General features: G+C 36.4%; 2 protein-coding genes and 1 long non-coding RNA gene across 8 annotated transcripts; all 3 read left to right on the forward strand.

The window, feature by feature from the left end:
- The first annotated feature begins 2,450 nt into the window (after positions 1–2,450).
- MAGOHB (mago homolog B, exon junction complex subunit) lies at positions 2,451–10,046 on the forward strand. Of its 2 annotated transcripts, none has more exons than XM_058558773.1 (5): positions 2,451–2,585; positions 4,847–4,905; positions 5,598–5,708; positions 7,655–7,737; positions 9,680–10,046. In XM_058558773.1, exons 1-5 carry the CDS (start codon positions 2,492–2,494, stop codon positions 9,777–9,779), a joined length of 447 nt encoding a protein of 148 aa, XP_058414756.1. In that variant the 5' UTR covers positions 2,451–2,491; the 3' UTR covers positions 9,780–10,046. The 2 variants fall into 2 exon arrangements, with proteins under 2 accessions (XP_058414756.1, XP_058414757.1); XM_058558774.1 differs by having other exon boundaries at positions 2,499–2,585; positions 4,803–4,905.
- Positions 10,047–11,194: 1,148 nt separating this feature from the next.
- On the forward strand, positions 11,195–33,417 carry LOC131416323 (T-cell surface glycoprotein YE1/48-like). 2 transcript variants are annotated; one of them, XM_058558771.1, is made up of 9 exons: positions 11,195–11,366; positions 18,179–18,281; positions 19,693–19,809; positions 21,114–21,203; positions 22,145–22,387; positions 24,111–24,253; positions 26,056–26,162; positions 32,244–32,405; positions 32,490–33,417. In XM_058558771.1, exons 1-8 carry the CDS (start codon positions 11,310–11,312, stop codon positions 32,389–32,391), a joined length of 1,008 nt encoding a protein of 335 aa, XP_058414754.1. In that variant the 5' UTR covers positions 11,195–11,309; the 3' UTR covers positions 32,392–32,405; positions 32,490–33,417. The 2 variants fall into 2 exon arrangements, with proteins under 2 accessions (XP_058414754.1, XP_058414755.1); XM_058558772.1 differs by lacking the exon at positions 32,490–33,417 and adding an exon at positions 30,376–30,526 and having other exon boundaries at positions 32,244–32,304.
- Positions 33,418–49,787: 16,370 nt separating this feature from the next.
- On the forward strand, positions 49,788–114,048 carry LOC131416330 (uncharacterized). 4 transcript variants are annotated; one of them, XR_009222580.1, is made up of 8 exons: positions 49,788–49,992; positions 81,253–81,344; positions 85,473–85,567; positions 108,322–108,435; positions 110,274–110,443; positions 110,969–111,075; positions 112,504–112,694; positions 113,484–114,048. It is a non-coding gene; the product is annotated as an uncharacterized LOC131416330 (long non-coding RNA). The 4 variants fall into 4 exon arrangements; XR_009222582.1 differs by lacking the exons at positions 49,788–49,992; positions 81,253–81,344 and adding exons at positions 84,254–84,920; positions 85,094–85,310 and having other exon boundaries at positions 85,396–85,567; positions 110,953–111,075; XR_009222579.1 differs by lacking the exons at positions 49,788–49,992; positions 81,253–81,344 and adding exons at positions 84,255–84,920; positions 85,094–85,310 and having other exon boundaries at positions 85,396–85,567.
- Positions 114,049–143,057: the final 29,009 nt, after the last annotated feature.

A 143,057-nucleotide genomic window follows, 5' to 3' on the forward strand; every position in this document is an offset into this window, starting at 1 on the left:
CAGCAGGGTCGCCCATGCTGGACAGGTTTCAGCAGAGCTTCCAGACTAAGACAGACTAGGAAGAAGGACCCGGCCACCCACTTCCAGAAAAACTGGCGGTGAAAACTCTATGACTAGCAGTGAAGCACTCTCTGATACAGCACTGGAAGGTGAGAGGTTGGCACAAAAAGACGGGGCAGGGTTCTGTTCTGCTTTACACGGGGTCCCCAGGAGGTGACTAGACAGCACTAACATAGTGATACTAGAGATATACATTTTGACGTTTTTTAGGGGGCTAAATATATGACGGATTAAGTACACATATTTTCACATTTCATCTTAAAAACAGGGTTAGAAAGGATTAGTCTTGAGCTCAGGAGTCTTTTTAGGGGATAAAGACAACAATTGGCCCACAGATAAAGTTCTTAACACTGTATATTCCTTAAGTTCCGTAGTCACAGTTCTGGTAGCTGTAGCTCTATTCCAGTAGGCATGAGGATGAACACTGGCACATGTGCCAAAAATCTGAATAAATGCATTAGGGAATCGAAAGATACTGAATGAGGCTCCCTACAAAAAAACTCCCACAAAACAAATGGATTATGCCTATATTTTCAGAGATACTATGCAACAGTGTGGTCCAATTTCTGTGCGGTATTCTTGTAGTAAGTACAGTGACCAATTCATTTTAGTTTGCCTGGGACTTTCCAGGTTTTAAAACTGAAAGTCCCTCATCTGAGGAAACTCCTCAGTCCTGGGCAAAGTGAAATGGTTAATTTTCACCCCAGTGTTAAGGGATGGTTCTTTATGTTTCTTGTGTATTTTCCATAATGGCAGCCTATAGTACGAACTGAATAATTTTTCTATATTAACACTTATACAATGGTTAATATGGATTTCTATATTGACAGTTATACAATTAATATAGACTCAACATAACCTGGCCCAGTCTGCCTTTCTAGTTTTTCCACTTACATGAACCTTATGTTCTAGCTATACTAAATTTTTTGGCTTTCCCACATCACGCATTTTCATACAACTGTGTCTTTGCTCAGGCTGTTTTCTTCCTGAAATGCTTTCCCATCCCTCTGAACATATACTGAACTTATCCAACAAGGTCCTATTCAAATAGCACATTTTGTCACAAGCCTTCCCTGATACTTCCCTTTCTTCAACTTCCTCTATTCTCCAATAAAGTGACTTGCTTCCTCTGTGTACTACCAGCACTTAAAAAAATTCTTTCTTATACCAATTGCTACCTTGTGCAATTATTGGTCTACATGTTTGCTTTCTTTTACAGACTACAAGTGCAAAGGGCTCTATCTTTTTATTACTAGTGTCCAACCCTTTCTGGCACATAGGAAATGCTTGTCAATGAGTTTTGACAAACTCATTATATAATGTTTTATAAATTTTAAAGTTTATTTTACATGCAGTACCTCATTTGATCCTCTCAACAATTCTGTGAGCTTGGAAAAATTGACTGTAGAATATTCACTTGGTTGATGAACAAACAGGCTCAGAGATAGTGACGTGACCAAGGTTAGGTAGAGGTACGTGTTGGGAATGAATCCCAGGTCTTCTGACAGCCACTCTTTCTACTAAATCCCACTGGAGGTTAAAGGTCACCCAACAGGCAGGATTAGTTTGTGTGTTGATAAAAGGAGGGTGGTCATTAATATTTGAAGAATAGACTGTGTAAAAGCTCACCCTGTGTTTCCTCATTATTCAAGCTCCATCCCACACTAGAGCATTCGTTCACTTCTCCAATTTAGTTTTATTTGGTAGGAAACGTGGGCTAAAACATTTGATTTTAAGTCATATTGCCAACACTCCACAGGCCACTGAAGATTAACCTTTACTGAATGAAAGAAGTTTTGCTATTAAAAGGAACTCTTTTATACCATGACTGTAAGGAATTTTCAGTGTCAATGTGCCTTTCAAAATTTCACACCTTTTGTCTGATGGATTCTTTCTACTTTGTCTCTATTATTACAGGTTTCTAGCTGCCGGATAACTAGCAATCCTTGTCCAAAGGGGAAAGCCCCGTGTTAGAAACCTACCAGGAGAAAGCGTTGTATCCAAGTCTGCCACCTATTCTGGGCTTTATCTTTACTCATCCCACCATTTAAAGGGGAATGATGCCACAGCAAGCTCAAAAAATCCCGCGAGAATTAGAGACTCGGAAAAAGCGATTTGCATACCTTCTTCCTAAGCCCATAAAAAAGGCTATCGTATTTTCACACTTCTCTGCTTTGCTAATATAATTGGATCTATTTAATTTGGAAAGTAATGTGCTTCCAATCCTAGTAAAGCTACATACACGTCGCTACTACCCTCCATCCCGTACCTCCGGGTCTCTCCGAGACGCCACCTTCCCCCTTTCCCCTGGGGACCCGGGAGGCGGAAAGGGCGCGCCCGTGGTGACGATTTTATCCTGGGCGACTGACGTCACTGCCAGGCGCCCGGCGGCACGGTGGCCAGGCCTTCGGCGGGCTTTCCGGGAACGAAAATGGCTATGGCCAGCGATTTTTACCTGCGCTACTACGTAGGGCACAAGGGAAAATTTGGACACGAGTTTCTGGAGTTTGAGTTTCGGCCCGACGGTGAGCAGAGGAGTGGCCGCCGGGGCCGCACCCAGCGCGGCGCTGAGCTCGGGGAAGCTCGGGGCTGGCCGCGGAGGAGGCGGGGTGGGGTGTGCGAGCCTCCGCGGGTTTGCAAGCGCTGCTTGAGACGAAGTAAAGAGGAGCTAAGGAATATAAGAGGTTAAATTGGTTTTGTGAATAAAAGATAATTAAAGGGTGGAAATTAATTCAGAAAAGCCACTCATGCCAGATACTGAAAAGCTGAACCCACGTTAATCAGAATCCTAGAATCAGCACACCGGAAGAGACTTTCAATGCCATCTGGTTTATCGACCTAATACGTGCTTGAACATTTTTAAGAACACCCCACCACGCGGTGGTCCGATGGATACTTACAATCTTCCCGGACCAGTAACTTTCCGACTACCCATTCATCCATTTTATTCATTCAGGCGCTGTATGTAAGGCAACATGTCGAAAAACGAAGGAGACCTGCTCCGAAGGGGGGCGCTCGACGTGTAGAAAAATGAGTGTTTTGCGTACTTAAATACAGTTATTCTTCATTGGATGTATTAAGAATATAAAAAAAGGCGAGCGGTTAGTTCTACATGAAGGAATCGGGGAAAACTTTCTAGAGAAGGTGACAGTTGAGATGAGTCTTGAAATGAGAGTAGGTATTTTCTTGGCCTCTGAGAAAAAAAGTCAGACTGCTGAGAGCTGCCTGAGCCTAGGGCGAGGTGGAACTGCCTGCTGCCCATGTAGTGTGAAGCAGAGTCTATCTTTTCACAGCTCTGATTCTCTTTAGAGAGTGTTGTTGTATACTGAACTCTTCTGGAAACAAGGACGGTCCAACTGCGTAGACGTTTCTTTTTTGAAAGCATATTATTTGCTGGGCTACGTGTAAATACGAAAATTGAATTTACAACGAGTAAGACTTTAATTATCCTCAAGGAGTTAAATGTTTTGATGAGGGACACAGACATGAAACTAACCATAAAGCAGTATGGATATTAAGTGTTAGGTGCTATGTTCATGCTTTGGACAAAGTTCTGTGAAAGCATGAAAGAAAAATTAGGAGAGGATCACATATTACAAAAGGGGAAGAGTATCAGACGTTTCAGGCAGAACGTAAGGAACTAGAACCCTGCAATTATTTAGAAACTTTCATCACCTTATTCTCAGATCTCTTCCAAATGTAGCTAAAGAGCCAATTTACCTGAATTCTCTATCTGTTCTTTCCTTTTGTGATATTGTTTTCAGTGCGTTTGTCTGTGAACATCATTTAGCTTGTTCATGTTACTTTTATCCAGTGACATAAATTGTCTATTATTATCAGGGAAATTTCATGCCTGAACAGTGGTTCTCATCCATTTGTCTGCCACCACACCATCCACGTACTTTGATCAGTAATAGTGACTCACAAAGACAGTGATTCCTAAGGGATTCACCTCATTAGGGTAACCTATCATTTTAGAGGATCAGGACCACATTACATTTTACCTGGACAACTGACTAGGCGTGAGGAGAAGCATGTATCAGGGAGTACAAAAGTCATGATGGATTAAAATTAAACATAGATCAGCTAACAAACTGGCCAGCCTTTATCCAGAAGCAGCACATAGTTTGTATGCTTCCTAGTCACGATTCTAAACTATTAGCATTGCCATATTATATACATACATTAATTTGAAAGAAAATAATTAAAAGAACATTTTGGAGTAGCGAGGAAAGCGTGAGTATTGGAGGAAGGTAGATCTAGATCTGCATCTTGTGTGACCTTGGGCAAGTTACTTAACTGTTTTCTCACCTATGAATAGGTGAGAGAATAAAACCTACATTTTAGGGTTGTTTTACAGATTAGATTAAATGCTCTGGGTAAATCACTTAGCACAAATACAGACATATAAAATAAACTTTAAAAGAAACGTTTCTTCCTTTTTCAGCTTCCCTGTCTAGTTCATGACATAGCTTAAGAAAATGGCCCTTCCATTATATTTAATTACATTGAAGGCGTGGAATACTTAAAAATTATATTGAATATTTAAAAATTATATCAAAGGCATAGAATATTTAAAAATTTGAGTAGCTTCAACTGCAGCCAATTTACCAGTAAATTTTTGAGTATTTATATGTCTAGCATTGATCTTATGCTAGGAGGGAGGAAATATTAATAAAACTAGTAGTATAAAATAGTCTTTATGTTCAAAATTGCTTACGATGTCATTTATCTTTTTTTAGCAGTTTTTGCTGTTATAGATTGAATTGTTTTCCACTCCCCACAGGAAAGCTTAGATATGCCAACAACAGCAATTACAAAAATGATGTCATGATCAGAAAAGAGGTAAGGTTTTTTTGAATGTATAACTTTTTACATTTAGCTCATTTTCTTCTTGTCTGTGTTGAATTTACTAAAGTATATCTAAGCTGTACTGTAAAAAAGAAGCCAATTTATAGATTGAAAAGGGATTCTACTTAAATCAGGTATAATTGTAGCATCTGTAACAACGAAAGAAGCAATCTGAATATATTAATTTGTAGTCCCACATTTGAACATATCATTTAATTCATTTTATAATTTGTCATTTTACTCTATTCACTGTTAATTGATAATCATGATTTAAACACAGTATGAACTTTAAATGAAAGGCCTAAAAGTTGGAGATAAGAAAAAGTTCAGAGCACTATGATGTGCACTTGCGTTTGTCTCTGTTCACCTCATAGGTTTTGCATTGTCACCATTAACCGCTTGGAGATGTTTGAATCCCATGTTACAAAGGCAGAATACAGAGTTTTAAAAGGGAGTTAGTGATGTGAAGAGGGAAAAATATATATTAAAGGAAAGGGCAAGGGAGTGAAGAAAAAACGTAGGATGAATGATTCTCTCCCATCTTGTACTTTTGGAATTATAATTAAATTTTTCTGTGATATTCTGTTTGAATATTCAGGGTTTGTAATTACGTTTTGTCATTTCCTTCTGAGTTGTGGGAAACAATAGAGAAGCATTATGAAATTTTTATTATGACTTATTTTCAGGCTTATGTACACAAGAGTGTAATGGAAGAACTGAAGAGAATTATTGATGACAGTGAAATTACAAAAGAAGACGATGCTTTGTGGCCTCCCCCTGACAGGGTTGGCCGACAGGTTTGTATTTAGTGATTCTTTAAATGCATAAATATTAGAAATTGATAATATAATTGTTGTGTTTCTCTTTATTTATTTAAAATAGATCCTTATTGATTCTTTGGTTTTCTGTTTAGTAGGCACCTGGGAAATACTCTTTAATTTTCTTTTACTTAGCCTCATTTTCTCTGCTACTTCCCAGTAGTAAAGGAGGCAATGCATAGCTGTAAATTTAGACATCTTTCTGAACAGTCTCCTCTGTAGTCACCACAAAGTTAGCATGTTTTCACATTGTTATGAATAATATGTATTATATGTTAATCACTTTTATTAGGAATAAGAACAGGTGTTTGTTAAATTCGAGATTTAGGATCTCATTGACTATGAAAATTTATTGTCTCCAAATTTATAACTTTGAAAACTCTTATTTGCATCTTTATGCCCCAGAGAAGGATTTGGTTTATTCAAACTGACCTTTGCCTCTCATATTCCCTTCAGAGTAATTGATGTGTCTCAGAGGGCTTCTGAAGAGCTCTGAAGGCCTCATTTCACTCTGTGGAAAGGCAGTTTGATTTCTGAATTGGGTCCTTTCAACTCTTGGAGAAATGAGATACGACCCCTGGAGGAAGAAGCATTTAATTTCACTTTTTTATATTCCCAAGGATTATACATTATAACACCTTCTTTGACTAGAAGAAAATGTGGAGAAATCTAATATGCTGATGCTCTGTAGCAGCAACTTAACTCTTCTATTTAAAGAAACATTATTTAGGAAAGCAAAGGTAATAGTTAACAGTATTTATTTTATGCATTGTAAACACTTTTAAAAAGTAAGTTTAGATCTCAGTTTATTTTATGTATATACACATGTATACTAAAAAATAAACAGCGACAGTAAACTGTGTATCTCTTTTAGACTCGGAGAGCCCAATGTTTTCATCTACCCACTTAGTGATGTGTTCATGTGTTTTGGTTGGTGGGGGAGGATTAGGCATGCTCCAGAAGTTGTCCATTGGATCTTTAAGTCGAAGATGCTATGTTTGTTTGAGTCTTACTTAATTTTCCATTTTGTGTGTGGCATAAACTGTACATACTTAGGTCTTTTGATCAACTGTGTAGCTAAGAATATCTTTAATGGCGTCTGTTATTTAACCTGAAAAATCACAGACGTAGCCTCTTAATTATTGGTTTTGGATTTGCAGATAAAATATAGAGAAAAATTTATACAGTAATTATGGCCCACTGGGAACATCTACATTACGTTGTATTTGTTTTACTAGTTCTTAATTTTAATGTTTTGTGAAGTCGAAAGAGTATGAGCCTTTCAGTCTTGCAGTCCTGGATTCAAATATCAGTACCATCACTTATTAGTGGTTGAAATATCAACAAGTTTTTTCCTTTGCCTTACGAGTCTTGGATTTCACATTTGTAAAATGAGCCTAATAAAGCCTACCTGATAAGGGTATTTTAGGGATTACAGATAATGTTTATAAAGTCCCTAGCAGCAGGGCCTGACACATAGTAGGTGCTAAAGAGGTACTATTTTTAATATTATGCATTTTATTTTTAGAGCCTGGTAGAAAGGGTAAATGTGTTTGTATTTATTATATTAAAAATAGGCTTACCCATATTATTTTTACATTATGCTTCAAAGTGATGCCTTTAGTTTTTACTGACATAAGTAACATTTCTCTGTCACTCTTAAGTGACATTTTATAGTATCTTCTTTATGAGATCTCTGGAAAGCAGTTTTGGTTGGTCCTAACATTGGGGACTATTGAACAGTTGATGAGGTTATTATTTTATAGATGCGGTTTCTGTTTAACAAATCGTTTCTTTTTTTTTCCCCTCCTCTATGACTACCAGAAACCTTGCAGCTAAAATTGGGACATTTTGGTAGCACGAATACAGATATCTCTGGGGTGGACTTTTATATTAACTTCATTTCTCTATTTTATTTTTTTCAGGAACTTGAAATTGTAATTGGAGATGAACATATTTCTTTTACCACATCAAAAATAGGTTCTCTTATTGATGTAAATCAGTCAAAGTAAGTATGTTAAAGCATTTTGACTAAATTGATAAAATTTATTATCTCTAATAGAGATGCAACTATAGCTAGGTTGCTAAGATTTCAGTGGCACCCTATCAGTTTATTAGGCAGCTGTAATTCTGATTTTTGTCATTAAAGACTTATCAAAGAAGTTAGCAGTGTATTTTATTGATTGCCAAAAAAATCTTAATCTAACAGCTATATAAAATGCCCAAGTTTTATTAGCTACTTTTGTGTAAAAATCTGCACATAGTGTCACAAAATTTAAGAGAAATCCTTATTGGATTATATCAGCCTCATTAGCCCTATATCATGTCCTTCTCTTCCTTGGGTTTAATAATTCGAATAAATGGAAAAAATCTAGTAGAGCTTAAGTATGGCTTTAGCTGTCTATGTCTTCCCAAGTTCTGTGTCCCTATAGCACATACCATTGTCTTTGTGTGAAAAATCTCTCTGCCTCCTGTTATTTTTTCCCACTCTTTTCCCCTTAAAATGTCCTCAGAGTGTTTTTTCCTATCACTTTAAATTATAACAACTTATTTATTTGCTTTACTGATTTGAATGTTAGCTCCCTGAGAACCTTGCTATATCTCCAAAGTTAGCCCAGTGCCTGGCACATAAATAGGTGCTTTATAAATATTTATTAGAGGAAAGGAGAAAGGAATGAATGCCTAATAACTCTTGGCTACAAAATGCTATGTTCATAAACCAATCGGACCCTTTTATTTTTTTGTGAGGAGATCAGCCCTGTGCTAACATCTGCCAATCTTCTTTTTTTTTGCTGAGGAAGACTGGCCCTGGGCTAACATCCATGCCCATCTTCCTCTACTTTATATGGGACACCGCCACACCATGGCTTGCCACGTAGTGCGTCAGTGTGCGCCCGGGATCTGAACCGGCGAACCCCGGGCTGCCTCAGCACAGCGCGCCCACTTAACCGCTTGCGCCACCGGGCCAGCCCCAATGATTGGACCCTTTTAAACTATCAAATTTATTTTCCCACAGTTGGTGAGGATGTCTCATTCATACCCTTTTGGGATTGTAAATTGGTACAGTGTTTTTTGGAAAGTGATTTGATAATATGCTTTAAAAGTCATGGATATTTTACTCATCTTTGTCCTAGTAATTTCATTTCTGAGCATCTATTCTGGGGAAATATTCTCAAATAATGAAAAAGCTATTATTTGTAAAGATGGTCATTGAAGCCTTAAATTGGAAAAAAATCCAAATGTCTAACAAGGAGAGAATTGTTAAATTAACTAAAAACTATTTGTGAGTTTTTTTTAAAGTAATGGTAAAAGCTATGTTAAAAAGGGCCCAGGGGGCCGGCGCCGTGGCTTAGCGGTTGGGTGCACTCGCTCTGTTGCTGGCGGCCCGGGTTTGGATCCCGGGTGCGCACCGACGCACCACTTCTCTGGCCATGCTGAGACCGCGTCCCACATACAGCAACTAGAAGGATGTGCAGCTATGACATACAACTATCTACTGGGGCTTTGGGGGAAAATAAATAAATAAAAATTATTAAAAAAAAAGAAGGGCCCAGGGAATGATTTTAGTATTAAAAAAATAAACACCAAAATATTTATAGTTACTCCATGAGGTGTAACATATAGTATTATAAGTATCATTTTTTCTACCTTTATAATTTCATTTGCTTTATACATTTTTGTGATGCCTAGCTATTACTTTTATAAGAAAGTATACACTTCAAATATGAAATGAATACTGGTGAAGAAAATTTGTATTTTTTTTCTTACAGAAAAGATAGAGATGGCAATTTTCAGTATGTTCATTTTAGTTACCAGCAAATCCTTCCTTTCTCTTGAATTCCTTCAACTTAATTTTTTAGGTTTTTGTTTTGTTTTAGGAATTAACTTATAAAGTTATGTTGTTTCATTATAGGAACAAAAAAAGTAACTTTTACCTTTTTAAATTTTAGGGATCCTGAAGGCCTTCGAGTATTTTACTATTTGGTACAGGACCTGAAATGTTTAGTTTTTAGTCTTATTGGATTACATTTCAAGATTAAACCAATCTAAATTGTCTGTTTTTTGAAGTTGTTTTTATATTTAATTAAGAGATGGGTAAGGGAGGGCTTATTTGTCATTGGATTGGGATTTTTATGCATGTGAAGCAAACAAATTTTTTTTTGTATGCAAACTGAAAATAAGAAAATACATAAACAGCCTTAATGATTATCCTCACCTGGGTCCAAGTGGGTTGGACAGTCCCCCCACACATTAAGTTCTGTAAATAAAAGCCACCTTTCATTGAAATTGTGCTCCAATAAAACATATCAAAGCCTGGATGGAGAGTGCTTTTTTTTTTTCAGGAGGTTATGTCTCTGATTCACTTTAAAGAAAATAAAAAATTGTTGTAGTAGCTACATCTTACAGCAGAAGTTCTTTCAGGTAGAAATATATAGCCAGATTCCCATCCATTAAAGGCAATTGTAGATCTTCCCTTATTTCTTCCATACCTGACGGGATTTAGTTTTTGGGTCTTATAGAAGTTGTTTACATAAAGTTCTGGATTTTTTACATTTATCACAAACCCCTCAGAGATTATTCACATTTAAATATTTTAGTATAAGCAGAGATTGCCTAAAGGGTTACAACAGTAAAGTCAGTACCCCAAGTTAGGCACATCTTTTATTATGCCCTCATTCCTTATTTCACAGTCTATACATTTTGTGTATCTGTGGGAACTAAATGAGTTCTCAGCTTAACAAGTTTTTTAAAATTTAGACTTAAACACACATATATGTGTATGTGTGTGTTTGTTTATTTGTTTATTTATTTATATTTTGACTCCTAATGAGCACAGTTCCCACTCATGTTTCCCAGTTCCCTTCAACCTTTTTTTGATAGACTTGATCTTTCATTACTTCTCTTAGTAATGATGTCTCTGGTATACTGTTACTCCTCCATCTGAACCCCTACTCTTTAAAAGTGTGCAGTCCTGGTAGTCATAGTCCACTCACCTCAGGGACCAGTCAAGACTGACCTTAGGGTGGAAGAATTAGTCTCTGAAGGCTTGCCAGGACTCCTGAGCAGTTGGACTCGAGAGCTACTTTGTCCAGTAAACTCCTTTGAGATAATAGAAATGTTCTCTATTTGCATTCTAATAGGGTAGCCACTAGCTGTTACATGTGGCTACTGAGTACTTGAGATGTGGCTACTATAACTGAATTTATAGTCCTATTTAGTTTTTAAAAATTATTTTCCAACATTTTATTATGAAAAATTTCAAACAGAAAACTGTTGAAAGAATTGTAAAATGAATACCCATATGCCAATCTGGATTCTATAAGATTTTATTTTACTGTAATAAGTCAATTATAATAAATCATGTCCTGTTGATTTTTCACTTAAAGGTGGAATAACTGGTGTAATTGGTGCCAATAGACTACTCTTTTTTAAAGTGCTGTTTAATTTTGATTAAATTTAGATAGCCACATGTGGCTTGTGGCTACCCTTTGGACAGAGAAGCTCTGGAGCCTGGCTTGGTGGCCTGTTTGCCATGGAGTGCTATCTGGTTCTTGACACTGCATCCTCTTCAGGGTTGCCATGGAAAGTCACCTGATGTCCACTTCATTGTGCAAGACTACATTGTCATCACTTCAGGTCTCTTATGAAAATAAATATTTCTGTTCAAGTTGTAGACCTTGATGGATGTACAGTATAAAATCATATAATTCTCTTATACTTAGATGTCAACCTCAAGGACAAGGGGAGAAACAATTGCTCTTTGAACCTCCAATGGGCTCAACTTTTGGTTGCTCCTCAAAATAATCTTCATTCTGTGGCTCCTGTTGAATAAGATGATCCACTCAAGATTGAGCAAGGCTGGGGGGAAATAGTCCTTGGATTAAAAACTCTTTAACATATTAACTCTTTGTCCCTATTCTCTAACTTCCTTCTAGCTCTGATTTACTTGTTATACTCTTTCCCCGTTATCTACTAAGTTTGTCGTATTCAAAGCAAGATTGGAGAATAGGTCATTAGGGTTAATATTTTATATTATCTCTGATTTTCTCATACCTTGTTTGTACTGGCCCTTGATTGTAAGCTGCTGGTGGACAATGATCATTAAAAATTAAATTTTGTACAGCACTAGTTTTATGTGAAACTAGATTTTTATAGCATTCACGTCAGGATCCAGCATTCATGGATACATGTCCCCACCTCTACTCCCCCTATGATAAAGAGACCTCTTACAGTAATCGGACTTATTTCCGAGTGCTGGTTCTGCGCCTTATCCCTCCTTTTTCCCTTCATGGGATGGAGCGTCACTACACCAGCACCTAGCACAGTCTTTTCCATATAGTAGGTGCTTCGTAAAAGTTTATCGGACTGGTTGTCTTTTGTACTTACTGCCTTCAGATTATTTGTTTTTGTAACTTAGTCTAAGGTAGAAGAGATTCATTTCTGTCGCTATGGAACCCTTTCAATTACCATGAATTTTGCATATGCGCATACTCATACTGCAGAGTTATATATTTGAACACATTGGATAAGGATGTGTCTTTTGGATGTGGCTCACCTGTGATCCTAATTTCTCATGTATAGACTGAGTAGAGCACTTTTAACTTACTCAACCAAAGCAACAAATACAGCGCAGCATAGAGGAGTAATGAGAATTGGGATGATCTGCCAGGCTCTACTATTCTATTTTATTTATATATTTTCCTTTGAGTTTCCAGATTTTCTGCCTCTACTTCTTATAATTAAGAGTGCAGGCAGATATTTCATCGATATCAGGCTGAGTCTATTCACATGGACATTTTTATGAATATAAATGATGGCTGAGAGTATTTATTTTATATATCCTATTGTTAGACTACTTTGTTTTGATTTGAAATGTGTGAGACCTGTGAACATGGGTTGTGCTGTAAGTTCAACCACTGACCCATATGATTATTTTTAAAGACTATTTTTTTAGAAAAATTTTAGGTTTACAAAAAATTAAGACAAAGGTACAGAGATTTCCCATACATCCCCACCCCCACCCATATGTAGCCTCCCCCGTTATCAACATCTCCCACCAGAGTGGTACATTTGTTACAATTGATGCACCAACATTGACACATAATAATCACTCAACGTCCATAGTTTATATTACAGTTCACTCTTAGTGTACATTCTATGCGTTCGAACAAATGTGTAATGACATGTATCCGTCAGTATAGTATCATACAGAGTATTTTCTCTACCCTAAAAGTCCTCTGTGCTCTGCCTATTCCTTTTTCGCTGCTCCCATCCTCTGGCAACCACTGATCCTTTTATTGTCTCCATAGTTTTATCTTTTCTATGCTGTCATATAGTTGGAATCACATAGTATGTAGCCTTTTAGATGGACTTCTTTCACTTAATAATACACGTTTAAGTTTCTCCATGTTTTTTCACGTCTCTTGATAGCACATTTCTTTTTAGTGCTGGATAATATTCCATTGTCTGGATGTACCACAGTTTATTCATTCACCTGCTACAGGACATCTTGGTTGTTTCCAAATTTTGGCAATTCTGAGTAAAGCTACTATAAACATCCATGTACAGGTTTTTGTGTGAACATTAAGTTTATTGATTATTTTCATAATTGGTTTCCTAGCATTTAGTAATGAGCTAGAATAGAAAATCCAAAAAATTTAATGAAAATAAACAACAATGGTAAATGAATGATTTGAGGGTAAGCTTGAAGTCTGAACTGTGTGATATAGTGGAGAGAACACTGACTGAAGAATCAAAATTCTTAATTATGGCACTACTTCACAGAGCTGTTTTCCCTTTCAACCTGTGAGTAGACTTTATCCCTTGGTGGTGCAGATCCCAAATAGCCATCTGAAATACTTTTTTTGCCATTATTTTTTCATGCTGTCTTATTTCCTGAGATGGCCCGCACTTTTAGTTACCTAGAAATTGGAGAAAGAATGGTTATAGTTTGATTGACTGCTGGAGGCCAGTTGAGACAATATAGAGGATTTTAAGTCTAGAGCATTAGAATGGCTTTATTTTTTTTTTTTTAATGTATGTATATATTTTTTGCAGGGGAAGATTCGCCCTAAGCTAACATCTGTTGCCAATCTTCCTCCTTTTTTTTCTTTCCCCTCCCAAAGCTCCAGTACATATTTGTGTATAGTTGTAAGTTCTTCTATGTGAGCCACCGCCACAGCATGGCTACTGACAGACAAGTGGTGTGGTTCCGCACCCGGGAACCGAACCCAGGCCACTGAAGCAGAGCCCACGGAACTTTAACTGCTAGGCCATCAGGGCTGACTCAGAATAGCTTTTATTGTAAAGATGAGAAGGACAAATGAGGTGGCTAATTAGGGGAACAGGAAACCTCAAACAAGAGGTCTTTTGAGTTTTAATGTAAGACCCAGGAAATTTAATATCACTCAATGATGTAAAGGTTAGGCATTAGGACAAATTACCATGGAGGTAGGAACCTGGCCAGGTGAGGTTACTCCTCACAATAGAGTCATACAGACCATCTTTCCCTGGGAGCTGGTGGTTATTCCAGACATCCTTTACTTCAGTTTAGGACAGGAAGAACTGCGTGCTGCTGTGAAATGATAAGCCACTGAGGTTTGAAGGTGTGACCAGAAAGCTTGCAGGTGTGACTAGAAGCTGTGTGCTAAGCTTCTAGCTGACAAAGTTAATGTTGTCAGGAAGGGATGGGTAAAATGTGTGGTTTCCCAAGTGAAAAAAGGCTTTGCAGCAAAGCAGCCAAGAAATAAATACATGAATGCTTTATTTAGTCATTTTGTGTATGTGGATGTGTGTTTTGCAAAAAAGTGAATTCGGAAGACAAAGTTCAAGAGCATTAAAAACATTCTTCAAATTTCTCATCTTTCTATTTTATTAACTGTGGTTGGGACTAGATGAAGTTTGGTGCTTCCCATTTTGTGCTTCTTTGATCAAAGGGCCATGCTAGGAGTTTCAGTTAGTCTCATCTGAAGTTACTACTGTTACCTTCTGATGCTGGTTGTCTTCTCATTTAAGAAGAAATTTGCCTTATCTAGAAATTCAGAGCTTAGTAATAAAAAGGAACTAGAGCTTAGAGGAAACAGCTACACAATTTGGCTTTTCAATCATTAATTTCATTCTGCCTCTTTCTAAAACTGAAAAATCTAGATTTTGTAGTCAATTTCTCTTAACTTGCACATGTTCATCGAGTACACATGTAGGCTTCGTATCTCTTCTATGTGCTGCAGGTATAATAATGAACAAGACAGATGCACTCACCCTATAGAGTTTATATAGAGGAGACAGACAACTATGTAAGTATAAAAAAGTATTCTTTACCTGTCTAGCTTGCATCATGAGAACTGTCTACCCTCCACCAGCTGGAAGGGTGTAAATCAAAACAGAAAAAAAGCTCAAAGTTACTAACGTCTCCACGGGCAGTAAGATGTAAATAACCAGATCTGAGGTTACAGAATGGTTTTTCTAAAGAGGTAGCAGTGTGCTGCCACATGTTTCCCAGCTCCTAAATTATGCTAATGTGCGTCTCCTCTCCCGTACACACACAAACTTTCCTCCAAGCATCTGCACTCCAAACCTGACATGCTAGGATAGACAACCTAGCTCAGTGTGACAGGATTTCTGGATTTCAGTCTTGGCTCTTCCACTATTTATAGAATCTTGGGAGAGAAAGAAAAAATGAACATTTACCTATTTTGAAGTCTAAGAAATCCTATCTGTAGTGATAATCTCATTGAATTCTTCCAAGTCTAGAAAGTGAGTGATATTCTTATTACCAGGTGAGGAAAATGAGGCTAAAGATTTGGAGTGACTTGTTCAAATGGTTACAGCTAGGGATAATTTGAATCTTAGACCTCAAATAATAATGTTTAGCATTTAATGAGTGTCTCCTATATATTTGCCAGGTCTGATTAGGCACTTTATATACCCTATCTCATTTAATCCTCACAGCAACCTTGGAAGGCAAATATTATCCCTATTTTATTGTGGTGAATCCGAGGTTTAGAGAAGTGAAGTAACTTGCCTCAAATCACACATAGAAGCTAGGGCTGGTGTTTCAAGCCAGATCTGCCTGGTTCCAGAATTCATGATTCGTGGCAGAGGTTTGTTGAAAATCAAGGCCCTTTAGAATCCGTAGTCCATTTTACTCTATGTATTCAGTCATGCCTGATTTTAAACATGGGTCAAGCATTAGCAATAATGTGTCCTTTGGCAAGTCAACTAACCTCTTAACATTGATTTCAACATTTGTAAATTGGGGACGATAATAAATAGCTGTCAGCGTTGAGAGGTTTCAGTACAGTTATACACACAGGTTTCAATATGGTTATACACACAGTAGGTCCTCCAATAAATGATAGTATCTCTGCCACCTTTTCAACAACCATTACTCTTTCTCCCAGCCCTACACCCTATGTTCTCTCAACAGAGCTTCTTTTATTTCTTTATTTTTGGCATTGGGATAAAGGGCTGAGGATCTCTCTCTGTTTTGAGATTGACAAAGCCAACCCAGGATTAGGGTAAAGGGAAGAAAATGCCCAGCAGCAAGTATTCCTGAAGTGTCCAGACTCCACCCATGAAGCTTTGCTTATGTTATTAAATTAAATTAGTCTCTGGGAGGTATTTCAGTGGACTGCCTGCACATGGTGACAAGTGGCAGACCTCAGTGGTGATTCAGAGATTAAAGACTGCGTTGAGGGACAGAAGTAGGCTACTTGAGGGCAAACAACAGGCAGACAGCTAGACTGGGTCCTAGTGGTGAGATCACTCAGTAGACTGTGTCTGTAAAGTAGTTGGGAGGAGATGTGGGGCATGAGCAAACTGAGGAATGGGCAAGCTTTCTAAAGTGTGATGGTTTAGTTGTGGCTAGAGGTGAGTAAGAGAAGAAAAGAATAAGCAAGGAATTTAGTCAGAGCCTGGTGAAGTAGGTGTGGGTTTGCCTCTGCATAATCAATTTCCCCTTGTGTCCCACACCTCACTCCTCTTCCTCCACACTCCATATTAACCACTGCCACTTGATTTGAAGAGCAATGTAAATGGGCCTCATAGAGCTGTACGTCAGAAGATCGACAAGGCCTGTGTCAAATGAAAGCGAACTTTAATGAGAGATTTGGATATACTCTGGCAGGGTCTGGCTCACAGAAACAGAGTTCTAGAAATGAATTTCTTTTAGCTGGAAGGATGTAGATCTTCATGAAATAAGATTCATACACAAAACTCAAGTAGAGGAATAATTCACCAGTATCTCTTAGAAATCAATAGTGAACGTTTTCATACACAACTAGTGGTGTATAAATGGGAACAACTTTTCTGGAGGGCATTTGGTAATAAGTGTCAAAGTTCTTTATTGTATATATCCTTGGACCACGTAGTTTCATGTTTAAAAAATTTTCTTAGGAAAATAGTCAAAAGTACAGGCCAAATTTTTTGTTTGTTTGTTTGGTGAGGAGGATTAGCCCTGAGCTAACATCCGACGCCAATCCTCCCCTTTTTTCTTGAGGAAGATTGGCCCTGGGCTAACATCTGTGCCCATCTTCCTCTACTTTATATGGGACGCCACCACAGCATGGCTTAACAAGCAGTGGGTCCGTGCATACCCGGGATGCGAACCTGCAAACCCCCGGCCACCACAGCTGAGCGCGTGCACTTAACCACTGCACCACCGGGCCGGCCCCCAAGTATTTTTTATAGTAGCAAAAATTGAGAACAATGTAAATGTCCAACAGTAGGAGATTACCTTAATAAATTATGGTATAATCTCTATGGGTAATAACTGTATATGGTTTTAAAATCACATTTTAGATAAATATTTTTTTAAAAGAAGAAACATTTATTGGAAAATAGTAGATCAAAAACGTTGTGTATAGAATGACATCAACTTTGACAGTAAACTTAATGTACGGATAAAAAACTAGAAGAATATACATCAAAGTTTTTATAGTGGAGTTATGGATTTTTTAAAATAGTTTCTAAAATACATTTATCTGCAATAAACATAAATGGAAAAAAGAAATAATCTTTTTTTCAAATAGCAACATGTAAAAGAAATTTTATAACAGGTTATTTATGAGTTAAAGAATCTAGTAATAATAATTCTTCTGTATATGTATATATATATTTATATATATATACATTTTTATCATTTGTTTTTACTAGCAGTTTCTAAGTGTGCTAGTTTTTGTTAAAGATACTAGTTTTTGTTTTCTACAAAGCTGTGTTCCTTTATCTTTTCAGTCCTCAAACAGAGATTTTGATTGTTATTTTGCGAAGAGTACTAAGTGGTTGTTTAGTTGAAATGGAGGAAGATATTGCTCATGACCATTTTTCCCTTCCCGTCAACCTCAGCTTTTATCATACAATTTCCTTTTACCACTTTGGTCAAGAGGAGGGGCAGAAAATTTTGAGTTGTAGTACCACTCAGAGACAATTCATTTCTGCCTTCCGTCTTGCAGCCTCTCACGCATCCAACGGATCCAGGATTGGAAAGGCCAACTTCTCCCACCTCGTTTTTGGGTCAGCTTCCTCCACCTGCATCACTGCATGGCACAGACACAGGTAACATCTGCTTTCATTCCTCCAGATCTTTGTACCTGATTATACTACTAGTCCTACTTATAAAGGAAAGATTCTAGGAATATGGCATTTTATTACAGATGACTTGGCATGAACATGGAATTGATGGGAAAGCATTCTCTATTGATTGCTTTAGGGCTGCATTAACTTGGAAGGATGTGAAAACTAGTTCAGCATTCATGGAGAGTTATTTTCCTTTTTTCAACGTGCTTTGTGTTATCTAAGTGAAGAGGGATTTGGGGGCTTAATTACTTTTTATTTGAGTCTAATGATTTGTATATTATCTTATCAATATTAAAGGAGTCTGTGATAGAAAAAACTCCTTTTCCTTAGGAAATTAGAGAAAATGTGCATAATTAAGATTAGAAAATTTTATAAATTAAAAAACTTTTAAAAGAATTTAGTTACATGTGCAATTTGTTTTCCATATTTCTTGTTTTCTGGATATCATCTTTTCACACTCATTAATATAAGCAACAAGGTAAATTTTAAGTATTTACTGTTTACAATTTTTTTATCTTAATATCATTAATAGATTGAATCCTTTATAGATATTACCTAATGACTGCCCACTGGCAAATTTATTTTCACATAGGCTTTTCTGGCAACATCATTCACTAGAAGACTATTTCTAAAATTTTAATATGCATGGAATCATTTGGGATTAAAAATACAAGTGTCTAGGCTCCAACCTAAGAGATTTTTATTCAGCATATCTTGCATGGGTCACTGGAATCTGGAATGTTAACCAGTCTGCAGTGTTAACCCTCAATAATTCTTTTGCAGATGGTGTGTGGGATACACTTCGGGAAACACTCTGGTAGAGTCATGTTGTAATTTAAAAGAGTGCAAGAACCTTTTAATATTTATATCCAGATCTGGACGTGTATATTAAGTTTTTTTAAAGCCAACATATTTATATTTTTTCAGAATTTCAAAAACATAGAATTTTTGCTTTTAAATTGATAGTTTTAAAATGTCTCAGTAATTTGGGATGGTACCAATTATGCCTAACAATTGTATATGTTTTTTGAACATTTTGAGCTAAATTGGCTGGGTGAATAGGACCCAGGCTATTCAATCTATTGGTAGATTTAAAAAAAATTCTTTCTGTATTTTCTAATAATTATGAGTGTAATCACTAGGAGAATAAATGACTTTATCAGAGATATGAAAGGTTTTCCATTTCTAAAATAAATCAAGCTCAGTCTACAAGCCATAGGCACTGAAAGGAGTTAATAAACACACAGCCCAGCCACATACACGTACACATATACACACATACCTTTTAATCCTGGTATGTTCCTATAGACTGACATTTTAATTTCTCTTTAGACAGAAATCATCCTGTTGCAAAGTTTTAATGCAAAATATATTTCTCTTCTTACTCTAGACATGAGCAATCAGGAAGTGATTTATTCCTCCTTGAGAGTTCTTCAGTCTCCTTCAGAGTCACAAAGTAGATTAAAGCCTTGTGGTACTAAAAGGCCTGGGAAAACAGATGACAAAGGTATCTGTTTTAAGCATCTAGATTCACCTGTCTCTTATGGATTCTCAAACTTTAGACTTTTGAAAAAAGTGTTCCTATCTGTGCTTCAGGTTCTCAGAGGGTAATATGAAATCATAATTGTGTAGACTAGTAGGACAAGCCTTTTTTTTTTTTAAAGTTTGTGAGAATGGAGAAATTAATGAATTCTTTTAAATTTGAGAAGCTAATGGAATGTTTTCATTCTAATTTGTTTAAGAGGAATTCATGAGGCCTTTAAAAGTAAAGGATAGGGGCCAGCCCCGTGGCTTGGTGGTTGGGTGCACGCACTCAGCTGCTGGCGGCCCAGGTTCGGATCCCGGGCGCACACCGGCACGCTGCTTGTCGGGCCGTGCTGGTATGGCGTACCACGTGCAGCGGCTGGCAGGATGTGCAACTATGACATACAACTATCTGCTGGGGCTTTGGGGAGAAAAAGGGAAAAAAAATAAATAAATAAAAGTAAAGGGCAGACTAGAGTCTCAAGAAAAGATTACATTTTCTAGAGAAATAAAAGTCTTACAGAATGAGAAATGAAAAATATGCATTACAAACAATATTTTTATTCAGACAAAAGATATTTTAGATGTCTTAAATATTTACCAAACATTAATGGCAATGAAGAAGCAAAAATGTTCAAATTAAAAGGAACATTCTAATTTTTCTATTCTCTCTCTCTCCCCTCAAATATTGTCACAAATCTAAATTAAGAATAACTTTTACTTGTTTAATTTAGTGACAGAGATACAATTTTTAGATTGTAAGGACCTGAAAAGTAGGAGGATAAACGTAGTATTGACTACAAACAAATAGAACTGATGAAAAAAAAGGAAGTTGATTTTTGGAAACTCCTTTAAGGATGAACCCCAATCACATTTGCAGCTTCAGAATATCCACTACTGGCCACCAATTTCTCAAGAATATTGACTGCTTTGTCCTTCATCTTCATGGTTAATCGTGATCATAGGAAGGAGTATACATGTCAGTGTGGATTCTCATAAATGTGTATTGTGTCTATTGCCATCTGTGCTTTTGTCAGGGATATACTTTTAAAATCCTGTAGGACTGTTCCTGTGTGTAGGATTTCTACAATGGGTGTATGTCAGTCAGAAATCTGAAACTTTAAAACTGTAATGACTAGACCACAAATTTAAATCAATTTGTATGATATAGTTTTGTAAAATTTTTGGAGAAGATTGTCTTTTTGTTCCAAATGGTGTCCTAGGTTAAGGTTAGTAGCGGGTGAGGCTCTATTCCTAATGATTATTTTCTTCCTTCTTTGTTTAAAGAGTTTTCAGTGACCTGGCATCTCATTGTAGTGACTCTTGGGATCCTCTGCTTAATTCTATTGGTGACAGTCACAGTGTTGGGGACAAAGAGTGAGTAATTGGAATATATCCTTCAAGTCTGAGTAACAGCAGTAAGCACTAACTGTGCAGATATTAACCAGGATCCAATAACTGTTCCTTGGCTGTAATTGGGGAGTGTTCCAGGTGGCTCTTTTTTGGTGATTTTTCCTCAGACACATCACAGTGTCATTTTCATTTTACTTACCTATCCCACTGACTATGTCAGTAATGAACTTTTTTATTCTGTATAATACATGGTAACATTCCTTCTGGTGCAGGACAGTAATATTCTGCCTTCCGAGTTTAGATCATTGTGAATTTTAGATAGACATTCTTTGCGAAACAACTGTTCAAAAGAAATTATGACTTTCTCTTGACTTTTTCTAAGTATACAATGAAGAAATGGTTTAGTAAAAAGAGTGATCCTATGTGTGGATGTTAGATGATCTTGAATTCAACATTTATCTTTTATTTGAATTCCGTGACGTCTTTAGAGAAAATCATTAATATGTTACACTCAGATAAAATTACATATTTGAATCTTCCTCTCGTTTCTCCTATGGATATTCCATCTACTCCAATAATAATGGTGCTATCTCTTCAGGTTTGTTAATGCAGATTTTCATTTCATTTCAGTGTTGCTAAATGTTGATTGATTTTCACTTTGGTGCCTATTTGTAAACGATGTGCTAACTGTTAAAAAGAAACTAAACTGAATAGTAAGGTGTTGCCATTATAAGTTTATGCAGATAGCTTATTTTATTTATTTTACACTTAAGTTGCTAATAGTGAGAAATTTGATGTTTCTATTTCTGTGGTCAGTTTATTGAGGTGTTACTTTCTAAATGTCAGATTACTAATTAAAGTAATGAAATGGGTTGTTTGTCAAAGTGAGACTTTTTCTCCATTAAATTTCAACATTTAAGCATTATGAGTACTTTTTTGTGTTGTATCTATGTTATTAATTTTAGTTTTTCAGTATATTCAAGAAAAACATCAACAGGAGGAAATTCTACGAAATCTCAGTCAAAAGTACCACAATATAAAAAATGATAGCTACTTAAAGGAGCAACTTCTGACAAAGAAGACTTTAGAATATGACATTCTCAAAAATGAAACTCTTCAGCAGAAAAAGGAACTGGACTCACTCTTTATAGGAAAGAAGAGATGTCGTAGAAAACAGGAGAGCTTTTCAAAGTCTTTGCAAAATACAGGTATTTTGGATACAGGAGGAAATCTTGAATGAAAGATTGCATGTTTTTTCGTTATTTTTTCCCCTCCAGAGGCTTTGAGGCCTAACAAACAGGCGTACGGTATATGCTAGAGATCTGTGTCTGCTGGACAACTTTACACTGTGCCTGTTGGATGTAGTGGGTATTTGGGTTTATGTGTTTCAAACATGGGATTAAGACCCCAGAAGCCATGTTTGGATTAGTGGAGCCCTATGTTTCCAAAATTCAATGGCGGTTCTTGCATTCCTACTTCTCCTAGAAGGTGAAATAATATGTCAGCTCCCCTGAAAATTTGGGTCATTTTGGAACTGTGGGCAAATTAGACACTCCTATTTTTTGCTGACATGAAATATGGAGGCTATCAGTAAAAACATACTTAGGCACTAGTGGGCACAAGGCCTTTTATTTGGATGCTGTTGTAAAGATAATTGTGTGTGTGTGTGTGTGTGTGTGTGTGTGTGTGTATGTATCCATTCTGCCCTGACTTCAGATATATGGTCTATTTGTGATCAATACATATTCCCCAGTACATCTGTAAGATTCGCCATAGTGTTGATGCTTGTGCGACTCTGTGTGATGATACCATTAAAAACATCCAAGAGATAAGAATATTAAATCTCATACAGTAAACTCTGTTATCATGCATGACAATGAAATGAATTGACCTGGTTAATCAACAACTACTAAATATTTGTTTAGGATTTAGAGTTTACAAAGAGATTTTGCATATTTAGTATCATTTAGTTATGGTAGTTAATAGAAATTCACTGTCTTTATTACTAGAGGATCAATAATATTTTTAAAATTTGGTATATTGTAAAATACATGAGGAGGAAAAAATCCAAAGAATAATGTTTATTTTATTTAGAAGGCATTCCAGAATCTTCTTTTGAATTTTATTTTATTATTTTTAAAACACCTTCATTGAGGTATTATTATTATACAAAGAACTGCACATATTCAATGTATGCAATTTGAGGCACTTGGGCCTGTGCATATATCTGTGCAACCATTCACAATGTGAGCAATAGACATATCCGTCATCTCCAAATTTTCCTCCTGTTCCTTTTTTTGTGTATGGCAAGAACACTTAACATGAGATCTACCCTTTTAACAAGTTTTTAAGTGCACAATTCAGTATTGTTAACTGTAGGCACTATGTTGTACAACAGATCTCTAGAACTTATCTTGTATAATTGAAACTATATACCCATTGAACAACAACTCCTCATTCCCCGACCCCCACCCCACCCCAGTCCTGGCAACCGCCATTCTACTTGCTGTTTCTCTGAGTTTGACTATTTTTTATGTCTCATGCAAGTGGAATCATGCAGTATTTGTCCTCCTGTGATTGGCTTATTTCACTTAGCACAATATTCTCAAGCTTTATCTACGCTGTCGCATATGCCAGAATTTCCTTGTCTTTAAGGCTGAATAATATTCTGTTGTATGTATGTACCGCATTTTCTTTATCCATTCATCCATCGGTGGACTTTGGGTTGTTTCCATATCTTGGGTATTGTGAATAACGCTGCAATGAATATGAGAGTGCAGATATCTCTTGGCCTTCTAGAATATGGATGAACCTCATATTATCATTCTTGATAGCTATTAAGAGTATTTATAGAGGGCTGATAAATATATTACTCTGCTTAACAGAATACCAGACGACAAGAAGTTTAATGTTTCACCTTATATGTTGTAGGCAAACTCTGTGAAGACCACGGGTCCTGTTGTGGAGGAAAGTGTTATTATTTTACCACTGAAAAAAAAGACTGGAAGGGATGTAAACAGACTTGCCAAAGTTGCAGTTTATCTCTTTTGAAGATAGATGATGAAGATGAACTGGTATCATGGATTGTTATGTTCACTTTTATTCTCTTGCACTCTGTGTGCCATTCTTGGACCCAAGATATTGAGGACAGGAGGGAGTCCAGAAAGAGGGACCTGTAGTTATTCTTTGTGTTGTGTCTCTTGAGTGAGCAAAAATTGTTAAGATAGTTAAGAGTCAACCAGGAGACCCCTGCCTGCTAATAGGCATATGATCTTGTTACTAAACATTCAATACACATTATCTATCCTGACAACCTTTATTATTTCTAAAATAGAAACCCCCTTGAAGGTGCAGTTTGGGTCTTTGCAATCACCTCCCTCTCTAAGGAGTCTGCAGGGGAACTTGCTCATGGAGAAGTATGCTTTTCCTTCGATGAAGTACTTAAGCCTTTGGTGAATCGCAGCCTGGACCCAGCGGTTCTTTCTCCACATAAAGTGGCAGTTAAGAGCCCTGAGGCAGTGTAGTCTGGTAGTTACTATTAGGAATACAGGGGCCTGGGGTAAAATCCAGCTCTGCCACTTACTGGCTGGGTGACCTTGCGTAAAGTACTTAACCTCTCTGGGCCCCAGTTTTCCTATTTACAAAATGGAGATAATAATGAGGAACATACAAGTGATAACAATTTTACAAATTAGCCTTATGGTGGTTTTCATTGCATCTTTAGGTAACATTTACTTGATCACTATTCTTATATATTACATCAAGATGTATAGCTTTCAAAAAGAATTATAAAAAGAGAAAATGCAGTGACAACAATATCAAAATTATCTTTTTAATTTATTACTAATAAAAACTATCTACAAACATAAAATGTGTTTTTATAGAGAGATGTTTGTAAAGATCAGACTGAAACCTCTATTTATCTTTTAGGAAAACAACACAAAATTTATATGCAAATCTAATAGATGTTTTAAATCACAACATAAAAGAATTTATGAGATCAAGTCATAAAATAAGTTTTTATGTTTGTTGCAGTAAAACAAGGTTAAATTTAAACCTATATTTTAAAATACATTGTCATTTAATCAGACATTATGTGATATGTCACTTTGATATATTACATTATAGGACAGTAAATATTTCCAAATACTTCCCTTTTTCCCCTCACCTCTTCCAACTATTGAACTACTGCCAGTCTTTCAGTTTTGAAGCTGAATGCTGAAGGCTCCCAGGCACATCTCCCCAGATATACCTGTTGTTTTAATAAATTTATTTTAAAGATTCCTTTTTTCACTTAAGAATATGTAATATCATTTTTCTCCATGCTTAAGTATTTTTCTGGAACATGATTTTTGAATGGTTTCATAAAGTTCATAAATTATTCAACAAGTCTCCTATTGTTAGATATTTAGATTTTAAAATTTTCCATTTTTTAAATAATCTATGAGACTGGCAACCATTTTTAACATAAATAACCCCGGGGGCCAGCCTGGTGGCATAGTGGTTAAGTTCGTGTGCTTCACTTCGGTGGCCCAGCATTTGCAGGTTCGGACCCCGGGCCCAGACGTACACGCTGCTCATCAAGCCATGCTGTGGCAGCATCCCACATACGAAATAGAGGAAGATTGGCACAGATGTTAGTTCAAGGCCAATGTTCCTCACCAAAAATAAATAAATAAATAAAATAATCTTGTAGAAAATTACTTTGAAAAATGAAAATACAGGAATTGTGGGGAGAGAAGGTTTTCTAGAAGGAGGGATGAAGGATGATGTAGCAGAGTAGTGGCCTTAGAAACAATTGGGCCCTTTACCTGTCCTTTTCATTCATCTGACAGGTGGGAATTTAGTCACATGATATATTTTGTTTCCTTTATAGGCCTTCCTTCAACCCCAGACTTATGGAAACTACTACTGGATTGGATTATCATATAATGCAGAGGAAAGGAAGTGGAAATGGATTGACAATGGCACATTTTCTGGAACGTAAGTCTCTAGAATGGATTCAAACTCTAATATTGGTGTTGGGGTTGGAAGGATTGTATCTAAAAGGAATCTTCTCGTATTTTGCACAGCTTAAATCATTTTCAAGTAGACATCATTGGTCAGAATAAGTAGAATGATTAGGAAAGTGTTTTAGGAAGTATAGTTAAAAAGGAAGAGATGTGTCACACAGAGTTATTAATAACAATAAAATTATGATGCTAAACACATGCTCAGAAGTATGTGTTATGAGGTACACAAAATAAAACAAAATCATAAAGTGAAGTGATATGGAGAGATTGAACCATCCTGACTCAGTCAAAGTGATCCCTCCCACAACATTAAATGAATATTTTAAGTATCCCAAGAATTCCTTTGAAACTCCTTTACTTTATTAGTTTATATTATTTATAAACATAAATGTATGTGAGTATATACACACACACGCACACACCCCTGCACTATGGTTCTTCAATTTTGAAGTGCAGAATTTTGTAGACTCTTATGTTTAAATTTAGTTATAATCTGCTGTTAAACTGTTCCATGATTTTTCAAAAATCTGAACTGTTACGTTATTTATTTCTAGAAATTGTTTCATGTTTCCAAATCTTTCTAGTTACTCATATTTTCAAGCCGTCTTTTATTTCTTGAAAGATGCTAAACATTGCTATTTTATATTTGATATCTGGTAATTCTTATATTTGAAGTTTTGTGGGTCCACTCTATTGTTTCTGCTGGCTTTTGCTCACGACGCCATTTTCTTTGTAGAGTTTAGTGATTTTTTTTTTTTTTTCTTTTTTGAGCTGCTGTGGAAATTATTCAAGGACTGAGATGAAGGTGGCTCCTCAAGATAGAATTTGCTTTTGTTGGATGCCTTGGGGCTCTGAGTCAGGGCCACTTTTAAAAATTATTATTATTTTTATTGAGGTCATAATAGTTTATAACATTGTGAAATTTCAGTCGTACAATATTATTTATCTGTCACCATATATATGTGCCCCTTTAACCCTTATGCCCACCCCCCAACCTTCTTCTCCTCTGGTAATCACTACTCTGTTCTCTTTGTCCATGTATTTGTTTATCTTCCACATTTGAGTGAAATCATATGGTGTTTGTCTTTCGCTGTGTGGCTTATTTCACTTAACATAATACCCTCAAGGTCCATCCATGTTGCTGCAAATGGGGAGATTTTGTATTTTTTTATGGCTCAGTAGTATTCCATTGTATATATATACCACATCTTCTTTATCCATTCATCAGTCGATGGGCACTTGGGTTGATTCCACATCTTGGTTATTGTGAATAATGCTGCAATGAACAATGCTGCAATGCTGCAATAGGGGTGCATAAGTCTCCTTGAATTGTTGATTTCAAGGTCTTTGGATAAATACCTAGTAGTGGGATAGCTGGGTGTGTGCTATTTCTATTCTTAATTTTTGAGAAATCTCTCTCTATATATATATTCCATAGTGGCTGCACCACTTTGCATTCCCACCAGCAGTGTATGAGGGTTCTCTTTTCTCCACATCCTCTCCAACTTTTGCTCTTTTTTGTCTTGTTGATTACAGCCATTCTAACAGGTGTAAAGTGATATCTCAGTGTAGTTTTGATTTGCATTTCCCTGATGATTAGTGATGTTGAACATCTTTTCATGTGCTTATTGGCAATCTGTATATCTTCTTTGGAAAAATGTCTGCTCATATCCTCTGCCCATTTTTTGATTCGGTTGTTTTTCTGTTGTTGTTGAGTTGTGTGAGTGGGTTATGAATTTTGGAGATTAACCTTTGCTGCATATATGACTTGCAAATATTTTCCCCAGTTGGTGGGTTGTCTTTTCGTTTTGTTCCTGGTTTCCTTTGCCCTGAAGAAGCTCTTTACTCTGATGAAGTTCCATTTGTTCGTTTTTTCTTTTGTTTCCCTTGTCTGAGTAGACAAGGGTATTTGAAAAGATCCATCTAAGACTGATGTTAAAGAGTGCACTGTCCATATTTTCTTCTAGGAGGTTTAGGGTTTCACGTCTTCCTTCAAGTCTTTAATATAGTTTGAGTTAATTTTTGTGTATGGCAAAAGATAAAGGTCTACTTTCATTCTTCTGCTTGCGGCTGTCTAGTTTTCCCAGCACCATTTATTGAAGAGATTTTCCTTTCTCTGTTGTATGTTCTTGGCTCCTCCTTCAAAGATTTGCTGTCTGTAGATGTGTGGTTTCATTTCTGGGATTTCAATTCTGTTCCATTGGCCTGTGTGTCTGTTTTTGTGCCAGTACCATGCTGTTTTGATTACTATACCTTTGTAATATATTTTTAATTCAGGGATTGTGATGTCTCCAGCTTTGTTCTTTTTTCTCAGGATTGCTTCAGCTATTCGGGGTCTTTTGTTACCCCATATGAATTTTAGGATTCTTTGTTCTATTTCTATGAAGAATGTCCTTGAGATTCTGATTGGGATTGCATTGAATCTGTAGGTTGCTTTAGGTAGTGTGGACATTTTAACTATGTTTATTCTTCCAATCCATGTTCATGGAATATCTTTCTATTTCTTTATGTCATCATCGATTTCTTTCAATAATGTCTTATAGTGGTTTTTATTCCTCATTTTGTTAATGTGGTGTATCACATTGATTGATTTGCACATTTTGAACCATGCCTGCATCCCTGATGTAAATCCCACTTGATCATGGTGTATGATCCTTTTAATGTATTGCTGTATTTGGTTTACCAATATTTTATTGAGGATTTTTGCATCTATGTTCATCAGTGATATTGGCCTCTAATTTTCCTTCTTTGTATTGTCTTTTTCTGGCTTTGAGATCAGGATGATTTTGGCCTTGTAAAATGTGTTAGGAAGTATTCTGTCTTCTTCAATTTTTGGAATAGTTTCAGAAGGATAGGTATTAAATCTTTTTGAATATTTGGTAGAATTCTCCAGAGAAGCCATCTGGTCCTGGATTTTTATTTTTTGGGAGGTTTTGATTACTGTTTCAGTCTCTTTACTTGTGATTGGTCTATTCAGATTGTCTGATTCCTCTCAATTCAGTTTTGGGAGCTTGTATGAGTCTATGAATTTATCCATTTCTTCTAGATTGTCCAACTTCTTGGCATATAGTTTTTCATAGTATTTTCTTATAATCCTCTGTATTTCTGAGGTGTCCATTGTAATTTCTCCTCTTTCACTTCTAATTTTATTTATTTGAGCCTTCTCTCTTTTTTTCTTAATGAGTCCAGCTAAGTATTGGTCAATTTAGTTTATCTTCTCAAAGAACCAGGTCTTAGTTTCATTGATCCTTTCTACTGTTTTTTTTTTTTGGTTTCAATTTCATTTATTTCTGCTCTAATTTTTATGATATCCATCCTTCTGCTGACTTTGGGCTTTGTTTGTTCTTTTTTTCCTACTTCTGTTAGGTGTAGTTTAAGATTGATTATTTGAGATTTTTCTTGTTTATTTAGGTAGGCTCATATTGCTATGAATTTCCCTCTTAGGACCGCTTTTGCTGCATCCCATATGTGTTGGTATGGTGTATTTTCATTTTCATTTGTCTCCAGATATTTTTTGATTTCTCCTTTGATTTCTTCAGTGATCCATTGATTCTTCAGTAGCATGTTGTTTAGTCTCTATATATTTGTCACTTTCCCAGCTTTTTTCTTGTAGGTGATTTTTAGTTTTCTAGCATTATGGTCAGAAAAGATGCTTGATATGATTCCAATCTTCTTATTTATTGAGGGTTGCTTTGTTTCCCAACATATGTTCTATCTTTGAGAATGTTCATGTGCACTTGAGAAGAATATGTATTCTGCTGTTTTTGGATGGAGTGTTCTATATATATCTATTAAGTCCATCTGGTCTACTTTTTCATTTAATTCCAGTATTTTCTTGTTGACTTTCTGTCTGGATGGTGTATCCATTAATGTAAGTGGGGTTTTAAGGTCCCTTAGTATTGTTGTGTTGCTATTAATATCCCCTTTTAGGTCTGTTGATAGTTGCTTTATATACTTTGGCGCTCCTGTGTTAGGTGCATATATATTTGTAAGCCTTATGTCCTCTTGCTGGAAAGTCCCTAGGTCACTGCAGTTTGGGGAAGGAGGGGATATCTCCTTACTGCCTCCTGGAGGGTCCAGCACCTCCACCTTCAGGCGTATGGCTGCATGGGTCTCTCAGATGTCTATTGTGTTGTGTGAGTGTCCTCCGTTGGTTTATGAATGTCCTTTTCATTGCGTCCTAGGGAGGAGAGTCTAAGGGAAGAGCTCACTCTGCCAAGATCCTGACATCACCCGTTTTCCAGGGCTACTTTTATTTCTAAATATGGGCCCTCCAAGTAGTGTAATTCTGGGCTGCAAACCTACAAATGATGTCATGCAGGAAATTACCTTAAGGTAATCTCAGCCTGTAAGTACACTTTCAGGCAAACAATCTCTGAGGTCACAGAACAGAAAGGCTCATGGACCAAATAAACATACTTAAATTGTATAGTTAATTAAATTAATTTAAAACACATTGCACTATGTCGAGGGAAAGAAATGGAATGCCTCTCACACTTGGATGAGTTGGGTAGGTTGTCACATTTAGGATGAGGTGCTAGGGGGTGAAAGGATCACCTGAATCCTGGGTTAGGCAATCTTCGTATGGCCTGACTCTCTCTGCCCCATAACCCTTCCTGATGATGGTGTGGTTTCTAGGGCCAGACTTGAGATTCAAGTAAAGGGTCTCAACAGACACAAGGTTCTTGTGCCCAGCATACACATTTTCTCTATCCAGGAGATGCAGGAGCATGTAAGCCTGACCACAGCTGCAGCTTTCTAATTAACCTTATGAGCAGCTATGGATTTTATTTGAGTTTCTTAGACAGAGGGCCAGAATGAGTGTCACCAATGGGTGGGGAACTTCGGACCTCATGAATGTTGAGTATCTATGTGTGTCATGTATATTTGGAGTATTATATTTAGTGTCTACATTGTTCTTTCTTCCTTTTCTACGTTTAGCACACATATGCTCTACTTTCTGTATCTATACCTCACGTCCCATAGGTTACTAACTTACTTATCCATACTTAATACATCTTATGTGTTCTGCCTATGCCTCACAAGCTACTTAGTTTCATTTATCTTCCTTCTTTGTTTCTCTTTATTCCTGTAGCCTATTTTAATGTTCTTAAATAATATAGCAAATGCAAATTATATGAGAGATGATTTATGGTTTTGAACTCTTAGGTGCGATTATTCATTTTCTCTTATAAGTGCAAGGTTCAAAGACAGTTCTTGGGTGGTTTATACTGAAGATATATCCCTTTGGGGTCTCAACTCTTTATAGCTTGCCTTCTGTTTAGAATCTTGGGTGCAATTCATTATTCAGCCTACTACATCAATTAAGGGTAAAATGACTTCAGAGCTTCACCTACCCTTTTGAGTTCCCATCTTTACTTAACCCTCAGCCTGAGTATGAATTTGTTTCTTTCCAGTTCATAAATTTATTGAAGAAGTTTTAAATTTATTTTCAGCATTTTTAATTATTTCAATAGGAAGATAGTTCTGGTGTCTAACTTACCACTTTGCTAAAATAGAATTCCTGCATTTAGATATTTTTCAATGGATTGTCATATTTTAGCTAATAATTATTAACTATGGGGTAGAGAAAGAAAAGAAACAAAACAAATTAAAACATCAATTAAACAATTTCATCTCTGGCTATATTCCAATTCTGCTTTTTCTCTTTAAGGTATATGCACATGAGACCCGGTTATCTCTGTCACAGAAATTCAGTTCTTCTCCTTTTTAATCTCTTGCTTTTACTGAAAAAATTAACATAAGAGAGCAGGTTTGCTATATATTCTGGTCCCTTAGCAATATTACAAGGTAATTTTGCCTTCTGAAAAAAAATTCCCAGTGTGGAATAGAATCAAAGATTACGGGTGTGATCCAGAGGCTGTTATTCTATTTAACAGGATAAGAGCAAAAGAAAATCTTTCAGTGATGAAGTTGTGATTAACATTTCCATATTCCAGATCTTTAGGCAACACACTTAAAAAGATGATGATTTATGTTATTGTAAGCTTCAGAATTCAACAGTTGACCATATATGTTTTCTGTTCTACAGTAAATCTACAATAGTGAGTTTGCCTACTGGGATAGGACAATGTGCATTTTTAAGCTCAACAAGAATAACAAATGTTGATTGCTCCAAAACCTATAATTGTATCTGTGAGAAGAGAATTGACTGTGTTTCCACTGGCTGCTTCAAGTAGAGACAGAAGAAAGGGTGAGTTGGAATTTTGTCCTTTTTTGTTTGTTTTTTTCCTGTGATAATTTGTGATTATTTACAAATTAATGTTTTTGACAGCAGGACTTATTCCATTGTGGAAAAAGAGATGAGTTGGAAGAGGAAGAAAATGCTCTTTTGGACCGTGATTTAAGAGATCAGATGCCGGCTGTCTTCTAGGGGAAGCGGGGAAGATTTTGTCTTTGGAAATCAGTTACCCCTCTCTTTAATGACCCTGAGAAATTCTCTCTTTCTGTTTCCCTGAACTACCCACAGAGCCAATTAGACAGCTCTGGATCTTCCTTATCCATAGGATAAATCATTTCAATAGGCTTAGGCTTGGAGAGATGGCACAATAAAGAACTAAAAAAATAGTTATCCTGCCCATCCCTCATTTAGATGCTTACTTCTCATTTAACATTGAAACGATAGTACCAGGAACTCTCATATAACCTTTACCCATAGTTACCATTTGTTTATATTTTGCTCTAGCTGCACTTTACAGTTCTCTTTCTCTTTCTATACTGATCCATTTGATAATAAATTGGGGACATTATGTTCCTTTGTCTAAATATTTTACAAGAACAAGGACTTTGTCTTTTATAACCATAGTACAATTATCAAAATCAGGAAATTTAACATTTCTACACTACTATGATTTCATCTATAATCCATATGCAAATTTTGTCAACTGTCCCGACAATGTCATTTATAGGTATTTTTCCTCCATGTTCAGGATCATGCAATACATTTAGTTGTGATGTCACTTTAGTTTCCTTTAATCTGGGACAATTCCTCAGGATTTCTTTGTTTTCCTTGACCTTGACATTTTAATAATCAACCTTATTGAGTCATACATTCATGCAATAAAATGCATCTTTTTTAAATCATGAGATCAATGGGTTTTTAACAAATGTGTACACCTCTTAAATACCATCAAATCAAGACAAAGAACATTTTCATCACCTCCAAAAGTTCTTTTCTGCCCCTCCCCACCCACTTGGCCCCAGACAACCAGTGACATGCTTTCTGTCACTATAAATTAGTTTTGCCTATTATGGAATTTCATACATCATGTGCTGTTTTGTCTCTGGCTTATTTTTGCTCAGCATGTTTTTGAAATTAATTCATGTTCTTTCATGTATCATCAGTTCATTCTTTTTGTTACTGTGTAGTATTGCATGGTACGGATATACCATAATTTGTTCATCCACTTATGGACATTTGATGTGTTTCCAGTTTTTGGCTATTATGAATTAACTTACCATGAACATTTATGTGCCAGTCTCTGTGTGGACATGTGTTTTCATTTCTTTTTATTAAATATCTAGGAATTTGATTGTTGAATCTTATGGTAAGTGAATGTTTAATTTTGTAAGAAACTTCTAGTTCATTTTCCAATGTGGTTGCATCATTTTATTTTCCCAGTAGCAACATATGAGAGTTCCAGTTGCTTCATATCATTGCAAGATTTGATATTGTCAAACTTTTTAATTTTAGCTATTTATGGTGGGTATGTAATGGTATCTCATTGTGGTTTTTAATTTGTATTTCCCTGAAGACTAACAACATGGAGCATCTTTTCATGTCTTTATTGGCAATTTGTATATCTTCTTTTGTGAAGTATCTGTCCAATCTTTTGCCCATTGAATTGTCTATTCTCTCTTTTTTAAAATTTTGTTTGTCTGTCTTATTATGGAATTGTAAGAGTTCTTTACATAACTTGGATACAAATCCCTTGTTAGATATATGTATTGCAAATACTTTCTCCCAATCTGTCTTCCTTTGTCATTTTCTTAATGGTGTCTTTCAAGAAGCAGAGGTTTTAAAGTTTTGATGAAGCCTAGTTTATCATTTTCTTCTTTTTTTGTGCTTTTTATGTCCTATCTAAGAAATCTTTGCCTACAACAGGATCACAGAGATTTTTCTTTTATGTTTGTTTCTAGAAGCTTTATAGTTTTAACTTATATGTTTAGCCTATACCCATTTCAAGTTAATTTTTGTGTGTGAGAAAAGGGTCGAGGCTCACTATTATTTCATATAGATATCCAGTTTTGTTGCCATATTTGTTGAAAAGACTTCCCTATCCTCCTTTGAATTACTTTGGTGCCTTTGTAGAAAATTAATTGACCATATCTGTGTAGGTCTATTTCTGGATTCTCTGTTTTGTATCATGATCTATATAACTAATCTTGCAGTAATATTACACTGTCTCCATTACATAGCTTTATAGTCAGCCTTGGAATCAGATGTGCTAATCCTCCAAATTTGTTCTTTTTCAAAAATATATTGGCTATTCCGGGATTTTGCATTTTCTCAACATTTCTTCAGAAGTGCTTGATGAGATTTTGCCTGGGATAGCATTGAATCTGTAGATTAATTGGGGAGAATTGCTATCTTAACAATATTGAGTGTTATAATTCATGAATATAATTTATCACTCCATTTAGTTAGGTCTTTTTAAGTTTCTCTCAGCAATGTGATACATTTCAGGATATAGGTCTTATACATATTTTGTTAAATTTATATTTTTGATGCTACTATAAATGGCATTTAATGTTTTTTTCAAATTATTTGTTATTAGTTTATAGAAATGAAGTTGGTTTTTGTAAATTGACCTCATGTCCTATCACCTTGCTAAATTTACTTATTTGCAGTAGGTATTTTTTCCTTTTTGTAGATTCCTTAGGATTTTTCTTTTCTATGTACATAATCATGTCCTATGAGAATATAGAAAGTTTTATTTATCTTTTTCCTTCACTTTTTCTCTTGCTTTATTGTACTGCTTAGGACCTCTGGTATAGTATTGAAGAGAAGTGATGATAGTAGGCATCCTTGCTTTGTTCCAGTCTTACAAAGAGAAGTATTTAGTCTTTCACTATTATGTGTGCGGTCAGCTGTAGCCTTTTTGTAGATCCTCTTTATAATGTTGAGGAAATTGCCTTCTGTTCTTGTTGATTGAGACTTTCATCATGAATAGGAGTTGATTTTTGTTATATGATTTTTTTACATCTATTGAGATGATTATATAGATTTTCTCTTTTAGTCACTGAATATGGTGAATTGCATTGAGTGGTTTTTGAATGTTAAACAAAACTTAGACTTCTTGGATAAATCCCACCTGGTCATGCTGTATTTATCATCTTTTTTTATATATTGCTAGATTTGTTTGGGTAATATTTCAAGGAATTTTGTGTTTATATTCATAATGGCTATTGGTCTGTTATTTTCTTTTTTAAAATATATTTTTATGTTTATGGTATTGGAGAAATGCTGGCCTTATATATTCATGTGTCATTTTTTTTAATATCCATCTATTTTGGGAGGATAGGATTTGTATTTTCATTCCTTAAATGTTTGATTGAATTTACTAGCGAAATAATCTAGGTCTGAAATTTCTTTGGGAAAAGGTATTAAAAATTAGGAATACCATTTCTTTAATAGACTTAGGGCTATTTAGACATTCTGTTTCTTGTAAATTTTGATAATATTTATCATTCACGAAATTTGTCAATTTTGTTTAAATTGTCAAATTTATTGACGTTATTTTTCATAGTTGTATTAGTTTCCTAGAGCTGCAGTAACAAAGTACCAAAAATGTGATGGCTTAAAACAACTGAAATGTATTCTCTCACTGTTCTGGAAGATAGAAGTCCAGCACCAAGGTGTCAGTATGCTTCCTCTGCGACTCTGGGTGGAAACTTTCCTTGCCTCTTCCTGGCTTTTGGTGGCCGTTGATCCTTGGCATTACTTGGCTTGTAGCTGCATTCCTCAATTTCTGCCTCTGTCATCGCATGGCATTTTTACCTGTGTGTCTCTGTCTTTACATGCAATTTCCTCTTCTTATAAGGACACTAGTCATGTTAGATTAGGGCCCACTCTAATGAGCTCATCCTAAGTTGATTACATTTACAAAGACCCTATCTCCAAATAAGGTCACATTCATAGGTGCCAGGGTTAGGACTTATAAACATGTCTTTTTGGAAGACACAATTCAACCCATAATAATAATGTTTCCTTATTTTCTGTTTACTGTTTGTACAATCTGTAATCATATCCTTTCTTTTCTGATATTGTTTCTACTAATATTGCTGTATTTGTGTTTTTCTTTCTTGATCAGTCTAGCTAGAGCTTTATATCAATTTTATTTATCTTGTCGATGAACCAGCTTTTTATTTCCTTGATTTTTTTTGTTTTTACATTTCCCTTCTTATTTATTTCATCTTTTATCTTTATTACTTCCTCTCTTCTACTTATTTTAACTGCTTTTGTTTTCCTGGCTTCTTAAGTGAAAGCTTATATATCCTCTTGTCAAACTTGAATCTTTTTTTTTTTTAATTTCTCTTGATATCTGGTTTTATTTTGTTCTACAACATAAAGAAATCATTTTGTTCAATAAAAAGAATCCAGAAAAGCAGTAGAAGCACAATTGTCACTCACTTTCTGAACTTGTGTTGATTTGTACAGTTAGATGAAAACCATTCTCTGCCCTGCTTGCTTTAATTGACTAATTTTTAAGCAGTTTTAGGTTTACAGAAAAAATTGATTGAAAAGTACCGAGTTCCCATATACCTCTCACTGTCACCCTGATTTCTCCTATTTTAAACATCTTGCGTTAGTGTGGTACATTTTTTACAATTGATCAGCCAATATTTATACATTATTAGTGACTAAAGTCCATAGTTTACATCAGGGATCACTCTGTGTTTTACATTCTGTGGGTTTAGACAAATGTTTGATGATGTGTATTCACCATTACATGTCATACAGGATAATAGTTTCAGTACCCTAAAAATTCTCTGTGCTCCATCTATTCATCCCTCCCTCCCCACGGAAATCTCTGCCAACCACTGAACTTTTTACTGTCTCTATAGTTTTGCCTTTTCCAGAATGTCATATAGGCGGAGTCATATAATATATAGTCTTTCCAGATTGTCCTCTTTCAGTTAGTAATATGCGTTTAAGGTTCCTCCCTTTCTTTTCATAGCTTGATAACTCATTTCTTTTTAGTGCTGAATAATATTCCAATGTTTGGATGTATCACAGTTTGTCACCTACTGGAGGACGTCTTGGTTGCTTCCAAGTTTTGGCAATTATGAATTAAGCTGCTATAAACATTTGTGGTCTGGTTTTTGTGTGGATGTAAGTTTTCAACTCATTTGAGTAAACATCAAGGAGTGTGATTGCTGGATCACATGGTAAGAGTATGTTTAGTTTTATAAAAAATGGCCAAACTCTCTTCCAAAGTAGTTATCCCATTTTGAGTTTCCTTCAGTAATGAAGGAGGGTTCCTGTTGCTCCATATCCTTGCCAGCATTTGGTGTTGTCAGTGTTCTGGATTTTGGCCATTCTAATAGGTATCTTATTGTGGTTTTAATTTGTATTTCTGGATGACATATGATGTTCAGTATCTTTTTGAATGTGTTATTTGCCATTTGTGTATCTTTGGTGAGGTGGCTGTTCACATCTTTTGCGTATTTTTCAACTGGGTTGTTTGTTTTCTTATTGTTGTGTTTTAAGAGTTCTTTGTATATTTTAGATACTGGTTCTTTATCTGATATGTATTTTGGAAGATTTTCTCCCAGTATATGTCTTTTTTTTTTTTAAATTTTTTGTTTATTGCAGTAACATTGGTTTATAACATTGTAAAAATTTCAGGTGTACATGATTATACTTCTATTTCTGCATAGATTACATCATGTTCACCACCAAAATACTAATTACAACTCATCACCACGCACATGTACCGAATTATCCCTTTAACCCTCTTCCCTCCCCTCTTCCCCTCTGGTAACCACCAATCCAATCTCTGTCTCTATGTGTTTGTTTATTGTTGTTATTATCTACTACTTAATGAAGGAAATCATACGGTATTTGACTTTCTCCTTCTGACTTATTTCACTTTGCATTATACCCTCAATGTCCATCCACGTTGTCACAAATGGCTGGATTTCATCGTTTCTTATGGCTGAGTAGTATTCCATTGTGTATATGTACCACAGCTTCTTTATCCATTCGTCCCTTGATGGGCACTTAGGTTGCTTCCAAGTCTTGGCTATTGTGAATAACGCTGCAATGAACACAGGGGTGCATGTACCTTTACAAATTGGTGTTTTCAAGTTCTTTGGATAAATACCCAACAGTGGAATAACTGGATCATATGGTAGTTCTAGCCTTGATTTTTTGAGGAATCTCCATACTGTTTTCCATAGTGGCTGGACCAGTGTGCACTCCCACCAACAGTGTATGAGAGTTCCCTTCTCTCCACATCCTCTTCAACACATGTTGTTTCCTGTCTTGTTAATTATAGCCATTCTGACGGGCGTGAAGTGATATCTCATTGTAGTTTTGATTTGTATTTCCCTGATAGTTAGTGATTTTGAACATCTTTTCATGTGCCTGTTGGCCATCTGTATATCTTCTTTGGAGAAATGTCTGTTCAGGTCTTTTGCCCATTTTTTAATTGGGTTGGTAGTTTTTTTGTTGTTGAGATGCATGAGTTCTTTATATATTTTGGACATTAAGCCCTTATCAGATGTATGTCAAACTTCAATCTTTACCTATATGAGATCAAAGTTAAACCTAGAAAGTTCATAAAGCTTTTAATGCATCTCCCATCACTGGACAGTATAGTGGACCCAGTTCATGTGCTTTCCCATCACTGGGCAGTATACCGGACCTAGTTCATGTGCTTTCCCTGGTCTCTCAGCCCGTCTGTCTCACTCACCTGGATGTGTGCCCAGTTTCCTATCCAGAACAGCCCCCGCAATGCTTGTTTTGTATGCATGGTTGTAAAACTAGGTTATCATAACCTGTACAAGACCAGATGTTGGCATGGCCTCCATCATGTCCACCTTGGCGGGAGCCACAGCAGAGTCAGTGCCCAGGTTGACCAGATCCCTCAGAGGCTATGGCTTTCAGAGGTGGCCTGAAGGGTTCAGGTAACACAATCTAGAAATGTACGGATATAAAGGACCTATATGACAAATTTTCATTAGAAAAAGACAGAAGACAGGAAGGAGGCTGGCAATGAACTGTTAGCCCCTCCTCCCACCTGTTGGACTCTTTGAAGATACAATGTTTGTGTAAGGGCTCCTCAGAGATGTTCCATGTGAATGAGTGAAAAATTGTTTTCTTGTGAAGCTGTGGCCAGCTTCTTAAAATGTATCATCCTGTACTTCCTTTTCTTCCTTCCCTGACTCACTTCTCTTTTCTTTTTGCCTCTCGTTCTTGATTCCTGTGCTTTCACTCCTTCCCCCCTTTAAGTGTTATCACATAATATTTTCCTCAGACTCTGTTTTCCAAGAAACCCTGGGTTAAGATGGTGCCATCTAATGAAAGACAGAATTGTGGCCATTCAAGGGAGTTTGGAATGAGGATTTGGTCCACATCATATAACTTCTCTCTAAATAAGTGCATATACCATTAGCCAGTGAGAAAGGCTATAATGTTTACAATATAACAGAAGGGAGAATTCTATATTATCTTTAATCCCTTCATTGGGATCCATACCATACCTAGAGAGGACATAGCGGGACATGATTGTCTTATGCCTGCTTTGGAAATGAGAACTCAAATCTCTTCCCCAGAAAATGTTTAATTATTTGTACTACTACTACTGAATTGTCAAGTGAGTTAGGGGGTTTAAATTTAATCGTGAATGACTGCAAATTATTTATGAAAAACCTGTTGAATGTAGAAATGCTGATAATATGTGACCATCAACTGCATATAGAAAGCAGATCTCCTGTACTGTGAATAGATATTGGATGTCTAGAAGATATAAACTATGCTGTTTTTATGTAAGGAAGAGAGATATAGGAAAGGACAAGTCCAGAAGACTGGACATTGCCCATTGTCTAAAGCTAAGAAGCTAAGACCCACAAGTGACCTCCTGAACTTAAATAGTGCAGAAGGCAAAAGATGGAGGAGTTAGGCAGAGACTGAACATCTGTGATGGGGGATGTCCCTCAATGCAATTGAGTCCTAGGTCCTTATTATGCCTAGAATGGCAGGATTAGTTGACAATGACTAATTGGGCTTTGTGTCTCTCCTTGTTGGGGAGAGGGTGAGAGCCTCTTTTTTGGTATAGCAGACAGTTGCCTCATATTAGGTGGAAGCGTGCAGTTGTTACATAAGATTTAAATATGAATAGAGGATGGGAATGAACGTTGAGGTTACAATATGCAACTCTGGGCCTGTTTGTGCTCAGACCTTGCTCTTCCTCTGCTCAGCTTTGCATTGCAGGGGAGTTAACCCTTCCAGGCTGCATTTCCCAGTGTCTTAACCAAACAAAGTCTGAGGAGAAACTTAAGTTCTTTCAATGCTTTACAGGGCAGTGAAAATGAGGGAAAAGGGAAGTGAGGCACAGAAAGATAGGAAACAAATACAAAGTGGTACATAACTGAGTTGAACTGCTCCATGGAGAAACAAAGTTGGTCACTTGACCATCGGGGATGTGGCTGTACAGAAACACTGCAAGTGTAAATAGTCCTTGGAATGGAGGAGTGGACAGGAATTTGTGTGCCGATTGCTTTCCATTTCTGTCTCCCCTTGGTTATAGTTCATTCCAAGTGGAAACAAGTAACCTGCACTTCTAGCCTGTACAGCTGCTGGTGAATCCAGCTCTCATATCCCGTGGTGTGATGCTTGCCAGAGTCTGGAAATGGTGATCAGAGCTAGACAGTTCAATTGCAGACTTCAGACAGTGGAATCATTCTGCCTCACCTGCAAGTGGTCATTGCGGGGACAACTGTGTAAAGCAGGTGGTTAAGAACCCGAGAGACATGTGAAGCTGAGGCTGAGAATCTGAGAAGGTGTATAAGATGTGTTCCGTAAAACCAGGTTTCCAGATTCAATGTGGATTTTGTCAATAGGAGATGCTAATAGGAATTTGGAGGGTGGGAGAAAGGGAGAAGCCAAGGTAGTTTTAACCCCTGTCTACTTTATATTGCATCTCTAGCAATAGCTGCATTACTTCTATGCTCCTCTCGTTGGACAGATCTTCTGTGGTTCTAGTTTCTGCCAGTGGTCTTGGTTCTGGGAAAACCACCTCCTTTTATTCCCAGCTCAGAGGGTAGTAGAGGCTTCCTGGTATTGTTAACCTCAGAATTTCCTTATAGACTCCCAATTGGTTTCTTAGCCTCTTTGTCACCTGCTTAATTAATTCCCTGAATTAAATTCCCTCTGTTTTAAATACTCAGAGAGATTTCTGTTTTCTTTGCTGGACTCTGACTGATACACATATATTTTCACATTTTATCATTATAACAATCCTATGAGATGATATCATGATCTCCATTTTATAGATGAGGAAACTGAAGCCTATAAGATTATTCAATTAATTAATAGAGTTGGGGTTTAAACCCTGGCTGCCTGACTCCACTCTGAAAATGATATATCTCTGAACTCTGTCTTTAGTGCAGATGTCTTTTCATTATCTTAATAGACTGAGAATAATGATTAATAAGTACAATTAATGAGAATAATGGACATTTTCCTGAGTACAAAGGCAGATATATATACATTATCCTAGACACTTAAAAATGGCAGGTGAAATGCTTTCATGCAAGTAATTATGCTAATTATTTAAAATAGGCCTTTTAGTGTGTTACAGGAGCAGTAAGACCAGGTGGAGATACAAACTGAACCTGATTTTAAAACAAGTTGAACCTGATACTGAGTTCATCCTCAATGGGTAGATGCTGCCTCATGATGTAAAGACAAGGACATTGGAAATCAATAGTGTAGAATACGGTGGTTTTCAATTTTTCCTCTTTTGATTTTTTCTGTCATGTCTTTGTCAGAATTTCAAAGGGGAATCTAGATATTTTACACAAAAATCCATAAGATAATTCAGTTTTAGAAGTGGTTATTGTGTACTTGTAATTCTCTGTGCCAAATGCTGGTTGTTTCACCCCTTCTTTGCTCTAGTCATGAGTTTCATTTGGACCAATGTGTTTTTTCCCTTCCCATTTCTACAGCTAAAATTATATTTCTTTCAAGAATCAACTTAAATGGCGCATCCTTGTACAGTTGCTCACATTCCAGCCCAGTCAGAGTTAACTGCCCATTTTCCCTGCTCTATGAAACTCTTTTGTCTTCTATTATGTCACTTTGGATTACATTAAGTAAAAGTCCTTCATCTGAGTTTCACTGAAAAATATTTTTTACACCCTCTTTCATAATTTGTATGAATTTTAAATGTTTATTTCCTTACTTAGTAGCAGTTTGCTTTTGTTCATTAAAGCAATACAAAACAGAACACATCAGTGGCTTTTATCAGGGATATCTTAGAAGAGAAGTCATCATTTTTAAAAAAAGGAGAAGAAATTTCTTTGGTTGAATATGAAGAAAACTATCCTCCGGTGGTGAAAAGTGTAAGCAGAGGAGTGGCGGCTCTAGAGCTCCAATTGAACAATCTCTCTGAGTATTTATTATGATAAAACCATCAGAGGAAATAAGGCTCTGGATGGGGTGTACTTTAAGTGTCAAATAAATGTACTTCAAAGGTAAATGATAAGAAATTTTAAGAGTTCATTTTTGTTCAAGAAATATTTATTAAGCAACTACTCTGTATAGGAAACTGTGGTAAGTACTGGAAATTCAAAATGAATATAACATAGTTATATGTCAAATGAAATTGACATAATTTATGACATAAATCTAGGCTACTTGGCAAAGTGATCATTAATTAAAAGATAAATATCCACAATAGCAAATAACTTATTAATGAGGAATGGATATTATAATTAGAGAGAGGTTCAGAATATACATAATATATATTAAATACAGGTTGGCTAAAGTTAGAAATATAGATAATATTTTCTTTTACTTTTTGACCATTAATTGACTTGATTACTTCTGTGGTGTGCTTAAGGTGCAGGTTACAAATAAAAATCAGAGACAAAAATCACTGCAGGCAACTCATCACAGAAGCATGTTCAGGGATTGATGGAAATGTTATGTTATTGTGCTACATTTATTCCTAATTTGCATAACACATTGCTAATGAGGAACAACATGGTGAACATATTGTGTAATGTCATTGTATTGTAAAGTGACAGCAAAAGCCATTATTATATAACTTTGCTTATGTTTCCAGACATGGGGGCCATGTTGTATATATAATATAATACATATTTCATAACATAACTTAAATATTTGACCATCCTTCTTTTATTCTTTCATTGAAAGAAAAGAAACTTGTGTGGTTTTCTTCCCAATAATTTAGCAAAGTAAAACATAAGAAAAATGGCACTTATAAAATGACAATATTTCAGTATTTGTAAACTTTTCTCTGGCTAATTAAGAGATAATTATTCTTCTCCCTCATTCTCTCACAGTTTGACTTTATAATATTTTCTTTTTTTTTAAAATTTTTTGTTTATTGCAGTAACATTGGTTTATAACATTGTATACACTTCAGGTGTACATCATTATACTTCTATTTCTGCATAGATTACATAATGTTCACCACCCATGTACTAATTACAACCCATCACCACACGCATGTGCCCAATGATCTCTTTCACCCTCCTCCCTCCCTCCTTCCCCTCTGGTAACCACCAATCCAATCCCTGTCTCTATATGTTTGTTTATTATTGTTGTTATCCACTACTTAATGAAGGAAATCATACCGTATTTGACCTTCTCCCTCTAATTTATCTCACTTTGCATAATACCCTCAATGTCCATCCATGTTGTCACAAATGGCTGGATTTCATCGTTTCTTACGGCTGAGTAGTATTCCATTGTGTATATATACCACATCTTCTTTATCCATTCGTCCCTTGATGGGCACTTAGGTTGCTTCCAAGTCTTGGCTAGTGTGAGTAACGCTGCAATGAACACAGAGGTGCATGTACCTTTATGCATTGATGTTTTCAAGTTCTTTGGATAAATACCCAACAGTGGAATAGCTGGATCATATGGTAGTTCTATCCTGGATTTTTTGAGGAATCTCCATACTGTTTTCCATAGTGGCTGCACCAGTTTGCACTCCCACCAGCAGTGTATGAGAGTCCCCTTCTCTCCACATCCTCTCCAACACATGTTGTTTCCTGTCTTGTTAATTATAGCCATTCTGACGGCCCTGAAGTGATATCTCATTGTAGTTTTGATTTGCATTTCCCTGATAGTTAATGATGTTGAACATCTTTTCATGTGCCTGTTGGCCATCTGTATATCTTCTTTGGAGAAATGTCTGTTGAAGTCTTTTGCCCATTTTTTAATTGGGTTGTTAGTTATTTTTGTTGTTGAGATGCATCAGTTCTTTGTATATTTTTGAGATTAAGCCCTTATGAGATGTGTGGTTTGCAAATAACTTCTCCCAATTGTTAGATTGTCTTTTTGTTTTGTTGATGGTTTCCTTTGCTGTGCAGAAGCTTTTTAGTTTGATGTAGTCCCATTTGTTTATTTTTTCTATTGTTTCTCTTGCCCGGTCAGACATGGTGCTTGAAAATATGTTGCTAAGACCGATGTCGAAGAGCGTACTGCTTATGTTTTCTTCTAGAAGTTTCATGGTTTCAGGTCTTACATTCAAGTCTTTAATCCATTTGGAGTTAATTTTTGTGTATGGTGTAAGGTAAGGGTCTACTTTCATTTTTTTTGCATGTGGCTGTCCAGTTTTCCCAACACCATTTGTTGAAGAGACTTTCTTTTCTCCATTGTATGTTCTTGTCTCCTTTGTCGAAGTTTAGCTGTTGATAGATGTGTGGGTTTATTTCTGGGCTTTTGATTCTATTCTATTGATCTGTTACTGTTTTTGTGCCAGTACCATGCTGTTTTGATTACTATAGCTTTGTAGTATATTTTGAAATCAGGGAGTGTGATACCTCCAGCTTTGTTCTTTTTTCTCAGGATTCCTTTACTTATTCGGGGTCTTTTGTTGTTCCGAATAAATTTTAAGATTCTTTGTTCTATTTCTGTGAAAAGTGTTGTTGGAACTTTGATAGAGATTGCATTGAATCTATAGATGGCTTTAGGAAGTATGGACATCTTACCAATGTTAATTCTTCCAATCCAAGAGCACAGAATATCTTTCCATTTCTTTGTGTCTTCTTCAATTTCTTTCAGAAATGTTTTATAGTTTTCCGTGTACAGATCTTTCACCTCTTTGGTTAAGTTTATTCCTAGGTATTTTATTCTGTTTGTTGCAATTGTAAATGGGATGGTATTCTTAATTTCTCTTTCTGCTACTTCGTTGTTAGTGTGTAGAAATGCAACGGATTTTTGTATGTTGATTTTGTATCCTGCAACTTTGCCATATTCGTTTATTACTTCAAAAAGTTATCTGGTGGATTCTTTAGGGTTTTCTCTATATAAAATCATGTCATCTTCAAATAGTGACAGTTTCACTTCTTCCTTTCCAATTTGGATCCCTTTTATTTCTTTCTCTTGCCTGATTGCTGTGGCTAGGACTTCTAGTACTATGTTAAATAGGAGTGGTGACAGTGGGCATCCTTGTCTGGTTCCTGTTCTTAGAGGGATAGCTTTCAGTTTTTCACCATTGAGGATGATATTAGCTGTGGGTTTCTCATATATGGTCTTTATTATGTTGAGGTACTTTCCTTCTATACCCATTTTATTCAGAGTTTTTATCTTACATGGATGCTGTATCTTTTCAAATGCTTTCTCTGCATCTATTGAGATGATCATGTGATTTTTATTCTTCATTTTATTAATGTGGTGTATCACGTTGATTGATTTGTGAATGTTAAACCATCCCTGCATCCCTGGAATAAATCCCACTTGATCATGGTGTATAATCTTTTTAGTGTATTGTTGTATTTGATTTGCTAGTATTTTGTTGAGGATTTCTGCATCGATGTTCATCAGTGATATTGGCCTGTAATTTTCTTTTGTGTTGTCCTTGTCTGGTTTTGGTATCAGGGTAAATTCGGCTTCATAGGATGAGTTAGGGAGATTCCCTCCCTCCTCAATTTTTTGGAAGAGTTTGAGAAGGATAGGTATTAAGTCTTTGAATGTTTGGTAGAATTCACCAGGGAAGCCGTCTGGTCCTGGACTTTTATTTTTGGGGAGGTTTTTGATTACTGTTTCAATCTCCTTACTGGTGATTGGTCTATTCAAATTCTCTACTTCTTCTTGATCCAGTTTTGGAAGGTTGTATGATTCTAAGAATTTATCCATTTTTTCCAGATTGTCGAATTGCTTGGCATATAGCTTTTCATAGTATTCTCTTATAATCTTTTGTATTTCTGAGGTGTCTGTTGTAATTTCTCCTCTTTCATTTCTGATTTTACTTATTTGTGCCTTCTCTCTTTTTTTCTTGGTGAGTCTAGCTAAAGATTTGTCAATTTTGTTTATCTTTTCAAAGAACCAGCTCTTGGTTTTATTAATTTTTTCTACTGTTTTTTAGTCTCTATTTCATTTATTTATGCACTGATTTTTATGATTTCCCTTCTTCTACTGATTTGGGGCTTTGTTTGTTCTTCTTTTTCCAGGTCCTTTAGGTGCATTGTTAGATTGTTTATTTGACATTTTTCTTGTTTGTTGAGATAGGCCTGTATTGCTATAAACCTCCCTCATAGAACCGCTTTTGCTGTATCCCATAAATTCTGGCATGTCGTATTTTCATTTTCATTTGTCTCCAGGTATTTTTTGATTTCTTCTTTGATTTCTTCATTAACCCAGTCATTGTTCAGTAGCATTTTGATTAATCTCCACGTATTTGTGGCTTTTCTGATTTTCTTTCTATAGATGATTTCTAGTTTCATATCCTTGTGGTCAGAAAAGATGCTTGGTATTATTTCAATCTTCTTAAATTTATGAAGACTTGTTTTGTGGCCTAATATGTGATCAATCCTGGAGAATGCTCCATGTGCATTTGAAAAGAACGTGTATTCTTTGGTTTTTGGATGGAATGTTCTGTATATATCTACTAGGTCCATCTGTTCTAGTGTATCATTTAAGGCCAATGTTTCCTTATTGCTCTTCTGTTTGGATGATCTATCCGTTGCTGTAAGTGGAGTGTTAAAGTCCCCTACTATTATTGTGTTACTGTCTATTTCTGTTTTTATGTCTGTTAATAGTTGCTTTATATATTTAGGTGCACCTACATTGGGTGCGTAGATATTTACAAGTGTTATATCCTCTTGTTGGATTGTTCCCTTGATCATTATGTAATGCCCTTCTTTGTCTCTTTTTACAGTTTTTGTTTTAATGTCTATTTTGTGTGATGTGAGTACTGCTACCCCAGCTTTCTTTTCATTGCCATTTGCATGGAGTATCTTTTTCCATCCCTTCACTTTCAGTTTGTGAGTGTCTTTAGGTCTGAAGTGTGTCTCTTGTATGCAGCATATATATGGGTCTTGTTTTTTTATCCAATCAGCCACCCTATGCCTTTTAATTGGAGCATTTAGTCCATTGACATTTAAAATAGCTATTGATAAGTATGTACTTACTGCCATTTTTTTACTTTTATTTTCTCAGTGTTTTAGTAGTCCTTCTCTGTTCCTTCCTTCTTCTATACAGAATTGATCGTCTTTTTAGTTTGAACTCTGTCTGAAAGTTCTACTTTTTAACTCCCCTCCTCCCTCCTTTTATGTTTTTGATATCATATCTAACCTCTTTTTTATGCATTTGTATCCATTACCTTCTTATCATGGAAATAGATAATTTTTCCTATTTGTGGTCTTCTCTTTTCCCCTTAAATCAGTCCCTTTAACATTTCTTATAGCACTGGTTTCTTGGTGACAAACTCCTTTAATTTTGGCTTGTCTGGGAAATTTTTGATCTCTCCTTCCATTTTGAATGATAACCTTGCTGGGTAGAGTATTCTTGGCTGTAAGTTTTTTCCTTTTAGCACTTTAAATATATCGTGCCATTCTCTTCTAGCCTGTAAGATTTCTGCTGAGAAGTCAGCTGATAGCCTTATGGGGTTTTCTTTGTATGTAACTTGGCTTTCTCTTGTGGCTTTTCAGATTCTGTCTTTAATTCTGGACATTTTGATTATGATGTGTCTTGGTGTGGGCCTCTTTGGGTTTATCTTGTTTGGGGCTCTCTGTGTTTGCTGTACCTGGATGTCTGTTTCCTTCCTTAGGTTAGGGAAGTTTTCATCTATTATTTCTTGAAATAGATTCTCTGTCCCCTTGTCTCACTCTACTCCCTCCGGGACACCTATAACACAGATGTTAGTGTGCTTGATGTTGTCCCAGAGGTCCCTTAGACTGTCCTCACTCTTTTTAATTCTTTTCTCTTTTACCTGTTCAGCTTGGGTAATTTCTTCTAGTCTTTCGTCCAGCTCACAGATCCGTTCTTCTGTATCCTCTACTCTGCTTTTGAGTCCCTCTAGTGAATTTTTCATTTCCAATATTGTAGTCTTCATTTCTGATTGGTTCTTTTTTATATCTTCCATTTCTTTGTTGACATTCTCACTGAGTTCATCTATTCTTCTCCCCACATCAGTGAGCATCCTTAACACTCTTTGTTTGAACTCTCTGTCAGGTAGGTTGCTCATTTCTGTTTCACTTAGTTCCTTTTCTGGGGTTTTGTCCTGTTCCCTTACTTGGAATGTATTCCTTTGCATCCTCATTTTGCCTCTTTCCCTGTGCTTGTGACTACGTATTAGGTAGGTCAGCTACGTCTCCTGCTCTTGGATAGGCGACCTTATGTAAGTGATGGCTTAGGAGGCCTGCAGTGTGCTTCCCTCAGTTCTCAATGTTCCAGGGGTGACCCCTATGTGGGCTATGTGTGTCCTTCTGTTGTGGCCTGTTTGCTCTCCCTGTAGGCACCCAGGGAGGCCGAGTTATGCTCCTAGCCAGCTGTTGTAATGCTCAGCTGCTTGTAGTTGTTATGGGCCCTTCAGTCTCTTTATCAGGTGTGGGGAGCCCCAGCACAGTTGGCTGCAAGTTCTAATACCACATTTGTGTTGCAGTATTTCTTTTAAGTGAGTAGGCCCCCAACGTGGCAGGTTGTTAGGCTCAGGGCCTTAAATTGCTATAAGCCTCCAGCCTTTAGGTCTCTTGTCAGCTCTCTGAGGATTGCAGCTGGGTGGGGCTGGCCTCAGGCACGGGAGCACCCAATTGTTTCAAGCTTTGGAAGGTGGGACACACCCCCTATGTGGGTCTTTGAGAAGCACAAGTCTTCTGTAGCTGACAATCCCTGCCACCCACAGGTCCACAGAAACAGTCAACACAGTCCTGCCCCGTGTGCGCGCCCCGACCTCCCGAAGCAGACCCAGTCTCTCCCTCCACGGTGGGAGCCCCACACACTCCACCACTGCCCCACACTCTCCACCCGCTCCTTGTGCACACTCTGCCCCACTGAAGTCGGCTCTGTTGCCAGGCTGCAGAGAATCCAGTCACCAATCTATGCAGGCCCTCAAGTTTCCTGAGGGCTTGTTGTTGGGTGGGGCCAGTCTCTAGGGTGGGCTGCCTGCCCTGGCTGAGCTGGATTAAATCGGTGCTCTAGCGGGTGGGGCAGACCTGGGCTAGCAGGCCCCAGGGAGAACTCCAATGGCGTCTCTGTCAGCACGCCCACACCAGGCCACAACAATGGCTGCCGCCAATGTCCCAGTCCCTGGAGAGGTCTCACCTCTCACCGAGATGCAGTCAGGGCCTATCAGGTGAGTCTCTTTTCACCAAAGCACTGTGCACCTTTCTTTCTGGTGATTTTAGGGTACTTTCTGAAATGGGTGAGTTTGCACGTGGGCCCTTTAAGAGCCAGTTTTACTTTCTTTGTGAACCAGCTTTTCTGGGGGTACTCGCCACTGTTTTAGTAGCAGGCAAAGGCACATATTCTGCCACTGGTCTCTATTGTGCTGGGTCCACAACATGCCCACAGTGGGGGCGCTCCCTGGCTCAGGGCCCTGCGCCTCCATGGAAGCTGCGGACCTTTGGGCTGCTCCTAGAGGCCGTGAGACGCTGCGGCTTGTGAAGGCGGCGTTTTTTCTCTCCAGAAGGGAGTTTCTGCCTCTTCCACCTCAGTTAGGATTGTCCGTTGTTGCAGGAGTTCCTCTCATCCAGTTTTCAGTTCTGTCTCAGGGGTAATTTTTCCATGAGTATTTGTAAACTGGCTGTGTCCGCGGGAGGAGGTGAGTTCAGAGTCTGCCTACACCGCCATCTTGACTTCCTCTCTATAATATTTTCTAAGAGAGTTCTCTTGTGTATTTTCTTTGTTAACTCCGTCTGTCCCATGTGGGAGGTGCCGTCACACAGAACATTCTTCCATCCTCTTAGTTCTTGCTTGGATTTCCTCTCACACAACATTAGGCAAACGTGAGATCTCTACATGGAAACTACACGCAGAATGATTACGGAGATTCCCAGCTAACCCCCTCCCAATTTTGACTAGATTATTTTCCATTCTTCTCTCTTCCTCCCCCTTCTTTTCTTTTTTTCTCTCTCCTTTCTTTCTTCTTTCCTTCTTTACATTATCTGGTCATCTATGGTATTATTTTTTCCTCTATTTATCAGTCAAAACTATTTACCTCACAGATACTTGTTCTTCACCTCTGCCCTGGGGTGAAAAAAGGAGAAAAGATCCTTTAAAAAATGTGTAATCATATATAAGAATTCTGAGCATAACGGAAACTTTCAGAAAGTCTCTCAAATGTCAAGATCTCATATTCTGCTGCTGAGGATATTTTCAGTTGTTCTGGACATCAGATCTTTCCCTCTCGTTCAGGCTTTATTATGGAAATTGAACTACTCTCAACTCTATCTCTGACCAAACTGTAGAACTTTCAGGTAAGGTCAAAGGTGTCATCAGCTACCATTTCTAAAGACTTTGTTAGCATCCGTAATTCTATCTGATGTGGATTGATATTTGAAATTCAAGAACAGCAGAAGAAACTCAGAACAATTGACCTTTAAGGAAGGGAAGTGAATCTCCTCAATTAGAATATTTTCAAGTAGAATTGAGTTAAATTAAAAGCAGGTCATTGAGTAGAATTTCTATTCTAGTAGTGGAATAATGCTGGGCCCTCCAAGGTTTCTTTCCTGTGGAACAGAATAAAGTGTATTACAAAGACTGAGGAAAGTGGAGAAGATATAATTTTACTTTTCTCTTTTTTTAGAAATAATATTATTTTTGTGAATATTTTGTACCGTGCTTTTTAGTGAGACTTTATTCTTAGTTACAAACTATAATAATCTAGATAGAGAATATTTGTTCTCTGGAGGTATACAGACAAACAATGAGATGAGTGATTTCTTTTTTCCTTATAAGGTGAAAACTTTTAAAAAATGAACACTTTGTATTTTAGTGTAGGAACAAAGCCATTCAAAGAAATCAAACTATTCTTTCTTAGACATCTTGAAACAGAATTAATTGCCCGTTCTTTTTAATTTTCCTTGTTTATAATTGTCTCCCTCAACAGAGCATTAATTTGTTCCATTATTCAACAATTGTTTATTTTACTATATGCAAGGCATTATACTTGTTATTCAAATTATGAAGGTAATTAAGTCACAGACTCTTCCCTTAGGGAGCTCAAATTTCAGAGGGCAGAAATTCCTATGAATAATTGAAACGCAATGTGAAAATATAAGTAATTGTGTCATAATGAAGGTGCTCTGAGAACTCACAGGAGGGCTGGAGTTCACTCTGCTGAGGCACAGGGAAGACTCTTCAAAGAAATCCATTCAGTTGGGTTTGGGGGAAGAATATGTACTTTTTCGGTTTGACAAATTGGAGAATGGTATTTCATTCAGAATGATTATAGCAAAACTGCATAACTTTCCACGGACTATTAGTGCTGCTGGAAGGTAGGATATTGGGCGTTGCCGGAGGAGCTGTGAATAGGGACAAAGAGCATGGTGTTTAGCCAGAGTAGACAAATAAAAGCAATGATTTAAAGAATTAATGTGAGAATGAATATTGTAGAGAGATCAAAAATAATCTGATAATTCCTGCTGAGTCCCAAACTACTTTTCTTCTCTTCTTTGATGCGGAAACTCATCCTCCTTCTTTTTCCATTTGAAGTTGTTACTACTTGACTCAGACACGTACCTCCGGTGGAATCTTTTTAACTCTACCGTTTTTGTTTCCTCAAAGGCAATTATTTGGGTTCCTTTGCTTTCAAGGTTTTTTTTTTTTTAACTGATAATTGCTACAGATAAACTAGCAGAGGATAACAATGCCAAACCAGTGATATAGTATAAGATATTTCCTTATTCTCTATATACTGTGGTATATAGTTCTTTGTTCCTTTTCTGAAAAGTAAAAAAGCCCTCTTGGATTCCTCACTTTTACATTTATTTTGGGGTATAAGTAGTAAGTCCTCAAAAATTTGTTGATGTCTGGTTAAATCTTGTTTATCCTTAATGTAGGGCAGCAGAGACTGTTGGCCTATCCATGAGCCATTCCAAATCACCTTTTCTCCTGCCATTTCCAGGAGTTACTCACTATCCCAGCTCCCCTTGCAGCTAGAGTGGCCATGTGGCCCACTTTTGGGCCCACTGAAACTTACAACAAAGTTATCTAGAGGATTTCTGGAATGGCTTACATTGCCTCCATTCTCTTTTTGTTCTCTTGAATACTGACAAATTATCTGGAGCTGTGGCAGCTATGTTATGGCCATGAGGTTATCAACATGCCCAAGGACAGATTAGAAAGATTTAGAGAGCCAATGGCATTGATGACTCATGGCTGGGGTGGGATGGAGCAGGATAATGCAAGATTTTTATCACACTACTCAGAAGGGCATGCAATTTAAAACGAATGAGTTTTTTATATCTGGAATTTTTTGTTTAATATTTTTGCACTGCGGTTGACTGCGGGTAGCTGAAACCAGGGAAAGCAAAACCACGAATACAGGGGGACTACTGTGTATACACCACAACTTCTTTATCCATTCATCTATTGATGGACCTTTAGTTTGTTTCTGTATCTTCACTGTTGTAAATAATGCTATTATGAATGTGGGGGTGCAGATACCTTTTCGAGTCAGTGTTTTCATTTCCTTTGGATATATTCCCAGAAGTAGGATGGCTGGATCAAATGGTAGTTCTATTTATAATTTTTTGAGAACCTCCATACTGTTTTCAATATTGTCTGTACCAATTTACAATCCCACCAACAGTACACAAGTGGTCTTTCTCCACATCCACTGCAGGATTTGTTATCTCTTGTTTTTTTTTTTTTTTTTTTCCTGCTGAGGAAGATTCTCCCTGAGCTAACATCCGTGCCAATCTTCCTCTATTTTATATGTGGGTCGCTGCCACAGTAAGACTGAAGAGTGGTGCAGGTCCACACCTGGGATCCAAACCCGAAAACCTGGGCTGCTGAAGGGGAGTGTGCCAAACTTGAACCATTACACATCTCTTGTCTTGTTGATACTAGCCATCCTAACAGGCACGAGGTGATATCTCCTTGTGGTTTTAATTTGCATTTCTGTAATGACATGAGCATCTTTTGATGACATGATACATCTTTTCATGTACCTGTTGGTCTTTTGTGTATCTTCTTTGGAAATATGTCTATTCAAATCCTTTGCCCATTTTTTAATTGGATTATTTATATTTTTGCTATTGAGTTGTATGAGTTCTTTATATATATATATATTTTATTGTGGTCACATTGTTTTACATTATATAAATTTTGGGTGTACAACATTATATTCCAGTTTCTGTGTAGATTACATCATGTTCACCACCCAAAAACTGATTACAATCCATCACCATACACATGTGCCTAATCACCCCTTTTACCATCCTCCCTACTCCCTTCCTCTCTGGTCGCCACCAATCCAATCTCTGTCTCTATGTGATTGTTTGTTGTTCTTTTTATCTTCTACTTATGAGTGAGATCATATGGTATTTGACCTTCTCCCTCTGACTTATTTCCCTTAGCATAATACCCTCAAGATCCATCCATGTTGTCACAAATGGTCAGATTTCATCCTTTTTTATGGCTGAGTATTATTCCATTGTGTAAATATACCACATGTTCTTTATCCATTTGTCCCTTGATGGGCACCTAGGTTGTATCCAAGTCTTGGCTATTGTGAATAATGCTGCAGTGAATGTAGGAGTGTATATATCTTTATGCATTCATGTTTTCATGTTCTTTGGATAAATAGCCAGCAGTGGAATAGCTGGATCCTATGGTAGTTCTATTCTTAACTTTTTGAGGAATCTCCATACTGTTTTGCATACTGGCTGCACCAGTTTGCACTCCCACCAGCAGTGTATGAGAGTTCCCTTCTCTCCAGATCCTCTCCAACACTTGTTATTTCCTGTCTTGTTAATTATAGCCAGTCTGACAGGAGTGAGGTGATATCTTATTGTAGTTTTGATTTGCATTTCCCTGATAGTTAGTGATGTTAAACATCTTTTTGTGTGTCTGTTGACCATCTGTATATCTTCTTTGGAGAAATGTCTCTTCAGATCTTTTGCCCATTTTTAATTGGGTTGTTAGTTTTTTTGTTGTTGAGATGTATGAGTTTTTATATATTTTGGATGTTAACCTCTTATCAGATATATGGTTTGCAAATATTTTTTTCCCATTCTGTATGTTGTCTCTTCACTTTATTGATGGTTTCCTTTGCTGTGCAGAATCTTTTTGGCTTGGTGTAGTCTAACTTGTTTATTTTTGATTTTGTTGCTTGTGCTCTAGGTGTCATATGCAAAATATCATTACCAAGACCCATGTCAAGGAGCTTTATTCCTATGTTTTCTTCTAGGAGTTTCATGATTTCAGGTCTTACATGTAAGTCTTTAATTTATTTCAGGTTAATTTTTGTGAGTGGTTTAAAATAGGGGTCTGGTTTCATTCTTTTACATGTAGTATCCAATTTTCCTAGCACTGTTTATTAAAGAGATTGTCTTTTCTCCACTGAGTATTCTTGGCTCCTTTGTCACATATTAGTTGACTATATACTCTTGGGTTTATTTCTGGGCCCTCGTTTCTGTTCTGTTAGTCTATTTGTCTGTTTTTGTGCCAGTACCATACTGTTTTGATGACTATACCTTCATAGTATGGCTTAAAATCATCAAGTGCGATGCCTCCTGCTGTATTCTTCTCTCTCTTTGGCTATTTGGGGTCTTTTGCCATTCCATATAAATTTTAGGAGTTTTTCTCCATTTCTGTAAAAAAATGCCATTGGAATCTTGGTAGGGATTGCGTTAAATCTATAGATGGCTCTTGGTAGTATTGATAAAATGTCCTATTTTTGTAACAAATAAAGTAACTTTTAAAGTTAAAGTAATTAACTCTAAAACAAGAGCTAATGTAATGACCTGTGGCTTGAGTTAAGTCACAGTGGGAAAAGCAGACACGTCCCAAACAATGACTAAAAATCAGTTGTTTAATAAACCATTTCCTGAAATGTTTTGCTTTTTAGTCTAGGTAGATCACTGGAAGCTCAGGAAGGTATCAAAGGATGTAGTAAAGCAGCTATTGGAAAGTACAAGTATAACTATAACCTTAGAGAAGTATAAAAAATTACAGAAATAACAAACAAAATGAAGTTCAAAAACTGTTATATTTTAGGATAGGTTTAACTATAAGAATAGCAATAGGTTTTGTAATAATATTATTTGTATATGTTTGTTACTTCGGGGTTTGATGTGTTCAAAAGAGTTAGCTAGACTAACTCTTTAATTGCAGTTTAAATTTTGTATAGGACTTAATTTGAGTGATTAAGTTGAAATTAATATTTAAATGTGAAAATAGGTTTCCAATTCTCTTTATTAGTGAATTAGCTATTTCTGTGTAATAAATTACCCCATAACTTATCTCTTATTTTTGTGGGTCAGTAGCAAGGCATGGCTTAGCTGGGTGACTCTGACTCAGGGTTTCTCACTGTAGCTGCCTATGGGATGTGGCCTAGGGCTGGGGTCTCATCTCAAGGCTTAGTTAGGGAGGATCTGCTTCCAAGCTCTCTGTTGGCTGGCCTCAGGTCCTCACTGACTATTGACTGGAGAATTCAATTCCTTGCCCTGTGGGCCTCTCCATAGTGTTTTTCACAATGGAGAGAGAGATATGGAAACCAGCTCTTACTCCTGGAAAGAGGATTACACAATGGCATGAACAGCAGGAGATGGGGATGATGATTGGGGACCATTTTAGAAGCTGCCTACATAATTAGATATTATGTAATTTATAAAATAAGGATGATTCAAATTACAAATATTAGTAAATATTATTTTTCACTTGCAGAAGGCTTTGGTCAAGTTTGTAATGAGAAGTTTTCTTTTATATATCCTCATTAAATGATAAACTGCTTGAGATCGTGCTCTGTGACTCATCTCTGTCTTCAGCACTTAATAGAATAGCCACCACGTGGGAGGTGCTCAGGAAATTCAGGTTGAATAGATGAAGTAATAAGTATCATTTGAAACCATTTGTAAGCTTTATTTACATGGTTAGTGAGGATATTTAGAAAGCCGAATAGCAAGAGTGCTTTTTGAACACTTAAAGACCTATAATAATTACTGCCACTTAATTTCCCTCACTGCAGTTTCCAAGATCTTTTTCACTTCTGATTTGTAGTTTTATACTATGGCCACCAGATGGCATCACCACACAATCCAAGCTCTAAAATCAAGGCTCTTAAATTTAAAAATGTCTTGCTCGTAAGGATAAAGTAATAAATATAGTCTCATAAACTGCTACTGGGAATGTTAGTTAGTAAAACATTACTATAAACAAATTTAGCAAATATATTTTTAGTCTTAAAAATGCTATACTATTTGAGCTAATGATTCTGCTTCTAGAAATCCATCTTCAGGAAGTAATATATGTGAACAAAATGCTACACATTTAGATTTTTGCCTCATCATTATTTGAATTGCCAACTACTACAGAACATTTTGTGTCCAACGATAGAAGGGTTAAATATATATGATAGAACCATTCAATTGAAAAATATGAAAACAATAACTTATTTTGTGAAGTATTCAATGATATGAGAAATGCTTCTGACATAATGTTAATTGAAAAAATTGGATTGTGAAATAATGTGTGATTCCTACTGTGTACAAAATATACATGGAAAATATGGAAAGGAAACACTGACATAATTTTATAAGGAGATTTTAAGGTTTTTTTCTTCATTTTTGTCCCTGTTGCACCAATTTTCAACAGTGACTAGATGGATATAAAAGCATGTGTTATTAATAAAAAGAAATCAAGTATGACAATAATCTTGCAAAGGAGTAAAAGTTTTTAGTGCTTACTATCACTGAAAGTTCATTGTTCTGTACTATGTTAAGCCATAAAAATATTCATTTATTCAATATTTTCTAGTGGTTTTTATATGCCAGACATTGCACTGGGTGTTGGTGATACCAAAGTGAATAAGACACAATTTCTGCATTTACTGAATGTGTGGTCAACTTGGAGAGAGACATAGATAAGCAAATATATATATTTTTATTGCAGTAACATTGGTTTATAACATTATATAAATTTCAGGTGTACATCATTATACTTCTATTTCTGCATAGATTCCATCATGTTCACCACCCAAAGACTAATTACAATCTATCACCACACACACATGCCTAATCATCCCTTTCATCCTCTTCCCTCCCCGATTCCCCTCTTGAAACAGCCAATCCAATCTCTGTCTCTGTATGTCTGTTTGTTATGTTCTATTTATGAGTGAGATCATATGGTATTTGACCTTCTCCCTCTGACTTATTTCCCTTAGCATAATACCCTCAATGTCCATCCATGTTGTCACAAATGGCTGGATTTCATTGTTTCTTCTGGCTGAGTAGTATTCCATTGTGTATATATACCACATCTTCTTTATCCATTCGTCTCTTGATAGGCGCTTAGGTTGCTTAGAATTCTTGGCTATTGTGAATAATGCTGCAGTGAATGTAAGGGTGCATATACCTTTACCCATGAGTGTTTTCATGTTCTTTGGATAAATACCCAGCAGTGGAATAGCTGAATCGTATGGTAGTTCTATTCTTAACTTTTTGAGGACTCTCCATACTGTTTTCCATACTGACTGCACCATTTTGCATTCTTACCAACAGTGTATGAGAGCTCCCTTCTCTCCACATCCTCTACAACACTTGCTGTTTCCTGTGTTGTTAATTATAGCCATTCTGATGGGCGTGAGGTGATATCTCATTGTAGTTTTGATTTGCATTTCCCTGATAGTTAATGATGTTGAACATCTTTTCATGTGCTTGTTAGCCATCTGTATATCTTCTTTGGAGAAATGTCTGTTGAGGTCTTTTGCCCATTTTTGAATTGGGTAGTTAGTTGTTTTGTGGTTGAGATGTATGAGTTCTTTAGATATTTTGGAGATTAACCTCTTATCAGATATATGGTTTGCAAATATCTTCTCCCAATTGTTAGGTTGTCTTTTCATCTTGTTGATGGTTTCCTTTGCTGTGCAGAAGCTTTTTAGCTTGATGTAGTCCCATTTGTTTATTTTTTTCTATCTTTTCCCTTGCCCGGTCAGAACAGTACTTGAAAATATGCTGCTAAGATTGATGTCGAAGAACATACCTCCGGTGTTTTCTTCTAGATATTTCATGGTTTCAGGTCTTACATTCAAGTCTTTAATCCATTTTGAGTTAATTTTTGTGTATTGTGTAAGACAATAGCGTACTTTCGTTCTTTTGTGTGTGGCTGTCGTTTTCTCAACGCCATTTATTGAAGTGATTTTCCTTTCTTCATTGTGTGTTCTTGGCTCCCCTGTCAAAAATTAGCCGTCCATAGATGTGTGGGTTTATTTCTGGGCTCTCAATTCTGTTCCATTGATTTTTGTGTCTGTTTTTGTGCAAGTACTATGTATGCCCTTTTGGTTACTATAGCTTTGTAGTATATTTTGAAATCAGGGAGTGTGATACCTCCAGCTTTGTTCTTTTTCCTCAGGATTCTTTTGGCTCTTCCGGGTCTTTTGTTGTTCCATATAAATTTTAGGATTCTTTGTTCTATTTCTGTGAAAAATGCTGTTGGAACTTTGATAGAGATTGCATTGAATTTTTGGATTGCTTTAGGAAGTATGGACATTTTAACTATGTTAATTCTTCCAATCCAAGAGCATGGAATATCTTTCCATTTCTTTGTGTCTTCTTCAATTTCTTTCAAGAATGTTTTATAGTTTTCAGTGTACAGATCTTTCACCTCTTTGGTTAACTTTATTCCTAGATATTTTATTCTTTTTGTTGCAATTGTAAATGGGATTGTACTCTTAAGTCTCTTTCTGCTACTTTGTTGTTAGTGTATAGAAACACAACTGATTTTTGTATGTTGATTTTGTATCTTGCAACTTTACTGTATTCATTTATTATTTCTAAAAGTTTTTTGGTGGATTCTTTAGGGTTTTCTCTATATAAAATCATGTCATCTTCAAATAGTGACAGTTTCACTTCTTCTTTTCCAATTTGGATCCCTTTTATTTCTTTTTCTTGCCTGATTGCTCTGGCTAGGACTCCCAACACTATGTTAAATAGAAGTGGTGAGAGAGGGCATCCTTGTCTGGTTCCTGTTCTTAGAGGGATAGCTTTCAGTTTTTCACCATTGAGGATGATATTAGCTGTGGGTTTCTCATATATGGTCTTTATTATGTTGAGGTACTTTCCTTCTATACCCATTTTATTCAGAGTTTTTATCATAAATGGATGCTGTATCTTGTCAAATGCTTTCTCTGAATCTATAGAAATTGTCATGTGATTTTTATTCTTCATTTTGTTAATGTGGTGTATCACATTGATTGATTTTCTGATGTTGAACTATCCCTGCATCCCTGGAATAAATCCCACTTGATCATGGTGTATGATCTTTTTAGTGTATTGTTGTATTTGATTTGCTAGTATTTTGTTGAGGATTTTTGCATCAATGTGCATAAGTGATATTGGCCTATAATTTTCTTTTTTTGTGTTGTCCTTGTCTGGTTTTGGTATCAGGGTAATGTCGGTTTCGTAGAATGACTTAGGAAGCTTCTCCTCCTCTTCAATTTTTTGGAAGACTTTTGGAAGTATAGGTATTAAGTCTTCTTTGAATGTTTAGTAGAATTCACCAGGGAAGCCATCTGATCCTAGACTTTTATATTTTGGAAGATTTTTGACTACTGTTTCAATCTCCTTACTGGTGATTGGTCTATTCAAATTCTCTCTTTATTCTTGATTCAGTTTTGGAAGGTTGTATGATTCTAAGAATTTATCCATTTCTTCCAGATTATCCAATTTGTTGGCATATAGCATATCATACTATTCTTTTATAATCTTTTCTATTCCTGAGGAGTCCATTGTAATTTCTCCTCTTTCATTTCTGATTTTACTTATTTGAGCCTTCTCTCTTTTTTTCTTGCTGAGTCTAGCTAAAGATTTGTCAATTTTGTTTATCTTTTCAAAGTACCAGCTCTTGGTTTCATTGATTTTTTTTGTCTATTTTTTTCAAGTCTCTATTTTATTTATTTCTGCTCTAGTTTTTATTATTTCTCCTCTTCTACTGATTTTGGGCTTTGTTCTTCTTTTTCCAGTTCCTTCAGGAGTACTGTTACATTGTTTATTTGAAATTTTCCTTGTTTGTTGAGATAGACCTGTATTACTATAAACTTCCCTCTTAGAACCACTTTTGCTGTATCCCATAAACTCTGGCATGTCATATTTTCATTCTCCTTTGTCTCCCGGTATTTTTTCATTTCTCCTTTGATTTCTTCATTGACCCAATCATTGTTCAGTAGCACTTTGTTTAATCTCCACATATTTGTGGCTTTTCTGATTTTCTTCCTGTAGTTGATTTCTAGTTTCATGTGGTCAGAAAAGACGCTTGGTAATATTTCAATCTTCTTAAATTTATAGAGACTTGTTTTGTGGCCTAATATGTGATCAATCCTGGAGAACGTCCCATGTGAATTTGAAAAGAATGTGTATTCTTCGGTTTTTGGATGGAATGTTCTGTAAATATCTACTAAGTCCATCTTGTCTTGTGTGTCATTTAAGGTCAGTGTTTTCTTATTGATCTTCTGTTAGGATGATCTATCCATTGATGTAAGTGTTGGAGTCTCCTACTTTTATTGCTTTACTGTCTATTTTTCCTTTTATGTCTGTTAAGAATTGTTTTATATATTTAGTTGCTCCTATGTTGGCTGCATAAATATTTATGAGTGTTATATACTCTTTTGGATTGTTCCCTTGATCATTATGTAGTGCCCCTTTTTGTCTCTTGTTACAGTTTTTTTTTAAACTCTATTTTGTTGGATATGAGTAGTGCTACCCCAGCTTTCTTTTCATTGCCATTTGCATGGAGTATCTTTTTCCATCCCTTGACTTTCAGTTTGTGAGTGTCTTTAGGTCTGAAGTGTGTCTCTTGTATACAGCATAAAGAGTCTTGTATTTTTATCCAGTCAACCACTCTATGCCTTTTGATTGGAGCATTTAATCCATTGACATTTAAAATAGCTATTGATAAGTATGTACTTATTGTTGGTTTTTTGTTTTACTTTTTTTCTGGGTGGTTTAGTAGTTCTTCTCTGTTCCTTTCTTCTTCTCTTGCTCTCTTCTCTTGTGGTTTGAAGACTTTCTTTAGTATTATGTTTGGGTTCCTTTCATTATTTTTTTGTGTATTTATTATAGGTTTCTGGTTTTTGATTACCATTAGGTTCATGTATAATAAACTACGTATATAGCAATCCATATTAAGTTGATGGTCTCTTTAGTTTGACCTCTTTCTAAAAGCTCTAATCTTTTACACCCCTCCTCCCACATTTTATGTTTCTGATATCATATCTAACCTCTTTTTTGTGTGTTTTTATTTGTTATCCTCTTATCATAGACATAGATAATTTTTTCCTATTTGTGATCTTCTCTTTCCCCTGTAAATAAGTCCCTTTCGCATTTCTTGTAGGGCTGATTTCTTGGTGATAAACTCCTTTAATTTTTGCTTGTCTGTGAAACGCTTCATCTTTCTTTCCATTCTGAATGATAACTTTGCTGTGTACAGTATTCTTGGCTGTAGGTTTTTTCCTTTTAGCATTTTAAATATATAATGCCACTCTCTTCTAGCTTGTAAGGTTCCTCCTGAGAAGTCACCTGATAGCCTTATGGGGTTTCCTTTGTATGTAACTTGGTGCCTTTCTCTTGTGGCTTTTAGGATTCTCTCTTTATCTTTAATTCTGGACATTTTAATTATGATATCTCTTGGTGTGGGGCTCTTTGGGTTTATATTTTTTGGTGCTCTCTGTGCTTCCTGTGCCTGGATGTCTATTTCCTTCCTTAAATTAGGAAAATTTTCAGCTATTATTTCTTCAAATAGATTCTCTGCCCCTCTGTCTCTCTCTTCTCCTTCTGGGACACATTTAACATGGATGTTAGTGTGGTTGATGTTGTCCCAGAGGTCCCTTAGACTGTCCTCGCTATTTTAAATTCTTTTTCCTTTTATCTGTTCAGCTTGGGTGATTTCCTCTAGTGTTTTGTCCAGCTCACTGATCTGTTCTTCTGTATCCCCTACTCTTAAGCATATATTTTGTAAAATAATATAACAAATGTGATGCTAAAAACTAATAATGGTATAATAAATTTTCTTTATCCCATTTAATATTCTTAACTCTCTCAATTTGAACTCTTCTAGAATATTTGATTTATGACCATGATATACTGAAGTTTGTACTTATTTTTCATTGTTTAAGAATTTCCAAGAACAAACATGATACATGACTAAATAATATTTGCATTATTTATCCAGTGGCTACAAGTATTTATCTGTTGGAAAAGATATTATCTACTTGTGAGAAAACAATTATCGATACTGCTATTAAGGTAGATTGTGGTATGGAACACAATTACTAAAAAAATCTTTGTTGTTTGAGTTTACAAAATTTGAATTGTGAGGCCGAGGTGATTTTTACTAATATGGATTTCCACAGGATTTTCTCTTTTCTTTGGAACTCAGTGTTTTAGCAAAATAGAATGTATATGTGAAGAAGAACATGTGCGGGCAGCTCTTTCCAGAGATGAGAAGTTACCCTTTGAAAAGCTGCCTTTTGGGATGGTTTTCCTCTTTCTAGGAGCAGGTGATTGGATTAGTATGGACAACACTGAGGTTTGAAGAGTTCTGAGTCCCACAGCCATCGAAGGTATTGTTGGGCCTCTGCACCTTGGATCTGAGGGTGTATTAGGAAGATTAGGAGATCTTTCCTCCTAAGATTAGCAGAAGAGTTCATGTGGAAAGTCTCGTCCAGGGTTCTTGGCTTGCTAAACATTTAAGATGCAATCCTGACAAAGCAGAGACATTGAGCAATCATTTTGAAAAGTTGAAAGGTGAGTGGAAATGCTTTGATCAAGGTAATGAGAGTGAACGTCTTTCCTTATTTAGGCTGCAGATGGTGCTGGAGTTTAGTTGCTCTCTTCTCATTCTTCACAGTTAGCCAGAAAACTCCTAGACTGACCACTATAGAACACTTGAACTAGTCACTTCCTCTCTCCTCATTCATTTCCAGGTACCACTGTGAGCTCATACCAGCCATCTGGAGGCAAAAATGTAGCCTATCCCAGTTTTGTCCCTGTCTCTCTTTTAAATTTTGTGCATTATATCCTTTGAATGTAGAAAAGCAAAATGATTTTGTGGAAAGACTATTTTTTTTTTTTGAATTTGACAAAACAGTTTCTATTATTAAATATAGAAAAGAGGGATGAGAATGGACACATAATTCACACTCTTATTCTTTACCTATAAAAGTATAAACAAATATTAAAATATACTACATAAAATCATATATGTGCATTTGTCAATTGAGTTCCCTTTTTTTCAGTCACCCAATCTCCCTAAATCTGAGTTTCTTCTTTTATAAAATGATGATAACAATCCTCCTATCCAGTTTGTTGTGGATTTGATGAGGTGATATATTTGGAACAGTAACAATAACAAAAAATCCCCCAAAATCTGAAAAAAAACTGTGCTTGGCAGTTGAATTCCCTAAATGTCAGTTTTCTTCAGCTAGTAAACAATGAAATAGAGATGACAATACAAAGAATTTGCCCATACTTACTCATCTTTGCAGAGAGTCAAAAATACTAAAAATCTAACAAAAAACAAGTTTTGCATCCTAATGCTACATTTTGAATCATCAGATGAATATTTGAATCCAAATCCAAGAGGCCAGCTTTAAAGTAAGCCAAGGATTTACAGATAAATCTAGAATCACTGTTATTTTAAAAATTTGCCTTTTGCCTTGTTCCTAGACCTTGCATGAAAATTAGGAAAGAGAGAGGGCCCTTGTGGGGGTCACTGTACCTCACACAGTGAGATGTTCCTTGCTCTGGGCCTTGTGGTCTACAGTAAGTGAGCTCCTTGAGTTTGAGACTTCCTGTGTGGTTTTAGCTCAAATATGTCCCCCAGGTAGCTCCATCTACTTCTCTTCCTCTGCTGGGCTAATGTGTTGATAACCTCTCAGGAAGTATCTGGGTCTATTTTTATGTTTTATTTTCATAGAGCATTTTGTAGTGTCTTTTATACTGGACTTTCAGTTATCCTTGTGTTGGTGGAGGGTTCAGTTGGCATAGACAAATAAGTGATCTAAAACTTACTTATGTGTTATTTAATTATATTTTATATTTTACTATTAGTTTGAATACACTCTGACACAGCAATATCAACTGATGACCTTCTCTGAGCTTTAACTAATTGATGGCCAGTGAAGGTGAGTGAAGAAGGGTGAGGTGCTGGTAGGAAACTAGTTGAACATGAAATAAGGCAAATGTAAATCCACTAAGTGGAGAAGTCATTGGGACAAATCACTGAAGAGTGAGTGCAGAGCTATAGCTCTACCTAGGCTATGAATTGACCCCCTCTAAGCACTGTGCCTGCTCTTGATTTTATTACCATCAGGTGATGATGATGCTCTATTAGCCTGAACCTGGAGATGAACTTTTTCAGGTTTCAAAAATTGAGATGAAGGCAGAAACAAAATATAATTCAGTCTAGTTCTTATTCTATAAAAATATAATGAGATGCCACAAAAATGATTCAGCATATCCTCACTTTGTATCAAGGTTAAGAAAGAATTTTATATTCAGATACATCTTTACTTCCAAATTATGATCAACCTCTGATTATTTAACTTATTTTTTCTCATTTTTTATTCATCCCACCCATGGGTTTAATGTTAGTGACTTTCGACAGATGTGGCTCATTTGTTTCCATTGTTAGTACCAGCAGATTTCAAACTGTAGTTTACATGAGAACCACTTGGAAAGCTTGTTATGCTACAAATTTTTGGGCCCCACCTCAAAGTTTCTGATTCAGTGATTCTGGGATGGGGCCCAAGAATTTGGAGTTTTAATAGTTTCCATGTGATGCTTATGATTCTGGTCTCGTGGACTCACTTGAAGAACTTATGCTCTTGTATATTTTCAATTATTTCACAATGAAATTATTAATATGCTTACCAATACCTTTTGGTAATCTGAGAATTCCTTCCTTAGAATTGCTTTCTCTGACAAGAGAAACTGCTCTTCATTTCTTCAAAGTCCCAATTAGCCTTTCCATTTCAGAGCCATATTTTCCAATTAAATGCTATTTCCCCAAGAGAATGTGCTCTCAGAATGAAGGTTTATATTTTTTCCCCTCATTAAGGTTCACTTCTTCCTTCTGTAGTGGAAAGTCCTTGCTTTTCTTGATCACATGGGAATCCCACTTGTGAGCAAGGAATTTAGTTTAGTTTCATCTTGGTCAGGGGCCAAAGCTATCCCTTTGTGGTTCCCAACACCACACAGGATGTCCAAGTCTTCTACCCTCTCTTGAAGAAGCTTAAAAGTGTCCAAAGTTGTTGAGATGCTAAGTTGTCCAAAGACGACAGATAGGTGGTAGAAAATGCATGCCCGGGACAATTGGGTCATTTCTTGCTTACTGTTCCATTATGCTCAAAGGTTTTCTGGTTATTGTCCATTCCCACTCATCTTGTGCTCTGCTTTTCTGCCTTTCCCTTCCCCAAAGCCTGGAAAAAACATCTGGTTCCACAAGTGAGCTTCTACTTCAGTCTCTTAGAGTACGTTCTTTGCAAATTAGTTTCAGCTGTGTGCCAGGCTGGGACAGAAAGAATACCTGTCACGGTATGAGTGAGAGGGAGGGAAAAACCTGGAGAACAAAAAAGCAACTGGGATAATAACCCTAAAACTCTGTCTCTCTATATTTATATTTACATTCATATCTTCTTTTATTTGGCAAGTATTGATTGAGCCCTGGGTGACTTCAGTTAACACTAACCACCACTTTCTAAAAGAGATTAGTTCTCCTCCCCATGTCTATTTTCTAATTAGATTAAAATGGCATATATTTAAATATATGTTAAATGTTTATACATAAATTAAACATATTTAAATCTATACTACTTTAATATATGTGTCAAGTGTATTTAATATATATGTGTTATAGGCTTTATTTTTACCTATTTTTTATTGTAATATAATTGACATATAATGTTCTAGTAGTTTCAGATGTACAACATAATGACACAATATTTGTATATGTTGTGAAATGATCACCACAATAAGTCTAGTTAACATCCATCACTATATATAATTACAAATTTTTTTTTTTGTAATGAGAACTTTTAAGGTCTATTGTCTTAGCAACTTTCAAATATGCAATACAGTATTACTAACTATAGTCATCATGCCATACATCACATTCCTAGGACTGACATATTTTATAACTGGAATTTTGCACCTTTTGGCCCCCTTCACCCATTTTACCCCCCTGCTCTCCTATAGGCTTTATTTTTAATCTCTAATCAAAGATGTTATAGAATTGATCTATGGTACAAATGTACAGTTTTTCTTTATCTCAGAGTCACCAAGGGGCTGGCCCCGTGGCTTAGTGGTTAAGTGTGCATGCTCTGCTACTGGCGGCCTGGGTTCGGATCCCAGGCACACAGCGACACACCGCTTGTCCGGCCATGCTGAGGCGGCGTCCCACATACAGCAACTAGCAGGATGTGCAACTACAACATACAACTATCTACTGCGGCTTTGGGGAGAAAAAGAGAGAGAAAAAAAAAGGAGGAGCTTGGCAATAAATGTTAGCTCAGGGCCGGTCTTCCTCAGCAAAAAGAGGAGGATTAGCCCGGATGTTAGCTCAGGTCTGATCTTCCTCAGAAAAAAAAAAGAAAAAAAAAAAGAAAATCACTAAGAATTAAAATACTTATTTTTGCTTTAAAGTGCTCCACATTATTGAATACATTTCTGAGGTTTCTTAACAATGTTTCCCAGTTATTGTATGTTCTCCTCTACTGTGTCTACTTGATGACAAATATGCAAAACAAAAGTTTGTTCAACATTCTTAAATGCATGACAATGTACAGAAAAAACATCTCTATGAAATAATTAAATTATTATAATACGTAAATATACAAAAGGAAAAATTTCACCATCTATACTCACGTAAAAATTCTTTTAAACTCGCTTTCTAGTCATTATTTTGTTTAATTAAACTGACAATTGTTTTTTAAAAACACAGTATAGATTCTTTACAAAAATTGAAATTGCAGTTAAATACAAAGAAGAAAGTTTTTCAAAATTTGAAATGTTGTGTATCACCTAGAAATAACCATTGTGAATATACAATCTATGAATATATATCAGTAGGATATGTAGATAGATAAATAGGTAGATACATAGAAGATAAAAATGCATTTAGTAAAATAGGATCATACTATACCTGCAATGCTTTAATTTTAAAAGAGTATTAAATTTTATTTTAGCAGGATCTAGAAGAAAATAAAGGAATGGAAATTAGACTAAAGGAATTAATACTTCAAATGAATGCTTCTTTAATATATTATTTCCTATATTTTTCCTCTTAAGGTTAAGAGAAAAATATTACTTAAAAAATATGTTGAAACTATTATTCTTTTAAATGTTTTAATTTTATTTTTATTATATTTAAAAACATTTTCCTCAGCTTTATTGACTATAATTGACAAATTGTATAGATTTAAAATGTACAATGTGATGTTTTGTTAGACATATACATTGTGAAATGATTTCCACAATCAAGTTAATTAACACATCCATCACATCACATAGCTGCCTTTGTGTGTGTGTGTGAGAATGCTTCAGATCTATTCTTTTAGCAAATTTCAAATATACAATGCAGTATTATTGACTATCATCACCGTGCTGCACATTAGATGCTTAGAACTGACTCATCTTAACACTGAAAGTTTGTGCTCTTTGACCAACATATCCTCATTTCCCTCATCCTCCAACCCATGGCAACCATCATTCTACTCTGTGTTTCTATGAATTTGATGTTTTATAGATTCCTCATATAAGTGACACCAAACAGTATTTGTCTCTCTCTGACTTATTTCACTTAGCATAAAGCCTTCAAGTTTCATCCATGTTATTGCAAATGGCTGAATAATGTTCTGTTGTATATATACCACATTTTCTTTATCCATTCATCCATCAACAGATACTTAGGTTGTTTCCATGTTTTGTTTATTGTGAATCATGCTGTAATGAACATGAGAGTGTAGATATCTCTTCAAGATATTGATTTTGTTTCTTTCACTTATATATCCAGGAGTTGTATTGCTATATGGTAGTTCTATTTTTAATTTTTTGAGAACCCTCCACACTGTTTTCTACAGTGGTTGTACCAATTTACATTCCCATCAGTAGTGTACAAGAGTTCCCTTTTCTCCACAGCCTCACCAATATTTATCTCTTTTTTTTGATGATAGTCATTCTAATAGGTGTGAGGTGATATCTTGTGGTTTTGATTTGCATTTCCCTAATTATAAGTGACGTTGAGCACCTTTCGATATACCTGTTAGCCATTTGAATATCTTCTTTGGAAAAATGTCTATTCAGGTTCTTTGCCCATTTTTAAATTGAATTATTTGTTTTTTTATTGAGTTGTATGAATTTGTTATATTTTTTTTATATTAACCCCTTATTAGATATACAGTTTACAATTATTTTCTCCTATTCCATAGGTTGCCTTTTCATTTTGTTGATTGTTTCCTTTGCATGCTGAAGCTTTTTAGTTTGATATAGTCCTTGTAGTCTATTTTTCTTTTTGTTGCCTATGCTTTTGTTGTCATATCCAAAAAATCGTTGCCAAGACAATGTCACCCAAGGAGTTTTTTCCATGTTTTCTTCTAGAAGTATTGCAATTTGAAATCTTACATCTAAGTCTTTAATCTATTTCATGTTAATTTCTGTGAGTGGTATAAGATAAAGATCAATTTCACTCTTTTCCATGCAGATATCAAGTTTTCCTGGCACCATTTGTTGAAGAGACTATCATTTATCCATTTTGTGCTCTTGGTCCTTTGTCAAAGACTGGTTGACTGTATATGTGTGAGTTTATTTCTGGGTTCTCTATTTTGTTCTGTTGATATATGTGTCTGTTTCTCAGGCCAATACCATATTGTTTTGATTACTATAGTTTTGTAATATAGTTTGAAATCAGGAAGTGTGATGCCTCCAGTTTTGTTCTTCTTTCTTAGGGTTGCATTAGTTATTTGGGTTTTTTTTTTTTTTCCCATAGAAATTTTAGGATTTTTTTTCTATTTCTGTGAAAATGCTATTGGAATTTTGATAGGAATTGCATTGAATTCATAGATCACTTCGGGTAGTATGGATATTTTAACAATATAATTTTTTGCCAATCTAAGGCATAGAATATCTTTCCATTTCTTTGTGTCTTCTTCTATTTCTTTCATCAGTGTCTTACAGGTTTTTCAGTATATAGATCTTTCACCTCATTGATTAAATTTATTTCTAAATTTTTTATTCTTTTTGATGTTACTGTAAAAGGGATTCATTTTTAAATTTCTCTTTCAGATATCTTTTTGTTAGTGTGTAGAAATGCAACTGATTTTTGTATGTTAATTTTGTATCCTGCAATTTTACTGAATTAATTTATTAGTTCTAAGAGTCTTTTGGTGGAGTCTGTAAAGGTTTCTAGATATAAGATTATGTCATCTGCAAACAAAGAAAATTTTACTTACTTTTTTCTTAATGTTGCCTTTAGTTTTTTTTCTTGCCTCACTTCTCTGGCTAGGACTCTCAGTACTATTTTGAATAGAAGTGGTGAAAGTGAGGACCCTCGTCTTGTTCCTGATCTTAGAGGCAAGGCTTTTAGCTTTTCACTGTTGAGTGTGGTATTACTTTTGACCTCTCATATGTCTTTTATTTTGTTGAAGTACATTTCTTCTATACCTAATTTGTTGAGAATTTTTTATTATTAAGGGATGTTGAATTTTGTTAAATGCTTTTTCTGCATCTATTGAGATGATCATATGATTTTATCTTCATTCTATTAATGTGATGTATCACAATTATTGATTTCTGTATGTTGAACCATTCTTCTGTTCCAGAATTAATCCCACTTGATCATGGTGTATGATTCCTTTAATGTATTGTTGAATTCAGTTTGCTAATATTTTGTTGAGGATTTTGGAATCTATGTTTATCAGGAATATAGGCTTGAATTTTTTTTTTCATAGTGTCTTTATCTGGCTTTGGTATCAGGGTAATGCTGGCCTAATAAAATGAGTTTGGAAGTGTTTCCTTCTCTTTAATTTTTTGGAAGAGTTTGAGAAGGAGTAATATTAATTCTTCTTGAAATGTCTGGTAGAATTCACCAGGGAATCCATCTGGTCCTTGCCTTTTCTTTGTTGGGAGCTTTTTGATTACGGATTCGGTCTTCTTACTACTTATACATTTATTCAGATATGCTATTTCTTCAGGATTCCGTCTTGGTAGGCTGTATATTTCTAGAAATTTATCTATTTTTCTCGGTTAACCAGTTTGCTGGTGTATAGTTGTTCATGGTAGTCTCTTATGATCCTTTGTATTTACATTGTGTCAGTTGTAATATCTCCTCCTTCATTTGTAATTTTATTTATTTGGGTCTTCTTTCTTTTTTTTCTTGGTTAGTCTAGCTAAACATTTGTCAGTTTTATTTATCTTTTCAAAAAGTAGCTCTTAGTTTCATTGGTATTTTCTATTGCCTTTCTATTCTCTATTTTATTTATTTCTGCTCTGATTTTTGTTATTTCCTATTTTCTGTTAGCTTTGCAATTAGTTTGTTCTTCTTTTTCTCGTTCCTTGAGGTGTAAGGTAAGTTTGTTTATTTGAGATCTTTCTTTTTCTTAATGTAGGAATTTATCACTGTAGACTTTCCTGTTAGAACAACTTTTGCTTCATTCCGTAAGTTTGGTATGTTGTATTTCCCTTTTTGTTTGTCTCAAGATATTGTTTGTTTTCCCTTTTGATTTCTTTTTTAATCCATTGACTTTTCAAGAGTGTGTTGTTTAGTTTCCACACATTTGTGAATTTTCCACCTTTCCTCCTATATTGTATGATTTTTAGTTTCACACCTTTGTGGTTAGAAAAGAATACTCAATATATAAATCTTCTTAAATTTGTTCATACTTGTTTTATGACCTACCATGTGATCTTTACTGGAGAATGTTCTGTGTGCACTTGAGGAGAATATGTATTCTGCTGCTGTTAAATGGATTGTTCTGTATATATCTGTTAGATCCATTTGTTCTAAAGTGTAGTTTAAGTCCAATGTTTTCTTATGATTTTCTCTCTGGATGATCTATCCATTGTTGAAAGTGGAGTATTGAAGTCTCCTAATATTATTGCATAACTGTCTATTTCTGCCTTCAGATCTGTTTATATTTGCTTAATATGTTTATGTGCTCTGAGGTTGGGTATATGTATATTTACATTTGTTGTATTTTCTTGTTGACTTGACCACTTTATCATTATATAATGACCTCATTTATCTGTTGCTACAGTTTTTGACTTAAATTTATTTTGTCTGGTATGAAAATAGCTACTTCTTCTTTCTTTTGGTTTCCATTTACATGAAATATCTTTTCCAGCTCTTCACTTTGATATTGTGTGTGTCCTTAAAGCTGGACTGAGTCTATTGTATGCAGCAGATAGTTGGGTCTTGTTTTTTTATCCATTTACTCATTATATGTCTTTTGATTGGAGGATTTAATCCATTTACATTTAGAGTAATTATTGATAGAAAAAGACCTATTATTGGAATGTCATTAGTTGTTCTCTGGTTGTTTTGGAATACCCTTTTTCCTTTCTTCCTCTCTTACTGTCTTTCTTTGTGATTTGATAATTTTCTGTAGTAAAATGCTTTAATTCCTTTAACTGGGATATGACAATTCATTTATTTTTTTCTATTGAGGTAACATTGGTTTATAACATTATGTAAATTTCAGGTGTACATCATTTATTTTGATTTCTGTGTAGATTACATCATGTTCACCACCCAAAGACTAATTACAATCCATCACCATACATATGTGCCTAATCACCCCTTTCGTCCTCCTCCCTCCCCCATTCCCCTTCAGTAATCCTCAGTCTAATCTCTGTCTCGATGTGATTGTTTCTTGTTGTTTTTGTCTTCTATTTATGAGTGAGATCATACAGTATTTCACTTTCTCCCTCTGACTTATTTCACTTAGCATAATACCCTCAAGTTCCATCTATATTGTCACAAATGGTAAGAATTCATCCTTTTTTCATGGCTAAATAGTATTCCATTGCCACATCTTCTTTATCCATTCATCCTTTGATGATCACTTAGGTTGCTTCCAAGTTTTTGCTATTATGAATAATGCTGCAATGAACATAGAGGTGCATATATCTTTACACATTCATGTTTTCATGTTCTTTGAATAAATATCCAGCAGTGGAATAGCTGGATAGTATGGTAGTTCTATTCTTAAATTTTTGAGGACTCCCCATACTTTTTTCCATAGTGGCTGTGTAAGTTTGTACTCCCACCAGCAGTGTATGAGAGTTCTTTTTTCTCCACATCCTCTCCAACACTTGTTATTTCCTGTCCTTTTAATTATAGCCATTCTGATGGGCATGAGGTGATATCTCACTGTAGTTTTGATTTGCATTTCCCTGATAGTGATGTTGAACATCTTTTCCTGTGCCTGTTGGCCATCTGTATATCTTCTTTGGAGAAATGTCTGTTCAGATCTTTTGCCCAGTTTTTAATTGGGTGGTTAGTTTTATTCCTGTTGAGATGTATGTGTTCTTCATATATTTTGGACATTAAACCCTTATTAGGTATATAGTTTGCAAATATCTTCTCCCAATTGTTAGGTTGTCTTTTTGTGTTGTTAATGGTTGCCTTTGCTGTGCAGAAGCTTTTTAGTTTGATGTAGTCCCATTTGTTTATTGTTTTCGATTGTTTCTCTTACCCAGACAGACATGGTACTTGAAAATATGCTACTAAGATTGATATCAAAGAGCATACTAACCATGTTTTCTTCTAGAAGTTTCATGGTTTCAGATCTTACATTCAAGTCTTTAATCCATTTTGAGTTAATTTTTGTGTATGGTGTAACATAATGGTCTACTTTCATTCTTTTGTATGTGGCTGTCCAGTTTTCTCAGAACCATTTATTGAAGAGACTTTCCTTTCTCCATTGTATGTTCTTGGCTCCCTTGTCAAAAATTAGCTGTTCATAGATGTGTGGGTTTATTTCTTACATCTCAATTCTGTTCCATTGATCTTTGTGTCTGTTTTTGTGCCAGTACCATGCTGTCTTGATTATTATAGCTTTGTTGTATACTTTGAATTCAGGGAGTGTGATACCTCTAGCTTTGTTCTTTTTTCTCAGGATTCCTTTGGCTATTTGGGGTCTTTTGTTGTTCCATATAAGTTTTAGTATTCTTTGTTCTATTTCTGTGAAAAAATGTCATTGGAACTTTGATAGGAATTGCATTGAATCTGTAGATTGCCTTAGAAAGTATGGACATTTTAACTATGCTAATTCTTCCAATCCAAGAGTGTGGAATATCTTTCCATTTCTTTGTGGAGAGACTCCTTTCTAAGAGCAGATGTACAAGGCATGCTAAAATCAGAGAGTGAAATAAAATCACTCAGAGACACCCTCCAGCTCCCCAGACCCCACACTAAGTGCTAGGCAGCAGCAGCACATCACTAGAAGAACTTCCGGTCTGTTGTGTACTGAATAGACCACAGAAACAATAAATCAACTCACGATCCCACACTAATAGCCTCACAGAATAAAAGATGCCTCCATTTCTGGCCAGACATACAATGTTTGCCATTCAATAAAAAATTAGTAGACACGAACATGCAAAAATCAAGAAAACGATCCATTGTCAAAAGATAAAATAGCTGAAATAAGCTCAGATATGTTCAAGATCCTGGAATTATCAGTGAGAAATTTTTTAAAATAACTTTTTAATGTGTCAAAAAACTAGTGGAAAATTAGTGGAAAGGTGGCATGAACATATGGGAACATTTTATCAGAGAGACGGAAACTATATAAAAAAGAGCCAAGTGGAAATATCATGGATAAACTATGATATCAGAAATAAAGAATTTATTCTTTAGGCATACCAGAAAACTAGTCACAAGATAGGGAAAAAGTTCCAACTTGAAGATGGTTCAATAGAAATTATCCGAACTGAAACACAAAGAATAAAAATCAGCAAAAATTAATACAACAGATTGTTTAAGAGCTTTGGGACAGTAAGAATGATAGATTTCTCATATGAAACTATGCAAACTAGAAGATAATAAAGTGATCTCTTTGAAGTATTGACTGAAAGAAAATTCTGTCAACTACTATGGGATAAGGACGAATATTACATAATGTTGAGGGAATCAATGCAATAAGATGACATAATTCTAAATGTGTATATAGCTAATAACAGAACTTGAAAATACATAAAGCCAAAACTGATAGAATTGAAAGGAGAAATAAATCTTCAGTTATATTTGGATATTTCCACATAATTCTTTGAGTAAAAAATCAGAATATTTAGACAAAAATAAGAAAGGATATAGAAAATCTGGAAGAACACTAGCAACTAAATTGACCTAAGTGACATTTATGTATATATCACTCCACTCAATGATAGAAGAAAACATATTCTTTTTAAGTCCACATGGAACATTCATTGGAATAGACAGTATTTTGGCCCCCCAAAAGTCCACAAATTTAAAATAACAAATCATGCATAGCATGTTTTCTAGTCATATTTAAACTAAATTAAAAATCAACAGCATAAATATATCTGGAAAATCCTCAAATATATTAAAATTAAACAATGCACTTATAAATAACATACAGCTCAAGGAAGAAATCATAATGGAATTAGAAAATATTTTTAACAGAATGAAAATGAAAGTATAATATAGCAGAATTTGTGACATTAGCTTGAGCAGTGCTTAGAGGGAAATTATGATATAAAAGACTTCTCTTATGAGAAAAGAGAGATCTGAAATCAATTATGCTAGCTTCCACCTTTAGAATTATAAAAATAAGAACAAATTGTCCCAAAGCTATCAGAAGGGAAGAAATAATAAAGATAAGAGCATAAATCTAGGAAATAAAAAAAAGAAAAACAATACAGAAAAATAGATTAAACCAAAACCTGATTCTTTTTCTTTCTATTAAAATATAATTGACATACCACGTTATATTAGTTTCAGGTGCACGACATAACTCAATATTTGTATATATTGCTAAATGATCACCATACTAAGTCTAGTTAACATCTATCACCATACATAGTTATAGAATTTTTTTGTGTGATGAATACTTTTAATATTTACAATCTTAGCAACTTTCAAATACACAATACAGTATTATTAACTATAGTCACCATGCTGTACATTACATCCTCATGACTTTATTTTATAATGAGAATTTTGTACCAAAAGCTAATTCTTTTAACCTATCAGCAAAATTGATTGCTCCCCATAAAAGTAAGAAGACACAAATTACCAATATCAGGAATGAAGCAGGGACAGTTATACAGATGCCACAGACATTTAAATCATAATGAGAATATAGAATAAACAACTTTCTGTTAATTTATAGTAACATATAAACTGTATTCTTGAAGGATACACTCCCAAAGTCCACTTAAGAAGCAGGAGTTAACCTAACTAGTTCTATATCTATTAAAGTAATTCAATTTCTAGCTTAAAAAAACCCTCATATAAAGAAAACTCCGCACTTCACTGATAAACTCTACTGAACACTTAAGGAAAACAACACCAATTTGACATAACTCTTCTGTATATTAGATGAGGAAGGAACACTTGTCAATTGATTTTATGACACCAGCATTACTCTGATACAAAAACCAGACAAAAATTATTTTAAGAAAAAAAATTACAGACCAATATCCCTCCTAAATATAGAGAAAATTTCCCTAACAAAATATTAGCAAATCAAAGTCAGCAATATATAAAAAAAATGATTACTCCATCATGACTAGTTGGAGTTTATCCCAGGAATTCAAGGTTGTTTCAACTTTTGAAAGCTAATTAATATGATTCTTTATTTCAACACACCAAAAAAAGAGGAACAATATATTCAACTTAATACATGCAAAAAAATATGTGACAAAATTCAACATCCATTCTTGGTAGAAGCTTTTATAAAACTATGAATAAAAGACAATTGTCCTCAACCTGCTAAAGAGCATATACAAAAAACTTACATCCCACATCATTCTTGAAGGTGAAAAACTGAATGCTTTACCCTAAGATTGGAAAGCAGCAAAGATATCCACTCATTACTTTTTTTCAATGTTGTACTGGAGGGTTTCACCAGTGCAGTTAATCAAGAATAAGAAATAAAATGCATACAGATTAGAAAAAATGAAATAAAATTTTCTTGATTTTCAGATGATCTGATTGTATAAAAAGCATTTACTCAAAGAATCTATTAAAAAAGATATGGTAACTAATAAATAATTGTATCAAGATTATAGAAAACATAGTCAATGCATAATTGTATTTCTATATATGTCTGGCAGGCAGCCCTTAAAATGGCCTCTTGTGATTCCTGCCTTCTCTTATTTTTGCCCTTGTGTAATCTCCTCACCTTAAGTGTAGATTGGACTTTGTGACTATTTTCTAACAATAGTATGTGGTAAAAGTAATGGCATGTCACTTCTGTGATTTGGTTACAAAAAGACTATGGCTTCCATCTTGGCTGCTGTCTCTCTCTCACTCACTTGCTCTGAGGGCATCCAGCTGCCATGTCCTGAGCTGCTCTATGGAGAGGCCCACATGGCAAGAAGCTGCTGGCATGTTTATGTAAATCTCAATTAGAAAATGGTTAAATAATTTAAATAGACACTTCACCAAGGAAGATACACAGATGGCAAAAAAATAATTGGTTATTAGAGGAATGTAAATTAAAACCACAATGAGATACTATGCAAAACTAAAAAGATAGATAATACCAAGTGCTGATGAGGATGTGGAACATCTGAAAACCCTCATATGAATGTGAAATGGTACAGCCACTTTGGAAGACAATTAGCCATTTCTTATAAAGTTATATATACCTTATCATATAACCCAGAATTTGCACGTAGATATTTACACAAGTGAAATAAAAACATATATTTACACAAAGCCCTATAATGTGAATGTTACGGCTTCTTTATTCATAATCACCAAAAACTAGAAGCAGTGCAAAAGTCCACCAATTTGTGAAGGGATAACAACTGAACAACTAGTGAATGAATAACAATTCATACAATGGAATAATCTCAGCTATAAAAAGGAATGAACTACTGACACATACAACAACATTCATAAATCTCAGTAGCTTTATGATAAGAGAAAAAAGTCGTAATCAAAAGCCTTCATATCATTATGAATCCATTCCTATGATGTTGCAGAAAAAGCAAACTTATAGAGCAAGAAATTAGATTAGTGGTTGCTTGTAGCTGTCAAGAGAAAGGTTGGTGGGAGATAATTGTCTACAAGGAGACATGAGGTAAATTTTTGGGAGATGGAAGTGTTCTATATCTCTGTCATGTATGGGGGGTACAAACTATATATATCCGTTAAAACTCATCAAGCTGTACTGTTAAAAATGATGAAAATTGCCGTATATAAATTATAAATCAATAAAATATTTTATTTAGGGAGATGTTTGAACTTATATTAGAAGTTTTATGCTCTTTCTAGGTTTAAGTTTGATCTCATATAGGTAAAGATCTAAGTTTGACAAGAGGGCCTATTTCAGTAGAAAGACAAATAACTTGGCTCCCCTGTCCACATTTTGTTGTGACATTAAGTAATCTATTTAATTTCTCTGAACTCGAATATAAAATTCCCTACCTACTTCACAAAGTCTTTATAAAAGTAAATTCATTTATTATTTGTTTATAAGATAATGTAACACATATGTATTCAGTGTTTAAAATGTACCTGATTCTGTGATTGGCAAGGATAGATTAATGAGCAAGTCAGGTCTCAAACTTCATGGGTTATATAATCTAATGGGAACAGTGAGAAATAAACACTAATGCATGATATTTTTATGATAGGGAATATTGGGAATAATGGGAACATATAATAAAATTATAACCTAGTTTAAGAATCAGTAAGAGCTTTCCTAAATAAGTGATTTATTTCTTTTATCATCTGAGACCTGAAAGACCCGTGGTATTTAACCAGCTATGGTTTGGGAAGAGAGAAGAGAGATGAGTGAGAGGAGTGGAATTGTGCAGACAGGAGAAGGAATTGGCTCAAGTCAAGGTAGTGGGGTCAATGAAATGAATGCAGAGGATAAAATTAGAGAAAAAAAGAACAGAGAATAGCTAGATTTGTAGGCAGGGGCTGAAGAAATAACATAAAATAGAATAACTATACAACTCATGGATTTGAAATACCTTATTTTTTATTAAACTAACTATCCATATGTGTTTTGATCTCTTTCTCTGTAATTTTATCTTTTCTTGTATGGTTATTGAATAATTTTATTTATTGACGAAATGGTAAGCACACAGAAGTTGCTCTAAATGTATTTATTTAATAATTATTTATGTAGTGAATAATAAGACATGGTTTCTGCTCTGAGGGAGCTAATCTATATTTAGACTCAATCTCTTCTCATATCTTTTAGGATTTTATTGAAGTGTTTTCTTCTCAAGGGAGATCTTCTATTACTACCACCAAGCTCTCTGCCCCTCTTCTGATATATTTTTCTTAGTTTTTAAAGTCACAATTTAACTTGCTTTTGACTTCTTTACTGTTTTCCATCTTACTACAAAATAAACTTCACGAGCATGGAGATATTCATTTACTTGCTATATTTGCTGACTGCTGTATTCCTAGCTTCTAGAACATAGCCTGGCATAAAATTATGTGATCAGTAAATATATATTAAAAGAATGAATTAATGATTGTGTTGCTTTCAGGAATAAAGAAAAATAATTTTTAGATCTACCTGAGAGAATTATGCTTTTTTAAGTTAAAAATTCCTTAAAAATGTGCATACCAATTCTTGAAATAAAATTGGCCGGAATTCTGACACAAATGTAAAAGTTTCTATCTTTTGATCTTATGCTCATTTTCATAGCTCAGCAATAGTGAGTCATAGATTCAAATGTACTTATTGAACACAGGATCATATTATCTGATAGTGTGGAACATTAAATGTCCTCATCATTTTACCTATGGTGTGAAGGGAGAGCAACCTGAATGTGAGTCTGTGAGGAGACTTCCTGTGCAGGGGGTTAGCTGGAACATCACAGAGCAATTGGATTTACCTTTCTCTGCTCTTATTTTCTCTTTGCCAACTTGCTGGTTAGTGAGACAGACTTCCTGCCCAGGACCTGGAACACCAAACCGTGAGGCATAAACTGCAAAGAGGTGACATGATCTCAGGATAAGAGGCTATAAGTACAATTTAATAATTTATTCTACCCTCTTGGGAATTGAGTTTCATTGTATCTGTTTTGTAGTAAATGTAGTTTTCTGTAAAATATACATTGTGAGCACTGATTAAATTGATACTAGAGAGATGTTTGCGTTTCTTTTTCTTTGTAGTTTAATGGAATTTGGTCTCTGAGATACACATGCATATACCCACACATACAACAGACAAATGGTGCCAAGGAAACTTTTGGGATACGCCTCCGTATTCTTATTACTAATTAAAGTTTCTATCAGAAACATATGAATATAGTCATGTATCTTGTGCACATGTACTTTTTACATGTATTTGTAATTCCATTTAGTATGTATAGCTCAATAGATTTTTCTGTGCTTTTTTTGTGCCTCAGTTTCCTCTTCTGTAAAATGGGAAACATATCTTTACAGTTTCTATTATATAGACTTGTGAGGAGTCAACAAACTAATACATATACAAACCTGGAATAGTGCCTGGCACATAATGAGTGCTAATTATTATTATTGTTATTTTTACCTAAATGAAAAGAGCAGTACTGACTGTGCCTAAAAATGATATAGCAAGGGAAACTATGTCAGTTACCAGAAATTAGATTAAATGGATGGATTCAAAGACTTGTACATATGCACAGTACAAAATATCGATTTCCCTTACAAAACGTGTTTTAATAATTATTTACTGAGAGCTCATTTTTTTTTGTTATTGTTTAGCTCTCAATGTGTAAGGGATCAGCCTGTTTTGAACAAGATGCTTTGATTTGGTTTTGTGAAAATGTCAGTTCAATGTGATCCGTTCTTAGAGCATAAACAGTGATATGAACAGTATAGATGTCTAACTTCGAAAACGACAACTCTGAAAACACCATTATTGCCTTAATCTCTTTGTGCTATACCTACTGCCTTCTTTCTCACCTGTATTCAGTTGGTTAATTGAAGTTACAGAACATTATATTGATAAAGAAGAATTGAAGAAGTCTTTCTTATCACATATCATGTAACAGCACGTACTTAATAAATTCTTGTCCGTGAAACATGACATTTTGTGGTTATTAATTGTTATAGTCCTTTTTTGAGAGCTATTATGTTAAAATTATTGATATTTATTTAAGATTGGATATTAACCTTTATTTAGGTTACCATGCAAATTGTTATTTTATGAAGTTGTTATAAGGAGAATGAACTTTTGTTCCACTTTATTTCCTAGAAAACAGTGAAAATAAGATGGTTCATATGGAGTTTGCACTCATCACCCCTAATTCACAGACAGATGACAGACTTGAACGTCTAAAGGAGAAGGTAAATATTCGCATGTATTTCAGACTTTACAAGATCTTACTTTGAAGTTTCTGTTCACATAACTCCTGTCAAAAGAATATGTTCTAAGTGTCCTCATCTGAATGAAAAAGTCCTCTTACTCTCCAAAATTTAATTTTGGAAGATAATGAGAAGAAGAAAGTAAGAATGAAAGCAGTAGTATTATGTGGATGAGGTCCATTTTGAAGCCTCTCTTCCTCTGACTAATTTTTCTCCATTCAGTCTCATGATTACCCACATGCCCACTGCAGGATAAGCTTCACAAGGCCAAATAATTTTTCTATTTGGTTCACTAATATATCACCAGCACTTAGGTGTCTAGCACATAATAGATGCTCAAGAAATAGTTTTGAATGAATTGTTTATTCATTTATTAATTCATTCATTAACTGAATTCTTATTGAATGGAACTAGGTGTTAAGCATTATGATAGATATTAGTGTTGCATAGACAAAAGAGAGTTATTTTGCCCTTAATTTTGCCCTTAACTGCATTTTATAGTCCAATGAGAGAGATTGCAAATATACAAGTTTGGATAAATGCTACGTAGGGGTGAAAATGGGGCAATTGGAGATCAAAGAATAAGGTACCCTTTTGAGACTTGAGTCAGGAATAAAAGTGAATTAAGCAGAATAGTCTTTTTAATTAGAATAATTCTGATGGGGATGGAGATGGAGGAATGTTCCAGGTGAAGGGAACAGCATAGACAGGGGAGTGTGATGGAGCAGGGCCAGCGGAGTTATGAATGGACTAAGGAAACTAAAGTCAGGAGGTCAGACTGTTTCAAATAATACAGGAGAGAAATCAGTGTTCAAAATACAGCTGTGACAATGGGAATGGAAAGGAAAGGATTTGGTACAGAGATGTAAGGGATAGAATTATCGAGATTTGGCGAATTGTAGAACGGGAGGAATAAGGAGAGACAAAACATCAAGGATGATTCCTAGGCTTTGACTTGGCGAAACTTGGTAGATTATGGTGCCACTCAACAGGACGTGAAATGCAGGTGGAGGTTATGATGGCAGATGGGCAGCAGGTAAAGAGTTGAGCTTTGGGCAGTGAGTTTTCAACCCCATGGAGAATTCTTGTGAGATGCCTGGTGAGACACCACATACATGAGTCTGCAGACTAGGAGAGTGATCCTGGGGGATGTATAAACTTGGGGGTCATTAGAGTGTAAGCGGCAGATGAAGCCATGGCAGTTGATGAGATCATTCATTGAGATGATGCAGATTAGTAAGAGAAAAAGGACCAAAGACAGACACTAGATAAAAATCACTTGAATATTGCATGCACACACAAACAACTAGGAAGTGACATGAAGAAAACTATGAGTGCTATCATGGAAAGTAAGGGAGAAATATACTTTTCTCTTTCCTCTCTGATACAGGATTTTCTGGCTTCATGAAATGAGTTGTGGACTGTCTTCCACTCGGAGTCCATGCTGTCTTTGTATTTCATTTTCTTTAAGAATTTATGTAATGTTAGGATAATCTATCCTTTCAGGTTTTGATACAACTTGCTTTTAAAACAGTGCAGGGCTATTTTTTTTTCTGTGTGTGAGAATATCTCAGACTCATTTTCATTAATGGTTATAGGCAAGGATGGGATTCAAAATACTAATGACCTGTATGGCATAGGCCCAACCAACCTGAAAATACCCCAGTTTGGAAACATCGGTTGTGTCCTGGTTATCTATAACACATTTAAAAACTTTTCTTCTGGTGCAAGTCTTGGTAAAACAAAAACACTTTTTGGAATTTGTTTATTTCATCTAAGTTTTCAAAAGAATTATAACCTATTTCATATTGTAACTCTGCAGCACTCTGTATCCCTCTTTTCTATGTTATTTCTTATAGTATTTACTATCTTCTAATGAGCTATGATTTTTTAACGTATTTAATCATTACCTACCCTCCCCTACTTATAATATTAGTTCCATGAGAACACAGATTTTTGGTTTTTCACTATTTCATTCGTAATCTAAGAACAGTGCCTGGGAAACTTTATGTCCTAAATAAATACTTGTTTAAATGAATAATGTTTAAGAACCAGTTTTGACTTGGTAGATCCTATTTTATATTTACTTTCTGTTTAATTAATTTCTCTTCCTATGAGTTACTTTCTTCCTTTTTATTTCTTTTTCTCTTTTCCTAACTTCTTAAATTTGATGCTTGACTTGCTAACATAAAATCTTTATTATTTAACATAAATGTTTTTATCTTAAAATACCGTGTATTTTTCCCACTAAAACAAAAATATGTCCATTTTTGAAGAAAATTACTCTGAATTCCAGTATCCAAAATAAAGCACCCTTGTTACTTTTGTATATTTCTCTTTTGCATATGTATGTTTTCCCTTTGCATAACTGAAAATAGTCCTGTATGCAATCTGGTGACTTGCTGATTTTAACTTAAAATGTAATCACAGTACAAATTTATGTACTATTACTTTTGAACTAGTGTAGAGCCTCTACACTGTATGTGTATAGAATAGAGGTCTGCATACATAATATAGTCATTTAAAGGTATTCCTAAATTCCTAAATCCTACATATTTAGATGTAACTAAATATGTAAACATTTAAGTTATTTTTAAAAGAATACCATGGCTTTGGGGCCCTCTTCCACCTAAACAAATTCAAAGAACTTGACTAATTACAAATTATAATCCTAGAATATGTTTTGTCTTGAAGTGGTCAATAGGAGAAATGTTCTGGCCTTTGGGAAAATGAAGCAAGAGGACAGTAAAAAAAATTATATTTTATTTAAAATTTAGAGTTAAGTGCCTACCTAGATCTGGAGCTGCTGATTCTATTGTTTATAGCAGTATAACGATATCCCTCTTTGCTTAGGTCTCAGAAATTTTCTGGGCAAAACATAGTGGCAGTCGTCTTGGAATTATCATTATTGGCCTTTATAGGACGTGCATGACTGAACATCCTCTGAACGTTCTCTATTTAACAGAAACTTACTGTATAGGCAATGTCCTATGTACCTGGTCCATAGTAACTCATTTAGCTCTCATAACTAGTCAATGAGTTAGGTCCTGTCATTACCTGCATTTTACAAATGAAGAAACAGACACAAAGAATTTCAGTAACTTGTTTAACGTAAGTCACACAGCTAAGTGACAGAGCCAGGGTTCAAACCCAGACGTCTTGGTTATGGAACCCACGCTCTGCAATCCATGCTGTCTCTCCATGTCGAGTTTACCTTGACCAGAATTGTTGCCAGATTCTAAAGTCTGGGTAAGAAAGGCTGAGGATGGGTTGGGCTGTGGCGTGCTACCTGTGCTCTTGATTATCTGGGGAACGACATATCTTTCCTTATACCAACACGTCTTGCCTGGCCTCTACATTTTCTTCTCTGGGATAACGACTATTCCAGCAGTTGTCTCAATATGGTAATTACTGCTGGGGCATTTCTCTTTTATTAAGCAACAGAGAAGAACAGGTTGGAAAGGTCTCACAAAAATGCAGGATTCTGCTCTCATTCTCAGCCTCTGATCCAAGCAAGTCCGCAAATAGAAAGAATTCCCGAACATGACATGAATAAAGGTTAGTACATGTTTCTGAATTTCCACCATGCTCTAAAAGTTAGAACACTGAGAAGTTTGTCTTGATCTTCTAAGACACCTGTAGAGAATTTCAGAACTATGATTGCAGCTGCATTTTAATATATCTTATACAAGAAAAAATACTCTTCAATAATATTAATTCAAATTATCCAGCAAAGAAGTAATTATCTGGATCATCTCAACGGAGATTTTCAAGGTACGGTGGAAGAAGGAATGGCTTATTACTTGCAGAAAGTTCAGGGTTTTGAAGAATTCAATAGATCCAACAGAAGAGTATCCTAACCCAAACTGCAGTGTACTTCTTTAGAAAACACCTGTTTTCCTTTGAAATGGTGCCTTCACTTCAAATTGTCATCACTAGAAGTTGGAGGTAACATTGCACAATGCGTTTTGGAGGCAGATGGAACTTGGTTTTAGTATTTTCTGCCAATAATTAACCTGTATGCTTTTTTCAGGCAAAGCTCTCAGAATACAGCTCCTTGCTTAAAGCCTTGCAACACTTTCTCTACAATTTACATATTTTCTTGGACAGAATTCTGAGCAGCATCTTCTGGATGTATTGCTGCAGTATCATTAGGAATTATATGTTTCATTCTTTTGGGAATATCAGCATTTTTGCAACTAAGTGTAAGTATTCTACAGAAACTTCATTCCTTATGTTGAGTTTTATCTAAATATTTATTTTTCTCAAAGGGAGGATGACGGGCAAGTCCAATGAGATAATCACCTTCTGACGGTAGAGATATTCTTATTTCTAGGCCTTTCTGGACTTGAGAGAAAATATTCATGAATTCAAAGCAGAACGTCTTTAATGAACAGTTCTTAATGAGGACAACTATGTGTTTATCCATTTAATGTCCTTTCTATTTCACTGTGAATCATACACATTTACTCTCTGAATCCAATAGCATTAATATTTCTCTGTTTAGTTTATGTATTCCTGATGACATTGGTTTGAAGAGAAATCTAAGAGTTCTTTATACCATATTACTTTATTTTTACACACTTCTCTATTCCTATAATTTGAATATTTTCCCCTTAATATTTATATATCTCGGTTTATTATTAATAATGGATATAATGACTGGGAGTTCTCAGGCTCACTGGATCAATCTTTTATTTTCTCTTTGAAATAATAACCAATAATATTAATTATATCCAATAATACTTGTGTGACTATTTTTATCAATATATTTATAACATTTACCTTCTCCCTCCTCCCACCCCTGTCGCACATGCGCTACTCTTGGTAATGAATACTTGCAGCGTGGTGTGTATTCTTTACTATCTTTCCCTACATCCACCTGCAGGGGGAGCCACCTAATTCATTGTTTGCATTATAATGGGGGCTATATTATATGCACTTTCTTGCATCTTGTCTTTCTCATTTGAAAATAAGTTGTGGGAATCAAGCTGTAATTCATCCTTTTTCATGATAACCTCATAGTCCATGATGAGAATTTACTGTAGTTTATTCAACCAGCCCCTCTGGGTGGGCATTCACTTTATTCCAAATTTTTACTGTTATAATTAATCCTACAACATACATTTTTACAAACCGATGCTTTAATTTTTGTGGGATAAATTCCCAGAATTAGAATAAATTCTCGGGGTTAGGATTTCTGGGTTTGAGAGTATGTATATTGCAAATAAAATATATTTTGCAAGATTACTTTGTGAACATGAAGTATTAATTTGCATTTCCACTGTCAAAGCACAAGAACACTTTTCCTCACAGCGTGCTAGCAATAAATAATTTTATTCTTCTAATAGTTTGACAAATTGAAGAGCGAGAGTAATAGACACTCAAATTAAACTAATTTAAACAAAACAAAGGAATTTATGGGCTCATTTAACTGGTGACTGCAAGGGCAGTTTTGTGTTCTAGTATAGCTGCATTTGTGAACTCCAACAATGTGCCAGGGCTCTCTCCTCTGAGGGCTCTTAGACTTAGTCAGCCACCTTTGACTTTATTTTCAGACAGGATTTCTCCACTGGTAGCCCTGGGCTCCTATAATGTCAGCCGAACCAATATAATTTTGATATTTTTCTGTCATATCAGTGAAAAAGTCCTGTGCATGACCCTTCTGATTAGCTTCTTTTTGGTCATGTGCTCAATCCCTTTCAAATACCATGAAGAGCATTTTCCACAGGAGAAAGGAATTATATTACCAAAAGAAGGAGAAAAGAAGAATGAACACCCACTCAGAGAAAGTTATTTTAAAATATTTTCACATAGCTTCTTATACTTGTATTTAAGAGCCCCTGCCTCTTTCCAGTGTCATTATATGCAAAGAAACACAGAGACACACAAACACACAAACCTACTCAAGAAGAATATATTTAATGGATGCCATCTTGCCTCCTTTTTTCCCTATCATTTTCCTAGTTTCAAGGTAATTAAGATTCACTTCCTATAATTATTTATAATTCAGATCTTAACATCAAATATTTGAATTAATATTTACTTAATCTAAGAAAGCTATGTTCCATTCTGTTAAGAGTTCAAATATATAAATCCAAGGATTGTTGCTTAGCTAAGGAAATATATCTTAATTATAATGATTTATAATGATGATTTTCCCAGAATCTCTTAAATTCCTGTCCCGTGGAATCATTTGGATCCAAATAACCAAAGCAATTATAAGAATATGAGAAGATACATAGAGTAATTTAATCTAAGTTTATGTTCTTTGGAGAACTGAAATAATCAAAATATCTAAATTTCATTATAATTTCTGTAGGGGTCCCAGGTTCATCAGAACTCAACTACATATGGAGACGTATTAAAAATAACAGAAAGTAATATTTATGCACATTTAAAGATTAGTCAGAATCACAGGTATATCAAGCATATAATTCCTTTTTTTAAAACTATTTTTAATATTAGTAAATATTTAAAAAGTTATCACATTATTTAGTCCTGTGCTATAATTAGAAGTTAGACTGTATATTAGATCATGAATAAGGACATCATAGTATATATTTTTTCCCAGAATTATTGAAATATAATTGACATATATCATTGTGTAAGTTTAAGGTATACAACATAATTATTTGATATATGTATGCATTGTAAAATGATTATCACAATAAGCTTAGTTAATACATCCATCACCTTACATAGCTTGATATGATTTCATCACATGTATGAGGTGTGAGGTCATATCTCATTGTGATGTTGAACATCTCTTCATGTGCCTGTTGGCCATCTGTATATCTTCCTTGCAAAAATGTCTGTTCATATCCTCTGTCCATTTTTTGATTGGGTTGTTGATTTTTTTGTTGTTGAGTTGTAGTTCTTTATATATTTTGGATATTAATCCCTTTTCAGATATATGATTTGCAAATATCTTCTCCCAGTTGGTGGGTTGTCTTTTCATTTTGTTGATGGTGTCCTTTGTTGTACAGAAGATTTTAAGTTGTATGTAATCTCATTTGTCTATTTTTTCTTTTGTTTCCCTTGCCTAAGGAGTAATGATACTCAAAAAGATACTGCTAGGATTGATGTCAAAGAGCGAACTGCCTATGTTTTCTTCTAGGAGTTTTATGGTTTCAGGTCTTACATTCAAGTTTTTAATCGATTTTGAGTTAATTTTTTTTTTTTTTTTTGTGAGGAGATCAGCCCTGAACTAACATCTGCCAATCCTCCTCTTTTTTTTGCTGAGGAAGACGGCCCTGGGCTAACATCTGTGCCTATCTTCCTCCACTTTATATGGGACGCCGCCACAGCATGGCTTACCAAGCAGTGTGTCGGTGCACGCCCGGGATCCGAACCAGCAAACCCCGGGCCGCCGCAGCGGAGCGCGCGCACTCAACCGCTTGCGCCACCGGGCCAGCCCCGATTTTGAGTTAATTTTTGTATATGGTGTACGATAAGGGTCTACTTTCATTCTTTTGTGTGTCTGTCCAGTTTTCCCAACACCATTTATTAAAGTGACTTTCCTTTCTCCATTGTATGTTCTTGACACCTTTGTCGAAGATTAGCTGTCCATAGGTACGTAGTTTTATTTCTGGGCTCTCAATTCTGTTCCATTGATCTGTGTGTCTGTTTTTGTGCGAATATCATGCTGTTTTGATTGCTATAGCTTTGTAGTATATTTTGAATTCAAGGAGTGTGATACTTGCAGCTTTGTTCTCTTTTCTCAAGATTGCTTGGCTATTTGGGGTCATTTGTTGTTCCATGTTAATTTTAGAATTCATGGTTAGATTTCCAGGAAAAATGTCCTTGGGCTTCTTGTTGGGATTGCATTGAATCTGTAGATTGCTTTAAGTAATATGGACATTTTAGCTATGTTAATTCTTCCAATCCAAGAGCACAGAATATCTTTCCATTTCCTTATGTCTTCTTCAATTTCTTACCATAGTATCTTATAGTTTTCAGTGTATTAGTTTTTCACCTCCTTGGTTAAATTTATTCCTAGGTATTTTATTCTTTTTGTTGCGATTGTAAATGGGATTTCTCTTTCTGCTAGGTTGTTATTCATGTATAGAAATGCTGCTGATGTTTGCATGTTGATTTTGTACTCTGCAACTTGACTGGATTCATTAGTTACTGGAATAATTTCTTCATTAGTTCTAATAGTGTTTTGGTGGATTCTGTAGGGTTTTCTATATACAGAATCAGGTCATCCACAAATTATGACAGTTTTACTTCTTCCTTTTCAGTTTAGATCCCTATTCTTTGTCTTACTTAATGGCTCTGGCTATGACTTCCAATACTATGTTAAAAAGAGTGAGCATCCTTGTCTTACTCCTGCTCTCAGAGAAAGTGGCTTTCAGTTTTTCGCCACTGAGTGTGATGTTGACTGCAGTTTAGTCATATATGGCCTGTGTTATGTTAAGGCACTTTCCTTCTATACCCATTTTATTGAGAGTTTTTATCATAAATGGATGTTGGATCTTGTCAAATGCTTTCTGTGTGTCTAGAGAGATGATCATGTGATTTTTATTCTTTACTATGTTTATGTGGTGTATCACATTGATTGATTTCAGATGTTGAACCATCCCTGCATCCCTGGAATAAATCCCACTTGATTGTGGTGTATGATCCTTTTAATGTATTGTTGTACTTGATTTGCTAATATTTTGTTGAGGATTTTTGCATCTATGTTCATCAGTGATATTGGTCTGTAATTTTCCTTTTTTGTGTTGTCCCTGTCTGATTTTGGTATCAAGGTAATGTTGGCCTCGTAAAGGGAGTTAGGAAGCATCCCTTCCTCTTCAATTTTTTGGCAGAGTTTGTAAGGATACTTATTAAGTCTTCTTCGAATGTTTGATAGAATTCACCAGAGAAGCCATCTGGTCCTGGACTTTTGTTTTTTGGGAGGTTTTTGATTACTGTTTCAATCTCTTTACTTGTGATTGGTCTATTCAGATTCTCTATTTCATCTTGATTCAGTTTTGGGAGGTCACATGAGTCTAAGAATTTATCCAATTCTTATAGATTGTCCAATTTGTTGGCATATAGGTTTTCATAGTATTTTCTTATAATCCTTTGTATTTCCATGGGATCCACTGTAATTTCTTCTCCTCTTTCATTTCTGATTTTCTTTCTTTGAGATTTCTCTCTTTTTTTCTTAGTGAGTCTGGCTAAGGATTTGTCAATGTTGTTTATCTTTTCAAAGAACCAACTCTTAGTTTCATTCATTCTTTCTATTGTCTTTTTAGTCTCTATTTCATTTATTTCTGTTCTGATTTTTATTATTTCCTTCCTTCTACTGACTTTGGCCTTTGTTCTTCTTTTTCTAGTTCTTTAAGGTCTAGGGTTAGGTTGTTTATTTGAGATTTTTCTTGTTTTTAAGGTGTGCCTATATTGCTATAAACGTCCCTCTTAGTGCTGCTTTGGCTGCATCCCATAAATTTTGGTATGTTATGTTTTCATTTTCATTTGTCTCCAGGTACTTTTGGATTTCTTCTTTGAGTTCTTCATTGATCCAATAGTGGTTCAGTAGCATATTATTTAGTCTCCACGTATTCGTGCTCTTTCCAGTTTTCTTCTTGTAGTTGGTTTCTAGTTTCATACCATTTGGTTGGGAAAGTTGCTTGATATGATTTCAACCTTCTTAAATTTATTGAGGCTTGTTTTGTTTCCCAACATATGGTCTATCTTTGAGAATGTTCCATGTGCACATGAGAAGAATGTGTATTCTGCTGCTTTTGCATGGACTGTTTTATATATAGCTATTAAGTCCTTCTGGTATACTGTTTCATTTAAGGCCACTGTTTTCTTGTTGACTTTCAGTCTGGAAAATCTATCCATTGATAAAAGTGGGGTATTAAAGTTCCCCTACTATTGTGTTTCTCTCAGTTTCTCCCTTTAGGTCTATTAATAGTTGGTTTATATACTTTTCTTCTTCTATGTTAGGTGCATAGATATTAAGTGTGATGTCTTCTTGGTGGAATATCCCTCTTATCATTGTATAATGTTCATCTTTTTCTCCTGTTATCTTTTTTGTCTTGAAGCCTATTTTGTCTGATATAAGTATAGCTACACTCACTTTTGTTTGCTTGCCATTTGCTTGGAGTATCATACTGCATACTTTCACTCTGAGCCTATGTCTGTCCTTAGAGCTGAGATGGGTCTCCTGGAGGCAGCATATTGTTGGGTCTTGTTTTTTAAACCATTCAGTCTCTCTGTGTCTTTTTATTGGTGAATTCAGTCCATTTACATTTAGATTATTGCTATATGAGGGCTTAATGCTGCCATTTTATCTCTGTTTTCCAGTTGTTCTGTATTTCCATTGTTTCTTTTTCTTGTATTTCTGACTGCCATTTCAGTTTGCTGGTTGTCTGTGATGTGTTTCTCATTTTCTTCTTTAGGATTTGTGACTGCTTTGACTTTTTATTTTGTGGTCACCATAAGATTTGTATAAAACGTCTCATAGATAAGATAGTTCTTTCTGCTGATAGCATCTTATCTCCATCAGCCAATGCAGGTTGCATCCTTTTCCTCTTTCTCTTCTATGTTTTTGTTGTCACAAATTATGATGTTTTTGTATTGAAAGTTTGTTACCAAATTGAAGTGGTTATTGCTATTTTTGATGCTTTCTTTCCCTTTAGCCTTTATGTTATAATTAAATGTTTACTAACCTATTCTGATATATGGTTGCAATTTTCTGATTCTCTCTATCTATTAATCACCTTGCTCAAAGCTTTGTGAACCTTTGCATTTTGTTTCAGGTGGGAAGATGCCTTTCAACATTTCTATTAAGGCAGGTCTAGTGGCAATGAACTCCCTCAGGTTTTGTTTGTTTGGGAAATTTTCTATTTGTTCTTCATATCTGAAGGATAACTCTGCCGGATAGAGTATTCTTGGCTGATAATTTTGTCTTTCAGTATTTTGAATATATCATTCCACTTTATCCTAGCCTGTAGAGTTTCTGCTGAGAAATCCACTGATAGCCTGATGGAGATTACTTGGTAAGTTATTTTCTTCTCTTTGGCCACCCTTAATATTTTTTCTTTGTCATTCACTTTTGACAGTTTTAATATAACGTGCCTTGAAGAAGGCGTTTTTGCATTGAGATAATTAGGAGTTCTGTTAACTTCACACACTTGTATATCCAGTTCCCTCACCAGTTTTGGGAAGTTCTCAGCTATTACTTCTTTGAATAAGCTCTCTGTTCCTTTCTACCTCTCTTTTCTTTCTGGGATACCTATTACTCTTATGTTGCTTTTCCTAATTTAGTTGGATATTTCTTGTAGAATTTCTACGTTTTTTAAATGTAGGAAAACGTTTATTTCTCTCTTCCATCTGAATCATTTCTAGATTTCTATCTTCAAGCTTGCTAAGTCGTTCTTCCATATGGTCTTCTCTATTTTCAATGCTTTCTACTTTATTTTTCATCTCATTAATTGTGTTCTTCATTTCCAGAATTTCTGTTTGGTTGTTTTTTAGAGTTTCAATTTCTTTGATGAAGAAGTAAATATCTCCTTCTGTCCATTAATTTTATTTCTGAGCTCATTGAAGTGTCTTTCTGAGTTTTCTTTTAACTCATTGAGTTTCTTCTTACCAGCTATTTTGAATTCTCTGTCACTTAGAATGCAGTCTCTTGTAATTTCAAGTTTGGTTTCTGGAGAGTTGCCATTTTATTTCTGTTTTACCGTGTTACTGTAGTTCTTTGTGATGCTTAATCAGTTGATCCTATGCCAGCACATTTGTGATAGTAAACACCTTTCTTATTTGGGTAAGTCCTGGGTTACTTTGATTCTGAGCTGCTTCTGGTTATACTTGATAGCCTGCACTTTTCCCCATCTAGTGCCTCTGCCAGAGGCATTGTCAGTGGCCTCCTTCTACTGCTTGTGCCTCTCAGGTTGCTGGTGGCTTGCTGCTTAAAATTTAACTGAAGTCTCAGGTGTTGCAACCAGGCCATGAGCACTTCTGCTGCTTCTGGGCTCACCTGGGTCTTGTGTTCCCTCATTGGCTCTCCATGAACGCTTCATGGGCTTGTCTGCTGCTGCCCCATGCACTACCTGAGCTGCTGCTCCCAGGTTATCTGAGCTGCTGCTCCCAGGTTATCTGGGGATCCTGTCAGCACTGCTGCGGAGTGCTGGGTTCACAGTTCTTGCTGTCACTGCAAGGGGCCTGGGATCTTGTTTACAGCCCCTGCTGCTAGTAGAACCAGTGTCAGGGGTGCCACTAGTGGGGGCTGGGTCATGGATTCTCCTGTGGCTCCCGAAACCTCAGGTCTCAGGTATCACCTGCCACTGCTGAGGGATGTTTGGGGACTAAACAACAAATGCCATTGCTGCTTCTATAGCTTCTGCTCACTGGCATACACCAGTGTACTTTTTTTTTTTCTGGTGAAGATTGTTGCTGAACTAACATCTGTGCCAATGTTCCTCTATTTTTGGATGTGGGATGCCTGCCACAACATGGCTTGATGAGCAGTGTGTAGGTCCATGCCTGGGATCCAAACCCATGAACCCTGGGCCACTGAAGCAGAGCACACAAACTTATTCACTATGCCACTGGGCTGGCCCCACACTGGTGTACTTTATGAAGCCTCTGGTCAGGGCATCACCACCACTGCTGATTGTATCCCTTTTTGGATGCAGCCTTGTTGCTGGAAAGACTGGGTTTGGAGTCACTTCTGCCTGGGGATGGGGAGGCAGCTGGGTTGCTGACATCACTGTGCTTCCTGAAGCCTCAGGACATGGGCACCCCCCACCACCACTGGGGTGAGGGTAGGGGCTAAGTCACAAGTGCTGTTGCTGCTCCTGCGGCCTCTGGTCACAGGTGTGTGCCATGGTGTGCTTTTTGAAACCTCAGATTTGAGGTTTCAAATCCACCACCCCTACCTGGGATATCTGCATTTTGAATGCTGTCCCCACTGCTGGAAAGACCAGGGCTGCTGCTGGGGGAAGGGGTGGTTCACTGGCACCACTGTGCTTCTGGAAGCATTATGTTGTGGGTGCCACCTGCCACTGTGGGTGGTGGACCAGGGTTAAGCTGCAAGTGCTGTTGCTGCTCCTGTAGCCTATGGCTGCTGGTGTGTGCCACTGCCAGGAGAATCTGTTTCGGATTAATGCCACTGATAGAGGGGAAAGGGCTGTTTCCCTAGTTCCATTGCCTCCAGTACACCCACCTGCAGATGTATAGATGTATGGATCTCTCAGGAATTCTGGAGTGCTGTGCAGGGAGTCTTTTGTTGGTATGAGTGTCCCACTGGTTGTAACTTAGAGGGGAGGGACAGAGGGAATAACTCTGTCTGCCATGATGCTTTTTTGTGTGTGTGTGATGAGAGCTTTAAAATCTACTCTCTCAGCAACTTTCAAAAATGCAATACAAGAATGTTAACTATAGTAACTATGCTGTACATTACATCCCCAGAACTTATTCATCTCATAACTGGAAGTTTGTACACTTTGACCACCTTCACCCATTTCCTCCGTCTCCCACCCCCCACCTATGCAACCAGCATTATGTTCTCTCTATGGGTTTTGTTTTTTTAGACTTTATTTATGTGAGATCATACAGTATTTGTCACTCCCTGTCTGACTTATTTACTTGGTATAATGGCCCTAAGATTAATCCATGTTGTTGCAAATGGGAGGATTTCCTTTTTTTATGGCTATTAATGTTCTATTGTGTATATATATATACCACATTTTCTTTATTTATTCATCTGTTGATGGACAGTTAGGTTGTTTCTATGTCTTCGATACTGTAAATAATGCTGCAATGAACATGCAGATATGTCTTTGACGTAGTGATTTTGTTTCCTTCTGATATATACCCAGAGGTGAAGTTGATGATCATATGGTAGTCCTCTTTAATTTTTTGAGGAATGTCCATAGTGTTTTCCATGTTGGCTATGCCAATTAACATTCTCAACAACAGTATACAAGGGTTCACTTTTCCACACATCCTCACCAGTACTTGTTATCTTTTTGATAACAGCCATTCTAACAGGTGTGAGATGATATCTCATTGTAGTTTTAATTTGAATTTACATGATAATTAGTAATGTAGAGTACCTTTTCATGTTTCTGTTGACCATTTGAATATCTTGTTTGGAAAAATGTCTGCTCAGCTCCTTTGCCCATTTTTTTGATTGTATTATTTGTGTTTTGCTATTGAGTTATAATTCCTTATATATTTTGAATATTAATCCCTTATCAGATTTGTGGTTTGCAAATATTTTTTCCCATTTTGTAGGTTGACTTTTCATTTTGTTGATGGTTTCTTTTGCCGTGCAGAAGCTTTTTAGTTTGTTGTAGTCACATTTGTTGATTTTTTATTTTGTTGCTTGTGCTTTTAGTGTCATATCCATAAAATCATCACCATGACCAATGTCAGGGAGGTTTGTCCTTATGTTTTCTTCTAGGAGTTTCATGGTTTCAGTTCTTATATTTAAATCTTTAATCCATTTCAATTTAATTTTTGTAAATATTGTAAAAAGGGGTCTACTTTCATTCTTTTGCATGTGAATATACAGTTTTTCCTGCACCATTTATTGAAGAGACTGTTTTTCCTCCATTGAGTAGTCTTGGTTCTTTGTCAAATATTACTTGACTGTATATGCATGGGTTTATTTCTAGTCTCCTGATTCTACTCCATTGTTCTGTGTCTGTTTTTATGCCAGTACCATACTGTTTTGACTACTATGGCTTGTGTGTGATATAGGTTGAAATCAGGAAATGTGATGCCTTCAGCTTTGTTCTTTTTTCTCAGAATTGCTTTGCCCATTCGGGATATTTTGTGGTTCCATACAAATTGTAGGATTCTTTTTCTATTGCTGTGAAAAATGCCATTGGACTCTTGATAGGAATAGCATTGAATATAAATCTGGCTTTGGGTAGTATGGACATTTTAACAATATTGATTCCTTTAATCTATGAACACAGGCTATCTTTCCATTTATTTGTGTCTTCTTCAATTTTTTTCATCAATGTTTTACAGTTTTCAGTGTAGAGATCTTTCACCTCCTTGGTTAAATTTATTACTATATATTGTGTTTTTTCGATGCTTTGAAAATGGGATTGTTTTCTTTATTTCTTAGTCAGAGAATTCATTGTTAGTGTATAGGAATGCAACTGATTTTTGTATGTTCATTTTGTATCCTGCAGCTTTATCTAACTTGTTTATTTGTTCTAACATCTTTTTGGTGGATCTTAAGATTTTCTATATATATGATCATGTCATCTGCAAATGGAGATGATTTTTCTTCTCCCTTTTCAGTTTGGATGCCTTTTATTTCTTTTTCTTGCTTGATTTCTCTGGCTAGGACTTCCATTTCTTTGTTGATTAAGAGTGGTAAAAGTGGCCACCCTTGTCTTATTCCTACCTTAGAGGAAACCCTTTCAACCTTATAATATAGAGTATGATGTTAGCTGTGGGCTTGTCATATATCAAATGCTTTTTCTCCATTTATTGAGATGATCATGTGATTTTCATCTTTCATTCTATTAATGTGATGTATCACGTTTATTGATTTGTATATGTTGAACCATCCTTGCATCATAGGAATGAATCCCACTTCATCATGGTGTATGATCCTTATAAGGTACTGTTGAAATTAGTTTGCTAGTATTTCGCTGAGAATTTTGCGTGTATATTCATTAGGGATATTGGCCCATAGTTTTCTTTTCTTGTGGTATCCTTAACTGTCTTTGGTATCAGGGTGATACTGGCCTCATCGAATGAGTCTTGGAGTGTTTCCTTCCCTTCAATTTTTGGAAGAGTTTGAGAAGGATTGGCGTTAATTCTTTAAATGTTTGGTAGAATTCACCAATGAAACCACCTGGTCCTTGGACTTTCTTTGTTAAGAGGTTTTAGATTACTGATTCAATCTCCTTAGTCATTATTGGACTGTTCAGATTTTCTATTTCTTCATGATTCAGTCTTGGTAGGTTGCATGTTTCCAGGAGTATATCCATTTCTTATAGATTGTCCAGTTTTTTGGCATATACTTGTTCATAGTGGTCTTTTATGTCCTTTATGTTTCTGGGTGTCCATTACAAAGTCTCTATTTCCATTTATAAGTTTATGTCTTTGGGCCTTCTCTCTTTCATCTTGGTTAGTCTAGCTAAGGTTTTGTCAATTTAGTTATCTTTTCAAGGAACCAAATCCTATTTTTGTTAATTTTTCTGTTGTTTTCCTGTTCTCTATTTCACTTATTTCTGCTTTAATCCTTATTTTCTTCATTCAGTTAACCTTCGGCTTAATTGTTATGATTTTTATAGTTCCTAGAGGTATAAGTTATGTTGTTTATTTGAGATCCTTCTTTTTTCTTTATGTATGTTTTCGTCACAATAAAGTATCCCTCTTACAACTATCTTTGCTTCATCCCATAAGTCTTTGTATGTTGTGTTTCCATTTTTGTTTGACTCATGATACTTTTTAATTTCCCTTTTGATTTCTTCTTTGATCCATTGGTTGTTCAGCAGGGTATTGTTTAGTTTCCATGTATTTGTGAATTTTTCAGCTTTCATCTTGTTATTGATGTCTAGTTACATTTAATTGTGGTTGGAAAAGATACTTGTTATTATTTATCCTTAAATGTTTTGAGACTTGCTTTGTGGCCTAACATATTATCTACCCTAGAATATGTTCCACATGCACTTGCGAAGAACATGCATTCTGCTACTGTTGCATGGGGTATTCTGTATATGTTTGTTGAGTCCATTTGGTCTGTAGTGTTGTTCCAATCCTCTGTTTCCTTATTGATTTTCTGTCAGGATGATCTATCCTTTAGTGAAAGTGGGATATTAAAGTCCTCAAATGTTATTCTATTGCTATTTATTTCTCCTTTTATTTCTGTTAATATTTGTTTTATGTATTTAGGTAGTTTGATGTTAGGGTATAAATGTTTTCAATTGTTCTATCTTCTTGATGAGTTGACTCATATGTCATCATAATGACTTCTTCCTCTTTTGACCATTTTTACTTAAAGTTTCTTTTGTCAATATAAATATTGCCACCTCTTCTTTCTTTTGATTACCTTTTGCTGGAAATATCTTTTTCCTTCTCTTTACTCTCAGTCTATGTGTATTCTTTAGTTAAAGTGAGTCTCTTGTAGGCAGCATATTGTTGGATTTTGTATTTTTATCCATTCAACTGTTCTATGTTTTTTGATTAGAGAATTTAAAATATTTATGTTTAAAGTAACAATTATTAGTGAAAAAGATACTGTTGACAATTTGTTATTTGTATTCTGACTGTTTTATGGGTCCTATGGTTTTTGCTTCCTCTCTTGCTGTCTTCCTTTCTGATTTTATGACATTTTGTAGTGGTATACTTTGACTCATTTCTTATAATCTTTTGTGTATCTACTACAGTGTTTTTCTTTTTGTTTACCATGAGGCCTACATAAAATATCTTATATTTATAACATCATATTTTAAACTGATAAGAACTTAACTTCAGTAGCATACATAAGCTTCACACTTTTACTCCTCCCCTCACATTTTAGGTTACAAATGTCACAATTTCCATCTTTTTTACATTGTTTATCAGCTAATGAATTGTTATAGTTATTCTTATTTAAAACATTTGTTTTTTAACTTTTAAACTAGAGTTGTAAATAAACTATGAACTACTGTTACAATATCAGAGAATCTGACTTTGACTATATATTTACCATTCCTATTGAGTTTTACACGTACATTCATATTTTTATATCATCTATTTCCTCTTGAAGAACTCCCTTTAACATTTCTTATAAGGCAAGTCAAGTTGTGAAGAACTCATTTAGTTTTTCTTTGCTCAGAGAAGCTGTCATCTCTCCTTCATTTCTGAAGGACAGCTTAGCCAGGTATATTATTCTTGGTTGAGTTTTTCTTTCAATATTTTGAATATTGTTCCAATCTCTCCTGGTCTGCCAAGTTTCTTTTGAGAAAATCATCTATTGTCTTATGGGGTTTTTCTGTATGTGTAGAGTCATTTTTCTCTTGAGGCTTTCAAAATTCTTTCTTTGTCTTCACCTCTTGACAATTTAATTCTAATGTGCATCAGTGTAGCCCTTTTCAGATTCAATTGATTTTAAGTCCTTCGTGCCTCATGAATCTAGATGACCATTTCTCTCACCATGTTTGAGGAATTTTCAGCAATTATTGCTTTAAATATACTTCTTGTCACTCTCTTTTTCTCTTCCTCTTCTGCGATTCCCATAAAGCATACATTGTTTCTATTGAGGATGTCCTATAAGTCCCATTGGCTTTCTTTACTCTTTCATTCTTTTTTTCTTTTTTATCCTCTGACTTTATGATTTCAAATGACCTATCTTCTAGTTCACTAATTCTCTCTCTCTCTCTTTTTTTTTTTTTTGGCTTGGTCAAGTACTGTTGAAGCTTTCAATTGATTTCTTCAGGTGAGTCATTGTATTCTTAAACTCTAGGATTTCTGTTTGTTTGAGTTTTTTCAACAAAATTTCTTTGTTGAACTTCTAGTTTTTTTCATGTAATATTTTCCTAATGTTGTTTAGTTGTCTTTCTGTATGTTATTATACATCACTAAACTTCTTTAAGAGGATTATTCTGAATACTTTATCAGATAGTTAATAGATTTCCATTTCTTTAGGGTCAGTCATTGGAGCTTTATTAGTTTCCTTTGGTGGTGTCATGTTTACCTGATTCTTTGTGATCTTTGATTCCTTTTGTTGGTTTCGCACATTTGAGTAAGTGATTTCCTCTTTCAGGCTTTACAGATTTGCTTGGCATGGACAGTTCTTTATCAATCAGCTCATCTTGGGGTTATGAACAGGTCTGCTCCTATTATCCTTGAGCAGGTGGGCCTTGCTATTGAGGTCTCTCTTTGGGTGAGGTCTTTATTTGGATGAGGTAACTGACTGTTCACTGAAATAAGGGGTGGTGCTACTGGCCAGGCTCTGTGGTTGTATAGGCCTGCTAGTGGCTCCACATCCTGTGTGTGGCTCCACATTCAAGTGGGACCATAGTGTGTGCTCCCTCATTGGATGGAGTTGCTGGCTATGCTCCATGGTCTGATGGGGCCGCTGGCTGGGCTGTACCTTTGTCAGGTGAGGTTGCTGGCTGTGTTCCCTGGCAGGGTGGTACCACTGGTTGGACTCTTCAGTTGGCCTAGGTTATGGGCTTGGCTCTGCAATCATTCATGGTTCAGTTAGATTCAGGCTGAAGTCCTTGACTGGATGGTATTTCGGCTGGGCTCTGCAATTAGGCCAGGTCTCAGAGATGGTGTTTTGGTCAGACAAAACTTCAGGTTTTCTATGCAATCAGTTTGGGCTGCAGACTGTGACCTGAAGTTGGGCAGGGCCACAGACCATGCTCTGCTGTTGTGCAAAGTCACTGGCCAGGCTCTTTGGTTGCGAGAGGCCTCTCATGTGTCCTGCAGTTGCATGGGCCTAGACACTGTGTGCCATAGTTGGGCATGGTTCTGCCCAAGTTATGCCATCATTTGGGTCCATAGGCAGTGCTCTGTCATTGGACAGGGTCACTGGCTTGGCTCCTTGCTTGGGCGAGGCCACAGGTTGTGTTCAGCAATCAGACAAGGCCATAGGCTAGGTTCTGCTGTGGGGTGGGTCTGTAGGCTGGGCTCTATGGATGGGTGGTACCATAGACTGTGTCCTGAGGCTGTCCAGAGTATCTGTTAGGCTGTCTCTTTATGCAGAACCAGAGGCTATATTTAACAGTTAATCAAGATTGCTGGCTTAATTCCCTGCCCAAGTGTTGTTGTAGGATAGGCTCCACAGCTGCCCCAATTCTCTAGTCTGGCATCCTTGTAGAACAGAACTAGAGGCTATCCTTAGCAGTTGTGGGGCTGCAAATATGATTTCCTGCCAAGGCAGTGTTGTAAAATGGGCTCCACAGCCAGCATGGCTTGCTGGCTGGTGACCTGAACTAGGCAGAATTGACGTTTGAGCTCCCTGGCCAGACAGGTTCACCAGCTCAGCTCTGCAGATGGGCAGAGCCACTGGCTGGGCTTTTTACTTGGATGCTGCTGCAAGCATGACTGTAGGATGGGCTACTCAGCTGCCCAAGTTCTCTAAATAGGCTTTCTGGTCTGATAAGGCTGGGGGCTATATTCAGCAGTAGGTAGGCCTTTGAATTAGCCTCCATCCCTGGGCAGGGCCATAGAACAGGCTCCATGGTCAGCATGGCTAACTGACTGGTGACCTGAACCAGGCAGAGTTGTCCACTGTGCTCCCTGGCCATATGGGGCCACTGGCTCAGCTTTGCAGATGGTCAGCACCACTGAGACACAGCTGTAAGTAGGAATATGGTCCACCAATGTCTGAACACTTGTTATAGTCAAGCTGCACAGATTTCCCCAATGCCCCAAGTGAGGCGAGACCCAAGTGGCCCTCCTGGTAAGTCCCTAAATTCTTCCTCCTGGTGAAAGTGGATTTCTACCTTCAGCTCTCTTTTTCCCACTGGAGAAACCATAGGCCTGGGGACCCTCTTGGTGAGGCTCTGTGCTGGCCTTGTGGAAGGGCACTGCAGTCAGAATGTATCTGGTCCTCTTACTCCTCGAATGCAGTCCTTCTCAGTCTCAGTGGTTCATATGGGTGCATCAGCCTCACCCCCTTGTTCTGGGATTTTCACAATGGTGTCCCATCTGTGGATAGTTGCTGGTTGGTCTTGTGAAGAGGACAGAAGTTGGGAATGACTTATGTCATTTTGATGATGTCACTCTCCCATATAATTCCTAAATTATGAGAAACAAGATTAAAATTATGGGATAGGAAATTTGATTTTTTAAAATATTATGCATGTAGAGTGATGTCAGCATCATGGCAGAGTGAGCTTTCCCGTGAACTCTTCCCCCGACAAGATATAACAAAAGCAACAGTCACAGACCAACAACGGAATCCCAGACAGGAAAACCTAGAGCGGAGGGATCCACTGCGGCACATCTGAGAGCGGAACGTGCTGGGCCCCTGGAGGAAGTGGGGAGAGGTAAGGAGAACTCCTCTCCCTCCCCATCAGATCAGTGATCCCAGTCCACGCGGCTCCCAGAGAGGGCGGAGGGGAAACCGTGGCTCTTCGGACTCTCTCAGCCAGTGGGAAACTCCCGCACAGAGGACCCAGAGGAGCCACAGGGCTACCATCAACATCTGAGCACCCCAGAGAGCAGATAAAGAGGGGCAAACGAGAAGCCTCCCACGTCAGGGACCCAGAGGGCAAAAGAGAGAGCTCCTCCCTCCCCGCAACCCAGACTCTGCAGCTCAACCGACCAGACCAGACCTAGTGATCCGTGGCAGACCTGATCAAAGGACTGGACCCGTGGATCTCAGCGGGGAAAAAAAAAACAAAACAAAACTGCGGATCACAGCAGAAAAACCGGGGCAGAGCGCAGGGGGCTTAGACTACACAGCCCTTTACCACCAGACAGGGGCGGCAGGTGGAAATTGCAACCAGAGACTTCCAGGATGAGGAAAAACAAAACCAACACAGGAACCACAATGCAAAAATATATGAAATCACCAGACCAGAAACAAAATGACAAGCACCCAGAAATCAACCCTGAAGACACAGAAATCCATAAACTAAATGACAGAGATTTCAAAATAGCTATCATAAAAACACTCAACGAAATACAAGACAACACAGACAAACAATTCAATGAGATTAGGAGTTTCTTCACAAAAGAGATTGAAATCATAAAGAAAAACCAATCAGTGCTGATGGAGATGAGGAACACGATGGAGGAGATAAAGGAGAATCTGGAATCTTTAAAGAACATAGCTGACAATATGGAGGAAAGAATTAGTACTTTAGAGGATAGGAATACAGATATACTCCAGATGGAAGAGGAGAGAGAACTAAGACTAAAAAGAAATGAAGAAAGACTCCGAGAAATATCTGACTCTATTAGAAAATGTAACATAAGAATTATAGGTATTCCTGAGGGAGAGGAGAGGAAAAGAGGAACAGAGAGCCTATTCAAGGAAATAATAGCTGAGAATTTCCCAAATCTGGGGAAGGAGCAGGAAATACCAGTAAGCGAAGCCAACAGGACATCTGTATACATTAACAGACAAAGGCCTTCACCATGACACCTAGTGGTAAGGCTAGCCAGAGTCAATGACAAAGAAACAATATTAAGGGCAGCTAGACAAAAACAAAAAATAACGTACAAAGGAACTCCCATCAGGCTCTCAACGGATTTCTCAACAGAAACTTTTCAGGCTAGAAGAGACTGGAATGATATATTCAAAATACTGAAAGACAAAAACTTTCAGCCAAGAATACTCTATCCAGCAAAAATATCCATCAAATATGATGGAGAAATAGTAACTCTCCCAGATAAACAAAAGCTAAGGGAGTTCATGGCCACGAGACCCCCACTACAAGAAATACTCAAGAAGGCCCTCAGGCCTGAAAAAAAGAAGAGAAAGGGAACACAAAGCTTGGAGGAAGGAGAAAAGTAGGTAGACAAAATCAGAGAAATAGTAGATCTTTACTGGAATAGGTTAGCAACCACTTAAATACTAAATTCAAAGATCAAAGGAAGAAATTCACCAAAAATAAATTTAACCTCATCACTGTAAACACACAGCCACAACACAAGATAGAATAAGGTATAACAAGAACAACTTAGAAGGGGAAGAGGAAAGTGATTGAATTGACTTAGTATAAGGAAATAGGAGGCCATCAGATAATGGACTATCTCATACACAAGATTTTTTGCCCAAACCTAAAGGTAACCACTAAACAAATAATCAAAGCAAAACCACATATGATAAACAAAGAGAAAACTAGAAGAATCATAAGACAGAACAACCAAACTGAATTAGCAGTCCAAAACAAATGGGACAAGAAACAAAGGAAATGCAAAAGAACCAGAAAATAAGTGACAAAACAGCAACACTAAGCCCTCATATATCAATAATTACCCTAAATGTAAATGGATTGAACTCTCCAATCAAAAGATACAGAGTGGCAGGATGGATTAAAAAGCAAGACCCAACAATATGCTGCCTTCAGGAAACACATCTCAGCACTAAGGACAAGCACAGGCTCAGAGGGAAAGGATGGAAGACAATACTCCAAGCTAATGGCAAACAAAAGAAAGCAGGTGTTGCCATACTCATATCAGACAAAGTAGACTTCAAGATAAAACAGGTTAAGAAAGACAAAGAAGGGAAATATATAATGATAAAAGGGACACTCCATCAAGAAGACATATCACTTATAAATATATATGCACCCAACATAGGGGCACCAATGTACATAAAGCAACTATTAACAAACCTAAAAGGAGAAATCAACAACAACACAATAATAGTAGGGGATCTTAACACCCCACTTACAGCAATGGATAGATCATCCAGACAAAAGGTCAATAAAGAAAGAGTAGACTTAAATGAAAAACTGGACGAGATGGACGTAGTAGACATATACAGAGCACTCCATCCAAAAACAGCTGACTACACATTCTTCTCAAGTGCGCATGGAACATTCTCTAGGATAGACCATATGTTGGCAAACAGAGCAAGCCTCAATAAATTTAAGAAGATTGAAATCATCACAAGCATCTTTTCAGACCATAAGGCTATGAAACTGGAAATGAATCATGAAAAAAAAACTGGGAAAGTGACAAAAATGTGGAGATTAAACAACATGCTACTGAACAACCAATGGATCATTGATGAAATTAAAGGAAAAATCAAAAACTATTTGGAAACAAACGAAAATGATAACATGCCATATCAAACCATATGGGATGCAGCAAAAGCGGTCCTGAGAGGGAAACTCATAGCGATACAAGCCCACCTTAACAAACAAGAAAAAGCCCTAATAGGCAACCTTAAATTACACCTAACAGAACTAGAAAAAGAAGAACAAACAAATCCCAAAGCCAGCAGAAGGAGAGAAATAATAAAAATCAGAGCAGAAATAAATGAAATTGAGACCAAAAAAACAGTAGAAAGGATTAATGAAACAAAGAGTTGGTTCTTCGAGAAGATAAACAAAATCGACAAACCCTTAGCCAGGCTTACTAAGAAAAAAAGAGAAAAGGCTCAAGTAAATAAAATTAGAAATGAAAGAGGAGAAATTACAACAGATACCATGGAAATACAGAGGATTATAAGAGAATACTATGAGAAATTATATGCCAACAAATTGGACAATCTAGAAGAAATGGATAAATTCTTAGACTTATACAACCTACCAAAATTGAACCAAGAAGAAATGGAGAATCTGAATAGACCAATAACAAGTAAAGAGATTGTAATAGTAATCAAAAACCTCCCAAAAAATAAAAGTCCAGGACCAGATGGCTTCTCCAGTGAATTTTACCAAACATTCAAAGAAGACTTAATACCCATCCTTCTCAAACTATTCCAAAAAATAGAGGAAGATGAAACACTTCCTAAATCATTCTACGAGGCCAACATCACCGTGATACCAAAACCAGACAAAGACAATACAAAGAAAGAAAATTACAGGCCAATATCGCTGATGAACATTGATGCAAAAATCCTCAACAAAATATTGGCAAACCGAATACAACAATACATTAAAAAGATCATACACCATGATCAAGTGGGATTTATACCAGGGACGCAGGGATGGTTTGACATCCGCAAATCAATCAACGTGATACATCACATCAACAAAACAAAGAATAAAAACCACATGATCATCTCAATAGATGCAGAGAAGACATTTGACAAGATACAACATCCATTTATGATAAAAACTCTCAATAAAATGGGAATAGAAGGAAAGTACCTCAACATAATAAAGGCCATATATGACAAACCCACAGCTAACATCATACTCAACAGGGAAAGACTGAAAGCCATTCCTCTGAGAACAGGAACGAGGCAGGGCTGCCCACTCTCACCACTCCTGTTCAACATAGTACTGGAGGTTTTGGCCAGAGCAATTAGGCAAGAAAAAGGAATAAAAGGAATCCAAATAGGTAACGAAGAAGTGAAACTCTCACTATTTGCAGATGACATGATTGTATATATAAAAAACCCTAAAGAATCTGTTAGAAAACTATTAGAAACAATCAACAACTACAGCAAAGTTGCAGGGTACAAAATCAATTTACAAAAATCAGTTGCATTTCTATATGCTAATAATGAACTAACAGAAAGAGAGCTCAAAAAGATAATACCATTTACAATTGCATCAAAAAGAATAAAATACCTAGGAATAAATCTTACCAAGGAGGTGAAGGACCTATACAATGAGAACTACAAGACATTATTGAAAGAAATCCATGATGACATAAAGAAATGTAAAGATATCCCATGCACGTGGATTGGAAGAATAAACATAGTTAAAATGTCTATATTACCTAAAGCAATCTACAGATTCAATGCAATCCCAATCAGAATCCCAATGACATTCTTCACAGAAATAGAAAAAAGAATACTAAAATTTATACGGGGCAACAAAAGACCCCGAATAGCTAAAGAAATCCTAAAGAAAAAGAACAAAGCAGGAGGCATCACAATCCCTGACTACAAAACATACTACAAAGCAATAGTAATCAAAACAGCATGGTACTGGTACAAAAACAGACACACAGATCAATGGAACAGAATTGAAAGCCCAGAAATAAAACCACACATATATGGACAGCTAATTTTCGACAAAGGTGCTAAGAACATGCAATGGAGAAAGGAAAATCTCTTCAATAAATGGTGTTGGGAAAACTGGACAGCCACATGCAAAAGAATGAAAGTGGACCATGTGCTATCGCCATTCACAAAAATTAACTCAAAATGGATCAAAGACCTGAAGGTGAGACCTGAAACTACAAAACTCATAGAAGAAAATATAGGCAACACACTATTTGACATTGGTTTTAAAGGAATCTTTTTGGATGACATGCCTACCCAGACTAGGGAAACTAAAGAAAAAATAAACAAGTGGGACTTTATCAGATTAAAGAGCTTTTATAAGACAAATGAAACCAGAATCAAGATGAACAGACAACCAACCAGCTGGGAGAGAATATTTGCAAAACATACATCTGACAAGGGGTTGATCTCCATAATATATAAAGAACTCACACAATTGAACAACAAAAAAACAAACAACCCGATCAAAAAATGGGCAGAGGAAATGAACAGACACTTCTCCAAGGAAGATATACAGATGGCCAATAGGCACATGAAAAGATGCTCAACATCACTAATCATCAGGGAAACGCAAATCAAAACAACACTAAGATACCGCCTCACGCCTGTTAGAATGGCTATAATCACCAAGACAAAAAACAACAAATGTTGAGAGGATGTGGAGAAACAGGAACCCTCACACACAGCTGGTGGGAATGCAAATTGGTGCAGCCTCTATGGAAAACGGTATGGAGATTCCTCAAAGAATTAAAAATAGAGATGTCCTATGATCCAGCCATCCCACTACTGGGAATCTATCCAAAGCACCTGAAATCAACAATCCAAAGAGGCTTATGCACCCCTATGTTCATTGCAGCATTATTCACCATAGCCAAGAAGTGAAAGCAACCTAAGTGTCCCTCGACTGACGATTGGATTAAGAAATGTGGTATATATATACAATGGAATACTACTCAGCCATAAAAAAAGACAAAATCGTTCCATTTGCAACAACATGGATGGGTCTGGAGTGTATTATGTTAAGTGAAATAAGCCAGAAAGAGAAAGACAAACACTGTATGATCTCACTCATATGTGGAATATAAACCAACACATGGACAGAGAAAACTGGACTGTGGTTACCAGGGGCAGTGGGGGTTGGAGGTGGGCACAAGGGGTGAAGGGAGTCATATATATGGTGATGGACAAACAAAAATGTACAACCCAAAATTTCACAATGTTATAAACCATTAAAACATCAATTAAAAAAAATTTGCATGTATTTTCTTCATTTTGAAAATCAAAAGGAAATCTTAGTTTAACAGGGTTATATTTTACCTACTAATGTAACTGTCTTGTACTGTTGAATTTCAGACTTTCAAACTTCTTGTAAATATCAGAATATGTTGGATAATCACACCCAGGAATACGGGAACTCCATGATTCACATGAAAAATAGATGCTTTTCAAAGGATCACTTAAATTCAGGTATATCGTAAAATATAAACATTAGTAATTAAAAGTTGGTGTAACAAGTTATTGCCAGGCAACCTCCATTTCATTATTAAACTGATGATCTGCAAACGTTAAGTATTGTAGACATATTTTTCAAGGGGATTGCAATTTCTTACCACATGGTCTGCTGACATATTTGAATTGGGGATAATCAAAGTTTAGTAGTTTCTGTTCATTGACCCATCAGCTAATTGATTTTGCAAATAATAGGGGAAATGAAAGTTTTTAAACCTATTTCAGAGCTGTATGAATCAGCAGAGGGATTTATTCAGTACATTTAATTTATAGTATGCATATGGTATAGTATAATTGTTTTGTAGTTTCGTATTCGGCTATAGAACAATATTGTCCATTGTTCCTTTGTAAAACTCTACTCTTGTATGTATAGTTGTGCTAACTAGACTTCCTTCAAACAAAGCCCAACTCCTGACTTGCTCATATGGGTGAAGTTCACCTTGCAGGCAATTCTATTCTGTCTCTCAAAGTCGTGAACAACCTGAAAATCAAGGAACTTCCCTTCATTAAGTCATCAACTGAAGCAGCCAATTCAATAGGACTCATATCCATATACATTTACTGATTTTGAATAAACACTGTGGTAGGACATTGACTTTCTGTCCATATTGCTTATCACTACCAGTTGTCTTAAAGTTTTCCTACTAGCGTATAATTCAGTTACCTTGGTTTTGCCTTCTGTGACAATAACTTTGAGGATGACTTTTTGGTAAATCATATTTTTTCTTTTTACATTTTTCAGATAGCAAAATTTGATGGGTAGGAGAAGGGAAAAATGGATTGTTTTCTTTCTTAAACAAATAATTACTGTTTTTATGAAGCTAGAAAACTCATGGAGGAAAAGGGTTCTTAGTGTAGGTACAAAAATTAAATGATGAGAACAACTCAGTTTGTAAACTCTTGAATATTTCCTTCTTTGGACTCATTCTGTGGTGCCCATGGCATTGGAGAAAGCTTTGCAGAAAAAACTACTGTTTCCCTCTCAACAACAAATATGTTATTTTTGCCTCCTGATGCAACAACGATGTCCTCAGATTTCATGGAGAGCAATAACACTGTCGTGGGAGATCAAAATTGGCCATCCTGAAATATGTCTCTTTACTTTGATTGTTTTCTCTGATGCACATTTGACCTCCCCCCAACTTCGTAAAGAATTTAACATAGAAGACCTGTTTCAGGAAGGAGCCACTACCATATGATGGCTGTAATATAATGTAAAATAGATGTTACAGTAGGAAAGGCACCACCAAGCCCATCTTATCAAAAATTCTGTCTCTCCCCAGCTACATTCTCTAGGTGGCCCTGAAAAGAGTTGCCAGACAAACATTTACATATATAAGGGAAATATCCATTTATAAACGTATCTCCATCTCTGTACTGGGAAGAGGGGGAGATGATCTTATTTCTGGAAACACTTTTCAGTAGGGAAGGAGAGGACTTAAATCTGCATACTCTTGATAACTGTGATTTTTGTCTCCCTGTCTCCCCTCTCCACCCCCAATATCCTCCTTTGTCTTTAGCTGAAGATAGTATTTAGGATGAGAATCTCTGCCATTTTGTGTGGAAACTCAGTTTCCCTGGTTTCTCCCATGTAACATATTATTAAACTTGGTATTATTTTCTCCCGCTAACCTGTCTTTTAATTATTTGGCCAGCCATAAGAACCTTAAGGGAAAGAGTGGAGGGGGATTCTCCCTCTTCCCCAACACTGTAGGACAGGGAAGGTTGTCTGGATCACAGCTCCCAAGAGGAGAAACTTTCCAAAGGGAATCAAACTAACTTTTTTTTTTTTATAGAAAAGTATGGAGAAGCATACAAAAACAAATGGTCTTGTTGTGGAGAGAAATGCTACTATTTTTCTGACAAAGATAAAAACTTTGAAGAGAGTCATAAATTCTGCATCATCCTTGGCTCGCATCTTTTGAACATAGAGGATAAGGATGAACAGATAATGAGTTTTGAAATGGTAATTTTTCCATATATTTTGTACCCAAGGAAAAAACTGCTTTAAAAAATTTTAAGAACAGCTGAAAATAATAACAATGTGTTTGTTAAATGACAATGAGTTATCTTTGCAAGTCAAATGGAATGATTGATGAGAAATAAAAGGGCTCTGTCGTTATTGAGACTTACAGTGTCAGAGTTATATTTCTGTTTAGGGACAAAGCTTTAAGCTCTGGTGATGATGCTCTGTGTCTGCTCTAGGAAGCAAACTGAGGTTGCTGAACAAAAGGACATCTCTAGTGAGCTATCATGGTCGTTGTCCTGTTTTTGTCTTGTTATATTTTGAAGTCCATTGATAGTAAAACATCTTTCAGTGTGTGAATACTTGTGCCACATAGGGAATGATTAGGCAATGATAATCAATCCTAATAGAAATATAAAAAGAGTTTAAAAAAATTATCATTCTTTGTGTTCACGTTACTTTCATGGTTGTATTGTCTAAAAGAGACAGAAGGACTAAATCACATGAAGGGTTCTCTCTTCACAGAAACTTCTTCAATCTTGAGTGTCTTATTTTTACTGGATTGGATTATCTAGAAAAGGAATTGTCAGCCCCGCAATGTGGGAAGATGGTTCCTTGATGCATTATAGTTTGTGAGTATTCAAGACATATTTGAGATCTTCAGTTTATTTGTTATTAACTATGGAAATGAGTTACTCAGACAAGTTTCACAAAGCAAGGTTTTCTGACCTCAATAGCAACTCTAACAGATGAATTTTAGTTTCATAATACATCCTGGGCATTAGAAACACACTGCAGACTTCTCTGCTTCTACACTTGTATTCCTGTGATTTACTCAACCAGCTATGCTTTTCCCTTAGTACTCGCAGTTAAAATTTACGTTCTTATTGAAGCCATTCTTGATCTCCTATTTTGGAATTCTTTCCTCCTCTATGCTTCTAAATCACTTTTTTTCCTTTTACTATTTCATGTCCAATCTAGAGTTTAGTGACTCTCATCTCTTGTTCACGCACAGCACACAACACATAATACTTGGTGGTTGTTTAACAAAATTTTAAAAATGTATCAATATGGATAGTAACAAATTTTTCTAGATTTGGAAATATATATAGAGAGGGTAACTGGAAATGGAGTTTCAGTGACTGGTTTCATGGTCTAAATCAAATAGTTATACAGTGTTATGCTGTATTTATTTTCACTATCTATTTAGATAGTGTTTGCTATCTAGCAAAGCACATTCCATATCACAAACAGGTATGACTAACAAGAAACAATTTGAAAATGAGTTGGATTGAGCTCAGTGTAATATTCTTTTCCATTTTTTCATGATAAATTTTTCTATGATGCGTGGAATTATAGAATTTTAGACCTATAAATAATGTTGGAGATAGATGAATTTCTTTTTACAGGTGCTACATAAACTAACAAAGTCCTAACAACTATTGATGGCAGAGTACTTTGCTCTTTGCTATATTTTTGTTCCAAATTTGCAGTTTCTCACATGAGATATATGTTTTATATATCTCCATATTTGCATATGGTAAACCCTTTATCTGGATTACCTTTAACTCCACTCTTCATCTGGTTAGATCCTATTCAATAATTTATTACATAATTAGGTCAGTCATTTATTCATTCACACATGGAAAGCCATGTGCCATGTTCTGTGTAGTGGCTGGACATATAATGGAAAGCTAGGTAGACATAGTCCCTCTTCACAAAGTGTGTGTCTTCTTTACAAGTCAGCTTAAATGTTACCACATCCAAATAGCTTTCCCTGGCAAACTCTTTCCCCTTTTTCTGAGTTAGAAGCCCCTCTTCAATGGCCAGTGAATGTGTCCTTCCCTCAGAATGTGAACTCCTTGAGGACAGGAATAGATTTTCTCTGCATCTGTATTTTAGGGCCTTGATGTATGGTGGTGCTTTAGAAATGTTTATTGAGTGAACAAACAGAGAAATACCTAAATATATAACTCTCTTGTCCAAATCGTTTATCCACCGAGAATACAATTTATATCTGATCATTAGGCTCAGTTTTCTTTTTTTCCTCTCATTAGCAGGCCTCTACAAGGTTCAAATATAAACAACAACAACTGTGTGTATATCACAGCAACTAAAGTGGCCGCTGGTCCCTGTACCAGGCAGTTTTTCTTTATTTGTGAGAATTATACTAAATTTGATCTCAAATTGAGTGAAGATAAATGAAGTAATGAACAATCTGGTGCATCTACTTTTTACCTGCGGGATGCAGGTAAGTGCTCTGTGTTCTTGACACTGCTTTATTTGTGAGCTTAATTGCCTGTGTAAGAGAACTTGTAATTTGTTTTATTTTATTTTTTTATTTTTCTGTTTATTGCAGTAACATTGGTTTATAACATTGTATAAATTTCAGGTGTACCTCATTACACTTTTATTTCTGCATAGATTACATCATGTTCACCACTCAAATACTAATTACAACCCATCACCACACACATGTACCGAATTATCCCTTTCACCCTCCTCCTTCCCCCCTTCCCCTCTGGTAACCACCAATCCAATCTCTGTCTCTATGTGTTTGTTTCTTGTTGTTATTATCTACTACTTAATGAGGGAAATCATACGGTATTTGACCTTCTCCCTCTGACTTATTTCACTTTGCATAATACCCTCCATGTCCATCCATGTTGTCACAAATGGCTGGATTTCATCGTTTCTTATGGCTGAGTAGTATTCCATTGTGTGTATATATTCCATTGTGTATATATACCACATCTTCTTTATCCTTTCATCCCTTGGTGGGCACTTAGGTTGTTTCCAAGTCTTGGCTATTGTGAATAACGCTGCAGTGAACACAGGGGTGCATGTATTTTTACGCATTGGTGTTTTCAAGGAGAACTTGTAATTTGATGTAGATATTTTGAGTGTTAGAGTTTCATCTGCATGGGAAGACAGTGTATAAGTGGCTTCTTTGACTTGATTTCAAGTTGTATTTATTTTGATGAAAAATAAATATTATAATTCAGACATGATTAAAGAGATTCTTTTTTCCTCTGTTTAGCTGGATTTCCCTGCAACATATTGTATCCGTTATATACTTTGTGAAGAAATGACCAATACATCTGAATTATTTTGGAATTGAGGTTCAGGAAACACACCTTGTGAAATCACGATGGACTATGACATGACTACACACATTCTCCTTTTTCTGGGAAGTATATTAGTACCTTCAGATAGAATGAGTCTCATTTCTGTAACTTCCATTTTATCACTTTTAGGTTTCAAAAATTTTCACAATTAATATAATTAATAGTTGAAAAATAAAATAGAAGTATATTGAACAAAAACTGACTCTACATTCCCTTCTAATTTCTTCATGTCTCCAGTGTTCACTGTTAATTTGGTTTGTATCTTTCCAAACATTTTTTTCTAGCATTTACTACAAATAGTGCATGAACCTTTACTATGTATATATCTCTGTGAATGTACCTAAATATTTCTATAAAGTAGAAATCTAGAAAAGAAACTGAGATGTCAAATTGTATGCATCTTTAAAATCATGATTATAAGTAAATATCTACCTTCTAAAAATGTTGTCAGTTAGCACTTACACCTATTTTTTCAAATCCTTACTAATATTTTATATTATCAATTTTTTATTGTGAAATTTTTGTTGTACATTATTGTTTATCAGTCACCATATAAGTGCATCCCTCCACCCCTTGTGCCCACTGGCCACCCCCCTAGCCTCTGGTAACCACCAAACAGTTCTATCTGTGCATGTGTTGGTTTATCTTCCACATATGAGTGAAATCATGCCCTGTTTGTCTTTCTCTTTCTGGCTTATTTCACTTAACATAATACCCTCCAGGTCCATCCATGTTGTTGCAAATGGGATGATTTTGTCTTTCTTTATGGCTGAGTAGTATTCCATGGTACATATATACCACATCTTCTTTATCCATTCATCAGTCGAGGGACACTTAGGTTGCTTCCATGTCTTGGCTATAGTGAATAATGCTGTGATGAACATAGCGGTTCATAAGCTTTTTTGGATTGTTGATTTCAGGTTCCTTGGGTAGATACCCAGTAGTGGGATATCTGGATCATAAGACATTTCTATTTTTAATTTTTTGAGGAATCTCCATACTGTTTTCCATAGAGCCTGCACCAGTTTGCATTCCCACCAGCAGTGGATTAGGGTTCTCGTTTCTCCACAGCCTCTCCAGCATTTGTTGCTTTTTGTCTTGGTGATTATAGCCATTCTAATGGGTGTAAGGTGATATCTTAGTGTGGTTTTGATTTGCATTTCCCTGATGACTAGTGATGTTGAGCATCTTTTCATGTGCTTATTGGCCATCTGTATATCTTCTTTGGAGAGTTGTCTGTTCATTTCCTCTGCCTATTTTTTGATTGGGTTGTTCGTTTTTTTGTTATTCAGCTGTGTGAGTTCTTTATATATTATGGAAATTAATCCCTTGTCAGATATACGGTTTGCACATATCTTTTCCCAGCTGGTGGGTACCCTATTCATTTTGATCCTGGTTTCATTTACCTTGTAGAAGCTCTTTAATCGAGGAAATTCCACTTGTTTATTTTTTCTTTTGTTTCCCTTGTCTGAGTAGACATGGAATTCAAAAAGATCCATTTCTGGCTGATGGTGAGTAGTGTACTAGCTATATTTTCCCCCAGTGGTTTTATAGTTTCAGATCTCAGCTTCAGGTCTTTGATCCATTTTGAGTTAATTTTTGTGTATGGCAAAAGAAGATGGTCTACTTTCATTCTTTTGCAAGTGGCTGTCCAGTTTTCCAAGCACCATTTATTGAAGAGACTTTCCTTTCTCCACTGTATGTCCTTAGCTCTTTTGTCAAAGATTAGCTGCCCATAGATATCTGGTTTTATTTCTGGACTTTCAATTCTGTTCCATTGATCTGTGTATCAGTTTTTGTACCAGTGCCATGCTGTTTTACTTACTATTGCTTTGTAGTATGTTTTAAAGTCAAATGGAGGATTGTGATGCCTCCAGCCTTGCTCTTCTTTTTCAGGATTGCTTTAGCTAGATGGGGTCTTTTGTTGCCCCATATGATTGTTAGTATTCTTTGTTCTATTTCTGTGAAGGATGTCCTTGGGATTCTGATTGGGATTGCATTGAATCTGTAGATTGCTTTAGGTAGTATGGACATTTTAACTATGTTTATTCTTTCAATCCAAGTTCATGGGATATTTTTCCATTTCTTTATGTCATCATTGATTTCACTTAATAGTGTCTTATAGCTTTCATTGTATAGGTCTTTTGCTTCCTTGGTTAAATTTACTCCTAAATATTTTATTCTTTTTGTTGCAATTGTAAATGGGATTATCATCTTGAGTTCTCTTTCTGTTAGTTTGTCATTGGTATATAGAAGTGCAAATGATTTTGGCAAGTTGATTTTGTACCCTGCCACTTGGCTGTAGTTGTTGATTATTTATAATAGTTTTCCAATGGATTCTTTAAGGTTTTCAATATATAAGATCATGTCATCTGCAAACAGTGAGAGTTTCATTTCTTCATTGCCTATTTGGAGTACTTTTATTCCTTTTTCTTGCCTAATTGCTCTGGCCAGAACCTCCAGTACTGTGTTGAATAAGAGTGGTGAGAGTGGGCACCCTTGTCTTGTCCCTGTTTTCAGAGAGATGGCTTTCAGTTTTTCCCCATTGAGTATGATGTTGACTGTAGGTTTGTCATATATGGCCTTTATTATGTTAAGGTACTTTCTTTCTATACCCATTTTGTTGAGACATTTTATCATAAATGGATGTTGGATCTTATCAAAAGCCTTCTCTTCAACTATTGAGATGATCATATGGTTTTTATTCCTCGTTTTGTTAATGTGGTGTATCATATTGATTGATTTGCAGATGTTGAACCATCCCTGTGTCCCTGGTATAAATCCCACTTGATCATGGTGTATGATCTTTTTAATGTATTTCTGTATTTGGTTTGCCAACATTTTGTTGAGGATTTTAGCATCCATGTTCATCACGGATATTGGTATTAGTTTTCCTTCGTAGTATTATCTTTGCCTGGCTTTGGTATCAGGGTGATGTTGGCCTCATAGAATGTGTTGGGAAGTGTTCCATCTTCCTCTATTTTTTGGAATAGTTTGAGAAGGATAGGTATTAAGTCTTATTTGAATGTTCAGTAAAATTCTCCAGAGAAGCCATCTGGTCCTGGACTTTTATTTTTTGGGAGGTTTTTGATTACTGTTTCAATCTCTTTACTTGTGATTGGTCTATTCAGGTTCTCTATTTCTTCTTGATTCAGTTTTGGGAGGTTGTATGAGTCTAGGAATTTATCCATTTCTTCTAGATTGTCCAATTTGTTGGAATATAGTTTTTCATAGTATTCTTTTATAATCTTTTGTATTTTTATGGTATCTGTTGTAATTTCTCCTCTTTCATTTCTAATTTTATTTATTTGAGCCTTCTCTCTTTTTTTCTTGGAGAGTCTTGCTAAGGGTTTGTCAATTTTGTTTATCTTCTCAAAGAACAAGCTCTTTGTTTCACTGATCCTTTCTACTGTTCTTTTAATTTCAATTGCATTTCTTTCTGCTCTGATTTTTATTATTTCCCTCCTTCTGCTGACTTTAGGCTTTATTTGTTCCTCTTTTTCTAATTCTTTTAGGCGTAGTTTGAGGTTGCTTATTTGGGCTTTTTCTTGTTTGTTAAGGTTGGCCCGTATTGCTGACTTTCCCGCTCAGGACCGCTTTTGCCACATCCCATATGAGTTGGTATGGTGTATTTTCATTTTCATTTGTCTCCAGATATGCTTTGATTTCTCCTCTAATTTTGTCAATGATCTATTGGTGGTTTAGTAGCATGTTGTTGAGTCTCCACAGCTTTGTCACTTTCCTGTTTTTTTCCTTGTAGTTGATTTCTAACTTCATGGCATTATGGTCTGAAAAGATGCTTGTTATGATTTCAATCTTCTTAAATTTATATAAACATGCCTTGTTTCCCAAGATATGGTCTATTCTTGAGAATGTTCCATGCACGCTCGAGAAGAATGTGTAATCTGCTGTGTTCGGATGGAGTGCTCTGTATATGTCTATTAAGTCCATCTCATCTAGTTTTTCATTTAGGTCCATTATTTCCTTATTTATTTTTTGTCTGGATGATCTGTCCATTGATGAGAGTGGGGTGTTAAGATCCCCTACTATTATTGTATTGTTGTTAACATCTCCTTTTGGGTTTGTTAATAGTTGCTTTATGTACCTTGATGCTCCTGTATTGGGTGCATATATATTTAAAAGTTATATGTCTTCTTGGTGGAGTGTGACTTTTATCATTATATAATGCCCCTCTTTGTCTCTCATTACTTGTTTTATCTTGAAGTCAACTTTCTCTGATATAAGTATGGCAACACCTGCTTTCTTATGTTTGCCATTAGCTTGGAGTATTCTCTTCCATCCTTTCACTCTGAGCCTGTGTTTGTCTTTAGAGCTGAGATATGTTTCCTGTAGGCAGCATATTATTCGGTCTTGTTTTTTAATCCATCCCACCACTCTGTGTCTTTTGATTGGAGAGTTCAGTCCATTTACATTTAGGGTAATTATTGATATATGGGGGCTTGTTGTTGTTATTTTATCCCTCTTTTTCCGGTTCTTTTGCATTTCTTTTGTCTCTCATCACGTGTGTTTTGGACTGCCAATGCAGTTTGGTAGTTCTGTATGGGGTTTCTCTTAGTTTTCTCTTTCTTTATTGTGTGTGATTCTGTTCTGATTATTTGGTTAGTGGTTACCATGAAGTTTGTATAAAAAATCTCGTGGATGTGACAGTCCATTTTTTGATGGCCTCTTATTTCCTTAGACTAAGTTGATTCGATCCCTTCCCTCTTCCCCTTCTACATTTTTGTTGTCACATCTTATTCCTTCTTGTGTTGTGAGTTCATGTTTAACATAATGAGGTTATATTTATGCTTAGTGCTTACCTTCCCTTGATCTTTGGTTTTATAATTAAGTGTTTGCTAATCTATTCTGATAGAGGACTGCAATTTTTCTGATTTTGTTTACCTATTTTCCTCCTTGTTCAAAACTTTGAATCCCCTTTCTCTTTTTTTCCTCAGGGATGAGGGCCTTCTTGAGCACTTCTTGTACTGGGGGTCTTGTGGCAACGAACTCCCTTAGCTTTTGTTTATCTGGGATTGTTATTATTTCTCCATCATATCTGAAGGATATTTTTGCTGGATAGAGTATTCTTGGCTGAAAGTTTTTGTCCTTTAGACTTTTGAATATATCGTTCCACTCTCTCCTAGCCTGTAAAGTTTCTGTCGAGAAATCGGCTGAGAGCCTGACAGGAAGTCCTTTGTATGTTATTTTTTTTGTCTAGCTGCCCTTAATATTTTTTCTTTGTCATTGACTTTTGCCAGCTTTACTGCTATATACCTTGGAGAGGGTCTTTTCATGTTGATATATTCAGGAGATCTATTTATTTAATTCACTGGTATTTCCAGCTCCTTCCCCTGGTTTGGGAAGTTCTCAGATATTATTTCTTTGAACAAGTTCTCTGCTCCTTTTGCCCTCTCTTCTCCCTCTGGAATACCTATAATCCTTACATTGGATTTCCTAATTGAGTCAGATATTTCTCAGAGAGTTTCTTCATTTCTTTTTAGTCTTAGCTCTCTTTCCTCCTCCATCTGGAGCACTTCTGCATTGCTGTCCTCAATATTGCTAATTCTTTCCTCCATATTGTCAGCTTTGGTGCTTAAGGCTTCCAGATTTGTATTTATCTTCTCTATTGTGTTTTTCATCTCTAATATTTCTGATTGTTTTTTTTTTTAGTTTCAATCTCTTTTGTGAAGAAATTCCTGATTTCACTGAATTGTCTGTCTGTGTTTTCTTGTATTTCATTAAGCTTTTTTATGATGGTATTTTGAATTCTCTGTCATTAAGTTTATACATTTCTGTGCTTTCTGGGTTGACTTCTGGGTGCTTGTCATTTTCCTTTTGGTCTGGAGATTTAACATATTTTTTCATGGTGCCTGTTGGTGTTGGCTTACCTTTCCTCATAGTGAAAATATATGGTCACAGTTTCCTCTTGCTGCCACTGGGTGGGGGTCAAGGGCTGTGTATTCTGTCTCGCCTCAATCTGTGGGCACTCTTGTGAGCCTCTGGCTGATCTGTGGTGTGGCTGAGTGGAGGCTGCTGTGGGGGGGGGAAGCGTGGAAACAGCTGGAGCTGGAGCACAGCTGGGCTGAAGTAGCTGGGGCTCAGGTGTGGATCGGTTGAAGCAGCTGCAGCTGAAGTGCCACTGGGCCAAAGAAGCTGGCACTGGAGTGCACTGGGCCAAAGAAGCTGGAACTGGAGTGTGCTGGGCCGAAGAAGGAGGAACTGGAGTGCAGTGGGCTGAAGTTGCTGGAGCCAAGTCGGCTGGAGTCTGCACACAGGCCAAGCCGAAGCAGCCAGAGCCGGGAGGTGGGGGGCTGTCAAACCAAAGGAGCTGGGGGTGGGGCACATTCCAGCTGAAAGAGCTGGGGCTGTGGCATGGTGGATCTGGGGAAGCTGGGGCCGTGACTTGGTCCAGCTGGAGCAGCTGGGGCTGTGGCGTGGTGGAGACTAAGCTGCTGCTGCCTCTGGTGCAGGGGTGCAGGCTCACCCCACTGCTGGTCTGGCTGGGTGTCCCTGCTGCCTCTGGGGATGGGGCTGAGCTGAAGCACCACTGTGCTGAAGCAGCAGTCGAGCGGGCCGGGTTGGGGAGGGTGCTTACTTTTGCCTCCCGGATCTCAGAAGTTTCTTGCATCGCTGTCGCTCTCTGCTCTCCTGAAAGGCTAGCTTGTTGAAGCTACCCTCACAACAGTTCAGCTCCCTATGTAGGGGGATCCCCTTGGGCTGTGAGGTGTCTTGGAGAGTGCCATTTTTCATACAGCAAGCCACCCCTCCCCCTACTCTGAGAGCCGCATGATCACAGTCCTTGGGGAAGGAAGGGAGCTCCTCTTACCTCCTTCCACTTACTCTGGAGATTCCAGCACCTAAGTCCTTGGGTGTATGGCTGCCTGGGTGCCTCAGATGTCCCCTGTATTGTGTGAATAGCTTCTGTTGGAATATGAATGTCCTTTTTGTTGTTGTGTCTTAGACGGGGAGAGTTCAATGGGGGACGCTCACTCGGCGATGATGCTGACGTTACTCCCTACTATCAATTTTTTAATGGGCACAAATGTTCTTTTCTGTTGTTTTAACTAATACTTTCAATGTTACCTACCTGAGAGATAAAGCATCTTTTCTTTGCTTATTGGTCACTCATTCTTCTGTGAATGGCTATTTTATTTTCTTTATTTACTGATTTTTCTATTTGTTTGTTTTCCTCCTTTCTTTTAGTGATTACAGAAAATGCTTATGTATTTTTATAATTTTACTCAGTATATTTTTATTATTTTAGGCTTAGTTTTTAACGACTTTTATTATATATATTGTATATATGTCATATATATTTATGTCATATATATGACAATATTTTCCTTTATGACTCTTGGAGTTCAAGCCTTACTTAGGCAGGCATTTTATCCCTAATATTTAAAATAATATTTTACTTTTTCATTGTTTTAGGGAACTTTTAATTTTCGGAATAGGTGAGAGTTTCTGTGAACTGAAATAAGTAGTCTTACTTACTTGGATTTTAATTAATATTAAACTTATTGAAGCATTTGTCTCTTGTAAAGCTAATATATCAAAGCAAAAATTTAGTATATAGAATTCAAATATTTTAAAACAGAGTCCCCCTCACAAGAAGACCAACTAGCAGCTACCTATAGACAAGACACCATTGTGAAAATCCCAGAACACTGAGGAGAGGCTGAAGCAGCCCCTGGATCACAGAGACTGAGAACGGCTCCATCAGAAGGGTAAGAGGAGAGGCTACAGTCTGACCACATCACCCCTCCCCTAGGCCAGCACAGCACTGCACAGTGAGTGCCCTCCTGGGCCTACAGTTTCTCCAGTGGGTAAAAGAGAGCCCAAAGTGGACATCCAGCTCCCCCAGCATTGTGGGTCACTTCCCAGGAGGACCACTTGGGGCTTACCTCACAGGGACTGTGGGAGGAATCCATGGGGCTTGACCACTGGAAATCAAATTGGGACAGAGAAGGGAAGCGGGGCTGAGAAAAACCAGCACTTGGATCTTGGCAGGCCATGTTCCTCCTCACAGTGGCACCTGAGTTGAGATCCCAGCCAGCAGCTTTGCTCAACTGAAGAACCAAGCTGTTGGCCACATCTGTCAGAGAACTCAGTGCACAGATCTTTCTGATTTGGGACCCCAAACAATAAGGTGTGCAGACCTTGGAGCCTGTTCTGTTGCCAGTTGCAGGCAGGAAAGGTAATCTATAACCCCTCCTACTGCTGAATACACTCTCAGCCCCATCCAAACAGGAAACCTAAACAGAGAACCTGGGAAGCTGTACAGCCCATTCTACAGCCTGCTTACAGTGGCATTTGAGCAGATACCAAAGTCAGTAACTATGCCCATCTGCAGAGCCGAGCTGGTGGTCTTATTCTGGCCAGGGCAATCAGTGTAAAGTTCTGCCTCATTTGGGCCCGCAGCCGAGCAGCTGTTCCTTTCTTGAAGCCTGATCAGCTGCCCTGCCTAGGCAGGGAAGTGGGTTCATACTTCCACCTACTGCTAAGTATAGCCTTATTTCCACCCAACAAGAAAGCCTAACCAAAGCACCCAGGAGGCTGCACAGCCCACGCTACAACACAAGTCACAGCAGTGTTTGAGCAGAGATCAAAGCCAGTAGCTCTGCTCATCTGCAAAGCTGAGCAGGCCAGGGAGCTTGGTGAATAGTTCTGCCTGGCTTGGGTCTGCAGCCAATGAGCCATACTGGCGTGGAGCCTGTTCTATGGCCCTGCCTGGGTTGGGAAGCAAATTCAAAACCATACCTAGGCCTGAATATAGCCTCCAGCCCTGGCCAACCAGGAACGCTTATAAGAATATCAGTAACGTGCATAGTCTATCCTATAGCCCCATTTACAATGGCAGCCAAGCAGAAAGACCAGGCAGTGGTTCTGCCCATCTACAGAGCTGAGCTGGTGGCCCTGTCTGGCCAAGGAGATTGGTGGGCAGCTGTACCAGATTTGAGTAACCAGCCATTGAGCTATAATGTCCATGGAACTCAATTTAGGCTTCACTCAGGCAGGGAAGCAAATTTGCAGACCCAACCAACTGCTGAATAGAATACTTAGTCCCCCTCAATTAGGAAGTCTGATCAGAGGATCTGAGCAACCACTGAGACCATCCTACATCCATGCTTGGCAGGAAACTAAGACAGCAGTCCTATCCAAGTGTTCCCAGCCAGTGGCACCCCCCGACCTCTGAGCTCAGGAAGTGGCCTCACCCAAAAAGAAACCCCAATAGCAATCCCCATCTGTTGAAGAATACTGACTTGTCCAGAACCTCAAGCTAAGCTGACTGATGAAGGACTATTTCTGTCAAAGTGAACATGTGAAGTCTGGAAGAGGAGATGGCTGAATCAAATGTGCAGATACCAAGAATAATGGGTCCTGAAGAATCAGGTAAACATGACACCACCAAAGGAAACTAATAAAGCTCCAATAACTGACCCTAAAGAAATGGAGATCTATTAACTATCTGACAAAGGATTCAGAATAATCCTCTTAAAGACATTTTTTGATCTACAATAACACACAGACAACTAAATGAAGTTAGGAAAACAATGAATGAAAAAAACAAGAAGATCAACAAAGAAATCGAAACCATAACAAAAGAAAAAAAAAACAAAAAACAGAAGTCCTAGAGTTTAAGAATACTATGAGTGGCCTGAAGAATTCAGTAAAGTACATCAACATCACTTGACCAAGCAAGAAAAAGAAAAGAATTTCTGGACTGGAACATAGGCCACTTGAAATTATCCAGCAGAGGAACAAAAAGAAAAAAGAGTGAAGAAAGCCTATGGTACTTATGAAACACCATCAAAAGAAATGCTATATGCATTATGGGAATCCTTGGAGAAAAGAAAGAGAAAGAGACAGAAACTCTGTGTAAACTAATAATGTCTGAAAATTTCTGAAACTTAGTGAGAGAAATGGCCATCCATATTCATGAGACACAAAGGACCCCAAGTAAGTCTAACTTGACAAGGGCTACATCGAAACACGTTATAATTAAATTGTTAAAAGTCAAAGACAAAGAGAATTTTGAAAGAAGCAAGAAAAAACATACCACATACAAGGAAATCCCCATAGGCAGATTTCTCAGAAGAAACATTGCAGACAGGAGAGAGTGAGATGATATATTCAAAATACAAAGAAAAAACAGTCCACCAAGAATACTATGTAGACCAAATCTGCCCTACAGAAATGAAGGAGAGATAGACTTTCCTGAACAGGGACAAGTTGAGGGAGTTCTTCACCAGTAGACCTGCCTTACAGGAAATGCTAAAAGGAGCTATTCAAGAGGAAATAAAAGGATGCTAATTAGCATTACAAAATCATATGAATATATGTGTAAAACTAACTAGTAAGGGTAAACATATAGTCAAAGTCAGATTCTCTAATGGTGGTGCAAAATTCACCTACAACTCTAGTTTAAAAGTAAAAAACAAACATACTAAAAATAACCATAACTATAATAATTTGTTAAAGGAGACACAATATAAAAAAGATGTAAGAGCTGTAACATCAATAACCTAAAATATGAGGGGAGATAAGTAAAAGTATAAAGTTTCTGTATGCTGTCAAAATTAAGTTGTTACTAGCTTGAAATACGATGTTATAAATATATTTTATATAAGCCTAGTGGTAATTGCAAAGGAAAAATGTTTAGTAGATGTAAAAAAGATTATGATAAATGTCAAAGCACATCACTATTCAAAGTCACCAAATCACAGAAGAGACAGTAACTAAGAAGGTAACAACAAAGGATCTCAAAAACAGTCTGAAAACAATGAACAAATTGGCACTAGTAAGTTCTTCTCTATCATTAACTGCTATAGACATAAATGGATTAAATTCTCCAATGACAAGACATAAAATGGCTGACAGGTCAAAAAAAAAAGACCTAATGGTATACTGCCCACAAGGGATTCACTTTAGCTTTAAAGACACACATTTACTAAAAGTGAAGGGACGGAGAAAGTTATTTCAAGTAAATGGGAACCAAAAGAAAGCAGAAGTAGGTATATTGTTATAAGACTAAAAAGGCTTTAAGCTAAAAATGGTGAAAACTGTAAAAGAAGGTCATTAAATGCTGATAAATGGATCAATTTATTGAGAAGATATAACAATTATGAATATTGATGCATCCAACATCAGAGCACCTAATGATATAAAGAAAATCCTAACAGAACCCAAAGTAGAAATAAACAGCAATACAATAAAAGTTGAGTTCTTTCATACCCCACTCTCAATAATGGATAGATCATCTATACAGAGAATCGATAAGCAAACAGTGGATTTCACAACACTATTGACCAAATGCAATTAACAAATGTGTACAAAACATTCCATCCAATGACATCACAATACACATTCCTCTCTAGTACACATAGAACATTTTCTAAAATAGATCATATAATAGCCTACAGATAAGTCTTAGCAAATTTAAAAAGATTGAAATCATGCTAAGTACCTTTTCTGACCACAATGATAATGACCACAATGATAAGAAAGTAGAAATCAACAGCAGATATAAAATTGGAAAATTCACAGATATGTGGAAATTAAACAACATGATGCTAAACAACCAATGGAACTAAAAATCAAAAGAAAAATAAAAAATATTTTGTGGCAAATGAAAATGAAAAAACAACATATCAAAATTTATGAGATTCAGCAAAAGCAATGCTATGAGGGAAGTTCATAGGAATAAACACATACATCAAGAAAAAAGAAAGCTTTTAAATAAACAACGTAACTTTAAACCTCAAGGAACTAGCAAAAGAATAAAAACTAAATCCAAAGTTAGCAGAGGGAAGGAAATCATTAAGATTAGAGCAGAAATGAATGAAATAGAGAACAGGAAAACAACAGCAAAATGAAAAAAACTAAGATCTGGTTCTTTGAAAAGATAAACTGGCAAACTTTTAGTTAGACTGCCCAAGAAAAACAGAGATAAGACTCAAATAAATAAGATTAAAAATGAAAATGGAGACGTTGCAACTGATATGACAGAAATACCAAGCACGTAAGAGACTACTATGAACAAGTATATGTCAACAAATTGGACAGTCCAAAAAAAATGGATACATTTTTAGAAACAGACAACCTACAATGATTGAATCAAGAACAAATAGAAACTCTGAACATACCAGTAACAAGTAAGAAGATTGAATCAGTGATCAAAAGCCTCTTGAAAAAAAAAGCCCAGGACCAGATGATTTCACTGGTGAATTTTGCCAAACATTTAAAAAAGACTTGGAGGGAGTCAAGATGGCGGCGTAAGCAGACTCGGAACTCACCTCCTCCCGTGGACACAGCCAATTTACAACTACTCGTGGAAAAATTACCCCTGAGACAGAACTGAAAACTGGATAAGAGGAACTCCTGCAACAATGGACAATCCTAACTGAGGTGGAAGAGGCAGAGACTCCCTTCTGGAGAGGAAAAATGCCGCCCTAACAAGCCACAGCGCCTCACGGCCGCTGGGAGCAGCCCACAGGTACGCAGCCTCCCTGGAGGCGCGGGGCCCTGAGCCGGGGAGCGCCCCGGCTGTGGACATTTTGTGGACCCAGCACAATTGAGACCAGCGGCATAATATCTGACTTTGCCTGCTACTAAAACATTGGGGAGTACCCCCAGAAAACCCAGTTCACAAGGAAACTAAAACTGGATCTTAAAAGGGCCCGCACGCAAACTCACCCATTTCAGAAAGCATCCTAAAATCACCAGAAAGAAAGGTGCACAGTGCTTTGGTGACAAGAACCTCACCTAATAGGCCCTGAGTGCATCTCAGTGAGGGGTGAGACCTCTCCAGGGACTGGGACATTGGCGGCGGCCATTGTTGTGGCCTGGTGTGGGCGTGTGGACACAGACACCACTGGAGTTCTCCCTGAGGCCTGCTAGCCTAGGGTCTGCCCCACCCCCTAGAGCACCGATTTAATCCAGCTCAGCCAGGGCAGGCAGCCCACCCTAGAGAATGGCCCCACCCAACAACAAGCCCTCAGGAAATTTGTGGGCCTGCATAGATTGGTGACTGGATTCTCTGCAGTCTGGCAACTGAGCCGACTTGTGAGGGGCAGGGTGTGCACAAGGAGTGGGTGGAGAGTGTGGGGTGGTGGCAGAGTGTGTGGGGCTCCCGCCGTGGAGAGACTGGGTCCGCTTGTGGAGGTCAGGGCACTCACATGGGGCAGGACTGTATTGACTGTGTGTGTGGACCTGTGGGCGGCAGGGCTTGTCAGCTGCAGAAGACTTGTGCTTCTCAAAGACCCACATAGGGGGTTTGCCCCACCTTCCAAAGCCTGAAACAATTGGGTGTTCCTGTGCCTGAGGCCAGCCCCACCCAGCTGCAATCCTCAGAGAGCTGACAAGAGACCTAATAGGCTAGAGGCTTATAGCAATTGTAAGGCCCTGAGCCTAACAACCTGCCACGCTGGGGGCCTACTCACTTAAAAGAAATACTGCAACACAAATGTGGTATTAGAACTTGCAGCCAACTGTTCTGGGGCTCCTCACACCTGATAAAGAGACTGAAGGGCCCACAACAACTACAAGCAGCTGAGCATTACAATAGCTGGCCAGGAGCATAACTCAGCCTCCCTGGGCACCTACAGAGAGAGAAAACAGGCCAAAACAGAAGGACACACGTAGCCCACATAGGGGTCAATCCTGGAACATTGAAAATTGAGGGAAGCACACTGGAAGCCTCCTAAGCCATCACTTACATAAGGTCACCTATCCAAGAACAGGAGACGTAGCTGACCTACCTAATACGCAGACACAAGCACAGGGAAAGAGGCAAAATGAGGAGGCAAAAGAATACATTCCAAGTAAGGGAACAGGACAAAACCCCAGAAAAGGAACTAAGTGAAACAGAAATGAGCAACCTACCCGACAGAGAGTTCAAACAAAGAGTGTTAAGGATGCTCACTGATCTGGGGAGAAGAATAGATGAACTCAGTGAGAATGTCAACAAAGAAATGGAAGATATAAAAAAGAACCAATCAGAAATGAAGAATACAATACTGGAAATGAAAAATTCATTAGAGGGACTCAAAAGCAGAGTAGAGGATACAGAAGCATGGATATGTGAGCTGGACGAAAGACTAGAAGAAATTACCCAAGGTGAACAGGTAAAAGAGAAAAGAATTAAAAAGAGTGAGGACAGTCTAAGGGACCTCTGGGACAACATCAAGCACACTAACATCCGTGTTATAGGTGTCCCGGAAGGAGTAGAGCGAGACAAGTGGGCAGAGAATCTATTTCAGGAAATAATAGATGAAAACTTCCCTAACCTAAGGAAGGAAACAGACATCCAGGTACAGGAAGCACAGAGAGCCCCAAACCAGATAAACCCAAAGAGGCCCACACCAAGACACATCATAATCAAAATGTCCAGAATTAAAGATAAAGAGAGAATCCTAAAAGCCGCAAGAGAATGTCAAGTTACATACAAAGAAAACCCCATAAGGCTATCAGGTGACTTCTCAGCAGAAACTTTACAAGCTAGAAGAGAATGGCACAATATATTTAAAGTGCTAAAAGGAAAAAACTTACAGCCAAGAATACTCGACCCAGCAAGGTTATCATTCAAAATGGAAGAAGAGATCAAAAATTTCCCAGATAAGCAAAAATTAAAGGAGTGTGTCACCAAGAAACCAGTGCTACAAGACATGTTAAAGGGACTGATTTCAGGGGAAAAGAGAAGACCACAAATAGGAAAAATTATCTATTTCCATGATTAGAATGTAATGGATACAAATGCACAAAAAAGAGGTTAGATATGATATCAAAAACATAAAAGGAGGGAGGAGGGGAGTTAAAGAGTACAGCTTTCAGACAGAAGTCAAACTAAAGTGACCATCAATTCTGTATGGAAGAAGAAAGGAAAAGAGAAGGACTACTAAAACACTGAGAAAAAAAAAAGTTAAAAAATGGCAGTAAGTGCATACTTATCAATAGCTACTTTAAATGTCAATCGACTAAATGCTCCAATTAAAAGGCATAGGGTGGCTGATTGGATAAAAAAACAAGACCCATACATATGCTGCATACAAGAGACACACTTCAGACCTAATGACACTCACAAACTGAAAGTGAAGGGATGGAAAAAGATACTCCATGCAAATGGCAATGAAAAGAAAGCTGGGGTAGCAGTACTCATATCAGACAAAATAGACTTTAAAACAAAAACTGTAAAAAGAGACAAAGAAGGGCATTACATAATGATCAAGGGAACAATCCAACGAGAGGATATAACACTTGTAAATATCTACGCACCCAATGTAGGTGCACCTAAATATATAAAGTAATTTTTAACAGACATAAAAACAGAAATAGACAGTAACACAGTAATAGTAGGAGACTTTGACACTCCACTTACACCAATGGATATATCATCCAAACAGAAGATCAATAAGGAAACATTGGCCTTAAACGACACACTAGAACAGATGGACCTAGTAGATATATACAGAGCATTCCATCCCAAAACCGAAGAATACATGTTCTTTTCAAATGCACATGGAACATTCTCCAGGATTGATCACATATTAGGCCACAAAACAAGTCTCCATAAATTTAAGAAGATTGAAATAATACCAACCATCTTTTCTGACCACAACGGTATGAAACTAGAAATCAACTATAGGATGAAAATCAGAAAAGCCACAAATACGTGGAGATTAAACAAAATGCTACTGAACAACGACTGGGTTAATGAAGAAATCAAAGAAGAAATCAAAAAATACCTGGAGACAAATGAAAATGAAAATATGACATGCCAGAATTTATCGGATACAGCAAAAGCGGTTCTAAGAGGGAAGTTTATAGTGATACAGGCCTATCTCAACAAACAAGAAAAATCTCAAATAAACAATCTAACAATGCACCTAAAGGAAGTGGAAAAAGAAGAACAAACCAAGCCCAAAATCAGTAGAAGAAGGGAAATAATAAAAATCAGAGCAGAAATAAATGAAATAGAGACCAAAAAAACAATAGAAAAAATTAATAAAACCAAGAGCTGGTTCTTTGAAAAGATAGACAAAATTGACAAACCTTTAACCAGACTCACCAAGAAAAAAAGAGAGAAGGCACAAATAAGTAAAATCAGAAATGAAAGAAGAGAAATTACAACAGACACCTCAGAAATACAAAAGATTATAAGAGAATACTATGAAAAGCTATATGCCAACGAATTCGACAATCTGGAAGAAATGGATAACTTCTTAGAATGATACAACCTTCCAAAACTGGATCAAGAAGAAGTAGAGAATTTGAATAGACCAATCACCAGTAAGGAGATTGAAACAGTAATCACAAACCTCACCAAAAATAAAAGTCCAGGACCAGACAGCTTCTCTGGTGAATTCTACCAAACATTCAAAGAAGACTTAATACCTATCCTTCTCAAACTCTTCCAAAAAATTGAAGAGGGGGGGAAGCTCCCTAACTCATTCTGTGAAGCTGACATTACCCTGATACCAAAACCAGACAAGGACAACACAAAAAAAAAGAAAATTACAGGCCAATATCACTGATGAGCATCGATGCAAAAATCCTCAACAAAATACTAGGAAATCGCATAAAACAATACGTTAAAAAAATTATACACCATGATCAAGTGGGATTTATTCCAAGGATGCAGGGATGGTTTAACATTCACAAATCAATCAACCTAATACACCACATTAATAAAATGAAGAATAAAAATCACATGATCATCTCAATAGTTGCAGAGAAAGCATTTGATGAGATACAGCATCCATTTATGATAAAATCTCTGAATAAAATGGGTATAGAAGGAAAGTACCTCAACATAATAAAGACCATATATGAGAAACCCACAGCTAATATCATCCTCAATGGTGAAAAACTGAAAGCCATCCCTCTAAGAACGGGAACCAGACAAGGATGCCCACTGTCACCACTCCTATTTAACATAGTACTGGAAGTCCTAGCCAGAGCAATCAGGCAAGAGAAAGAAATAAAAGGGATCCAAATTGGAAAGGAAGAAGTGAAACTGTCACTATTTGCAGATGACATGATTTTATATATAGAAAACCCTAAAGAATCCATCAGAAAACTTTTAGAAGTAATAAATGGATATGGTAAAGTTGCAGGATACAAAATCAACATACAAAAATCAGTTGCATTTCTGTACACTAACAATGAAGTAGCAGAAAGAAAAATTAAGAATACCATCCCATTTACAATTGCAACAAAAAGAATGAAATACTTCGGAATAAACTTAACCAAAGAGGTGAAAGATCTGTACACGGAAAACTATAAAACATTTCTGAAAGAAATTGAAGAAGACACAAAGAAATGGAAAGATATTTTGTGCTCTTGGATTGGAAGAATTAACATAGCTAAGATGTCCATACTTCCTAAAGCCATCTCTAGATTCAATGCAATCCCTATCAAAGTTCCAACAACATTTTTCACAGAAATAGAACAAAGAATCCTAAAATTTATATGGAACAACAAAAGACCCTGAATAGCTAAAGGAATCCTGAGAAAAAAGAACAAAGCTGCAAGTATCACACTCCCTGATTTCAAAATATACTAGAAAGCTATAGTAACCAAAACAGCATGGTACTGGCACAAAAACAGACACACAGATCAATGGAAGAGAATCAAAAGCCCAGAAATAAACCCACACATCTATGGACAGCTAATATTTGACAAAGGAGCCAAGAACATACAATGGGGAAACGAAAGTCTCTTCAACAAATGGTGTTGGGAAAACTGGACAGCCACATGCAAAAAAATGAAAGTAGACCCTTACCTTACACCATACTCAAAAATTAACTCCAAATGCATTAAAGACTTGAATGTAAGACCTGAAACTGTGAAACTTCTAGAAGAAATCATAGGCAGTATACTCTTCGACATCGGTCTTAGCAACATCTTTTCAAACACCACGTCTGACCGGGCAGGAGAAACAATAGAAAAAATCAACAAATGGGACTACATCAAACTAAAAAGCTTCTGTACAGCAAAGGAAACCATTAACAAAACGAAAAGACAACCTAACAATTGGGAGAAGATATTTGCAAACCATAATTCTGATAAGGGCTTAATCTCCCAAATATATAAAGAACTCATGCATCTCACCAACAAAAAAACTACCAACGCAATTAAAAAATGGGCAAAAGACCTGAACAGACATTTCTCCAAAGAAGATATACAGATGGCCAACAGACACATGAAAAGATGTTCAAAATCACTATCAGGGAAATGCAAATCAAAACTACAATGAGATATCACCTCACGCAGGTCAGAATGGCTATAACTAACAAGACAGGAAACAACATGTGTTGGAGAGGATGTGGAGAGAAGGGAACTCTCATACATTGCTGGTGGGAGTGCAAACTGGTGCAGCCACTATGGAAAACAGTATGGAGATTCCTCAAAAAATCAAGGATAGAACTGCCATATGATCCAGCTATTCCACTGTTGAGTATTTATCCAAAGAACTTGAAAACACCAATTTGTAAAGGTACATGCACCCCTGTGTTCATTGCAGCGTTAGTCACAATAGCCAAGACTTGGAAGCAACCTAAGTGCCCATCAAGGGATGAATAGATAAAGAAGATGTGGTATATATACACAATGGAATACTACTCAGCCATAAGAAACGATGAAATCCAGGCATTTGTGACAACATGGATGGACATTGAGGGTATAATGCAAAGTGAAATAAGTCAGAGGGAGAAGGTCAAATACCGTCTGATTTCCTTCATTAAGTAGTAGATAATAACAACAAGAAACAAACACATAGGGACAGAGATTGGATTGGTGGTTACCAGAGGGGAAGGGGGGAGGGAGGAGGGTGAAAGGGATAATTCGGTACATGTGTGTGGTGATGGGTTGTAATTAGTATTTTAGTGGTGAACATGATGTAATCTATGCAGAAATAGAAGTACAATGATGTACACCTGAAATTTTTACAATGTTATAATCCAATGTTACTGCAATAAACAAAAAATTAAAAAAAAAAAGAATTAATAACAATCCTTCTCAAACTCTTCCAAAAAATTGAAGGAGAAGGAACATTCTGAAACTTATTTTACAAGGCCAGCATTATCCCATTACCAAAGGCAGATAAGGACACTACATGAAAAGAAAACTGCAGGTCAATATCCCTGATAAATATAGATGAAAAAATTCCAAAGAAAATATCAGCAAACAAAATTCATCAGCACCTAAAAGGATTATACTTCTTGATCAAGTTTGAGTCATCCCCAAGGTGCAAGGATGGTTCAATATACACTAATTAATAAATATGTTCCATCACATTAATAGAATGAAAGATAAAAATCACATGCTCATCATAATAGATCCAGTAAAAGCATTTTACAAAATACAACACCTTTTCGTAACAAAAACTCTCAACATATGGTACATAGAAGGAATATACCACATGGAATAAAGGCCATATGTGACAAGCCCCCAGCTAACATCTTACTCAACGGTGAAATGTTGAAAGCTTTTCCCCTAAGATTATGAATAAGAAAAAGGTGCCCACTTTTACCATTCCTATTCAACATAGTACTGGTTGTCCTAGCCAGATCAATCAGGCAAGAAAAAGAAAAAAAAAGCTTCAGAATCAGAAAGGAAGAAATATTATTGTCTTTATATGTTGATGACATGATCTTACATATGGAAAATCCTAACGACTCCACCAAAAAACTGTTAGTTCTAATCAACAGTTAGGAGAGTGTAGTATTTAGAAAAATGGATCATTGCTCAAGCAGTGAAATCATGTCTGGTACAGAGGCTAAAATTGGAGGTACCACCTGGCTAAGCTTATAGTAATTCTTGTCCTTCTCCAAGATTCATCTGTCTTCTGCGCAATCCAAATAAGCAAGTTGAATGAAGGTGTTGTGACAATCACTATCTCTGCATATTTCGAGACCTTACTGGTGGCACTAATTTTTGAAATTTTTCAGAAATGAAATACTGCTTTTGTTTTACTATTTCCTAGGTTGAGATAGGTTTAGTGGCTTTCACTTGGCCTGTTCCACCATAACAGCCCTCACTCCATAGGTCAGAGAACCAATATGGTGATTCTGCTGATGAGTATATCTCTTTCAGTTGTGCAATCTGAAGCTGGAGAAATAACCACAGAATGGGTTCAAGGACCCACTGGGCTCACAGTGAGACAGATCTGAACTAAAACTTTATCACCTGACATCCATAAGCCCCTGTTCTGACTTGTGGATCATGGCGATGTTTTGGTTCTCCTAGAATTAGTGTCTGTTCAGAGACAGTGTCTAGTAGTTCCTAAAAGTTCTGATTATTTTCTCTTCCCCAATTCACAGTTATCCTCGTAAAAGGTTATTAGTGTCTTTGGAGAAGCCTGGGAGAAAAATTAACAGTTAAATATGTGATAGCGTTCCAAGTTCCTTCCTCAAGGGGACCTGGCCTCCTCTTCATTCAGGGAGTCTGGGTCTATAAACTGGCTCAAGTCTGGGATTTTATTGAGGGAATGACTCTCTGTTTTTGTTATTCCTGTTAGATATTTGTTCACTTGACCTGGAACTTGTCTACCTACACAGATCAAGTAACAATTTATTATGTTTATCATCTATTTCACTTCTAGGAATACCATGATCAACTAGCCAATGCCATAGGGCTGCACAAGTCAGACTATTCTGAGTGCTGCTTTGACTCTGCTGCCCATTATGGGAACTGTGCCCACCTTTCATTTGGCAATTGAGGGCCACAACTTGGCCCTTGCACCCTGGGATCCAATTACTCCCAATGCATTTAGGTTTCCCAATTCAGTAACTACAGTTCCCACAGTAAGGTCTGGCCTACGTGGAAGAGTTATCACAGAGCTCTTCAAGGATGCTGGGAGTCCCCTCACACATTTATTTCTCACAATGGAAGTTAAAGTTGTGTCTTCTGTACCCTTCCCATGTGCTTGAGTATGTCTTAGATGATAAATCTGCCTTAACATTCCAATATCCCTAAGCCTTTGAATCGCTTCCTTTTCATTAAACCAAAGTGGGTCTGGCATTTCCAATTTGCTCACTGGGGTCACCTTTTGGTTCATGTTTCAGCTAATGAACCAACCAATCAAATTGTTAGACCTCTTCCTAACACCCGGAGCTGCAACATCAAATGCTGAATCTCTGCTTTGTGAGCCTGCATTAATATATTCAGCCTCATCCAACTTTATGTTCCTTCAACCATTATCCCACACCCCTAGTATCCATTCCCACACAAGTTTTCTGGATTTCTGTGTATATAAATTAGAAAACTCAAGTAGTGTTTTGAAGTGTAGCTCATCTTGTCATAGGTCACACCCTTAAGGGTCTGTTAGGACTTGAATCTAGTTATAGATGTAGAAGCAAAGTTGCGTCTTGAGGGTGTGTCCTGGGAAGAATCAATATTGTCTTGCCCAACTACTGCTTCAGGGGAGGCCATCACAGTTTACTCAGGCAATGCAGGGTTGATCCCCTCAGACAGAGATGGAGAAGATGCTGTTGGTGAGGGTAGGGAAGCTACCACTAGAGTTGGAGAGGCCACTTGTGCTGTGAGTGAGGAGGCCTCTTCCACTGGCAAAGAAGACTCATCAGAATTTATGGACTAAAAGTCTCCAACTTCATGAAGAGTCTTCCTACATGTGCCCATTCCAACTCAAAAGGATCTTATTCTCTGCCAAACAATGCCCTCACTTTAACAGTAGACACTCTGTGAGGTTGAGATTTAATTCGTGTTGTGATTCAACTAGAAGCAGGATGAGATTCTGCGTTAGATTTTCAGCACTGTCAGTCCTGTGGCTGTAAGGGGTAGGGTCTCCTCCAGGGCGCACAGAGAGGCTTTCAGGTTATGTATGTGGTGCTTGAGTGGTGGCTCCATTGTACATTCCCATTAACAGTGCACAAGGATTCCCATTTCTCCACATCCTTGTGAACACTTACTATTTTCTTTTTTTTTTAAGAGTAGCCACTTTAATTGGTATGAAGATTGTAGCTGAAGTCTTAGAATAAGTTGGGAAGCATTTTCTTCTTTCAAAATTTTCCGGAAGAATTTGTATAGAATTGATAATGTTTCTTGTTTAATATTTAGTAGATTTCTCCAGTGAAGCTGTCTGGACTTGGAGTTTTGTGGGTTTTTTTCTTTTGGGCGTAAGTTTTTAACTAAAACATCAATTTCTTTAATACACGTTGGGCTTATTCAGGTTGTGTATTTTTTCTTGAGTGAGCTATGGGAGTTTGTGACTTTTTAAGATTTGATCCATTTCCTCTAAGTTTTTGGGTTGATTGGTATAAAATTGTTCACAATGTTCTCTTATTTTCCTTTTAATGCCTGTAGAATCTTTAGGGATGTAATCTCATTCTTGATTTTGGTACTTTGTGTCTTCTCTCCATTTTTCATGCTCAGTCTGCTTAGACATTTATTAATTTTATAGATCTTCTCAAGGAACCATCTTACCAAGTGCTTTTAAATCTACTTTAATAACTAGATCTAGTTAATATTAATCCTCACATAAGTCTCTAACTTACAACCATTTTGTTTTATTCTTACAAAATGGGTTGAAAGGGAGCTTTCAACTCCATAGAATAAAAATTTGAATATCATGAGTGGAAACTACCATTAATGTAGGCATTCCATCTACAAGATATTAAAACTATGGCCATCTCACTTCTTTTCTTTTAATTATTAACATTTTATTTATTTGTTTTGTTTGTGAGGAAGATTGGCCCTAAACTAACATCTGTTGCCAATCTTCCTCTTTTTTGTTTTATTGAAGTCATAATAGCTTATAACATTGTGAAATTTCAGTTGTACATTACTATTTGTCAGTCATCATATACACGTGCCTCTTCACCCCTTGTGCCCACCCCCCAACCCCCTTCCTCTTTGGTAACCACCAAACTGCTCTCTCTGTCCCTGTTAGTTTGTCTACCACATATGAGTGAAATCATATGGTGGTGTTCTCTGTCTGGCTTATTTTGATTAACATAATACCCTCAAGGTTCATCCGTGTTGTTGGGAATGGGACGATTTTGTCCTTTTTTATGGCTGAGTAGTATTCCATTGTATTTATATATACCATATCTTCTTTATCCAATCCTCAGTTGGAGGACACTTAGGCTGCTTCCGCTTCTTGGCTATAGTGATAATGCTGCAATGAACATATGGGTGCATAATTCTCTTTGGATTGTTGATTTCAAGTTCTTTGGATAAATACCCCATAGTAGGATAGCTGGGTCATATGGTATTTCCATTTTTAATTTTTTGAGAAATCTCTATACTGTTTTTCATAGAGGCTGCACCAGTTCGCATTCCCACCAGCAGTGTATGAGGGTTACATTTTCTTCACAATATCTCCAACATTTGTTATGTTTTTGTCTCCATGATTATAGCCATTCTAACGGGTTTACCGTGATATCTTCATGTGGTTTTGATTTGCATTTCCCTGATGATTACTGATGTTGAATATCTTTTCATGTGCCTATTGGCCATCTGTTTGTCTTCTTTGGAACAATGTCTGTGCATATCTTCTGCCCATTTATTGATCGAGTTGTTTGTTTTTTTTGTTGTTCAGTTGTGTGAGTTCTGTATGTATTATGGAGATTAACCCCTTGTCGGATATATGATTTGCAAATATTTTCTCTCAGTTGGTGGCTTGTATTTTCATTTTGGTCTCGTTTTCCTTTGCCTTGCAGAAGCTTTTTAGTCTGAGGAAGTCCCACCTGTTTATTTTTTCTTTTGTTTCCCTTGTCCGAGTAGACATGGAATTCAAAAAGAGCCCTCTAAGATCGATGTCAAAGTGTACTGCCTATATTTTCTTCTAGGAGTTTTGTAGTTTCAGGTCTAACCTTCAAGTCTTTGATCCATTTTGAGTTAACTTTTGTGTATGGTGAAAGTTAATGGTCTACTTTCATCCTTTTGCGTGTTGCTGTCTAGTTTTCCCAGGACCATTTATTAAAGAGACTTTCCTTTCTCCATTGTATGTTCTTAGCTACTTTGTCAAAGAATAGCTGTCTGCAGATGTGTGGTTTTATTTCTGGGCTTTAAATTCTGTTCCATTGATCTGTGTATCTGTTTTTGTACCAGTACCATGCTGTTTTGATTATTATTGTTTTGGAGTATATTTTGAAGTCAGAGATTATGATGCCTCCAGATTTGTTCTTTTTTCTCATTATTGCTTTAGCTTTTCAAGGTCTTTTGTTGCCAGATACGAATTTTAGTATTCTTTGTTTTATTTCTGTGAAGAATGTCATTGGGCTTCTCGTTGGGATTGCATTGAATCTGTAGATTGCTTTAGGTAGTATGGACATTATAACTATGTTTATTCTTCCAATCCATGTGCATTGGATATCTTTCCATTTCTTTATGTCATCATTGATTTATTTCAGTAATGACTTATAGTTTTCATTGTATAGCTCTTTCACCTTCTTGGTTAAATTTATTCCTAGATATTTTTTTTTGTTGTTGTTGTGATTGTAAATGGGATTGTATTCTTGAGTTCTCTTTCTGTTAATTCATTATTAGAGTATAGAAATGCAACTGATTTTTGTAAGTTAATTTTATATCCTGCAACTTTGCTATAGGTGTTCATTATTTCTAATAGTTTTCTAATGGATTCTTTAGGGTCTCTCTATATAAAATCACGTCATCTGCAAACAGTGAGATTTTCATGTCTTCATTGCCTATTTGAATTCCTTTTATTCCTATTCTTTCCTAATTCCTCTGTCCAAAACCTCCAGTACTATGTCGAATAAGAGTGGTGAGAGTAGGCATACTTGTCTTGTTCCTGTTCTCAGAGGGGTGGCTTTCAGGTTTTCTCCATTGAGTATGCTGTTGGCTATGAGTTTGTCATATATGCCCTTTATTATGTTGAGGTACTTTCTTTCTATACCCATTTTATAGAGAGTTTTTATCATAAATGGATGTTGGCTCTTGTCAAATGCTTTCTCTGCATCTATAGAGATGATCAAGTGGTTTTTATTCCTTGTTTTGTTAGTGTGGTGTATCACATTATTTGATTTGCAGATGGATGTTGAACCATCCCAGTGTCCCTGGTATAAATCCCACTTGATCATGGTGTATGGTCTTTTTAATATATTGCTGTATTCAGTTTGCCAATATTTGTGAGGTGAGGATTTTTGCATCTATGTTCATCAGCAATATTGTCTTGTAATTTTCCTTGTTTCTATTGTCCTTTTCTGGCTTTTGGTATCAGGATGATGTTGGCCTCATAAAAAGTGTTATGAAGTGTTCCATCTTCTTCTATTTTTTGGAATAGTTTGAGAAGGATAGGTATTAAATCTTCTTTGAATGTTTGGTAGAATTCTCCAGAGAAGCCATTTGGTCCTGAAGTTTTATTTTTTGGGAGATTTTTGATTACTGTTTCCATCTATTTACTTGTGTTTGGTATATTCATATTCTCTGTTTCTGCTTGATTCAGTTTTTGGAGGTTATATGTGCCTAAGAATTTTTCCATTTCTTCTAAACTGTCCAATTTTTTGGCATATAGTTTTTCATAGTATTCTCTTATAATCTTTTGTATTTCTATGGGATCCGTTGTAATTTCTCCTCTTTCATTTCTGATTTTATTTATTTGAACCTTCTCTTTTTCTTAGTGAGTCTGGCTAAGGCTTTGTCAATTTTGTTTGTCTTTTCAAAGTACCAGCTCTTAGTTTCATTGATCCTTTCTATTGTTTTTTTGGTTTCAATTTCATTTATTTCTTCTCTAATTATTATTTCCCTCTTTCTGCTGACTTTGGGATTTGTTTGTTCTTCTTTTTCTAATTCTGTTAGGGGTAATTTAGGGTTGTTTGTTTGAGATTTTTCTATTTTGTTAAGGTGGGCCTGTATTACTATGCATTTTCCTCTTAGGACTGCTTTTGCTGCATCCCATGTTTGTTGGTATGGTGTATTTTCATTTTCATTTGTCTCCAGATATTTTTTAATTTCTCCTTTAATTTCTTCAATGATCTGTTGGTTGTTAGGTAACATGTGGTTTGTCTCCATATCTCTGTCACTTTCCCAGTTTTTTTCTTATAATTGATTTCTAGTTTCAAAGCATTATGGTCAGAATAGATGCTCATTATTATTTTAATATTCTTAAATTTATTGAGCATATGGTCTATCTTTGAGAATGTTCCATGTGCACTTGAGAATAATGTGTATTCTGCTATTTTGAATGTAGTGCTCTATATATGTCTATTAAGGTCATCTGGTCTAGTTTTTCATTTAAGTACACTAGTTTCTTATTGACTTTCTGTCTGGATGATCTATCCATTGATGTAAGTAGGGTGTTAAGGTACCCTACTATTATTGTATTGTTGTTACTATCTCCTTATATGTTTGTTAATAGTTGTTTTATGTACTTTGGTGCTCCTGCATTGGGTGCATATAAATTTATAAGTCTTATGTATTCTTGGTGGGGTGTCCCTTTTATCATTATATATTGCCCCTCTTTGTCTCTCATTGCTTCTTCTATCTTGAAGTATACTTTGTATGCTATAAGTATGGCAACACCTGCTTTCTTTTGTTTTCATTAGCTTGGAGTACCGTCTTCCATCCCTTCACTCTAAGCCTGTGTTTGTCTTCAGAGCTGAGATGTCTTTCCGAGAGGCATCATATTGTTGGGTCTTGTTTTTTAATCCATATTGCCACTCTGTGTCTTTTGATTGGAGAATTCAATCTATTTACATTTAGAGTGATTATTGATATATCAGGACTTAATGCTGCCATTTTATCACTTGTTTTCTGGTTCCTCTACATTTCCTTTGTTTCTTGTCCCATGTGTTTCCGACTACTAATTCAGTTTGGTAGTTCTCTGTGATAGTTTTCTTAGTTTTATCTTTATTTATCATTGGTCTCTCTGTTCTGATTATTTGGTTAGTGGTTACCATGAGTTTGTATAAAAAAAATCTCATAGACGAGATAGTCCATTTTCTGATAGCCTCTTATTTCCTTAGACTAAGTCAATTCCATCCCTTACCCCTTCCCCTTCTAAGTTATTATTGTCACAGCTTATTCCATCTTGTCTTGTGAGTTTGTGGTTAAACTGACAAGATTATGTTTATTTTTGGTGTTTTCCTTCCCTTTATTATGGTGTTATACTTAAGTTTTGCTAACCTGTTCAGATAGAGAGCTGCAATTTTTCTGGTTTTGTCTACAAATTTTTCTCCTTGATCAAGGCTTTGTAGCCCCTTTTTGTTTTTTTTTTTCCCCCTGGTATGAGGGATTCTTCAACATTTCTTGTATGGAGGATCTTGTGGAGGTGCACTCCCTTAGCTTTTGTTTATCTGGGATAATTTTTATTTCTCCATCATATCTGAAGGATACTTTCACTGGATAGAGTATTCTTGGCTGAAAGTTTTTGTCTTTCAGAATTTTGAATATATCATTCCACTCTCTCTTAGCCTGTAAGTTTTCTGCTGAGAAATCTACTGAAAGCCTGATAGGCATTCCTTTGTAAGTTATTTTCTTCTGCCTTGCTGCCCTTAATATTTTTCTTTGTCATTAACTTTTGCCAGCTTTACTACTATATACCTTGGAGAAGGCATTTTTACATTGATATAATTAAGAGTTCTAATAGGTTCTTTCACTTGTATTTCCAGCTCTTTCCCCAGATTTGGGAAGTTCTCAGCTATTATTACTTTGAAAAAGCTATCTGCTCTGTTCTCCTTCTCTTCTCCCTCTGGAATTCCTATAATCCTTACGTTGCATTTCCTGATTGAGTTGGATATTTCTCAGAGAATTTCTTCATTTCTTTTTAGTCTTCTCTCTCCTTCTCCATCTGAAGCATTTCTATGTTTCTGTCCTCCAGCCTGATGATTCTCTCCTACATAATATCAGCTCTTTTATTCAGAGTCAAGATTTTTCTCTATCGTAACCATTGTGTTTTTCATCTCCAAAATTTCTGATTGGTGTTTCTTTTTAGTTTCAATCTCTTTTGTGAAAAAGTTGCTGATCTCGTTGAATTTTCTATCTGTATTTTCTTGTAACTCATTGAGTTTATTTATGATAGCTATTTTGAATTCTGTGTCATTTAAATTATAAATTTCTGTTCCTTCAGGATTGATTTCTGTGTGCTTGTCATTTTCCTTCTCTTCTGGAGTATTAATATATTTTTTCATACTCTTTGATGATGTGGATTTGTGCCTCCACGTAGTAATAGTGTCTTGTTGCAGATTCCACCTGCCGCCACTGGGTGGGGGTCAAGATCTGTGTATTCTTAGCCCACCATGTTACCTGGCTTTCTGGCTCACGTCTGCTGCTTTTCTATCGTATGCATGTGTGCTCTGACCAACTGGCTGAGCTGGAGTGCCAGGTTGGGGGAGGGGAGCTTTCTTTCACCTGCATGATCCCTGGGACGTTCTCACTCTGCCTTTGCTATCTGCTCTATTGGGGTGCTGCCTTGATGAAGACACTCCCATAATAGATTAGTTACCTCTGTGTGGAGCTTTCCCATAGGCTGCGAGGGAACTTGGAGAGCGAAAGTGTTGCCGCTAAGGGCCGCCCCTCCCCAATCTCCTGTCTGAGCCGTGTGTGTGGCCCCATGTCCTGGGTCACTGTCATGGGGCAGGAGTAGGAGATCCTCTTACCTCCTTCCACTTCCTCCAGGGGTCCAGCACCTGCACTTTCAGATGTATGGCTGCATGGGTCTCTCATACATCTTTTGTGTTGTGTCAATGTCTTCTGTTGGTATATGAGTGTCCATTTCATTGCACCTTAGGGTGGAGAATCTAAAGGAACTTCTTACTCCACCATGGTGCTGACGTCATTCTCTCAAAATTCTTAATTATAGCACTACTATACAGAACTAATTTCCCTTTCAAACCGTGAATAGACTTTATCCCTTAGTGGTTCAGAGCCCAAATAGCAATCTGAAATATGCTTTTTTTGCCATTAGTTTTTCATGCTTACTTATTTCCTGAGATGGCCCTCTCATTCAGTTACCTAGAAATTCAAGGAAGGATGATTACTGTCTGATTGGCTGCTAGAAGCCATTCACAACAATATAGAGGATTTCAACTCTAGAGCATAAGAATAGCTTTTACTATAAATAGAAGAAGGACAAAATTGGGTAACAAATTAGGGGAACAAGAAACCTCAAACAAGAGGTCTTTTGAGTTTTTACTCTAAGACCCAGGAAATTTGAAATCACTCAGTGGCATAAAGGTTAGGCATTAGGACATTAACCATAGAGGTAGAAACCTGGCCAGGTGAGGTTACTCCTCACAATAGAGTGATGCAGATCATCTTTCTTTTGGAGCTGCTGGTTATTCCAGACATTCTTTGCTTCAACTTAGGACTGAAAGAATAGCATGCTGCTATGAAATGATAAGGCACTGAGGTTTGAAGGTGTGACCAGAAAGCTTGAAGGTGTGACTAGAAGCTGTGTGCTAAGTTTCTAGCTGACAAAGTTAATATTGTCAGCAAAAGATAGGCATTATGTGTGGTTTCCCAAACGAAAAAAGGCTTCGCAGCAAAGTAGCCAGGAAATAAACACT

Source organism: Diceros bicornis, chromosome 17 (genome assembly GCF_020826845.1).
Source record: "Diceros bicornis minor isolate mBicDic1 chromosome 17, mDicBic1.mat.cur, whole genome shotgun sequence".
NCBI classification, from domain to species: domain Eukaryota; kingdom Metazoa; phylum Chordata; class Mammalia; order Perissodactyla; family Rhinocerotidae; genus Diceros; species Diceros bicornis.

Coding starts and splice junctions, on each gene's coding strand:
- LOC131416323 (XM_058558771.1), top strand. CDS start 11,310: ATGGAAAGTCACCTGATGTCCACTTCATTGTGCAAGACTACATTGTCA. Junction 21,204..22,144: donor CACAGTGTTGGGGACAAAGA/GTGAGTAATTGG, acceptor TATTAATTTTAG/TTTTTCAGTATATTCAAGAA. Junction 24,254..26,055: donor TAGATGATGAAGATGAACTG/GTATCATGGATT, acceptor TTTCCTTTATAG/GCCTTCCTTCAACCCCAGAC.
- MAGOHB (XM_058558773.1), top strand. CDS start 2,492: ATGGCTATGGCCAGCGATTTTTACCTGCGCTACTACGTAGGGCACAAG. Junction 2,586..4,846: donor GTTTGAGTTTCGGCCCGACG/GTGAGCAGAGGA, acceptor CACTCCCCACAG/GAAAGCTTAGATATGCCAAC. Junction 4,906..5,597: donor ATGTCATGATCAGAAAAGAG/GTAAGGTTTTTT, acceptor ACTTATTTTCAG/GCTTATGTACACAAGAGTGT.